This window comes from Petaurus breviceps, unplaced genomic scaffold (genome assembly GCF_028583685.1).
Source record: "Petaurus breviceps papuanus isolate PSGF00001 unplaced genomic scaffold, PetGlider_PUasm1.0 91041, whole genome shotgun sequence".
In the NCBI taxonomy this organism is placed as follows: Eukaryota; Metazoa; Chordata; class Mammalia; order Diprotodontia; family Petauridae; genus Petaurus; species Petaurus breviceps.
The window spans coordinates 11,727,703-11,844,529 of record NW_027187400.1 but is presented as its reverse complement, the minus strand read 5'-3'; the positions used below and the strand labels follow the sequence as shown (position 1 = coordinate 11,844,529).

The 116,827-nt window shown below is 41.2% G+C and overlaps 2 protein-coding genes and 1 pseudogene across 4 annotated transcripts in view; 2 read left to right on the top strand and 1 right to left on the bottom strand.

Moving 5' to 3' along the window:
• Positions 1-30,993: 30,993 nt before the first annotated feature.
• Positions 30,994-90,803, bottom strand: USP48 (ubiquitin specific peptidase 48). 3 transcript variants are annotated; one of them, XM_069078479.1, is made up of 27 exons: positions 90,457-90,803; positions 76,810-76,930; positions 73,433-73,589; positions 72,715-72,842; positions 70,440-70,564; positions 69,240-69,348; positions 67,927-68,060; positions 67,238-67,320; positions 65,193-65,369; positions 62,108-62,236; positions 60,248-60,397; positions 56,858-57,055; positions 55,510-55,624; positions 52,903-53,030; positions 50,774-50,845; positions 47,009-47,133; positions 46,779-46,901; positions 46,365-46,426; positions 45,716-45,826; positions 44,425-44,555; positions 43,828-43,934; positions 42,901-43,005; positions 39,790-39,945; positions 38,150-38,275; positions 35,913-35,961; positions 35,075-35,101; positions 30,994-34,015 (listed from the first exon to the last, which is right to left on the bottom strand). In XM_069078479.1, the coding sequence occupies exons 1-27, from the start codon at positions 90,588-90,590 to the stop codon at positions 33,993-33,995; spliced, it is 3,105 nt and encodes a 1,034-aa protein (XP_068934580.1). In that variant the 5' UTR covers positions 90,591-90,803; the 3' UTR covers positions 30,994-33,992. The 3 variants fall into 3 exon arrangements, with proteins under 3 accessions (XP_068934580.1, XP_068934579.1, XP_068934578.1); XM_069078478.1 differs by having other exon boundaries at positions 62,108-62,233; positions 65,193-65,372; positions 90,457-90,802; XM_069078477.1 differs by having other exon boundaries at positions 65,193-65,372; positions 90,457-90,801.
• LOC138154041 (male-enhanced antigen 1 pseudogene) lies at positions 78,447-80,399 on the top strand (annotated as a pseudogene).
• Positions 90,804-113,636: 22,833 nt separating the features above from the next.
• Positions 113,637-116,827, top strand: part of LDLRAD2 (low density lipoprotein receptor class A domain containing 2) — an 8,794-nt gene continuing 5,603 nt past the window's right edge. The window contains exons 1-2 of the mRNA XM_069078923.1: positions 113,637-113,733; positions 114,256-114,699. Coding sequence (XP_068935024.1) covers positions 113,637-113,733; positions 114,256-114,699 — 541 coding nt within the window. The remainder of the gene's footprint in view (positions 113,734-114,255; positions 114,700-116,827) is intronic.

The window sequence follows — 116,827 nt, the reverse complement described above, 5'->3', positions numbered from 1 at the left end:
GGGTGTGTGTGTGTGTGTGTGTGTGTGTGTGTGTGTGTGTGTGTGCTGCCCAGCCCCAAGCACAGTCTGACCTATCACAGCTTTGTTTGCTGAATGGAATGCAACTGAATGTGTAAATCAATCGATCAGTCAATCAGCAGGCATTGATTACAAATCTCCTTTGTGTCAGGCCCTGACTAGATTCTGGATAAATGTGTATACCTGCACATTGGGGTGGTGTGTGTGTGAGTGTGTGTGTGTGTGTGTGTGTGTGTGAGAGAGAGAGAAATATCCTCTCTGCCCATGTGCAGGTACACGTAGGCACGTGTGTGCTGTTGTACCTGTGTCTCTACATCAACAGGCCTCTGCACACTCAGGCTCTTTATGCATTCAGGTGTCTGTCTGCAGCTGCCTCTGTATGAGCATCTGCTCTTGCATCTGGGAACGTATGCATGTGCATGTGTGGGCACATATATGTGTATGTCTATGTCTGACAGCAAAGCTGACAGCTGCTGCAACCAGACTGTGAGGCTATCCCACCTTGAGAGCTCTCAGGTCTTATTATCTGTTCCCATCATCTCCAAAGAATGAACAGATCAGGTCATGCTAGGGAGGGCAGTGGGGCCATGGAGACCAGACCCTCCACCCCAACTGCTGCAAGTCCATTTCAGGGGCTGCCCAGAGGGACAGGCAATTAAGCTTGATTCAATTTAACAGGCTTGTATTAAATACCTTATATTAAGCAAAAAATGAGATAGTCCCTGCCCTCAAGAGACTATGATACTGCAATGGTAAAGGACAGGGGAAACAGGACAGTAGTACAGGAAGGAACAGAGAGGATATAAATTGTAAACATTGTTCTGGGCCCTTGGAAGGGCAAAGCTCTCTTCTGTGACAACACAGACCAGGGGCCCAAGAAGGAGACCACCTACCCCACCAAGCATAAGAAAAAGACTGTAAGAATAATGTTAAACTAATAATGAAAGTCCCCATATCTGTAGTCTTAAGGTTTACAAAGCTCTTTCCTCACCATGACCCTGTAGAGGTAGATGGGAGAAATATTATTATCTCCTTCAGATGAGGAAATTGGGACTCAAGTTAACTGGCTTGGCCAGTGTCATAATGCCTTAACTGGGGTGTGAGCAAGCCAATTGTGGCCCCTCCATATCTCCCCTGAGGCTGCCTCATTTGAGATGAAGACCTCAGGGATATATGTGTTCAGGAACAGGGAAAGAGCCTCCAGGGCCCAGAACCTTTGAGGGAAAAGATGGGCAAGGAGGAAGGCTATAGTCAGGCCACCAAGACAGTAACTAGGTCCTCTATTTTGAGGTCTAAACTTGGAGCACCCACTGGGCTAGCAAAGTCCTGGACTTAAGTTCTGATTCTGTCTCCCCTTTCCCTCCCCAGCTCAAACTAACAAGCCTGGCACAGAGTGGAGAAGGGAAGAAAGCTGGTGACCAATATTACTGTAAGCTCATCCAAACTTCGCTGGGTTAAAAAGGATGGGAAGGAGCCACCCGACAGAGCTCAGACAGGGTGACCCATCTGGAGGCTGATTCCCCTCATCTACTGGATGCTCCTAGGCCCCCAAGAGACTCCCATATGAGGTGGAGGAAAATGGATCAAACTTCCTATCTCTGACAAATTGAGAGCCAGGAAAGGGGATGTGGTTGGGGACTGGGTGATCAGGAAAAGTGGAGACCCCATCTTTACTCTTTTCCAGGTCAAAGATCTATTCTAGGATACTTTATATAACCAAAGCAATCTGGAGATAACCCAGTTCAAGTCTGCAGATCCTTGACTTATATGGGCCTAAATCACATAACCTCTCTGAGCCTCAGTTTCCTCATCTGTGAAATGAAGATAATATTGCCTGAGCCATTTACTTCACAGGATGGTAGTAAGGAAAGTAATTTATACATGTACAATACTAGCAAAAGTGTGAGTTGCTATTATTCCTAGACACACAGAAGACAACAGCCTGCTGGAATGGAAGGAACACTGGTAGACTGGGGAAACTGGGTTTGAATCCCAAATCTTCCTTTTACTGGCTGTGTGACTCTAGGCAAATCACTACCCCTCTCTGATCTTAGTTGTCCTATAAATAAAATAAAGGGATTGGAGTATGTGACCTCCTAAGTCTCTTCCAGCTCCACATCCTGTGACCTCAAAGGTCACCTAGTCCAACTCCCCCCCCCCCCCAATTTTTCAATGGCATCGAGATCCCTAGGACAGTATTTCCAGGGTTGGAGGCTCTAGATCTAATCTGTTCTTTGCCCACTCTTCTCTCCCAGAAAACTCTGCTGACTTCCCCATCCAAGTCCCCTTCCTGCAGCCCACCATTACCTCCTATATTTGGTGAGCCAGATATCTCCTGACAGACATTTCCTGACCATGGAAGCTTTCTGCTCAGTCTCTTCTCTCCACAGCCTTCTTGGAGACCACCTGTCCAAGCACCAGAGACAGCATTTCTCTCAAAGTTCTCAAAGACCCTGGGAAGATGATGGGGTTTGGGGAGAGGAATGCCTCGGAGAGGGAATAGGGGCTCTCTATATCTCGTGGGAGGAAGCAAAAGAAAAATGAGTTTTTAGAGCTGGAAGGAGCCATAGAAATCAACCAGTCCAATAAACTCAGGTAATAAAAAAATAGGCTCAAAGGTCACAGACTTGAACTCAGATCTTCCCTATCCATAAACATATCCATAAACAATCTTTCCACTATTTCTTAGGATGGTAGCAGCCCTTCCCAGTCCTCCAATGTCCACTGCCTCCCTCTAAGCCAAGGCTCCATTAGTTGGCCCTATCTCAGAGCTGCCTTGGCCTCAAGGGGTCCAGCAACATCCCTAATTGCCATTCTCCCACCCCATACCAGCTCTCTGTCATCCAGTCCTGCCGTCTCTGGACTCAGAGGGCAGGGGATAGTCAGTCTGGGACAGTCCCCAAGGGCACTGTTGGGGCGCTCTGTCCTCCTGCCTGTGAAGGCCCCATTACATGACTTGTAACAAGGACTCTGGGGTCACCCAGACTGGATGGTGCGTGACGATGCCAACCCGGGAGCCCTGGACAGATCCCCTCAGACACTCCCCGCTGTCTGGCAGGCCACCTAAGACAGACACTGAACCAACCAAGGGAGCTGGGGAAATGGAAGGGATGGGTGAGGGAGAACTGAGGACATGTCAGCCCCCAGGTGACTCCGAGGGGGCATGTTACCCTGTGCCTGACATAAAGCACGTTGTAAATTCCCAGCGAGTCCCTAGAGTCCCGCTGGTCCCCCCTGGGGACAGAAGCTGGAGAAGACACCGAGCTGATCGCTTCCCCACTGGCCCCTGAAGAGGCAGCCTTGAGAGGGGTGAGGAGAGCTCCCCCTTCCCAAAAGGGGCCTGAGGACAGAAGCCCCCGCCCTGAGTCACGGGGAGTGGGGGTGGGGTGGGAGCAGAAGGAGAGGGACCCCAGCCCTCCCGACAGGGGCCCGGAGCCCAGCCCTTGGCAGGAGGCACCTCCGCTGCAGCCTCCTCGTACCCTTCAGGAGCCTGGCCCTCTGCCCGCGGGCACTCCGCCTTTGCTGTCGCCTCTGGGGTTCACCTGTGCGCGGCCCTCTTCGGCCGCAGGCAGGCGCCGAGGGGTCTGGGCTGGCCGAGGGGGAGGGGAGAGTCGGGCAGGTGCCCGCGGGGGCTGGGGGCGCGGGGATCGCGCCACGCATCCTTCCCTCCCTCTCTGCGCCCTCCCCGCGCACACCTCCCACCCCCGCCCCGGGCCTGGGCCCGGACAGGGGGTGCCCACTCACCCGCAGGGCCTGGGGGAGGGCGCGCGGGGCTCCCTCCACTCCGCTCCGGTGGTGGCCGCAGCAGCCCCAGTCGGACGCAGCTCCGCTCCCGCTGCTGCTCCAGCTGCCGCTGCCACGGCCGCTGCAGTTGGGGTGGGGGGGAAAGGAGGGGGGAGGGGGAGGGAGGGCTGTCACGTGGCCGCAGAGCGCTCCTCTCTTTGCGCCGCCCCCCCTCCCCTCACTGCGGAGCCCGAGCACAGAGCATCTTCTACACCCCCCTCCCCACCCCGCACATTTCCCCCGGCGGCGGGCAGGGGCAGAGAAGCACCTAGGCAGTGCCCTTAACCTCCCACCCCCAGGTCCTCAGATCCAGCCCCTTGCCCCCAAATCCTACGGACTCCTACCTGCAGGATTATCATCAGTCTTCCTTCTCACCTCACATTTGAGGCTCTCTCCAAGCCCCGCCCTCCCAATTCTGAGAATTCTCCCCATTTTATCGATGAAGAGACTGAGGTCTTCAACACAGGGGAAGGAAGGGCGCTGTATTGGTGGTGGGCGAGGGTCACACCTGACCTTTAGGCCAAACTATAAGACAGTGTAGTGCACTGGGGAAAGGGCTGTTAGCTATGGAGTGTCTGATGTTTACCAGTTCATCCCCTCCCCTCTGGGCCTTGGTTCCCTCTAGTGAAATGAAGGAGCTGGACAGGATAATTGCTGAGATCCCATAATCCTACGAGACACTCAAGGTCATTCAGCTGCCCAAGGCTCTCTTTGGACCCCTGGAAAGGGCTGAACTCTTGAGTTTGACCCTATGAAGCCCTCTAACAAGTGTGACAGGGAAGCCTGTGGACCCTGGGGGTAGACCTGGTCTTGTCACACCAAACTTCAGTGAAAGGATTTGAGGGTGGGGAACCAGAAACCTAGCTGCCAATCAGCCTGTATATAAGATAAGACTGCATAGGGTTCTATGGTTTGCCAAACACCTTCTGCATAGTCTCAGTTGCAGTCCTGTGAGCTAGTACCCAGGAGAAACTGAGCGTCAAAGATTGGTTGGGGCTTGGTCACAGGGCTAGTAAGCAGTAGGATTTGAATCCTGGTCTCCAGAACTTTCCAGCCCAGCATTCTCTCCCCTCTACCAAGCTGCCTCTGTAGATTTGATTCATTCATTCAACAAACGTTTATTAAGTCAATCAGCCAATACACATTTATTAAGTGCTTACTATATACCACCCACCTTGTTAAGTTCTGGAACTTACTATATGCAGAACCTTGGCTAGACCAGATACTCAGTTTACATAAAGAACCCTCTACAAAAGATATGACAGAAACTCTTCACCCTCATGGGGCTTACATTCCAGTAGGTTGGTCCTACCAATAGCCTTTATAGACAGGGGAAAGGCCAGAACACTTGAGTGGGACTTGGAGGAAGAACTTCTGGGGTCCAAGGAAGGGTGAGAATCAGAGACAGGGATGTAATTCTGGAATAATGAAGTAACAGGTTCCTGCAGGACTCTTTTAGGTCTGTGTCATTAGGACATTAGGAAGACAGCATCAAATCCATACCAATTTACTGGTTAGAAATGTGATAGACACCCAAGAGGGCTGGGTGAGGGTGACCTCCTCCACCCCCTCCAGCAATGTGTACATATACTAAGGCCTTCAGAAAGGTTTTTAAGAGTGTGTGACCTGGGTAGCCACCACTTTTCAAATGACATTCGGAAGGGAAGTGTAGGCACTACTCTACTCCTAGGCATCGGGCCCACAGTAGGGTCCTTTTCAGTCTTCTCTGGAAAGTGTGAGGCTGATGTAGAGCATTGCATCCAATGGGTAAATACCTAATAAATGTTTTATCTATCTACCTATCTAATTGGCCACCCAATATTTTAAGAGAGATGTGGGAGATGGTAGAGAAATGAGAATTAGCAGCACTGTATATGTGTGAATATTGTGTGTTGGGGTCTACATAGCGGGGGTGTTGGTCATGTGGAAGAATGTTGACATTTGTCCTGCTTTGTCCCAGAGGGTAGACCTTGGAACAAGGGGTGAAAATGGAAGGAGATCTCTGTTGAGTGGGAGGAAAGCCTTCCTGCTAGGCAGAGGATCTCCAGAGTGGAAGAGGATGTCTTGGAAGTGACAGGGCTTCATCACAGGAGGTCTTTGAGCAGAGGTTGAACAAAGGCTGGGGAAGCTACAGTGAGAATTCCTGGTCAGCTGCTATTTGGACAAGATGCCCTCTGAGCTCCCTCCTAACTGAGACGGTCTGTACAGAATTGTTGGATTTAAAACAAACTAGAAGTAATTGTGGAGATTATCTGTTTATTTGGTTAATGAGGAACATCTATGATGCTAAGACAGGGTTGAGAATCAGAAGACCCAGGTTCTAACCTAAAGTCTCTGCCACCTTCAGAGAGTTGTGAAAAGATACTGAAAACAGAAAATGACGAGTAACTGGAGTCACAACCTTCTCTAGTCCCTAGCTGACTCATCTGGAAAAGGAGCTTGGACAAAATGATCTTTAAGGTCCCTCCCAGCTCTGGGGTTCTCTGTTCTAAGGTTTCTTCAAGGTCTGTAGACCTAAGGTCCCTTCTGCCTCTAACATTCCATGGCCCTCGGGTTCCAGGGATTAAAAGAAAGGACTAGGTTAAAAGATGGAAATTGCAATGAAGAAGACCCAGCCTTGCCAATAGGTCTTCTGACCCCTTCTCCTCCTTCAGACACTGAATGTTGAGACTTGCTTTTCTCCCCACCCCCTTCCCATCTCTCTCCATCACTTCCCTCATGGACTCATTGCTGTCATTGTTGTTCAGACATGTCCAACTCTTCATGACCCCATTTGGGGTTTTCTTGGCAGAGATACTAGAGTGGTTTGCCATTTCCTTCTCCAGCTCATTTTACAGATAAGGAAACTGAGGCAACGAGGGTGAAGTGACTGGCCTAGGGTCACACAGCTAGTAAGTGTCTGAGGCCAGATTTGAACTCAAGAAGATGAATCTTTCTGACTTTAGATTCAGCACTCTATCCACAATGCCACCTAGCTGCCCTCATGAACTCTAATTCCCATCAAATTAACCATGGAAATACATGGAATTGGGGCTGAGCCTCGATTTTTAAGGGAAGGGCCCCTACAGTTCAATGGTCAGAGCAGGCTACCCTATTCCTCTGTCCCCACCTCATACCTGAGATTAACAATTCATCTTAAGTGCCCAAGGTTTGAACTAGATGAGTTCAGGTTTGTCTCCAATTTGATGAGTAGACCCATCGACAATATTCATCTGATCCATGGGAAGAAAAAATAACAAACATTTGTATCAAGGAGTTTATGTTTTAGGAGGGAGGAAAGGATACAAATAAATACATCCCAATAATTTCAAGAGAAAGTGTGTGGAGAACTAAAGGGAAGTGTTGGAGATGGTATCTGAGCTGTGCTTTGAAGGGATTACAGGAGGCCGATGTGAAGAGGAAGCAAACCAATTCCAGGCCCCAGGCATCCAGTGGGCAAAATGGGAGGCAGAATGTTGGTTCCCAAACTTATTTGGTCTAGTGCCCCCTTTAAAAAAAATTACTCAGCATTCCCCTGAAAAATTTTTTTAACCTTTGATGGTTTTTTTTTAATTTGCATCATTTTAAAAAACTTATAATCTTTTTTAAATGATGCATCTTAAATATAATAATTTATTGTAAATTTGTGGGTGTTTTCCTGCATTGAAATTTTTATGATGCAATATTGCATCATTCCATAGTATAGTATCATACTGTAAACAAGCCATTACACGAACATATTCCTGCCAATGCATGCTGCATTTCCCAACAATGCCTGACAAGTTCACCTGCCAACACTTGTTTGTTAAGACCTGTCAGCAGACTTAACCACTTATGGGTTATAACTTGCATTTTGTATATTATTTGGAAAATAACGTAATCACTACAACTTTAACTGTTACACAATAGATGAAACACGTACAAAAGGTTTTTCAAAATTTCATCTTCTCTTCTTTCCTTATGCTTCCACTGCCCCCTTATTTTTATTCAATGCTCCCCAATTGCACTGGAGGTTACTACTGCCCCCTGGGTTGTTCCAGCATCCCCCAGGGTACGGTATTGCCCACTTTGGGAATCTATGGTCCAAGGCCTCTTGGACTAAAACAGGGTGAAGAAAAAGTGAGAGAATGAGAAATAAATCCGTAAAGGTGGGTGCGGGGGGCCTTTAAATCCAGACTGAGCACTTTGGATTTTTCACCTAGGGGCAGTAAGGAGTCATTGAAAATTTTCTGAGTGAGGTTGGGGATGAATAGTTCATATCTGTGTTTTAGGCATATTGATTTGACAGCAGTGGAGAGGATAGGTTACAGAAATGTGAATATGGAGGTAGGGGATCAATTAGGAAGCTATTGCAATATTCCAGCTGAGAGCTATCTCTGGCAATAGTCCGGTTGAGAAGAGATGAGATGAGACCTGACCTAGGATTTCTGTGATGTGAACAGGGTGGAAGGGGGCTAAACATCCCGTCCAAACCCCTCATTTTACAGATGGGAAAACTCACATCCAGAGGGGAACATGATTCATCTCTAGCTCTCACAAATATCGGGAGATTCCAACCCCTGCCCCCTGCCTTTCCAGTGATTCCTCATCAGAGCCCTGGGGACCTGCTAAGCTGAGGGAGTCCTCCCATACCAGCCCTGAAGGGTGTGAAAACAGTTGAGGCCCAGATAGGGGAAGGAGAGAAGCAGGTGTGCCTCTGCCCTGATCTCCCCGGGGAGCATCCATCCAAGCATAGTAGAAGGAGGGGTGGGGGAGAGGAGAAACATTCCTGTGGGTCTCTTCTCCCTGGGCTTCTCCTCTGTTATTCACCTTGACCTTCCTTCTTCCTCCCCCACCCCCCATCTCTCTTTGCCTCCTGAGCAAAGACCTCACTGGAAGTCTCCAGTGATTTAAGGAGATTCAGGAAATTCTCCCAAGACTGATTTTAACTCACTGTTGCCCTGTCCTAAATTCTCATAACACTTTCTTTTGCTTCCTCCAATGGCACTTATCATATTTTAATTTGGATTGCAGTTACAATAGGAGCTCATTTTTATCTCAGGGGGCATTACTCAACAATAAACCTGTAAGGTCCATGGTGAAAGGATTAACTCCCTCTACCAGGCTGAGGGTGGGGAGTAGGGAGTGACTTGTCCTAGGTTACAAAGCTGATACAAAGGAGTAGACCCCAAGACATAGGGTCTTAAAGCTGGAAGGGACCTAACAAACCCTCCAGTCCAAAACCTTTGTCTTACAGAGGGAAAGAAAGTGACTTACCTAAGATTCTGAAGGTAGCAGAGGAAAATGGCAGGATTCATACCATAGTAGGTTCTTTTTTTGGGTTAAATGACTTGCCCAGGGTCACACAGCTAGTGAGTATCTAAGGCAGGATTTGAATTCAGGTCCTCCTGACTCCAGGACCTGTGCTCTATCCACGGTGCCACCTTGCTGCCCCCAACATAGTAGGTGCTTGATAAGTCTTGATTTAAATTAAGCAAATTAGAATGTCCAAGCTGGAAGGAACTTCAGAACACAGAATGTTACAGAAGGGAAGGGAATCAGCATCTATATAATGCCTACTATGTACCAGGCACTTTGTTAAGCACCTTTTTTCTTTCTTTCTTTCTTTTTTAACAAATATGATCTCATTTGATCCTCACAACAACCCTGTGAGGTAGGTATTATTATCATTCCTTTTTACAGTAGAGGAAACTGAGACAAACAGAAGTTAAGTGACATGCCCAGGGTCATTCAGCTAGTGTCTGAAGCTGAATTTGAACTCAGGTCCTCCTGATTCCAGGCTTAGTCCACCGTGCCTCCTAACTGCCCCTGATTTGGAAGGACTTTTAGAACACTGAATATTAGAATGTCAAAGCTAGAAGAGGCTTTAAAACACAGGATGTTGGCAAGGGAAGAGACCTTAGAGATGACCAAAAGGAAGTGAGGAGAATTATCCAAGTCCAGGAGCTTGTCCCTGCTTCCACTGCAGCCCCACCCCCTACACCTCCTGCCCAGGTAACCCTTCCTTGCAGTATCTCTGCCTTTTGCCAGGCACAACACATAATTGTCTTGATTTTGAACATTCTACTGGGCGTCAGGAGACTTAGATTTCTGAAGTTTGGAGAAAGGGAAGAGACTCACCCAGGGTCTCATGACCAGGAAACGGTGATGCAGGAACTTGAACCCAAGTGTCTGGAATCCCAGTGCAATGCTCAAAATCAAGGCAATAGTGTTTTGTGACCAACAAAAGATCACGAATTTTCTGGACTCAGCCGAGTTTATTGCTCTGTGATTTTTCAGTCATGTGTGACTCTCTGGGACCCCATTTGGGGTTTTCTTGGCAGAGACACCGGAATGGTTTGTTATTTCCTTCTCCAGCTCATTTTACAGGAGAGGAAACTCAGGCAAACAAGATGAAGTGACTTATACAACTATTGTCTGAGGTCAAATTTGAACTCGGGCCTCCTTGCCTCCAGAGCCACAGCCCCATCCACTGTGCTACCTAGCTGCCCAGGTGAAAGAAACTTATTTTAAATAGCCCTTGTTCATGCCCTTCTAATAATGCCCAGATATTGAAGCAGCCCAATCAGTCAAGAGTCAATATAGCATAAAAAATGTTAGTGCAGTGAAAGAGCCTTGATTTTGGACTCCAAAGACCTGGGGATCAAGTCCTGGTTCTACTCTTCACTCTATGACCTTGGGAAAATCTTCCCCTTTCTCTGGGCCTCAGTTTCCAAATCTGTAAAATGATCTCTAAGGTCATTCCCAGTTTGGAATATGAGTATTGGAGTAAGGAACCCTCTCTTCTGATGCTGACTCTGTGGCTTACTGAGTGACCTTGGGCAAGTCACTTTAAAAAAAATTTAATTTTTCCCCAATTACATGTAATAACAATTTTAAACATTTTTTTAAAAAAGCTTTGAATCCCAGATTCTTTGCTTTCTTCCCTCCCTTCTCCTTTCCTGAAACAGTAAGTAATATGATACAGGTTTTATAGTGTGTGTATGTGTGTATACTCACACATACCTATATATGTGCAATCATGTAAAACATTTCCATATTAGAAAAAGAGAGAAAGAAAGGAAGGAAGTAAAGAAAGAGAGAGAGAAAGAAAACAGTATGCTTCCATTTATATTCAAATACTATCAGTTCCTTCTATGGAAGCAGCTAGGACTTTTCATGAGTCCTTTGGAACTGTCGCTAAGAACAGCTAAGTCAAGGGCAACTAGGTGGCACAGTGAATTGGCCCTGGAGTGAGGAGGACATGAGTTCAAATGTGACACTTGACACTTATTAGCTGTGTGACCTTGGGCAAGTCACTTAACCTCAATTGTCCTGCCTTTCCTCCTCAAAAAAAAAAAACATGGGGGAAAAAAGAATAACTAAGTCAATCACAATTGTTCATTATACAATAATGCTGTTACTGTATACAATGTTCTCCCAGATCTGCTCACTTCACTTTGTATCAGTTTAGATAAGTCCAGGTTTTTCTGAAGTCATCCTGGTTGTCATTTCTCATAGCACAAGAATATTCCATTACATTCATATACCACAACTTGTTCAGCCAGTCCCTAGTTGAAGTGAATTCCCTAAATTTCTAATTCTTAATCACCACAAAATGAACTGCCATAAATATTTTTCTACAGATAAGTCCTTCTCCCCTTTTTTTTTTTCTCTTTGGGATACAGACCTAATAGCAATATTGCTGGATCTAAGAGTATGCATATTTTGAGAGTCCTTTCAGCATAGTTCTAAAGAAGCAAGTTACTTATAAATCATGATAATCATGAAATTTATATACCACGTTAAGGTTTATACATCTGACTGTTGATTATCCCAACCACCTCTTGAGGAAATGTACTAATTATTATCTCCATTTTACGGATGAGAAAACTGAGGCCCAGGGAGGCTGAGTAGGTATCATGACTGAAAAGCCAGTTAAGTGGCAGGGGAAAAAAAGACTGGAATACAAGACTGTTCTTGACCCCAGGTCCAATATTTTTTCCATGATATTATGTATCTATGCCTGCCTTGCTCATCTCTCAAATGAGAAGGTTGGGTATGCATTGGATTGAGGACTCAAGTAACCCAGGTTTTAAGTTCCAGTACCACCCCCAGAGACTCTGTGTGACCTTAGTCAAGTCTCATGTAAAGAAATGTACTTTAGTGGAAAGACCTATGGAATTCAAGGACTTGGGTCCTACCTCTGCAGCCCTCATCTTCATCTGCAAAATGCAATACAAAAATGTCTTCTTACTCTAACCTTCTAATGTCCTAATATCACCCATGTTTTAGTCCCTTGGATTACAATGCTATGCTCCATCTGCTAATATTTTGTTTCCCCTTCCTGTGCTGACATTCTTTGTCCTCAGAGGTTTCCCCCTCATTCTAATATTTTACAATCCAGGGCCTCCTCCAGAAGACATTCTGCCTGCTTAGGTCCTTTCCAGTTCCAATATTCTATGTCCTAAGGCTTCTCTCAGCTCTGATATTCTGGGTTCTAAGGACTCTCCCAGCTCTCTGACATTCTGTGTTCTAAGGGCCCTCCCAGCTCTGATATCCTGTGTTCTAAGACTCTTCCCAGTGCTGACATCCTATGTTCTAAGGTCTTTCCCAGCTCTGACATTCTGTCTTCTAAGGGCCCTGCCAGCTCTGACATCCTGTGTTCTAAGGGCCCTCCCACCTCTGACATTCTGTCTTCTAAGGGCCCTGCCAGCTCTGACATCCCTCCCGGCTCTGACATTCTATGTTCTAAGTTCTCCCCAGTTCTGCTTTCTAATGCCCTTTCTCCCTCTGACTTTCTTTGTCCTCAAATGTCCCCCCCTCAGTCTAATATTCTACGCTCTAGGGTTCCCTCCAGCTGACATTCTGTATGCCAAGGTCCCTTCCAGTTCCAAGATTCTATGTTCTAATGTCCTTCCCAGTTCTAACTTCCCCATGTTAGAAGGCCAGTTTTGACATTCTATGTTCTTAAAGTCTATGAATCTATTGGCTTTTCTTCTGGGCCCCCCTTTCCCCCTTTCTTGGCTCCTTCCCCCTCTTTTTAATGCCTGCTTCCCCACTCTGTTGTCTCAAGCCATGTTCTTTCTCTGAGAGATCTGGGAAATTGTTAGATTTTAGAAGTCACCTTCTTTGGTGGCTTTGCTTTTGACAAGAAGAGAGGTGGTAGGTTGGCAAGGACTACCAATGTTCAGCACAAAGGCATCAACCTGAATGGTCTTTCAAACCCCAGAAGTAAGGATTTGAGAAATAATTAGGCTCATTCCTCCAAGCCACTACCTACTTAGCTTCTGGGTAAATGCCAGTCTGCTTTCGAAACTGCCAGGGACTGGGGCTCTCCTGCCCACTTCCAGGCAGGTTTCCAACAACGACCAGAGGTAGAAACGAACCACAGAGACAGAGAGATGCACAGCCAGCCCTTAAGTGTCTGGTGTCTCTCAGCTGAGACCCCACGTCTACCCACTGCATCCGGCTTGTTAAGGAGAAGGCAACAGTGGTAGGGGGGCAAGAGGTGGCCATTAGGAAGGAGGAAATGCATTAGTGGGTAGTGTAAGGTCTGCAGGGAGGGAGGGGGTGCTTCTTTTCCATTTTTTTTCTGAGTCAGGCTTCCAAGAACCCATCACTCATAAATGACCTCTGAAATTTCAGATAACCTCCCACCTTTCCATCTCCTCCCCTGCCTTGCCCCTTTATTTTGCAGGTGATTTGCAAGCCCTCTGACCCTGAGTATTTGTCCACGCCATCACCTGCCCCTACCTAGCTCCCCAAAGGAAGAAGAATCTGATGCCTATAAAAATGAACCCAGGATTGGGGGAGAGAGGAAGCGGTGTGATGTCATGTAAGTCAGGGAGAACTGGAAACATGGAGATGTATTGCTTGGGGAATGGCTCACTAAATGGTGTCGCCTGAATGGAATGGGAGGTTTTACCATGTTGTAAGAAACAAGAAATTTGATGAATAGAGACTCGCGGAAAGGCTAAGTCAGCAGAGCCAAGAAAACAATAGATACAAAGACTACAACGACATAAATTGGGAAAGATCACCACAAAACAGACAGAAATGAATGTTGCAAAAATCCAAAGAACAAGCTTGGCCTCAAAGAAGGGAAATGGAAAGATGAGGGTTTCCCCCACTACTCTGTAGGGGGAGGGGGAGGATACATATAAGTGTGGAACTTTAAAGATTCTTTTCCATGGATTGATTGGTTTTTCTTTTATTTTGAAATTTTTATTTTTTCTAAGGGATGGCTTTCTGGGAGTGTGAAGGGGAAAAGAGAAGGATACAAGGGGAAATGTAGGTGAGGTATAAACAAAAGACATCAAGTACAAATAAAAGTAAATGTAAGGAGCAAGTAAAATGTTCACATAGGCAAAGAAGGTAGGCTAATAAATGATTTCTCCAGGACTATTAAAAACAAAACAAAACATTGGAACATGGGTTCAAGGCCCAATCTGCTACACTCTGAGACTTTCAGCAAGTTACTTCCTCTCTGTGGGTCCCAATTTTCTCATCCAATCCAATCATCATCTAGCACCTACTTATTCGCCTAAAAGTGAAAGGGTTGGAATAGAGGATATCTAAGATCTGTCCCAGCTCTAAATCCTCTGGTTGAAGAACTCTAGCTTTATGCCTTTTTGCTCATTGATTGACTCTGCGTGCTATTTTTCATTTTTATATCTCTAGTTTCTTACAAATAGTAAAGGATAAATAAATGTTTTATGATGCTTAAAAGGGTTCCAGAAACATAGTTTCTGGATAATGTAATTATTTTCTTAATAAGACCAGCAGGTTATTAATAAAAGGATGGTCATTTGACCATCTCTTTCAGACTAAAATCAATTATGGCAGGGGCTCAGTTTATATACCCTTTGAAGCAAGGAGGGGCTGCTAGTGACCTCATGTCACCTTTGGGCAAAGAAATTATCTCTACTCAGGCCGCCTGAAGCCTTGGGCTATCCAGACAAAAGGATGTGTCTCCACCTAAACTGGAATAGAACACAATGGGTTTCCCTACCCTAGATTAAATTTCTGGAAAGGTGGGGTGGGGTCTGACCAAGATCTGGAGAGTCCATACATCTCATCATGAGTAATGTCCTTGAAGAAAACTGAACTTCTTAAAAATGAGGAATTTAGAAAAATGGGAGATCTCTGGATCTCCCCAAGATACTGGTGATTAATAATCGTTTCTCTCAGTTTGTTGAATAGATGGATGGATGAATGCATGGGCAGATGTTTAAGTATATACCTGTGGTTGCCAAGATCATCTCCAATACTGACATTCTGGGTTCTAAGGTGCCTTCCATTTTGGACATTCTATATTCTATGTTCTAGATGCTCTGAAAGGGAGACAGGAGGTGCATGTGCCAGGCAAGTCAAATAACCACTGGCTACCATCTGCCCTCAGATGCTGATAGAGAAACCCTAGGACCTTGAACCCAACAGCCTTGGAAATAGCAATGTCCTCCAAACCACCAGGCCTGCTTTCAGCCCAGGCCCTGAAACCGTTATTAAGGAGAGAGATCTTTTTGGAGAAGTGGCCCACCTTCCTAATGACAACCAGCAACAATGGCTGATCAGCTGCCACTAATGGGCAGATGGACCCAAGAGCCTTGGGAATGGGAATGGAAGTACCTGCTTCTAGCTCAGCCCTGAAAGCATCATCTGGCGAGGTGGAGAAGGAGCCATTCATTCCCACCATCTGCCACTCACAGGGGGCAAATAAGTCAGCCTGGCTGATGCAGAAAGGCAGCCTGAGCAAAGGGACAGGAGACAGCGTGCTCCAGACAAGCCAAATCATCACCACCATGACCATCATCTCTCTTCAGGCCCTGAGGGAGGAAGCCCAGCATCCTGAACCCAAGAGCCATCAGTGCTTCCAGTCCAGTGCTTTCAGCCATTATCCTGAGAAACAATGCCAATGGAGACATAGCCTGGGAGCTGCTCCTTTGGGTGCTGCAGCCACAGTGACTGAAGACCCAGAAAAGAAAGTTCTTGTCACCAAAATCCTTGGTGTTGTCACATGATTTGACACCAGAAACTGATATCATTTTATCTGTGGAAATAACTTTAGAGGAATAACCATCTGCTTTGCCACTGAACCCTAAAGACCATTAGATCTTTGCATCTACCTTAGAGCTAAGACCCTCTATATGCATTGTCTTGCCCATTGGAATGTGTGCCCCTGACTTTTTTATATTCATTTCCAGTGCTTAGCACATACTAAACACTTAATAAGGACTCATTCATTTATTATTCATTCTAAGGCTCCTCCCAGCTTTGACATCTTGTAGTCTAAAGGTCCTCCCAACTCTGACATCCTGTGTTCTAAGGACCCTCCCAGTTTTGATATTCGGTGTTCTAAGGGTCCTCCAAGCTCTGATATTCCATGTTCTAAAGGCCCTCCCAGCTCTGACATTCTCTAAGTTCTGACATTCTATGAATCTAGACCCTTCCAGAAGTTAGCCAAGAAGAACTCACAAGGTGCTGACCATGAATTGTCCTTGCACAAGACATCAAGGCTTGGACAAAGATGGGGACCTCTGGTGGCACCTGCTGTCATTGTCTACTTCCAGGACTTTGACAAAATGCTCTGGGTTCAAAGACGTTTTCCACTCATTCCTCTCTTTCCCTTGAAGGAAAATTCTCTTGGTCCAACAGTCACACAAGAGGCTGCGTGTGTAGAATAGTACAGCTCCCAAGGACAAGGCCGACCCCACCAAGCACTGACATGGCTCAGTGTTAGCTGCTAATGGGAAGACAAGGACAAAGGCCCCCAAGGTCTTGCTTACCCTGCCCTATTTCCATCCAAACCACTTAGTAAGTGACTACTCAAGTTCAGCTGCCTCTGGAAAAGGAAATGCCTTTCCTTCTTCTCCTTCCTTCTCAAAAATATTTAATTCCTTGTGGCTGCTGCTCAGAAGCAGCATAAAACCAATGCATGGCAAGGAGGGTAACTAACTCATGCAGATGATGCCCCAACACTGGGGATGTAGACAGTGAGGAGAGCAGATGGGCACCAGGCAGGGAGGAAAAGGAAAGATTCCAATGGGCTCCATGATGGACTAGAAACAGTAAAGGACGTGGATTAAAAAAAGAAGGATGTGTTTAGGCTCCCATCTTAGAAGAAGCTGGTAAAGTGAACTGCTAATCATTTATGCATCAATGGGAAATATTTGAGTCAGAATCACAGATCTTATCCATATGAACAACTTTTCCACTTTTACAGAGAAGCTAGAGTTTGTCATCTTTCTTGACAGAACTGTATCATCATCCATTTTATTAACATTGTGAAGACCTTCTGTTTTCCACTGCGCACACCTTGATTTTTTGTTAGGTCTCCTACATTGAGAGGGCTCGCTTTGTTCCGTATCCTCTTTCTTTGGGTGGGTTGGGGGAGTTGTCTCTTTCCTCTGATTTTTTTTTCTTCAAACCTTTGGAATAAAGTGTTAGATTCAATTGGGTTTATTGTTAGTGGTGTTATTGTTCTTTGTGTTGCTAATTTTTTTTTTTTGCTTTCAATTGTTGATAAAAGGAATTCAAAATTTCCAATATACTTCTGTTTTTCCAGGGGAAAATTGTTTTTATGTGCAATTGGGAAAAAATATTTTTAAAAAATCTCCTCCAGTTTCAAATCTCATAATCCTATGGGATTTATTTTTAGGGAGGGTGGGGGAGGGGATGCAAAAAAATTCTACAGGATGAGGAATTAGTACCTTGGACACTGCCACTTTGGTCATTTTCAATCCTATCAGAGAGTAGGGGAGGGGAGCATGTATATCATGGTCAGAAAAAACACTGGACAAGGGGTCAGCTAATCTGAGTGGAATCCCCCGCTCCAGTTTCCCTGCAATCTGCTGAATCTGCTCCACCCTCTGAAGATGGGGAGCTTTACCCTAATAAAAGCTGGTATGTATGATAGTATTTTAAAGCTTTTGAAATGCATTGTCTCATTTGATCCTAAGAGTCCCTGCACAGCCTCTACCACAGAATCCCTGTAAGGAAAGTGCTTTATAAACCTTAAATTGTGATAAAAAAAAAAAATCTAAGCTATTGCTATTATGTTATTGTTCATGGGAGATGAAGGCTCTTTGAAGGCAATACTTTCATTCTTACCTCTGTGTCCTCCAGCACCAACACCTGGCACACAGTGCTTAATAAATGTTTGTTAAATGATATGCCCACGGTCAAACAGTCGATGTATCTAAGGTAGGACTTGATCCCAGATCATCCTGACTCTGAGCCAACTCTCTATCCCTTATACTACATGTATCATCGTATTTATTCATTCAGTTATTATTAAAAACAATAATAAACTCCCCTTTAAAGGGAGCTCAGATTGGAAAGCTATAGAAAAAGGGGGTTCTGGAATTAGACACTCCTCAAGGCAGTAGTTCTTAAAGGTAGCCCATGAACCACCATTGAGACCAAAGGATTCTTAAGGACTGCTCCATGAACCCCTCTTGTGAATCAGAAGGCCAGCATAGGAACCAGGAAGAAAAGACTTGTCAGGGCACAACCAGGTGTGGTAGGGTCTCTAGCCAAAACAAAGAAAAATGGGAATAAAAGGTGTTGAGAGGTTACCTACTTCCATCTGCCTGGACTCATCTCCAATGGTTAGTAATTCCTATCTCCTCAGTCTCCCAATTCAGTCATAGTGATCCCAGTCACCTGAATATAAACCAGCCTCCCTGCCCAACACTTCCTTTCCTGTTCTCTCATCCCTTTCCCCTCAACCCTCCCCCTCCAATGTCAGCTGTTTGCCCTTTCCACTGTACTCTCTGGAATATTTCATGTTGAACAAGCTTCCCTTATTCTTCTAGCACTTGCAGAGACCCTGCTCCTTCTAGATCGCACTCTATCCCTAGCCAGCCTATCCAGTAGTGCTTGTGCCTTCCCTCAGACTGTCTTCTTCCCATTCACTGGTCCAGGAAGGAGAGTCGGAATTGTCCTTAATCCCCAGACTGCTATTTTCATGGTCTCCTTCTGCTAAAATCACTCAGCAACCTCTCCTCTTCTGAGTCTATACTTTATTAGAAAAATCAAGTTTCTATTCCATTAATTTTCTCCCTAACTCAATATTTCAAACCCATTAATATCAATCACTTCTCTATAGTCTAATCATAAGGTGGCCCTTCTTGTCAAGACCAACATGTGTCCTTGATCCAACCCCCTTCTTTCTTCTACAGCCAATTGCCCCCACACTCCCTTATCTCCAATCTCCACTTTTTTCTTATCTCTTGGTTCCTTCCCTAATACCTATGAATACACCCAAGCATCCACCATCCTTGAAAATTTTCAGTCAGTATCAATCCCTCAAGCTACCATCTACTTCTCTCCTTTTCTCCAGCAAACTCCTAGGAAAGAAAGACAAAAAACAAAAACCAGTCCACATCCTCTTCTCTCATTCACTTTTCAACCCTTTGCATACAGTCTGACTTCTGGTACCATAACTAAATTGAACTACCCTCTCAAAAGTTACCAATGATCTCTTCATTGCAAATCCAGCAGTTTTGCCCCCATTCTCCTTCTTCTTGGCCTCTCTCTGCAGCATCTGATGTTACTGACTGACCACCTTCTGCTCTTGGACACTCTCTCTTCTCCTGACCACTTACTTCTGTCTTCAGCTCTGGGTTCATCACTATCCATCCTCTTTTCTCTATATATCCTCTCTCTGTGACTTTATCAGCTCCCATGGGTTCAATTATCAATTTTGTGCAAATGGTTCTTTCATCTATAAACTGATACCCAGTTTCCCTACTAAGGTCTGGTCCCGCACGATTCTAATTGGCATTTCAAACTACAATGGCTCAGAAGCATCTCAAACTCAAAATGTCTAAAACAGAATTCCTTATCTTTGCCCTCTTCCACATTCTCTATTTCTGACGAGGGCACAACCATCCTTCCAGTACTCTGTGCTCACAACCTTGATGTCAACTCCTCCCTCCACCTCACCTCACACTTCCCCATCAGTTGTCCAATCTTGTCATTTCTAAGTCCATAACATTGCTCACATGCTCTCCATGTGAGATGTCACCCAGATACCTTCCTAGTTCAGGCCGTCATCCATCAACTCTCTCCTAGACTACTGTAATAACCTTCTAATTGGTTTCTGCCTCAAATCTCTCCTCACTCCAACTCACCCCCAAATCAGCTGCCAAAGGGATTTCTAGGTGGCACAGTGAATAGAGCACCGGCCCTGGAGTCAGGAGGACCTGAGTTCAAATCCAGCCTCAGACACTTAACACAAAAAACTAGCCATGTGACCTTGGGCAATTGCCTTGCCCAATTGCCCTGCCCTTCCCCCTCCAAAAAAAAAAAGGAAGTATAGTGTATAGTTCTGATCATCTCTTCCCACTCCCATTCAATAAACTGCAGTGACTTCCTACTATGTCTAGGACCAAATACATGTCTTTTAAAGTAGTCAAAGCTTTTCCCAACCTGACCCATACAGTTTTTCCAACTTTATTTTTTAAATTATTTTATTTTTGCTACCAATTACATGCAAGAAAATTTTTAACCTTCTTTTTAAAAAAAACTTTATTGCTTGAAACTCCCCTTCATATTCTCTACAGTACATCCAGACTGAATTTTCTGTACTTCATAGAAAACATTCCTGCCATTCCACTGACCATTCCCCATGCCTGAATGCTCCCCACTCCCCACAGTCTGCCTCATGAAACCTAGGACTCCCTTGAAAACTCAAGCAAAACATTCCACATAAACTCTTTCCTGTACTCTCTAACTTCTAGCCCTTCCTCTCCCTCCAGAACTCCCTCTCTAAATTGTGATTATATACACACAACACATTTATATGTATATATACATACACACACACACACATATATAGAAATGTTTTGACAAGTTTATACCTGCACTAGGACTTTTGGGACACTCTGTATATGTTAGTGTTCTCTGATAGAATGTAGGCTCCCTGAGGGCAGGGACCGCTGTTTTCATATCCCCAATACCTAGCATAATGCCACTAATTAAGGAGTCACAGGAAAATAGACTTAGAGCTAGAAGGGACATTAGTAAGAATCCAGTCCTCCCCATTTGACATGAGGAGACAGGCCCAGAGAATAAGCATTATTCATTACAAGGAGTGCAAAGCACAAAATCAAAACCTCAGGCAAACTTGGGGGGCTAGGCTTTGCACCCCATTTTCTATGCTCCTTTCCCTCTGCCCAGAGGCTCAGCATGCTCTCATATGCCATGTTCCTTGTCTGTCATCCAAGTTTCTTGTTTTTCTTTTAAATAGTATTTTATTTTTTCCAATTACACGTAAAGACAATTCTTAACATTCTTTTAAAATAAAATTTTGATTTCTCAATTTTCTTCCTCTCTCCCCTCCCTCCTCCCTAAGGCGGTAAGTAATTTGATATGTTATATATGTACAATCATATCAAACCTATTTTCATATTAGCCATGTTGTGTCACCCAAGTTTCTAATCAACTAATTTATGCTAAGGTTTGATACAATGGATAGCAGCTGGGCCTAGAGACAGAAGACCTGAGTTTTAATCCATCCTCAGACACATACTAACAAGGTGATCTTGAACAAGTCACTTTACCTCTGTTTTTTTTCTTTTTTTGCCTTTTTGGAGGGGGGAAAGTAAGGCAATTGGAGTTAAGTGACTTGCCCAAGGTCACACGGCTAGCAAGTGTTAAGTGTCTGAGGCTGGATTTGAACTCAGGTCCTCCTGACTCCAGGGCCGGTGCTCTATTCACCTTGCCACCTAGCTGTCCCTATCTCAGTTTTCTCAACTGTAAAAATGGGAATTTTCATAGGGTTGTGAGGATCAAATGAGATATTCATAAAGCATGTAGCATAATTCCTGGTAAACAGTAGGTGTTTAATAAATGCTTGTTTTCCCTTCCCCTTCCCTCTTCAGCATTTTTTTTTAAAAGATGGGGAATTAAAGGAGAATTTCAGGTCCCTGTAAGGATGTGCTTTTTAGGCTAGAGCCCCCACCAGAGGAAGCATGCAGAGTAGAAAGAACAGGGATGGTCTCATGTTTTTAGGGATGGTCTTTGAGCTTACTTTGTCCCTTCGGTACTTAGCACACAGAATAACTCTTTGGCCCCAACCTCCCCCGCCCCCCACCACCTTTTCCCCCCAGCTGTACCATGCTCCACCTTGCATCTCTCCCTCTCTTCCATTAAAATAAAGATTTTGTCCAGGACTTTCCTGGAATCTAGGCATGCTTGGAATCTCTCCAGCATCTTGCCTGACTCGCCAGCCCAGGAAGCCTGTCAAAGAAGGAAATGAGATGACTTTGGCCTGACCTCTCTTTAGTGCAGCTGTATCATCAGTTCTGTGGAATCACACCTCATTTTCACAATGCTCACCAGCTACCTCTCAAATGATGGTTTTGATCATTTTACCACAGGTCAAAGTCAAGCTCAGTGAACTAGGACGTCCATTCTCTTTCCTTTTTTGAAAATTAAAATTAAATAATTTCCATAATTATTTCATTAAATTATTTATTACATATTATACAATAATATATTATAAATTACTAAATAATTTTAAAAGAAAGGAAAGCAAAGTATCTGCTGCACGGGGGCCCTGGAAAGAAGAGTCTCTATTTGTATCCTTTGGAGTTTGCACAGTGCTTGGTACACAGTAGGCACTCAACAGAAAGCTTTTTCATTCAATCATTTATTCCATCTGGGCTTGCTAGTTTGAATTCCCTGAGGGCAGTTAGGCACTTTCTCACTCCCTCCTCACTTATCTTGGGTTATAACTCCCCAACTAAACAATTCTCATTCAGTCTGAAAATTGTTCTCTTTGCTGAGTAGGTAGAAGGTTCCAGTATGATGTCCAAGGTCAAGCTTCTCCTGAAAGGAGAATACAAAGGCATGGAGAGAAATCTAAATAAGTGTCTGGGGGTGGGGGGAGAGGTCATAGAAATCTGGGGGCAAAGAGGAATGAGAACTGCAAGTGAGAGAGAAAAACAAACCTTGGAAGGCTCTCAGAACAAGGAAACAAACCCCACACAAAACAGACCTGCTGGGGTTTGCAACAGAAGCACTGTCTGAAAAGGACTCACTGGTTAGCAGCAGCCGGTAGGAGGCAGAGCCCTGGAGAGCAAGGCAAGAGCTTTGGAGGAGGCAGCAAGGAGCTGCCTCCTAGCCTCTGATTTGTCATTGCCCTGCTATACGACCTCAGGCAGGTTCTTTCCCCACCTGGGCCTCAGTTTCCTTATCTGCAAAAAGGGGGGAGGGGAAAGAAGTTTGTACTGGATGGTTCTATTATTAAATGACTTTGGGAAATTAGTTCTTTCAACAGGTGCAGAGTGGAAGTTTGCAGGAGGGGAAGGACAAGAGCCCCCAGGTAGCATTAAAACATGGTAGGATATGGGGTGGTACAGTGAATATGGCACCAGCCCTAGAGTCAGGAGGACGTGAGTTCAAGTACGGCCTCAGACACTTAACACTCACTAGCGGTTTCACCTTGGGTAAGTCACTTAACTCCAATTACCCTGCCCTCCCCCCTCCAAAAAGCAAAAAACCCCAACAACCAAAAAATGGTAGGATAAGACCCAGAACTATCACACATCTCAGAAAAGGTATTCACAACAAGAAAAGGAAATTTTTAGGGTGAGAGAGTAGAAGAGGGCAGACTGACATTGCCTGTGTTAACCAGAGGTACTCCCATAAGAAACTCTAGGAATATGCTGATCCAAAGAAAGCATTTGGGTAAAGATCAACAGAATGAGACGCAGAAGGAATTCTGATCTGTAGTCTATTCTAATGACTCTGGACACAAAGGAAAATAGAGAAGTTTTCATAAGCAGGGCAGGGGAATGATATCGTCCTGTTGGGGGAGTGCAATTTTGCAGATGTTTGCTGGAGTTCTTCCTGCCCAAAGCAAGGCACCTTATAATTTGACTTGCCAACCAACAAAGGGAAACAAACCCTGCTCTGGATCTAATTTTTACCAAGAAGAAAAAACTGCTTGAATGACAATGGAAATTTGGGAAGAGATCACTATCATCTCAGAATTTTGACAGAAGAGAGGAACTCTGGGAGTAATCTGCCATGCAGCCTAGACTTTGAGAGAAAAGATTTCAAAGGGTTCATAGAAAAGATAGGTAAATGTTTCTTCTAAAATTCCGTAGAATTCAGTTCAGGGCAAATGGGATACTCTCAAAAATAAAATTCTGAAGACACAAAGAGGAGGAAAGGGGAAATGAGTTGAAAGAGAGCAATGTGGATTCATAGGGAATTCACCAGCAAACAGGTTTTTAAAAGACATGTACGGAAGATGAAAGCAAGGGCAGGCGACAGGATGAATACAAAAGCGGGGCACTGTCTTGTAAGGACAGTGTCAGGAATGATCAATCTCAGAAGGAGCTGAGTCTGACGAGGAAAGCTAAGGACAGCAAAAGTGTGTGTCTGTGTGTGTGTGTGTGTGTGTGTGTGTGTGTGTGTGTGTGTGAGAGAGAGAGAGAGAGAGAGAGAGAGAGAGAGAGAGAGAGAGAGAGAGAGAGAGAGAGAGAGAGAGAGAGAGAGACAGTGAAGCTATATTGGGGAAAACGAGGACAAAAGAAGGAATAGGTCAGGGGCTTCAGGTGAATGGTAAACTGCAAAGAAACCAGAGTGGCTTTGTTTTTCTCTTTATTTTGTTTCCCTTTTCTCTGTCAAGGAGACGATTTTTGGACTACAAAGGACAGAGCGAAAGTGGCTAACAGGATGCTGTTCCCTAAGATAACAAGGAGTGGCTACTGATGAGATCAACCACAGGGGCCCCATGAACCACATCCTAGGGCATGGTAGGGCTTGGAGGGAATGAGCTAAACTGACAGATGTTACTGAGACATTAGATCAGTGATCTTTGAGAGATCAAGGAGAATGGCAGAAGGGCAAAAGTCCTGATTTTCCACAGAAAAGGAGAAGGGAGCTTGCAGGCTCTTCCCATCTACTGGCTCCTCATGGCATCTACAACCTAGCCCCAACCTAGGTTTCCAGGCTTATTGTATACTATCTCTCAGACTTTAGGTAAAGCTCTAACTGGCCTTCACTCTGATCCTCATGTCCTAAAAAAACAAACAAAACACCCCTACAGTTCAAGGGGTGGGGAACCTTTGGCCTCGAGGCTACATTCGGCACTCTAGGACCTCAGGTGAAGGGTTTGCTCTATGCAGTTTGGATTCAAAGGGCTGCACTTGAGGACTTAGAGGGTTACAGGTAGACTTGAGGCCAAAGGTTCCCCACCCCTGCCCTAGACCCTACTATCACTTTGAGCTTTTATCTGCATCTCTTCTCTTTCTTAGCCAAACTTCTAGAAAAAGCTATCTATTCTCAAGTACCAGAAGGTCCTCTCCTCTTACCCCTTCTGCATTCTAGATTCTGTCCTCACCACTCCACTGAAACGTCTCTCTCCAATGTGATCAATAGTCTCTAAGTAGCCCAAACCAGACCTCATTCTTCCTGGCCACTGCATTTGATACACTGATCGACCTCTCCTGAATTCTCTTTTTCCTAGGGTCTTCCTTGACACTACTACTCTGCCTGCTCCTTCCCCATCCCCTTTGCTGGCTCATCATCCTATCATGCCTCCTAAACATGGGAGTTCCCCAAGGTTTGACCCCAGGCCCTCCTCTCTTCATTCTTTTGGTGACCTCTTCAGCTCCCTTGGGGTGAACTAGCTTACCTAGACGCAGATATACAACCCTAGACCTTCAGTCCCACGTCACAGACATTTCACATTGGAGGCTCTGGAGAAATCTCAAAGAAAACGGGCCCCAAACCGAATCCTTATCTTCCCCCAAACCCTCTTGTTTTTAGTGAAGGCACCGCCAAACTTATCGTTTCCCAGGTTTGTAATCTCAGCATCATTCTGACTCACTTTCCTTCATCCTTGCCATTTCTGCTAAGGAGATGAGAGGCACCAGAGAGGCCCTTGACAAATTCAAGTGACTGGGTCCAAATGCCGAGGGAAAATACCAACTTGTCATACAACATCTCTTAAGAGTCCAAATGCCTCCCTTTGTTCACAGGCTCATCAGTTCTCCTTTAGATCACGGCACACAACTGGAGTCCCTGCCTTGTCACCCCTTACTCCAGGCCATCTTCCACAGGGTGGGCAGTGACTTTCCCAAAATGAAGATCTGACCATGCTACTCCTCTGCTCAATCACCTCCTGTGACTCCCCTCTAATAGTGCCTCTATGACCTCTATTTAAGGGGCGGCTAGGTGGAGCACTGGCCCTGGAGTCAGGGGGACCTGTATTCAAATTCAGCCTCAGACACTGGACACTTACCAGCTGTGTGACCCTGGGCAAGTCAATTAACCCCAACTGCTTTGCCTTCCTCCCTCCAAAATTAAAAACAAAGAAAGCTCTATTTGTTTCAAAGTCCTTACAACCATAGCACCAATTTACAGTTCTAGTTTCATTGGTCTTAACTGCCATCTCCTATACTTTGCAATCCAAACTACCTTCTGTTACTCACATCTCCATCTCTTAGCACTGGCTGTCCCAGGAATACACTTTCTTCTCACTTTCTACAATCCTTCTGTTCTTTCAAGATACAGCTCAAATACTGTGACATAGAGCCTTTCATGCTACCCTCAAAACTGTTAGTACCCTCCTTCCCGGACACTAAACTGCCTGCTCCCCATGTGGAATAGGCAGTCTTGGGAAGTAATGGGGTTCCTTAATCATGTGTTGAATATAAAATAACAGAATGTATATAGTGCTTTAAGGTTTGCAAAACTTTTTTTTTTTTACGAATATTTCATTTGGTCATCACAAAAGCACTAGTAGTTAAATGCTATTATCTTATCTTACAGATGAGAAAACTAAGGCAGGCATAGTTTAAATGGCTTGCCTAGGCTCACACAGCTAAGTCTGAAACTGGATTTGACTTCAGGTCTTCCTCACTGGAATCTACTGTATCACCAGGCAGCAGGATTATAAGGGGGTTTCATGTTCAAAGACAGGTTACATTAGGTAGTCTCTAAAATCTCTTTCTCCTCTTAAATCCTGAAATGAACCTTAATTCATCTTTCCCTTCCCCACCCAAGATAACTGGCTACAAAAAAATCATGAAAACAAGATGGGATGGCCAGGGAAGAGTTGACTCACTGAACAGAAGACATTGAGCTAAATGGGAATGCAACCCATCAATTGTAAAGCATCCTACCAAATGGAAAGCATTATTGCAAATGAATCAATTAATTGAAAGGCATTTATCAAGCAATTACTATGGTCTGAAAACAATCCCTGCCTTCAAGGAGCTAATACTCTAACAAAGAGGGAATATGTGAGTTGGTGGCCATGGAATATTTTGGTTTGGAGGGACTGGGGAGTAGGGGAGAGCCAAAAAGCATATTGAACAACTTTCTAGTAGCAAATGGTAGGACTGATTTGATTATGGAGCCAAGAATCAGAGAGCAATAAAGAGGAAATGGAGATGCGAAACATACACACACACACACACACACACACACACAGAGCTTTGACAATGCCAAGAAAACCAAGGGTTTCAGATCCTGTCCTGTTCCCCACCCCCACCCCCAATTACAAACAGCATTCTTAGGTCAGAAGAACATAGATTTAGAGTTGAAAGTAGCTTTAGAGGTCATCTAGTCCAAACTCATTTTACAAATAAGGTAACTGAGAGGGAAAGTAACTTTCCTAAGACCATACATAGGGTCAGTCATCTATCTAAAGCTCAAAGGCACATCAGAGGCCACCTAATAATATAACTTCACTCTACAGATGAGCAAACTAAAGCTCTGAGAGGTTGACATAGCCACAAAGAGCTAAGAAGTGAAGGCAGGTCCTGACTCTGGAATTGCAGGCACTCTTCTTACTCAACCTTGCCATGAGTACACAGGAGACAGTAGGGCAGGAAAGAAGAGAACTTACTGGGAGAGGCAGTCTCTCCTGGGCTTCCATCCAGTCATAAGGTTAATAGAAATTTTCTTTCCTCCTTTCTCTGACTCTGAGGATTCATGTCCAGATTCATGGGTTCAAGGTCAAAATGGCAGTACTTGCTCAAATTCTAATCCAGGGAATTCACCCAGAAGCTCTGCTTTAAGCCTGGCTCATTCTTTCACCAGAAAGCAGTTTCATTTCAAATGCACTGGCACAGACTTCCTTGAATGAATCAAAAGCTGGGGGCTGTTTTTCCCCCTCCTGGGGGAATTAGACCTTGCTCTTTATTTGAGATCAATACCATAATTATGCTGGACAGGCACTTAGTGCTCATTTCTAAGAACAAGTGGGCAGGAAAAAGCAGGAGACCTCCTTTGTGAGTACTGTGTGGGGAGATGCAGTTTAAGGAGTATAAGCACCTCAGAAGTAAGATGCAGCCTTCTAGGGTAGCAATCCATTTTTCCTACATTGCTGAGTCTTTGTGCTAACTCTGCTGGACAGGAGATGTGAAAAGCTGGACCGAATGAACGGGCAGTCCTTTGAAAAGCCCAACTTTACAATGCCAAACTGCGAAAGGGGACATTCAGACTGAGGGTACCTGGAGAGCTTCATGGAGTTCTTGAAATTCAGATCACCACCAGATGGAAATGCTCTGATCCCCATCACCCCTTCTTAATATACATAATATAGAACAGGAAAGACTTTTTCAACTATTTGGAGAAAAATGCCACGAACCCTGAATTGATGTGGAGGGACACTCTTTCCATTGGGGTCCTAAGCATTTCACGGTGAACAATTGGTATTTCTATAATGTGTTAATAGATGTTCTCCCTACAACTCAGGAAGGCAAATAATACAATTATGAGGCTTCATGATGAAAGGTTTAAAAAAAATGTTACTGGATCGTTTCCAAATTTGGAGCTATAATTGGGACCCAGGTTATCTGTACTTCAGTGCCTAGTGCATACTCAGTGTTTTAAAACTAATCGAGAAAAAAAAATACCATTTTGGGGTGGCTAGGTGGTGCAGTGAATAGAGCACCAGCCCTGGTATCAGGACGTGAGCTCAAATATGGCCTCAGACACTCAGACTCAAACACAAAACTAGCCATGTGACCTTGGGCAAAGTCACTTAATCCCAATTGTCCTACCTTCCCCCCTCCAAAAAGAAAAAAAAAAGGACAAACTGCCATCCACTCTAAGGGATAAAAAACTGAAATTCTTGTATTCATTTGGTGACCATGGTTCTTATACAATTTTTTAAAAATCCCGCCATGGACAAAGTCCTTTAAACGGGCTGAATCTATGCCTAAAATATATGCTGGGCAGATTCCATTTAAGGAAATCAATGACTCCAGATTGTTCCAAGGAAACAGAGGTGAGCAGATTGTGGGAGAACCCGGCAAGAGATGAGGAACTGGGACCATGTGTACGGGGTAATTAAGGAGGGAGTCAGAACTGTCAGAACACAAGCCAAGAAGGAGCGAAATATTATAAAAGGGTGTGTTCAAAGGATGTTAAGAACTCTGGAGAGGAAAGAACCTTTAGATCATCTAGAAGACAAACCCCTTTAATTTGAAAGTGAGCCTTTCTGGGTGAATCAAATGGCTGAACTTAAAATAATAACAATGAATGGGTTGTTAAGGGTGTAGGTTCAATAGAGGGTAGGTATACTGGGTCAACAAAACACAGCCAAGGATTGGGAGTTCGGAGGACTTTATGCTGTAAATTGGGTAAATTTGGCCATGCTGCATGGATAGCATCCTATCTGACCCTCCCTGATACCCCATGTCTCAGGAGACTTAATATTCTCATTTCATATTCTTCATCCCTCTGTCCACAGCATCCAACTTTCTGTTTAAGTTACTAGTCAAGGTCTAATTCTGGCAAACATGGAAATACCTGGTATTGACTGGTACTTCCCCTACTCAATATACCAGTCTTTGGGGACTTCACCACCCAGGGCTAGGTTTTGGATAGTCCAAATCCTAGGTCCTTTTTCACTGCACCATGGCCTGTGACTTAACACACAAATTCGTTGATTCTTTGGCATAAATAGATGGCAGTAACAATGGCAAGGGTTGGTGCATTAAAGAAAACACTGAATGACATCACAAGTGACCAATTCTGAAGGCCTGTTCCAGACATGGTGAACTCTAACAGAGGTCACAGGCATGGAGTGAGACCCCTATTGTCAGATGTAAGGGAATGAATTCCCACCTGGAACAGGAAGTCTATTCACTCTTCCTTGTCACTTTCCTTATGAGTCGAACCAACTTTGTACTTGACTTTAAATGTTTTTTTTTCTTAATTTGATTATTTTAAGTTAATTTGAATTAAATTACTGGGAAAACCTAAAGAACCCGTTGCTGGCCTTGGAAAATGCCAACACCCCTACTTGAAGTCTCTGATGGCCCAAGGTAAACAGGCTATCCTTGCTTTACCCTACATGCTTTAGTGTAAGATTATCAGAAAGGTTACCATACCAGGTGGCAAAGACTTGCCCTTTTGACTGTAACAAATGGACAGGGGCCATCTCCTCCTACTCTGCTAGCTCACCAAGGGGCAAAGGGCGAGTTGCAGCAGTCAGCCAAATGGTACAAGTTCATTCCCATAAGTCTGGCAGCGAGTCAAAGGAGGAGCTTGAGAGCTACAAAGAAAATAGTAATAGCCAGCTCTTGATGAAAAGCAGCTTTGCCCTAGGCCGCCTGACACCCGCCTCACTCCCTCAAGTACAGCTTCTCCCTTTCAGCATGATGTCTCTCTAGGAAAGGAGTGGATCCTATGCAACTGAATGCAAAGAGGTCCACTCCAGCGAACCAGACTCTACAAACAGGCCTTTTAAGTCCCATAAAATTCACTGGGCTAAAGTGCTACAATCAAGAAAAACTCTTCCTGGAAGGCCCACCACTGCACAGTCCAAAAAAAATCTTATTTTACATAAAAATACATACGTCAGAAAAAATAACCCACAGGTTTCATTTCAAAACATGGCTGGAACAAAGCAGATGAAAGAATTGTCAGGACAGGAGTGCTTTGGAGTAGCCTATGGCCCACCTCTAGGAAGGGTATAGGGAAGGAAATTATTAGAAATACTTGACCCTCACAACCACCCTGGGGAGGTGATCATTCACCAATTTTTGTGGGCAAAGAAACTGAGGGAGCTATTTGAGGGCACCTCTGAGCTCCCAATGCAGATCCATTGGGCCACACTGCACAAGGATATTAATAAATCAAAGTACTCAACCACGGCATTCCGTTCCTGTAACATGTATTTCATTTTATATATTTAAAACCTTTATACTGAGGTCTATAAGCCTTAACCTGACCAAAGAAGCTAAGAAATCATTTTAGACAAAATTTCTTTTAATAAAAGCTTTTTTAATCCAAGCTGTAGAAGATTTTAATCAGGAGCTGATGAACAAATACAAAACCACAGAGTGAACACCTAAGTATTATTGGATCACTTTGGCTATGGAAATATGGGAAAATTCAAAATGAGGAACTGAGTTCAAGGTCAGCCTCTGGCACAGACTGTACATTCAGCAAAATTCCTCCCTCAGCCTCAAATCCCTAATTTACAAATTGAGTCGATCTTTCTCAATAACTGATGTGATCTCACAGATCCTTCTCAGCTCTGGTAGATCCTCAGCGAATCTGCCTGATATGCTCCTGGATGTCTTTCTGTAATGGGTAGTGATTTCAGAGGCTATTCCAGTGAGCCAACTTCCTGAAACAATGGGACCTCCGTGACTGAGAGCCTTCCAAGAGTAGGCTAGGACCCCAGAAGTTCCAAGTGCCTCGGCTTGGCTTACAGAGTCAGCAGGGGACTCTGGGGGCAACATTAACCATTGTCACTCATGCGGTACCTCTTCTCATGTTATGCAGGCTGAACTTGGCAGAAAGTCAGTTATTCTAAATAGAAGTAAACTCACTATCTTGTCTCCCAGGAAAAACAGGATATACAGGTCAATTGCATAGGTCCTGCCAATGTTATATTTTAGATTTTTCAAATGTTTCTAGGTTAGTCACAGAAACTAATGAAACTGAGAAATAAACTGGTGGGAAAATCAGCAAGAGTCTTTCCACAAACCAATATAAAAACCTACATACATACAATGCACATGAACGTGAGGGAAAAAATAGACAATGCTGCATACTTTAATAAGGTATCCACAATTCAAATAACAATTTAGTCCAATATATTTGCAAATACAGACAGAACAGTCAATGGACCTTCAAAATTTCATCTTGTACCTGTTTTCCCTATACACAAGGTCAAGAGCATTGAATACAACCATTTTTTTTTGCAAAATGTATCTGCTTATACATCCCAGTTTACAGTACTTGGCCTACATAATTTAGAGGCTGTGTTTGCAAGGAAAAAGACCCTAGTTAAAAAAAATGCTATCAACAGCAAATTGAGAAAAATAGATCAACTTTCTGGGGGCTATGTACAGGAGTGAGGGTGTCGATCCTGAGACCAGGCTCTTGCTGCAGCCCCAGAACTGTCTGCAGGAGAAGGAAGGCAGCTGCACTAAGGAAGAGCGGAGCAGATGCTTGCTGAAGTCTTTACCTTGGTGAAGACAAGGATGCTGGGGGGAGAGATCATTCATACAAGACCCAGCCCCCTTTTCCTGGCACAAAATTCAAAGGCTGGAAGCCAACATCAAGATGAGCTTGCCCCACCCTCCTCCTTTTTTTCCATTCCTTTTCCTGTGCTCATTTCAAAGCCACCATCAAGAGCTCTCCAGCTGCTTCTCATAGGATGGTTTTTGTCAATTCTTTGTGCTACTCTCACTATCCCACACATGCTAATTAAATATTCCCCCACCTCCTCAGGGGGCACAGATTGAATATATTACAGAGACAGAAAAAACAAACAAGGAGTGATAATTTTACAGTACAACCATAATCATGGATAAAAAATGAGTTGCAAAGGGACACCATCAAGTTTAGTGCCCCCCACCCCTACATGAAGAAATGTTCTTCTTCATTAAATCTATTTTCTGAGTTTAATTCTTGGCAATTTTTCATAAAAACAAAACACAAACACAAGCCTTAAAACAACCACCACAAAAACTGAGTGGCAGCATCCCAGCCCTCCTCAGCATGCCTGCCATAAGTGAACTTAGAAACACTCAATGGAGGAAACAGCATTTTTGAAAGACGGGCACCGTCTTCAGTCTGAAGTTACACCAAGTTATTTTTCAGGATTGTCAAGACAACCTGCTGGCTTCTGGGGCTCCTGACAATCTGACTAATTAGTAGCAAACGGTATAAAATATCATTATAGCCATATATATATTCCACAGAGAAAAACAACAACATTTAATCAGTTATAAAAAGACAAGGTACATCCTGGGCATTCCAGAACACAAATGAATTCAAGGAAACAATGGACCAAAAGGGACTGCAGTGTGAGAGGGAAGGGGGGAGAGAGAAGAATCTGTTGTCGGGAAGAGCCACATGCTGTCCAAATTCACTTTCAGGTCCATCAATCTTCCTGATATGGATGTCACTTTAGATAAGGTCAAGTTGGTGCTTCCAACCTGACAAGGAGGCAGGATGTGCTGGCTATGGCTCTCGCTAGGCAGTGGCATCTTCAAGTTGCTACCCAATTAAAGTGGTTACAATTTCCCATCATTCCTAAAATGCATCTCAAACAAAGGACCCCTGAGGCTGAAGACTCCCACTTAAAATCAATACTCTTTTGGCTGATTTCACTAACCCGGGAGACCAATCACTGGACAGCTTTGGTGGGTAGACTGCAATCAATGTTGGTGCAGATTACCTCTGAAAAAGCTAGACTTTTTTTTAAGATTAACAACTTGTTTACTTTCATGCTTTATTGAAAGTATAACAGTGGATTAAAGACAGGTATTTGTAAGCAGGTCTACAAAGAATTACTTCTGATGATAAAACTTTGTTCATCTGCTGCAATACAAATCTTTTGTATGGACAAATGCCTCTGGTATGAAATTTGAGCAAGGAAATACAGCTGGATTTCATTCCCTTCCCTCCATAAATTTTTGTTTGTAAACATGATATATTGTTACTGCTACTAAACTTATTCAGCCTTTATCCGAGTCCCACCCTTTACCCAAAACTCCCCTCCCCCCTTAAATATAAAATGGGAAACATTTCCTTGAAGTCTGATGTCCTTCAGTGCAATCTGCTTTATTTGACATAAGGCATTTGGGACAGTCACTTTTGAATGGATTCCTGCCTTCTGGAAGAGTCAAGCAACCATTTATTCATAAATTCACTTTTGCAATAATGCCCTAAAATGTCAAACTCCTCCTTCCCTTATGGTCACTTTAAGCAGTCAGCAATTTTTCATATTATTAATGTCCAAGGAGACCAGTCCCTGGGAAAGGGGAAAAAAAATTTAAGAGTTAAATTATTTAAAAGATGACACCAGCAACAATGATTTCTATCAGAACAAGCAAATACAAGCTCCTCAAGGACTGTGTCCTCTTAAAAGCACAACACCTGGTATGAGCCTTTGACTCCTCAATTGACTGGAGGAAACTGATGCAATATAATGAGAAGGGCTTATCACCTGAGAGCTCACAAGCCCTCCCTGGCTTCTGTATGAAGGACAACTCTTGAGAAAAAGTGCCCTAGCAAATGGAGTTTTAATTCTTCTAGTGTTCCTCCTCACACTGTGGGCACTACCCCCCCCCCACATCAAGGAGAGTGGGCAAGGAGAGTTAGAGGATGCAAGCACCTATGGAGGGTTTTTAAAAGGTTTAGGGACATTTGGACATATTTGTAAGAAGCTGAAGATGGGGCAATCAAAAGGGATTAATTATATATGGAGACAGTGTGGTGAAGACAGGAGGGGACCAGATAAGGTGTATAGGTTGAAGGGTGGGCTTTTGTCAAAGATAATGCAGAGGCTGGAATACAGAAGAACAGAAAAACCGAAATTTTGATTTACCGAAAGGCACTAACATTTTATAGGAAAGCTTACTGTTTGAAAACGGGGGGACACAAGCCTACAACCAGGGGAATATCAGTTCCTCTGTTATACTTCTGGTCAACACCAACTACAAATAAGTAACTTTGCTTAAACCTAGGATGATTAGGAGAAACTGCAAAGAGATTAAATGTGAGTCACGGAATACAAAGGGAAAGAAATAAGCCCCATTTAGCTCTTCCCTATCCCTTTTCCTTCCCCCAGCCAAATAAGCTCTAGAATGAGAAAGGCATCTCTGCTTACTTCTGTCAACAGGTGCTTCCAGTGTTTAAGAAACCAGGGATGAAACTGGAATTTTTTAAAGCCACATTTGACTAAAGAATTGCAGACATAGGCTCGGGATGAAAATTTAATTTTAAAATCAAATTTCACCTTTCACAGTAATGGAAAATTATAACAAGTCCCTTACATTCATGAACAAAATGAATGACAAATGCATCTTACCTTTAAATCCCTCTTCAGGCATACATACTGAAAAAGAAGAATGTCAAACTGAAAAACTTTGTCAGGAAAGCAAATGATGTTCAGTGACTAGTGTTTAAACTCCTGTCTTTAGTGAACTTGATCACCTAAAATTGGTTCCTTAATAATGACTAATAAATTCATTTCCCTGCTGGGTCTCTAGAGGCAAAAGAACAGATATTTCATGTGCTGATTTTATTTCTGTGAACTCTAGTAAACTTTGAAAAGCTTTTAAATGTTAAAAAAAACCTTAGCTTTATTATTACTAATTTATTATTAGTTCTGAAGCACGGACAGGATATCTACATGAACTGATGCAGTAGGAAAAAAGCAGAGCCAAGAAAACAAGATACACAATGTCTCCAATGAGGTAAAATACACACACAACCGCAAATGCAATTGTGGCAAAAACAAGAAAAGCATGGCTCAAAACTAAAGCTGTGGTTGAAGTGGGAAACTGACAAGTGCTAGATGCATGACACGTTTTCAAACTTTAAAAAATGTATTGATTGGTTATGCTGATATTTCCTCTACTTTTTCTTGTCCTTTAAAAATTTTAAATGTTTAATAAGAATGTTTATGTAGAACCTATAACAGACTGTATGTCCATGTCTTTGGGGAGAGGGGAGGGAAGAAAATTTAAAATCTATAAGTAAATGTTGAAAAATAAAAATAAATTTTTTAAAAATCATAAGCAGTGGGCAGCTAGATGGTGCAGTAAATAGAGCAAGTTTTCCAAGCTTCAGTTTTCTATAATGTCCAAAAGTGCACAGCATTCAGCTGCTAGAAAATTTTTTCTAGGAAAAAAATGCTTCCTTACCTTGCATAACATCATCCATTGCTGCATAATCTGCTATAGGTTCATCTGCCTAGGGAGGAAAAAAAATCAATATCAACTACAAAAAAATTTTTTTTCAGAAGTTTCTATTTCAAGAGGAAGGAATTCTAAAGAGGAAACAACCAAATTGACCACTCAAAGACTGACATTGCAACACACTTATGAGAGAAAAGGTCAATTCAAATTCCAAGAGGAAACCTCAAAGAACTAGAGTTCTCTGCATATGAACAGTTGTATGCACTGCTCTTCCCCTGAAAGAATTCTTGACAAGAAAACTTGTGCTTATTAGAATCAATTATAAATACCCTCAGTAATGTGTTATGTTAATGTTACTGTTGTTCTGGGGGTTGGAGAGGAGGTGGGGTAGTGATACTGCTGCATGGAAAACCATGTATCAGTTCAAAATGCTACAAACACCAGCATGTTAAGAAATCATCCTTCAGGGTGGCACAGGAGGACCCGAGTTCAAATCTGCTCTCAGACATTTAAAACAAAAAAAGTAGTGTGACTTTGTGAGAGTCACAACCCAAATGCCCTCCAAAAAACAAACAAACAAAAAAGGATCATCCTTCATGGACTTGTGGCTCAATAACTCAAAAACTAACATTTGGGTTCTTTTACTTGTACAGGTCTCCCAGATCTCATGATTAAGTGAAGCATTATCTCTGTGGCAACCCACAAATACAATTGGGTTAAAGCTTTGATGAAATAATGACTCAAAATGAACACCTCAAAACCCTGGGAATCCCTCACAATGGGTGGAATGATGGAAGCACTTCTTTCACGCCATGGCCTGGAAGGTCAGAGCTCACCTTGTCTCCTAAGCCTTCTAGATAATGTCAAAACTGCCCAAGGTGACAAAAGTGACACAGCAGGAGCAGAGGGACACGTCCAGTGTCCTCCACAACATGCTACCTTCTATGACAGTCATCTTCTTTTGTCAGAATCGGCTTGGAGCTTGAACTCCAAGGGCAGTACTATGAATGCAAGCAGCCGCAAGAAGAACTGATGGCAAAGTTGCCCCGTGAATATTCTCCCAAGAGCATGACATCTTACGAGGCACCTCATAAAAGAAAGACTCAGCGTAATGCAGTGCATTTGGAGTCAAGGATGTCATTTGGATGTCAAGGATGGGGCTGGGCCAATCCCTATGCCCCTTCTGGGTCCAATCTACACTTCACTCTCCAAGTGAACTCCACTCTACCTGAGGACAGCTCTAGTTTTTGAGAGGCTCTTTCTTAAATCAAGCCAACTGCGCCTAGCCCTGCTTTTGTTTTGACAAGCAGAATTATTTTTTCTAAGTGAAACCTCTTTAAATACTCAAAGATACCTATTTTATCCTTAATCATAAACAATCCTCTAGACTTGAGCAAACTCCGAATGTAGGTGTGCATAAAAGTGGATTTTTAACCTGGCATCCACAGGCCTTTAAGGACATCACAGGGATATATAAATGAGCAAAAAGAATGCATCTTTTATTCAATGTGGTTTTTATACTCCTCATTTCATTTTATGCTCTTGAAATCCTTATTCTTAAAACAATCTATAAACTTTACTGAAATGCCAAATGGCTATATAATCAAAAAGGTAACCCCAAATAAGAAACATTGCAAAAATTCAGACTGAACGTTTTTCTTTTATAACTAAATCGATAAGTAAACTACCACCCAAAATATGACAGGCTCCAGAAGAGCAGAAATTTAGGGCAGTCCCAAACATAGTTTTGTAGGAATTAATAAATGGGAGTTGTCCTTGAGTTTGTATCAGAAGAAAAGAAAACTGGTTTGGCAGTGCCAAACTATCTACATTTTCCATGTGATTTTAAAATCTGGGGGGGAATGAAAATACATACAAATTAAAGAATTTTAGGGTTGTATTAGGGAATAATGAGAAAGGGGAAAGGGGGGGAGGAATGGAGACCAAATGACTTGTTGACAGCATCATACTTGGGGCAGTCCCAATGCCTCAGGCCCAGAAGTCATACTAGATATAGGAACAAAAACACAGGGACAAGTATGAAGACGGTCCAGTGTCTCCTAAAACATACTGTAGCACAGTAGCCTATAACTTCAGAAGGTGAATACTGCCAAGAACCAGCCTTTGGTATCCCTCCTACTTGGTGGACATCACCACCCCATTCTGAGAATTACATAACATGACTGTATACATAGAACTTGAGCCAGGTGAGAGCATGTTTCATTTAAGTAACTGTCCATTACCTTTAACAAAATAACGGACTCAGGAATCACGCCAAGGGTACCCAGAGTAGCTGTGTCATCATTGAGGACTTTCCCATCAATTGAAAGATTCTGGTCAAAAGGAGCTACTGAGAAGGCGTGCATGATCTGTTCCAATACAAAACAGAATATGTTTGTTTGTACAAAGGAAAAAAAATCATTCTCATCTAAAAAGAGAACAAGAAGCTCCATAGAGTACAAAAGCCTGGGAAGAATTCAAACTGAATTGTTGAAGCTCAGATCCTAACATATCTGGGAACACTCAAGAGGCCTGGTAGGCAGGAAAGATGGAAGAAGTAAATAACTATTGTCTTAGCAGTCTAAAGGTTTCTTTTCCCCACCACCTACCCCCAAACAAAGGGTAAAACTCCCAAGGAAGGTGGATAGGGGAGGAAGGAAGAAGGCACAAAGGACAAAGTGTGGGAGAGCTAACCTAGAATGCCTCCCTATCTAAAGACCACCTATCAAATGGTCAAATGAGGACCCACAGAGCACTGGCCCTGGAGTCAGGGGGACCTGAGTTCAAATCCGAGCTCAGACACTTAACACAAAAAACTAGCCGTGTGTGACTTTAGGCAAGTCACTTAACCAAAATTGCCATCCAAAAAGGAAAAAAAAAAGAGGTTGAGCTACCCTTACTCAAACTCTGAACATCCTTATCAAAAAAGAAATTAAAGCACTGAAAGCAGGTCAAAAGGCATACTCTTTTAGGCACCGAGAAATTAGGACTTTGCTGGTACTTCTCATGCCCTTAAACTCCTCATGTAGTTGATCCACTACTGATCAAACCTGAGAATTCACAGAATTTCCTCTCAAAAGACAACATAAAAGGATACTGACTATCTGCTGCAATAGAATGTTTCCAAACCATGACTTATGAACAATAATAATGAAAGATCCCAATAATAAACACAATTTCCAATTTTAAGCACAATGCTACTGATGGGCAGGGCTTTATCTGGTTGTGTTAGGCTCCTGGGATCTCAGAAAGATAAAGGGGTTGTGACAGCTGCTCCCTGTTTTTCAGTAGCTCTTCCAAATGGCCAATAGAGGGAGAGGTTAGTGATGGCGGCTCTAAGGCTGACTGTCCGCTCAGATACTTAGCACCCACCCAGAAACACCTGGCTGTGTAACCTTGAGCAAGTTACTTAACCCCAATTGCTTTAAAAAATAAAGTAAAATGAAATCTCATTTACCCTGAATTCTCTATAACCGATGTTTATGTTTTATAAGTGTTTTCTTCACGACTCCAAGTAAGAAAAGTATCACTGCCCATAGTCAAGAGGGTTCATAGAATATTTAAATTACTTAGGGATTCCTATTTCTTTGCTACACAGATTCAGAGGCCTGCAAACTGACACTAGATCAATGAAATGTGAGAAAAAACCTGGTTTTTCATTCTAGCTTCATGATAACTGTTCACAAATGTGGTACTGAACAGGCTGGTAAGAAGCTTTAAGGAGGAAGCAGTGCCCACTTTAGAAGTCAACACACCCTGTTCATGTGGCTCATTTGAGAACTCTTACCGTGCACCTGAAGCCGTTGAAAAGCTAGCCTCCTTACTCACATACCATGTAGGATAAAATCTAGGGTAAAGGGTTGCCACCACTCCTTTTCCTCACCTGGATTTTTAGTTCTTTTAATGTCTGATTAGCTGAAACAAGTAGTGCCTTTTCCCCCCGAACTTTCCGGTGCCGCATGCTCCGCCGAATGACCTGCTTCTGATAAACAATGTAATTCTGATGGGATACTTTCTGCCTCTTTGTTCCACCATTGGTCTAGGAAAAAGCATCCAAAATGATCGAAATTACAGAGAGCAACACACTCTTAAAACAAGTAAGTCTTAAGGACAAACCTAAACCTAAAAGACAGATGCAGACTAGAGTCTCTAAATAATCAACATCTGGGTCTTGTACCATATTCAAGTAACACACAAAGGTTAAGAGGAAAGGAGACAAGGCCCAGCTTAGGAGGGGCATAAGACAATGGCACGGAGGGAGTTTGCAAGTCCCCTAACAGGACAGCAATGGACTTCTGACACATTCTCTGCCACTCACCCCTCCCAATTTTACCAGGCAAGCTGAATTCTAGCTTACAACAAAGCATTTTTGATGTGGAAAATAAAAAGAAAACAGCACCATAACTCACTACCCAAGTCCTTCAATTACTAGCTAGTGACCTTGGCCAAGTCACCTGTATTGCACCACAGGGATGCTGTGAAGCGTGCCATTTAAGAATGGGGGTTATGAGACATCCTAGCACACAGGGGTGATAGAAGAGCTAAGTCTCATGTGAGATGCATGGGAGAATATTGGGGGAAAGCTCAGGAATTCAGTAAGCATCCTAGTCACAAGGACAGGGAATACAGGCTGAAAGAAAATGCTGTACTTGAAAATAAAAGAGAAAGGAAGGGAATGATACAAGAAGGACAGAATTGTACACAGAGGACACAGGGAATGCGAAGGGCAGAGTTCCAGACACTCTATTTAGAACTACATAGCACAGAGAGAACAGAACAAAAAAGGGGCAAACGCACTCCAAAGGAATTCCAAAAGGCTGGTCCCAGAACAAAGTCCCAATCAAGAAAATAACTAGTTGTATTCAGCTTTGGAAACACTTAGGATAGAGTCTTAGGATTGCAGCTAGTAAGACTGTAACAGACATGTCTTTTCTCATGTAATTTCTCAAACACCACTTCTTAGTTGTTTGCCAAGAGAGTGTGGGGCATGCAGCATATATACAGAAAGATAAGGGAAAGCAACAGGGACATGGAAGGAGGAGAGAGGACAGTGAGCTGGAGATCAATGTATGAGACCACAGCAAGACTTCAGAACATCCTGACACACTGGGCTGGGGAACATTAACAGTGAAATTAAGAGAATGGCTGATCAATGAAAGACAGGAAGATCAGATTATCTTTTGCAACTAAAACTACAGCAAGGCAAAAGTCATAAGTACCCAGTACATTCCTACAAATATCTTTAGAAGAGGCTTAATTATTAAGTAAACTGCAAACCACATTACTAAAAAGGGAAATTATTTCATCTCTTTATTAATCCTAAACTTCAATTCAAGAGGGGACTCTCTGAAAGCACTGGTTCTTCTTCTTTGGTAGCTTTGATAGCAGATGGAAATTGTTTTATGGGGCGGCTAGGTGACACAGTGAAGAGAGCACCGGCCCTGGAGTCAGGAGGACCTGAGTTCAAATCTGGCCTCATACCCTTAACACCCCCCCCCCAAAAAAAACCCACCACCAAAACAACAAAACCTATTGTGATCTTTCTTGGCCAAGTCACTTAACCCCAATTGCCCTCCAAAAAAAGAAAATTAAAAAATTAAAACTGGATTGTTTAGACCTACCCATTAGTAATCCCTCAAACCTGCAACATTTCCTAATGTTATTTGAATTTTCAGTATTAGTGATAATGTATTAATGCCTACAAAAATCGAAAAGTAAAGCTTCAATCCTGTGAGATGAGAAAGTTTTTATTCATAAAAAATGGAAAGGATTTTGTGATGTTTAAGTGAAGCAAATAGAAAACATTTTAGAGTCAGCTTAAAAATGAGAATTGATCAAGATTAATGTCAAATTAATTCTGGCATTTCATTACCATCTTACTCAGTCTTAAGATTCTTTCTGAATCTTAGCTCTTAATTGTTATTATTCATTCTATTCTTAAAAGGGTGGGCGGCCAGGTGGCTCAGCGAGTAAGAGGGCCAGGTAGCACAGTGAGTAAGAGCACCGGCTCCATTGTCGGGATGACCTGGATCAAATCCGGGCTCAGATACTCAGCAACGCACCCAGAAATAACTGGCCCTGTAACCTTGAGCAAGTTACTTAACCCCGACTGCTTTAAAAAAAAAAAAAAAGGTGAGCACTTTTAAAATTGACATTTCCCAGCTTCCAGACACTGAGATTCAACAATGAAGTTAGCAATCGAGATTTAAAGATATTTCTCATCTTAAGTTTTTTTGAGTTTATTTCAGCATCAACATAGCAGAAACATGTTATCCTCTCCTCAGAACTCTTAACATATTTCCTATTCCCATTAATAATATCCACTCTCATTAGTCTGGCTAACAAGGACCTTCCAATCTGGTATCACCTTAGTCTGGTCTCTTGGGGGGGGTGACCTCAAAATAGTCAGCGTCACGACGTAGATAAAGCATCCTCAAAGTACCCTGTATAAACATGATAGACCCTGCATGACCCTGGCTAGTTTACTTATACTTACATCCTTTTCTTGTTCAAATTTAAGATTTCTTCATAACAAGTTGCATTACCTTGCTTTACCTTTGGGTAAGCACTTTACATGAGGCATTTAATTATTAGTTAGCTCAGGATCAAGCAAACAAATGCCAGAGATTTGAGTTTCATAGTCAGGTTTCTTTCTCATGGTCAAACCTCAGCCATTTTTCTCCCGTAGTATGCCTGGGAGTACTAGGATGTTTGGGATTGTGTGTTTAAGTGTCCCGTTGTAAGAAGCTCCAGATCTTCAAATCCCATCAGACAAAAAACTTGTCTTATCTTTATGCTTCTCCCATAATGAAGCTTCTCACATGTGTGCAAATCTTTAAGGCTTTCTTATAAACTTATCCAGCAGTTAAACATAATTCCATTTTTTTTATCAGCCCCACAAATGTATTTGTGCTAGGGAATTCCCTAAAATATCATTTATAGAAGGATAGACAAAATGTGCAATGAGGAATAAAAAATACCTTCTGATACTTACCTGATTAAAATCTGGGTCTTTTTCCCCTTCTGGCCTGGTTTCCTCCCTATCCTCTTCAGTTTCTGAACTACTAACATTCAATTCTGGTGCTGCATCCTTCATTACCTGAAAAGTAAGAGCTTATGATCAACAGCCAAGAACAAGAGGCCTTATTAAAGTCAAAGGGCAGTAAACAATCTGATCTTATCCAACTGGGGACATTTTATCTATGTTGCACAGGATGCTGGCGCTGCATGACCAGCTCTAGAACTGCAATTATAGGGGGCAGGGGGAGCAGAAGAGAACCAATGGTAATGAGACTTTGGCGGTTCACCTAAGTCCGATTCTAAAATCTTGTATCATGACTTGGAATCAAAGGTGGATGGGAGGTAGGAGGCTTAGTATCAAATGTTTAGGAGCTGGAATGAACAAAGGTATCTGGGTCAATCTCTCATTTTATAGACAAGGAAACTAATAGTCAGGGAAGAGAATGACATGATCAAGATCACACAGGTATTTAGTGACAAGGCAGGTCTGACTCCAAAGCCAACGTACTGTACAGAGTTGCCTCCTACTCAATGGCAACGTAAAAAGCAAGTTGGAAAGGCTTCAAATTAAAAATGAATGCATACAAAATATGTGCCTGTTGTAAAAAGAAGTCCCAAGTGTGAAGGGTAAGGAAAACTCCAAGAGGGCAGACAAACAGCAATTATGCAGTAAAGTCAGAGGTGTAGAGCCCCAGTTACTTCAGTTTAGGGAGGAGGGTTCTTCTTAGTAAAGACTGAGGTGTAGGTGGACGAGGTACAGGTTCTCACTAGGAACAGTAAGGCTTTACCTACTTTTTCACAGCCCCTCTCCTCTTTGCCCTCACACTGCCCCCAAATGATTTAAGCATTTAAATTAACCACAAAGTTCAAGATAAAAATAACAGCTGCTCACAGCCAGTACCTTTTTATTATCCACAACTTTATGTACATATATAGTGGCTTGAGTGTATTCCCGAAGATCCCTCTGCTGTTGACACAATAATCCTTCCCTGCATTCTGGACAAAGACCTAAAATGTTTAATAAGGCAAAAAGGTTTGAGTAACTAGAGTAACAAATGACACAAGTACAAACAAGCATAATGGAGCCATTCATGTGTTCCAGTGATTTACAAGTTACTTTGGGCTCTCCACCTCTCAACACCTTTGAAGGAGAAGTGCAACTAGAAATGATGCCAGATTGTTACAGTGAGAAGACTGAAGGAACAGTGTGTGTGTGGGGGGTGCCAGCATTGCTAGCTTCAGTTAGGTGAGAGGTGGGCCGGTGCTCTATTCACTGAGCCACCTAGCCCACCCTGGAACATAGCAGGCACACACATTAAGTATTGCTAATGTCAATAAAATATGCTCTCCACTTACTTTAGCCATGTGGAAAGCACAGAGCCTTTCACAGACACTTGCTCCCTGCTGGGTTAAATTTAATTACACCTATCTGAGATCTGCTATAGATTCTCCATACCCCATGCCCACCTAAAACAAATGTATGAACAACTTCACTTACTGGGCTCTGACGTGTACAGCATCTGGGAAGGGTTTGCATCGTCTGTTTCAGCTTTGATAATTTTAATTTCATGATCCACGACAAATAGCTTTTGTATCATCTCCCACTCACTGGGCCATATGAGAGCTATACTGTGCAAAGAAACACCATTCCTTATGACATTGTGAAGTCAAGTTCCAATGTTTTAGCTAATACAAATATTCTAATAGCAAAAGCACTAGTGTTGATTAAACATGAATAGAGGGGGTGGCAAGGTGGTGCAGTGAATAGAGCACTGGCCCTGGAGTCAGGAGGACCTAAGTTCAAATCCGGCCTCAGATGATTAACATTTACTAGCTGTGTGACCTTGGGCAAGACACTTAACCCCAATTGCCCCTCAAAAAAAAAAAAAAAAAGCAAACATGAATAGAGCATCTAGGAAAGCTTTGTATCCCTGGTGATTTAGCATAGTCCCCGACATAACAGGTGATCAACAAATACTGGCAATTTTCTTAAAAGGTAAAATGAGGCTTAATGAACACAGATTAACAGTTATCCCTTCCACATCATGACTCTTCCCCATCCTGGTTTCAATATATTGTGGGTTGTTGTCATAACCCAGGAATTTTGAGTAGACACTCAAAAGGCCAGCAAATGACATGGGAATCTTGACATGCAACTGAAAAATGCATAACACATGTACAGTATTGTACAATAAGATGCTGGAAGTACCTCATAAAAAGAAAAAAATTCAACTGATATTAAGGGTGCGCCAAAAGATCATGGCAGCACAACATCCTTAACCTGTGACGTGGAAAGGAAAACAGTATAAAACTCATGATTTAGAATGCTCTAGTCCAAGATTTCTCTCTGACAAAGAAATCAAGTCTAGAGATGGGCACAGAGCAGGGTACTTCCTGAGCAGGAAGGAAATACAAAGCATGAGATACTGTTTATATTCTAACTAAAATTACCACTACTTTTGCAGTGGCACCAATGTAAGTTGGAAGAATCATTTGACTGCTGAGTATATCCCTGCAAGCTCTCACATGTCCGCTCATATCTCCTGCCTAATGAAAAGGTCAGCAACCCAAGAAGGAAGATAAGCGCTTGAGTAAACCCAATGATTTTCCTACTCTTTAGTGCTAAGTTCTAAGAGGAAAAGACATGTCTCTTCCCAAGAAAAAAAGGAGAATCAAATTCCATTCAGAGGCAAGATGCCCTTCTAAGATTCTAAGAAAGAGTAGAATAATTTCAGACAAACTTCAAAAATCACTTCAAGAAAGAATACACATGAACAGAAAAAACTCACAGTTTAGAATCTTCTTTGGTCATGGAAGCAAAAGTAAACATAAGTCCACCATGAGGACAGAGAAGAGCACTGTTTCCTACTGATGATACAGGACTACATCTGGTAGGCCGCCTATTGCAAAGCACAATAAAAATGAGCACAATTCTGATTTGAATGGATGAATGGAGAAAAAAATTGCAACTGTGACAATATATGCAGTACTTTCTTCTAAAATAAGGAGACAGGTCTAATGTCATTTTTTAGATGGATCTTGCTAAATAAAACAGGGAGATAGACACATGAAGTTATTGCAGGACTATCATGAGGGCATGATGTTATCACATATTAAGCAGAAAGGACACCGTATATTCCTGCCAAAAACATACTTTCAATCCAATCTTTATGTTTCTAGCCCAGAACTTTGCATATGTGACCTAAAAACTCATTTTAGGGTTTATCACCCTGCTGAGGGCAGTGAACCTTAAGGATATGGCAATGTAAAGTCTGTATAAAGAGAAATAAATGTTCTGACTTTCTGATTTAGAGGATAGGGAAAGGAAGGGGAGGTGTCAGGTATATGTACCTTGGCAGAACTGGAGGTGGAAGGAAATTTAAGTAGGTGGAAGGAAAGGAGACAAAAGATGAAATTAAGTAAAAGTTTTAAAAATACCTCACAAATTTCCTCCATTCTTCTACAAAAAATTGGGATACAATATAAAGTACATCCGTCTCCTGAAACAAAAAAAAAAATCACATGAAAAAAAATTTCAGTTTATACCCACAAACATTACATGATTCATATACCAGATTAGTAAAAAACACTAAGGCAGCATTAAATCATAAACAAAATGACCACGTCATTTGTTTTATAACAATTTTTGCAGTTCCATTTTCATTTCTTGTTATTAAAATTGCATATTTTTCAATTATATAATATTACTGAATAGGGCCTTTTTAACTCACAGCCAAGAAATGCAGGTCAAAGGGAAAATTCATTTAACTGGCGACTTGAGATGGGTCATCAGGCCCTATAGCAGAAGGCTTTTAAAACAGTTTTCTTATTAGTCTCTTAAATTCAGCATACCTGAGGCCAATTACTAAGACAGGGTCTGCTTTTGTCTTGGAATAAGTTCGGGAGAGAAGTTTTTTGCTCATTTGCAATCATCTTATGTAAGGCTTCATTTTCTTCTCCTTCTCTTTCGAGAATCTGCAGAAGAAAAGACCTATCAATTCTTTCCTTCCAAAACAACTATTATGATAATGTACTGGGGAGGTAGCCCAAGTTCTCTCAAATAACACAGAAGACATACACACCTTACACTGGGAACAGCATTCTTTGTAACTTGGAAATTCTGGAGCTTTTGGAAAGTATTGCAGCAGTTTCCCCCAAGCCTCTTTAGAAACAAGCCGTCTCTCATTTTCTGTTATACATAAATTACCTGTAAAAAACCATCTTGCTTGGTTTTGAAAAAGAAAAAGCACAACATACAGTAGCCTTTCCTGTATATGGAAGAAAGCCTATAAATTCACACGCCTTGCTCCCTGACAGGAGACGGAATCTTCACTCTTACTTCCTAACTGCCACAAATCACTGCCAACTGGGTGCCTATTTTAAGCTGGCCTTTGCAACTGCAACATATAAACTAAGTTCACTAGTCTTTCTAATAACAGCAGCGTAAGGGGCCACTGATTATTCAATGTGAAAATTTTCCAGTCTTCTTGTGCCTACATATATTAAGATCCTTTAAATTAATTAGGAGCTTTGCAGGCTAGCAAAGTAAGTGCAAGTATTCTGTGTGCAAAGACTAGTAGTTCTATATGGAGATCAATACATTCTGGGTGTTAGTTTAAAGGAGGTCAAGTTTTGCTGGAGGGTGTAGAACTATGTAAGTTGACAAAGTGGTTACTCATTTCATCCAAAACAGTCTGATTTTAGAAATCAGAATGCAAATAATTTTGACAGTTATAAATATATGTGAATTATAACTGAAAAGTAGGTGAAGACAGTAGGAAAATTCTAATTGGCTGCCCTTCAAGTTACTCAATTCATACTCAGCACTTATCATTAAGAGACTTCTACTCTGGGACCTCTTCGCTACCTAAGACAGAAACTATGTGTAAGGCAACTAGTTCCCTACTTAAAACTTCTTAACTGATTAAGATTTCCCCTAGACACCATTTTCATGAGTTAATGTTACTTAAGGAATATACTTTTTATTAAAAAAGGTTAACTAGAATAGCCATTAACCACAGAATACTGAGCCAATGCAGATATTTGAATATGAAGTTATATAAACATGAAATATTTTAATTTGTATGCTTTGTGGCTAGGATTGTTCCTAAATATCTTTAAAAGGTAATGTCAAAATACAGAAACTCTGCTTGGGGGGGGGAGGGAACAAACAGGGAGAAAAAAAATTGTAACTCAATTTTGTGGAAATGAATGTTGAAAACTAAAAATAAATTAAAAATTTGAAATACGGAAACCAATCAAACTAGAAATTATGACAAATACCCAGTACCCAGTCCTTTGCTCTATTCCTTAAAATATTTCTAAATACAACTTTGCTGGGCTTTGTAAACCACAATGACCAATGAAGGATTAATGTGATCCTAAAACTAATAGCATCTAGAAATTTTTCATCTCCCAAAGACCTATTTCCTGCAAAGTATAAAATTCTTAATCCAATTTTAATATTTTAATAGATTTTCTGGAAATGAGGGAATCAACAGTTTTCATTAATAATCGTAAATAGTACATTAACATAGGTCACCCAGTGCCCTCATGAGACTTTTTAACAAACCGGAAAACGTTATAATCAATAAGCAGTGTGACTTTTCAAGGCGGCAGATACTGGTAGGCATGGAATATTTTCACAACTGAAAACTGCCATAAAATTCTTTCACTTCTATGTGATGCTGACAAGAGATGCTCAAATAAGAATAGCAAATAGGCCCAAGAGTCAACGCACACTGTCAGAAATGTGTTGACAAGAATATGGCGCCAGCATGACCTTAAGTTCACATACCAGGTGGGTCAGGAACAATGTCTTTCTGCTTATTGACTCTGCAACCTCTGCAATCACATTCCATTCCATTTCTTCATTAGTTCCAAGGCACATTTACATGCCCTCTACCCTTTTTAAATTCAATTTTCTTTTATTACCAGTTCCAAATTCTCACTCCTCACCTCTACCCCTCTCCTATCCATTAGGAGAGCAAGAAAAACTAAACAAGCAGTAGGGAACCTGTGACCCTCTAGTTCCTCAAGTGCAGCCCTTTGACTGAATCTAAAACTTCACAGAACAAATTACCTTAATAAAAGGCTGGAGGTTACCCACCCCTGATACTAAACCCATTACAAGTATGTATAACCATGCAAAAAATGCATTAGCCATACCCAAAAAAGACACTATTCAATAGTGTCTTTCCACTATGGAAAGGTTGTGAGCTACATACTGGGAAGCTTAGAGACAAACATGGTAGAAGTCACCAATGTAGTTTGAGAATATTACTTTGCAAACTTTAAAAACAAAACAAATGTATGTTATTATCCTAGTGGTATAGGAGAATAAATTAGGGAAAAGCATGAAAACACTCTTAAGTGTAAAACTCTACAATCATAGGAAGAGTCACTATTAAGACTATCAGTAATATTGTATAATTGAATATCATGGACCACCTTGTTCCTGTCTTACCCAGTGACTTTCCCACTTTTCTAATACCCTCTTTTAACCCATTTTACATGCCCTTCTCTCCTGGTCCCCTGACACCTGAGACTTATTTCTTCACCAGTACTTAACAGGGCCTGGCACATAGTAGGTAAAGTCTTAATAAATAAACCACTTAAAGCAACAACATGGAAAACTCACAAGATTGTTCATCTGTCCCTGGGGGAGCTAGCCGTTAAGACAAGAGTAGGTAACAAGAAGAATGGTAAAAGGGAGAAGAAATTAAGAGCATGCAGACACAGGGAACAAGAGGAAATAAGGGAGGAAGAGAATTTGGAATTTTAAAAAATAATTTTTTAAATTCAATTCCACCATAGAATAAGGTGAGTGTTCAAAAACATTTCCTTAAAACAGTATGTGGACTCAATGTTTATTTTCAGACAGGTTCATTTAAGTCAAATTAGATCCTTAGTTCCCCTAAGCTGAGAATGGAAAAGTGTTTAGTCCTTTATATCCTCATTTTCTTTATTTAAATATTCTAGCAGACAACCTGATTTGGTCATTTCTCTGTCCCTTAACCTATCTCAAATCAGCACTGGATTTCCCCTAGCAACAGCCCTGGGAAGGCAGCAAATGTTACTTTAGAGCAAGCCAATGAAATGTCAGCGCTCTCTTGATGACTGGACCAAGACTCTAAAAGTCACAGAATGTTAGCACATTAGGGAGATGTGTTCTTGATCTTGGTAGTTCTACTGGCCAGGCTCTAATAGCTGCCCCTTAGCTCCAAGTGGATGAGAATTGGACGAAAAGCTGAACACCAACAATGGAAGGTTCTATGTACTGTTTGGACTTATTAGCACATCATCCCACAAAAACCAAGTGAGGCATCTAACATAATCATTGTTAACATTAGAATTCAGTCACTGGTAAAGGCAAAAAGGATACAAAAGGGGGACTAGAACGGGGATGAAGAGTCTCCAGAACAAAAGGCGGGACAGTGGTAGGATCACTGTAGTCTTGCCAGGCTGGCTCTCTGATACAATGGGTGTCACTGCTATGGCTTTGGGGGTGAGGACCAGGTGTGGTCACTGAATCTGCTTAGTACCTGGGCCACCACAGCCAAAACACAGCGTTTCTCAGTTGCTTAATCTGTAAGGCAAGGATTTCTAAAAGCCTTAAAAGCTATGAGAATTAGCCAAGTAAATTACTTCTACAAGATTTAATATCTAAAATATCCAGGCTGGAACACCAGGCATTTAACTCAGCCAGGTTACTCTGTGGCCAGAATTGTATCACGTTTCCAGAATATAGGCAAGATTTACCCTTCCTACCACCACAATTAAAGAATAAAAATGTAATCATTGAGAAAGGAGAAAAGTAACACAAAACAGTACACGTCAAAGCTCACCATGGGGACACAGGATGTCTTCATTAAAATTTAACTCCTCTTCCTCATCTTTTTTGTCATCCTTTGAATCATCTGATGAAAAGACAAGTAGTAATACAGTAAATATCAGTTGCTGTTTTAGCGGGGGAGGAGGGGAAGAAAAAAAGTATATTAAAGCTCTACAACCTGAAACAAAGAAAATGCTCCAGAATAATGAGCACCCCCCTTCAAGTGGCAGGCAGAGGCATCCTCCTCTCTAGGCAGGCTGACTAATAGGGTCCTTCTCTGCTGTCAGGCCCAGGAGCTGAATTGTTCCTACTTGTCCAAACAATACTCCTGCAATGCCTCTAATGAGGCCTTTTCCTGTACATCTCACATTTTCTCTTTAACTCTTCAACACAACCAGGAAAAACTGAGTTGAAGGCAAAGAAAGCAGAAAAGCAAACCACGGGGACAGAGTGGAAGATGTCTAAAACGTGACTCAAATAACTCTGTGGTTTAAGAATTTTCAACATTCAAAAAAATATTCTTAAAATCGCATTTAGAAAAATGGATGAAGGAAATAACTATACTTCTGAAGTACAACTAGAGTGCTGTTCATAAGGAGAGCATCAGCACCACAAAAGGAAAGAGCTCACATTGGTTGCTAAAGACAGAGACTTAAAAAGAGAACATGCAATGAACAATACTGAAGACAGCTCAATCTAGCTGACAGGCAGGAGAAAAACGTGCCAAGGATGTTTTGTAATGGAGGATAAAGGGCCCTCAAGTGCACGAATCAGGGGGTGGAAGATTTCATTTTGAATCAAGAGCTTTCAGTGACTCGAAGGATGTCAAGCGTTCCCCAAGAGTAGGTATTAAGAAGAATTCAACAAAGACAGTAAAAAAATTAAAGGGAGAAAGAGCCTCGGCATGACTGCTAGTAGACTCCAAACTGCAGCAACATTTTTACATCTGGATGCTCACCAGGTGATGTGGGGACCTTCAAACTGCTAGTGCAAAGTGTGGAGCCTGAACTCCACGGCACAAGCAGAAGATTCAGAGGAGCCTTTCAAAGGGCAGTAAATGGCCACCTAAGTGAGCTGAAGACTTAAAGATAACTGTATTCTAATGACTTCAGGTAGCAAATCTACAGTTCGTAGCTCTATGAAACAGTAACAAAAACTGCACTAGTTTGTCAAGGAAGGAACAAGAAAGGCTTCTTGTGGAAAGTGAGACTAAGAAGACAGGAGACAGATTTAGGGAGAACAGCATGAAAGATTAAACAGCGGCCACAGCACAGGGACCACAAGTCAATGAAGAAATGTGCAGATTAAGGCATGATGTCCCAAATGAGAGAAAGGGGCAAGGTGATGGAAGGCTTTAAAAGATAAAGCCTTTTATATTCAGGAGTGGAGTGAGAAGCCCAGAAAGAGAAAAGGCTGGTTATGGAAGACTGAATGCTTAGCAAGAAAACTATGGTTATGAAGGTTATAGGGAATCAGTCACTGGAGTTCTCTAAACAGGGGGATGGAATGATTAGGAAAATCAGCTTTTGAGACCTGAGAGGAAGGTGGAAGGTGAACGGGAGCGAGGCCTGCACCTGAATTATGGCAGTGTTAGAGGAGAGATGGGGCCAAAGAGGTAAGACAGACTTAGCGATGGATTGGACATGGAAGATGAGAATAAAAGAATCAAGGATGACACGTAGAGACTGCAAGTCTGCAAGACTAGGACGGCGTTACCCTCAACAATACAGGACTTTGGCCAACACAAGGATTTACCCAGATCACATGCCTTTATTCTGTAAGGAAATCCCGTAGCTGCTTTAGCACTCACGATAGGTAGGCGGGATACTGATATCAAAAATTATATATTCTTATATTTCAGAGAAATCAATCTCATGGCACTCTTAATATGGAAAGCAGTTTGTACTATCGCTGGAAGAAGGGGCAAAAGACTGAGACTCTAGCGTGTCCCCACTGGATTCAAGGATGCATGTAAAAATGTCAAGTGGATAAGGAGTATGGAAGCCACCTGGAAGACTGTGATACATCTGACAATCTCTAGGGGGCGCTTACTCAGTTTTGCTTGGTGCTCCGCATGAAAAGACACCGTGATCTCAGGTTTGAAGTAGCCCAAGGCCACCGCGGGGGGTGTGCGGCCATTACCTTTATTCAAGGTGTCGCCATTCATGTTCCCATTCCTCTGCTCTGCATCATCTTGCTCATCTAACTGTTCTAGGGCTAGCTGTCGCCAGCTCCGTAAGGAAGATTTCCCTACCCAGAAGCCTTCGTTACTGTGGGAACAAAGGGGAACAATAAACAAGTTAAATGTCATGAGACACCAAGCCCTCTCTTCCTCCCCTCCCCTATCCCATTCACAATCGAAGGGTCTTCAGTGTGCAGATCTCCCACCTATTCCACCTGTATCCCCACTGCTGTTGTGTCCAGTGGGCCTTCTGGTCCTTCAAGGACTTCCTTTCCCTCCTTGACACCTCTGTTGGCCTTTTACTTTACTTCTTGTTGTTCAATGATAACATACTTTCCACAACAGAATCCCCACAGGCCTTAGGCAAGAGGCTAGTGACTAGGTTTTAAACTTAACCATCTGTACTGCTATAGGTAAATCTCTATTAACTAAAAGTAATTTTGCTCAACTACAAAATGGAGATAACTCTAAGTTATTTTAAAGCCCAAATAAGATGTATTTGAGCACCAGGACACTGGTGGTGTTAATAGCTAGAGCACAGGGACCTAGAATCAGGAAGACCTGAGCTAAAATGCAATTTCAGACACTAAAGTAGCTAGCTGTGTGACCTTGGGCAAGTCATTTAAACTTGTTTGCTTCAGTTCCATTAATTGTAAAATGGTTCTAAAAATATCATCTACTACACAAGCTTGTAATGATCAAATGAGATTTCTAAGTGCTCAGGACAGTACCTGGGAGATAGTAGGTGCACTAGGAATGCCTCTATCCCTTTCCCCTTCCATGGTCAACTATTCTTATAAGGTCTGACTCTTCAGGTACAGGATATTTCAGGTACAGCACCTTGGACCCACTCATTATACTGTTCCCCCTCTATAAGGTGACGTAGCTGCTTCTTTCCCCAGTGCAAGCTTTATTTGGCTTGGAACATGTGTTCCACCTATCTATCCTAAGCTTGCATAGGGTAGGCAGCTAATAGTAGGAAGAAACTAAAATTAATGTACTATTTCTCCATGGCCTTAAGGTCAAAGATGCATAACTACAGATCTACAGTCAGGGGAGTAGTTAATGCCCTGCCCTCTCCCCAATTCCAGCTAAGCCTGTCCACCCAAAGCTAAGCTCAAGTTCCAGGTCTTGTAAGAGAGACTCTCAGGACTCTTGGCTCAGCACATTGAGCCTTTAAAGCTCATACATTTGTAAAAACTAGGTTTTGTGGTGCTTCACTTGCTACCCTATCAGTCAGTGTCTTTTCCAACTACATTTTCCCTATTTTTCTCCAAAGTCCAAGAAGTGGGGAGCGGCTAGGTGGCACAGTGAGTAAGAGCACCTGCCCGGGATCCGGCCTCAGATACTTAACACCCATATAAAAAAAAAAGTGGCTGTGTAACCTTACTTAACCCCAACTGCTTTAAAAAAAAAAAAAGTCCAAAAAGGGGATATGTGGATTCAAACATTGGTGACATGCCCAAATATCCTTCCTTTGGACTCATAGTTTGAAACAATGTACTCTCAAGCTCATAGGTATAGATGGATAATGCTAAATGCTTTTTCTCACATGAGTTTCCTGTCACTTTAAGTATTGAAGGAACAGTTGAATGATCCTTAACAGAAATTACAGAAGGGATTCTTCCTCAGAGTGGAACTAGATGGCTTAAGGTCTCTTCTATCAGAGATTCTATGAGGGATTTCATCAACTACAAGTATCTCCTCCATATAATTCAATAGGAATAGACAGGAATCTCTCCCACCCCCAAAAAAATTCACAATGCTGAAATAGGTGTTTCATATACATATAGGTCAAATGGATAAATAATGCAACTTCTAAATGAATGACAGGTCACTGGATACACAAATTTGTATATTTTTAAAGTTAATATGGTTTGAACACAAAGGGCAATCACCTGTTTGGCAAATATTATTATCAATGATTGTATAATTGTTTAACTTACAAGTCTTAAACCCAACAGACCATGTCATAACATTAAATCACATGTAACACTGGCTCACATTTCTGTAAAGCTTGGATTCAAATTACAAACACGGTGACCTCGTTTTAAAGTTATTTGTGAGACAGGTCCTGCTATCAACCCTGTGTTAATACATGAGGTGCCAAGGGTCATTCAACTAGAAATGGAAGCACTTTTGACCAGATAGGAGTATCATGCCCCGCCTTATTATCTGTCAATAGTAACAGAAATAATTAATCAACAAAAAATTAGCATAAAGAGGCAGCTAGGTGGCCCAGTGAATATAAATAGAGTACCAGCCCTGGAATCAGGAGGACCTGAATTCAAATCTGACCTCAGACACTTAACACAACACAACACAAACAAAACCAAAAACCCAGCTGTGTAACCTCAGGCAGGTCACTTAACCCCAACTGCCCTACCTTCCCCCCTCCAAAAAACAAAATAAGTAAAAATTAGCATAAAAATGCTAGCCCACTCATGCTAATTCAAGAAATTTCTCAGAATACCTAGCACAGACACCTTGGGATGCCCATGAATTAAGTCTTGTTCAGGATAGAATTCTACTATTTTTAACATGTTGATTTGGGAATAATTACGCACCCCTTCATTGAAGTTTTCAGCAAATTCGTAACCATCTTATAATCTTCGTTTAACTGGTTCTTCAACCTTAACACCCGACAGCGCTCTACCACACAGTCTTTACAAAGAGCTTTAACTATGGGTCAAAAAAAAGAAACATTAAGCCAAAAACAAATGCTCCCTAATCAGTACATTCTGTGGGGAGAAAAAAGAATGGACCGCTTCTTAACCTGAGGATAGATTTTAAGGGGTTTGGGAACTTGGATCGGAAAAAAACTGCATTTTTTTCAATGTAATTCGCTTCCTTTGTAAACTTCTGCATTTAAAAGTATTTTAACACACTCTTTTTCATTCTAATGGGAATAAGGGAGAAGAAATAAGGGAAGAATGACCCTGTGAAATATTTCAAAGCTGCAAAGAAAAAACAAAACCCAGAAGGAAAAAACCCAGGGGGCATGGATGAATTATGACCCAAGTCATGTATCTATCTCCTAAGTTATAACCAATAATGTTTGTGGTTTAAAGTGTATCTATTTCTGATGCTTCATGTCATATAGGGAACCCTAGGTTATCACAGTCTGTGTGCTGTGTGCATGAAGGTTGATACCAAGCCAGAAAGGTTTTCAAAAGGGTAGAAGAAATATGTGGGATTAAAGAGGTCAAAATAACTTACAAAGACTTGCTACTATAGTAGGATAGGAACTGAGAACAGCATCAAACACATTTGAATAGCATGAAACACTGATTTGAACACCATTCAAATCACAGGCACCTGAATAACTTGTACTTCCTAAAAGTGAAACATACATGAATTATCTCTGAAAACGTCAGTAATTGGCACTATGTTACATATCTGGTAACTGTTATAATTAAGAAGACCAGCTGCTAAACTTCCCAGTGAGAATAATGCTAACAAGTAGTTATCCCAGATACCTGCAGTTCTTAATAGACCACAAAGGAAAACCGAACACAGAGCAAAGCACCCAAAGTACAGTAGAGCACCCAGAACCCTCTGAAATACAATAAAAGTTTCAAAGAGACTGGGTGGAAACACAATCATTGAGAATGAAAGCCTGATCTCCAGTAACTAACAGTGTACTTCAAAGCAAAATCAGGCTGAGAGTAAAAAGCAGATGAAAAAACTGTTTAGAAACAGATACATCTGCATATAGACAGTTACTGAGCTCAAAGCCCTTAAAAATAACTCTTCTTAAATGGATAAAAAACCTCATCTCTCCTCTTCTCCACCCTAATCTATCACTAATTAGTTTTGCAAGCTCTTTTCTCATAGATGGTGCAATGCAATTCTGTGATCACAAATGATAAAATGAGCAGAGGCTGGATTAGCAAGTCTCTGCTGTCCATTTACCATTAAGCCGGGGTCCTCCTCCATAGCGACTGTAGAAAACGTCAGCTGCATATTCCGAGATCCGCTTCATGATTGATATTTTGTCAGGATGCAGCTTGTCATGGGCACACAGGCAGGCATGGTTATCAATGGGCTTTGTCGGGGTGGATTCATCTAACCACTTCTGCAGCCATTCAAGTGAGACAAACTCATATGGCTCTGAGGAAAAAGGACAATTAACAGCCTATGTATTTTACCATTCCCATACAAAACACTACATTCAGATACATTTTAAAAAGACAAAGTCCCTATTAGAGGGGACAATTCTAAAAAAACAAAACAGTTCTTCCATGACCACATTAGATCTACACAGCTATAATTGAAAGCTCAATACATGTTTTAACAGTTATAAGTCCTCACAGCACCAGGAGAGAGGCTGGTATTATTAACCCCACAGTCAGACAAAAGTGTCTTGCTTATTACCATGGCAGAGCTTGGATGAGAGCACCAAGTTTTCTGTCAGTGGAGTACTCATATCATAACACTGCTAACCTGCCCAGGCCCAGACCCCATCTACTGCACAGTCTGAGTATTTGAGTTAAAGTGTTTGCTCTAGAAGAAGTGGGATGGGCTTTTCAAATTAAGTGAGAATTTTAGGGAACCAGTTCTCTTTTCTGCCCACTTTTTATTTCAGTGACATAAATTCAAGACAATGTAAAACCAATTTTTGGAAAAGTGAGCAAAGGTTTGTCTTTTTCCTATACTTAATTTAGGTAGCTACCCAAACTAGCAAATTAGGCTTTGCTAAATTATTTTTCATTAAAAAGAGGCTAAATTTTAAAGCACTAATCGAATAAAAAAAATGAATTCAAGAAAGGGCTTCTATCACAAGATCTAAAAAATTAGATAGTAAAAATTACAGGTTTAGTTCTAAGCAGCTAAATAAAATGAAAAATTCAGTCATTATTTTAAATGACTGAACCAGTGAATATAAACATGTATATAAGGAGCACTGCAGAAAGTTCTAGCATAACATGGGAAAGGAAAAGGAAAGGTCCAACTACTGAGAGCTGAGCTTTGTTCTCCCAGGGCCATTTTGTGTGAATGAGTCTTCATTTGGGCGGGGTATTCCTTGTACATTTTAGTACATGTAACATCCACAAATTCAGGTTCCAAAAACCAAAATCTAGGATTTCCAGGTATACTGTTAATAGTACACAAGTAATGTATACTGGGAATAAGTTGTTCTGTCCCTGGGGAATGGTGAGAGCTAAGACAGCAGGAAGGAGCACTGCACTGGGCTTTTCTAGAATAGGTCTAAGCCAAGGCCTTCCCTGGCCCAGCCATGACCCCAGTGAGCAAGTCACTAAACTCAAGGTGCTCCAATTTATTTGTAAAATGAAGGCAATAATACCTGCCCACTACCTACCTCACAGGGATGGTGCTGAGTATAAGAGATAAGATATGGGAAGCATTTTGAGCTTTTTGGAAGAAAAGAGATATAGAAAAGTTAATATGTATACATTCCATGAAATATATAAAGAGGAGACCAAGATGCAACATAGGTATCAGTGTGACTGGCCTTTTTAAAAATAGCCTGTTTTCAATAAATTAAGCACAAAAACCTATACTTTGGGTGTTTGTTACCCATAGCAAATGTGCAGTGCAGGGATAAAAACAGGGGTGGGTGTAAAGGGTATGAATTAGTGAGCAGGCCACACAAGATGCCTAGTCACTAATAAGTGAAAAAAAATTAGTCACATCTCTCCCCATCTCTTTCAGGATAGGTAAGATTCAGTCATACTCTCTTAGGGATAAAGAAGACAGAAATGGGAGCCTAAAGATTCCTTTAGATCACCACATTCACACATTTGACGATGAATGGGTGAAGATAAGGAAACCTAGGTTTATGGAATATTTGAAAGAAAGCTATAGACAAAAGAAAGGACAAAAAGACAAAAAGGACAAAAGTGGCCCAATTAGATACACTGACTTAAGCAGTCCCCCAATCATATTGTATATACTGTACTGTACATTTGACAGAATAGATCATTTTTCTGGTTTAAGCTAAAGATATTTAGAAAATTATTTTGTATTTACTTGTATTAGGAAATATGAACCCTTGAGCATGAGGCAATAGCCAAAGGGAGGGTAGAAAGAACCAGAAACTACAATTTTTGCCTGAGGTATCAGCCCATTAATTTGAGGCTGGAGTTGTCTATTTCCTGTACCTCTGAAGCCCTTGCAGTTCTAGCAATGCAGGCAAAGGAGACTGCGTTGTTGTAACAATTAAGTATTATGTCCCTAGCCCCTCCCACAAACAAAAAAATTTTATGTTCTACACATAAAATGATCTGGCAGGTCCAAGAAAATACTTTTAACTCTTTCTGTGGTTTTCAAGGATCTCTACTGGTTAGTGACCTTCTCCTTCCCTACCTTGCCTCACACCACAAGGGGAATCCATTGGCTAACAAGAGCAAATAAATAACACTGTGAACTCTGAACAAGACTAAATATTCAAGAGTAAGGAAAAATAAGATGGACTGTGGTTTTTGCAAAACACAATGACCGGCACATTTTGGCTCAAAGTTATTTCTGCTTCATGTCATTAAACACAAAATAAAGTTAAAAAACAAATTTCAGTAACCGGACAGTCTAGATATCCCATATAGTGATAAATTTCTGTTACTTGAGGAAAATGAAACTCATCAAGACAAGGACATTATTTAATATATAACATTTTGATGAATCAAGACTCACTAATAGGTATTTATTTTAAGATGAAGAAATGGAGCTACAGGGGCTGCTAGGTGGTACAGTGAATAAATTAAATTACTGTTAAATTACTAAAACTCTCAGTTCAACTTCATACACAACCAGTTGTTTTTCTAGAAGCTTATCTGAAGCTAAACTACGTGACATTAGGATCATGACTGTATACTCCTGGGAAAAAAAAGACCCGAAATGAAACTGAAAGCTTTAAGTATTTTAAGTGTGCATTTATGTGTTCTGAAAAAGCTCTGGATTTAATCTAATGAAATCACCGCATACATACACTTTTAAGTGTTTCCTTCTAATGGCATAAAAAAATTATTCCAAACATCAATGCATGATACGGCAGACAAATTTTTCCCCAGAATCTCAAGTTAGAAATTTTTACAGTGAGATCTGGGGGTATCTTTTGGGGGAAAGTTAATGGCATTTAGTGAAAAAGGAAAAACAACTTATCTGCAGGACTAAGGACTAAAGTAGCACGCTGACCTAAATCTGCCTCCAAGCAGGTGGTGAACCACAGGGCTACCTTTAGTGCTGTAGCAGACTGGGATAAAGGGCAGGTCTACACATAGCAGTTGTCATAGTTAACACTCAGCAATGAATGACTACAGGGCACTACCAGAAGATCTTACAGACCAGCTCCAGCAGGTAACCTTTGGTAGAGGGCCTTCACCTCTTCGTGTTTGGCTTTGCCTTTGTCCACACTCTGTTTACGCATTTCAGCCATTTCCACACACCACTCCTCAAATTTGGAGTTATCACGATCTACCAGCTCTTGAAGAAAAGCTATTCAAAAGAAAAGGGAAAATTATGACTTTACCACATACCAAGACTGTTTCCTGTAAAACTCTTTTTTTTTTTTTTAAAGCAATTGGGGTTAAGTAACTTGCTCAAGGTTACACGGCCAGTTATTATTTCTGGGTGTGATGCTGAGTATCTGAGCCCGGATTTGATCCAGGTCATCCAGACACTGGAGCCGGTGCTCTTACTCGCTGAGCCACCTGGCCACCCCTAAGCAATTGGAGTTAAGTAACTTGCTCAAGGTCACACGGCCAGGTGTTTCTGGGTGGGTGCTAAGTGTCTGAGCCTGGGATTCGATCTCCAGGTGTTCTCAACACTGGAGCCGGTGCTCTTACTCACTGTGCTACCTGGCCACCCCTCCTGTAAAACTCTTACTGAAAAGGCACCATGAACATTTTCAACAACGGTTTACTCATCATTTTACTGCTCTGTACCGACTACATCTTGCAACTATGTGTCTTCTCTCTTTAAATCAAGAGCTCTAGAACTAGGAACAGATGCTAGGTGGGACACACATGCAAAGTCAACACTACCAACAACTACTGGCACACAACTACACAGCAGCATCTGCCCCTCCCCCCCAAGCAGAGGAACCAAGGACAGGAGGAGCGCCAAGACCAGGCCTCTCCAAGGCCCAACAAGCTCTTCATGCAGCAGCCACAAACACTCCAGAAGAGGCTGATGGACCAGCTTTCTCAAAGGGATGTGGTAGAACATCTGACCTTGTTAAACATCTTCCTATTATCTAGAGATATTTTCATTTTTTTCTTCATCCCACCCTTAAAGGTAAATTTATATATAAATGTTAAGTTCGACAAACCAATCTAAGAGAGCGATTGTACTTTGAAGAAAAGGTCAATGTATTTGTTGCAAGGAAAAAACATCTCAGAACATGTACTTTCATAACTGAGCAGAGTCAAGTGTTATTCAAGGTGTTAAATATACAACAAAACTAGCATGTCATACTTTTGAAACTGTTTTCTTTTCTTTTTGAGGGCAATTGGGGTTAAGTGACTTGCCCAAGGTCACACAGCTAGTTTGTGTTAAATGTCTGAGGTCAATTTGAACTCAGGTCCTCCTGACTTCAGAGCCAGTGCTCTATTCACTGCACCCCATACTTTTGAAACTTTTAACTGGGATCTCAAAGATTATCTAACAATAACAGTGATGATAACTAGCATTTATTTAATAGGGTTGAAGGCCTGCCTAGGTTAGATACAACCCTTTGAAGTTAAGAGCTATTATCATTGCCACTCTACAGAAAAGAAAACAGAGGCTCAGAAGCGGACTTGGCCAGGTCTCACAGGTATAGGCACGATCTACCATGGCATCCAGTACTGAACCCAGTAACACACACCAATCTGTCCCTGTCACTTATGCCTCTTCGTGAAATGTCAGCATCAGTGAGTCTCTATGCTTGCCTTCATCTGTTCTTACTCAGATCATCTAAGCATCTTCCCTACTCAGGGAAATTCAGCTCATTGTCCAAAACCTCTTTTCCTACTTTAATTCATCTTCAAGCTCACGGATATTTTAAAATGAGCACCGAAAATAAACATCCTGATTCCCACTTTACAGACCAGGTAACAAGCTCAGGCGACGTACCTGCACTGACTTCACTTCACTGACGCTGGCCACTTCTCTTTGAGAATGTCTGGTAAGTTTCCCCTTCTCAAAGTCAGATCATTTGCTTACCTGGCACTTGAACCGTCAGAGATGATTTCTCTTGGGTCTGCAATCTATACACCAACATGTAGGCGTTTCTAGAGCAGTGAGTGCCTTTCCCACACTTCGGCTTACGAGTCTGTGACTTGGAAGGCTCTGCTAAGATACATAAACAAAAACAACAACACAATTAAACTAAACCGTCTGTGCCTGGGGTAAAGATGGGGCACTAATTGGGACCTAATTTGTAAAACTCCCTTACAGGCTCAATGGGTTTAAACAATCCATAATGATTACAGCACTTGCCAAAAAGAGACTAAAATAGAAAACTGCCGAGTTTAAAATTAGTCTTAAAAAACTACATGCAAAATACCCATCAAATTCTTTTAATTTTAAGACTCTAGAACTTTGCTCAGGAAGTTAAGTTCATCCAACAAACAAGAATCTACCACATGCCCTGTGTTTAGTGGCTGGGATACAAGCTTATGTGGGGAGAGCACACACTCGAGGGTGTGAAGTAATGGGTCAGGAAAGAATCCCCAGAGGTAGGTAGGGGGCACTTACGCGGGTTTTGATAAAAAATGAAAGGTTCTAAGAGGTGACTGACCATCCCAAGGCATGGTGTCAGCCCTACCAAAGAAACTGAGGTGAGGGGAAATGCAGAATTCAGGGAATTAGCAGACCACTCTTCAATGAAACAATAAGTACATAAAAGATGGGGGTGGCCAGGTGGCACAGTAAGAGTGCAGGTTCCGGCCTCAGATACTTGGCACCCACACAAAATAACTGGCCATGTAACCTTGAGCAACTTACTTAACCCCAATTGCTTAAAAAAAAAAAAAGAGTACATGAAAGAAAAAAGATGCATGGGGGGGGGGGGAGAGTAAATCTTGTTACAGTCAATGGAGAGATGTGTCCTTAACAAAATAGATTAACTGGATCACATGAAAAAGAAAAATCTTCTGCACATAAGGGAAAGATGACTGAATATAAAAAATTCTAGCTCATTTAGATTCATATATCTTGTATGCTGGCTAAAACATTAACAGTTTCAAGTATAGATGTAGATAGATACATATAAAAACAGATACATATAAAAGCAGACATAAATTTAGTTTTAAAAAGACCAAAAGCCATTCTTCAACTTATAAGTATTCAAAGATATGAACAAACAGTCCCCAATAAACTTAAAAAACATTAACAATGAAAGGATGCTACAAATCACAAATAAAAGAAATTACACTCTGCAAACTGACAAAGATGACAAAATAATTATCAGTGTTAAAGGAATGATGGAAAGTAAGGAACTTGTAAATTACTGGTAGAGTTGCTAATCACTATAACCATTTTAGAAAGTAACTGGAAATTTTGCCAATCAAAGTACTAGAATATCCATACTGTTTTAAGAGTACTGTCCCAGCAGATTTATACCTGAATGAGGTCATAAGGAGAAAAGTGTATAGATCATAATATTTATGGCTACATTTTTTATAGCAGCAAAGAAATGGAAATAAAGTAAATGACAAATGATTAAAGAATGTCTTTTAAAAATTATGTTACATGAATGTAATTATTATGCTGTAAGAAACAACAAATACAAGAAAGTACAGAAAGATAGGCATGAATTTAATGCAAAATGAGATTTAAAAAAAAACAATGAAGTTAACAAACCACAAATAAACCAAAACTAAATGATATGGAATCTCTTAGGGCAAAGGGAATCAAGTCTTTATGGCTTTAATTTTTTTGTCTTACTGATGTTGGTACCATTTCCATAACAGAAAATAAAAGATGTATTAGGAAAGCTTGTAGTGGATCCTCACTGTGTATAATGCTTTTTCATTATTTCGTGCTATTAAATAAAAGCATCTATACTTATATTTTATATATGGTTTTTAGACTAAATGCTATACTTTGTCAAAGGATTTTTCTACCGTGTATCTGATTATGCGGCTTATTTTTCAAATTTGTCATGATGAGTGATTGCTGTAGACTTACAGTATTTTAAAATTTTTGGGGGGGAGGTGGGGAAGTTCAAGTTGGTGATAGCAAAGCACTGGAAACAAAATAGATGTCCACAAATTGGGGAATGACTAAATAAATTGTAGTACATGACTGTAATGCAAGACTACTGAGCTGTAAAATGAACTATGAAAATGACTGATACAAAGTAAGGTAAGCAGAGCCAGGCAAACAGTATATACAAAGACTTCAACAATATAAATGAAAAGAACATTCACCACAAAGCAATCAAAAGTGAATATTGCAGAAGTGGAAGATCCACAGGTGTGGAACATTGAATACTGGCTGTTTCTCTTTGTTCTCTTATGAGACATAAAAGGGCATAGTGGTCTAGTAGGAGGGAGGAGAAAAAGTTAAAGAGAGAAATTTAGATGATAATGTAAATGTGTTATTTGCATGTAGTCAACCTATTAGAGCAAGGACTGTGGTTTTGCCTATTCATCCTCAGCACGGTGTAATACTGTCCATGGTCGATATTGTCATGGTCATGGCCCACTTATTTGACAGTGGGTCATCCATTTGCTCTAGCTAACCTGTCCTGGAACTGTATGAACAGAGGGTGAGAGGCCCGGAGAGGGAGGCAGGCAGCACCCTCTCTTCTGTATCCCTTCCCTGACCTCCAGTGTACTCCATGCTATGGCCAAAGCAACAGTCCCTCCCCAGTGTGGTAACAGAGGGGACCCTAATGAATCTCCAAGGTTTCCATGCCAAGCCTGGTAATTGAGATACAGAGGGAGGAATGGAAACAGAAAGCAATAGATATATAGAGAAATTCTCAGCCAAAGGGCACCAGATCACAGGTCCAAGCCAGTTAAATATTAACTATCATTCATTTTCGGTCCTCCACATTCAGAGCCTTACCATGAACCATAGTACTCGAACATTAGTTCCTCTGAATTTGTACTGAATAAAAGTAAGCAAATGTCCCACGTAACATGACATGAGGCACATCCAACTTCTAAGGATAAAAATGGGCTAATTATACTTGCTTAAGGACAACTATCAATGCTGGCTTAGGTTAGTACTTGTTATGAACATTTCAAGGAAAGAAAAGGTGTATTTTAAAAAGGCACTCACAACTTAAAGGTTTTACCTAGATCTTCCTCAATCCCTAGTTGTAATTTCTTTCCCTCCATCTTTTCTATGTCTTCGTCATTGAATTTATACCATTCTCCAGTCTGAGGATCCTTCACGTGAGCAATGTAGTGACCAGAATATGCACTTACGCCTCGGTGTATGAGGACAGCACTGAGTTCATATACATAGATGCCTTCTAAAAATAAACAAAAAGTTACAACAACTCTGCCTCATTTTCTATATTCTTACATTTCATATTTCAACACCGGGACAGTCAACCAGCAGTGTGTCTCACACACACACACACACACACACACACACACACACACACACACACAAAATGCCTCTAGTTACCTGTATAGATGTATTTATTTTACATGAGATCATGTAATTGTTTAAACTCTTAGATTAAGATGTGATATAAAGCTCAAATTAAATAAGCTATGAAAAGGATACTTTTGAACATAAATAGCAAATGATACAATATGCCAATATAATGTTTTGGGCTCAGCAAACATTAAGAGCAATACATATAATAAAAACCTGAGTACATAATCACTGCTAGAACACTGAGAAAAACAATAAAGTAATTGGAGTTGGATAATTCAGGGAAGGTTTCCAGGTAATTTATATAAACTGGACAATAGATGAGCAAATCAAATACAAGGGGTTAGGTAACATTAGCATAGATGAAAATGAGTACATAACAATCCACTATATTCCACATATAGCCTAGGGTAAAGTGAACTGGGCGAATATTGTATTCTCAGTACAGAATCTTGCTCCCAAAGAGAAATAAATAGGTCTGAGTAAGTACTTTCCTGGAAGACTCTGGGATACTCAGAAGAATCTTACAGATGGACAAACCATCTATGAGGGTGGGTTTAGAGGTCTAAATATTCAGAGAAACAACCCTGGAATCTACAATTTTATAAGTATTACATTAGTAATCCAAATTTCTTAGCTTCCAAGGCTAGATAAGGGCAGGAACCTCAATTTTCAGAGGGACCAACAGACATAACCCTTAACAGTCATAATTTGAAGGAGATGCCAATTAGGTCATAACAAAAAATAAGTGTCTAAAATGAGTCTAAAGCCTGTGGGCTAGGCAATGTATTCTCTTCTGCAGAATATTAAACTGAGGCACAGAAAGATTAAGTCATTTGAATCAGACAGTGAGTTTCTGGGTCAATAATTAGGGCTCCAGATGTTAAAACTTTTCCATTATACTGCACTGAAAAATTTTAACTTCATGGCTTCCTGAAGATGGCACTATATAAAATCGAGAAATACATTTGTCAATTCTGGCTATTAGGTATTGATAAATCAAAAGGCTGATTTTCTGATTTTTGCTTATACTAAAAAGGCACTGCCATTAAGAAAGTCTGTAACATTAATATTAAGTGTTACATCAAACTTTATCTGACCAAAAAACCACATCCCCAAACTCATCATTTTTTGCCCCATAATTCTACCAAGTCAGTTCCTAAGCTAATGCATTTGATATACAGACTAATGAGCAGAACAAACTGCTTTTATCTATTTTACAGAAATCAGAAGCAGCTGAACACTCATCTATCACTTTCCATCTTGGGGAGGCTAGATAGTAAGAGCCAGAAGTAAAGTTAGGTTTAATAATATTGGTTTAATTATTTGCTGTCTGACTCAAGTCAGTTAATTTTTATGCTTCAGTTTTCCTTTTCTGTAAAATGGGAATAAAACTAATCCTAGAACGCAAACTGCAAAAGAGTGAACATGACAACATGTATTCAAATACATGGGGGAGAGCACTAACCAAAGTGATTAAAAGTTCAATGGGTTCTTCTATATTTCTGAAGTAAATTCCTTTAACAAATGCAGATGCTTGTTTTACAAGCATCTAAGGGCACTAAGAAGGTTGTTCAAGCAGGGATTCAAACCCAGGTCATCCTGATTAAAAGCCAACCCATCTACCTATCCCTTTGACTGACAAGAGTGAAGTGAATGCTTGTCTAGAGGATGTCTCATCTGGTCACAATCAGAAAAATTCTCCTAATTATCACTACCAAGTGTGAAAGTTACCTTTACGCTCCATGTAAGGTTCCATATCCAGAAGTTCTGAGAAGCCAATGTAGGTATTCAGCTTTTTCTTATGTCCTGTTTGTCTACTCAAAAATAAAACCAAGGACATTTTTACTTAACCTAAGTGGGAAACTGTGCTGGGCCCTTCACTATTTTTTCTGGGGTAGGTCAGGTTCCTTTCCTTTGTCAAGCTGTCTTAAAAAATCCACCACCATTAGATATGCTAGTATCTAGAGTCAGCTAACTTATAGTAATATCATATCCCACGGCTGAAGGAGTCCGCCCTCCAATCTCACCAAGAGTGTCTAAATACTTTTACTGATACACAACTCAACACAACTCATTCTCTCTTTCAGGAAGCTCAGACTTTAGAGTGTTGAAATCTGCCTCCTTATAACAATGTCATCAAAATAGTATCACAAAAACTGGCCATTATGACCAAGGCAAATTGTGTGGATTAAAGCACTTATTTCAAGTACCATATTCTTCTCAAAATACTTAAGACATTCTGAAACCTGTTCCAGGCACAAGGTCAAAAAAGGGAAAACCCTCGCCATGCAAATGGAGTATAATTACAACTGCATGAATGGCACTGTATCCAGTGCCTATTAGGGGTGTTAAGAATCATTTCCACACATTTCAATAACAATTTTATATCTGCCTACTTAATTCGTAAGGTAGGAACTGACCTGTCAAACACAAAACGCATTAGCTGCAAATTAAGTGTACATGGAAGACTGAGTAGTCGGATCTTCCTTGTAGCATTCTGTTTACTCTGACAGTTTTCACAAAAGTATCGATTGTCTCCTTCCAATTTTTCTTCCTGACCAGAGTATAAAAGAGAATTATTACCAAACAAAAATAATGAAGATGGTGGATAATTGCAAATTAAAATCAAATAAAAATAGTGCACAAATACATTATTAGATATGCTTAATAGAATTTGTTCTAAACAGTATCTTTCCTTTAAAAACTAACACTGACAGGGCAAATGAGAAAAACTAGGACAAGCACTAAAGTTAAACAATAAGCTGTGGATTATAAGAAAGCAATGCGATTCAAAACTGTTCCATCATGAAAACTCAGGGAAAGAGTGGAAAAATGTTTTTTAAAGATGCTTTTAAACAAGTATGAATAAATGTGTCCTAGATACATTTGACAAGTTGTCTGATCTCAAGCCTATCTTATCTTCCTAATAATAAGAAGGCAAGAGTGTGTGTGTGACTCAGATTAAGGTACACAAAAATTAGAAAATGGAAAAACAATGGCTGGGCCTGAGTCACCTCTTATTTGAAAAAGCAGTCTGCTTCTTCTATTACATTTTCATGTTTTTAGCCCTCTTTTAGCTATTATGAAGCAGATTTTCCCCAGAGGCATAATCCTGTCTCCTCTGGCAGTGTCCTTTTATAACATCAGTCCTCAGTCCGTCATAATGAAATCACCCTTGTAATCCCAAACCCCAAATGTGACACAGGATCAAAATTAGAGCTGGACAGAGGATCTGGGGACTCTCTAGTCTGATTCTCTTGCCCTACAGATAAGCAAACTGAGGGAAGTAATCTGCTCAATGACAATAAGCCAAGATTTAAATAGATAGCATGCTAGCAATTTAATCACAATGCTATTTTAAAACTCTTCTGGGTTTTTAAAATTCAAGAATAGTAACTACTACAAACATATATAAGTATCTCCTTTATCACCTCCAAATACCATCAAGTAGATAAGCAACATTTATATTCCCAGATCAACCAATAGCCATAATCACTCACTAAAGTTATTTTGAACTACAAAATCTATGCAGTCATTTTGTAAAAGCCTGTTATTTTAAGTCCTAAAACTCAAGTCATTAAGTCATTAAAAAAATACTATCACTACATTTTTATGGAGGGGGAAAAATGGAAATTGATAGTCACACTACTAAAACTGACTAAATGCCAGAAATAGCATCTGTTGGGTTTGTTTGTAAAACAGCAAGCTGCTTAATTTGCTTGGCTTTCAATACCTTGAGAAATTCAGTGATGCAATCTGTTAACCGCTTGTGCCCTTGGATATTTAACTCCAGTTCATAAAATTTTGATAAAAGCTTTGACTCACGACCACACTGGTTACAGCTAAAATAAAGAGAACATAACATTAGAGAAAGAGCTAATAATGCCTAACAGGACTTCTAATATTTATCAGTTACACAAAAGCATAGATTTCTTTAAGTCAAAATACATTGTATGATGGCTAATAACGGAAATGCCATTTTGCATAACTTCATGTGTATAATGGGTATTGTTTTGCTTGCCTTCTCAATGAGTGGGGTAGGGCCTGTTGAATTTAATTCCAAAATTAAAAAAAATTAATTTAATAAAGTTTTGGGGGAAGAAGACTTAGTACTTTAGAAAGATATGTGCATGTGCATATACACGCATGAACATTTAAGACTGAGACATGATCATTTTAAGACTAAAAAGTATATGGCACATTGAAATTTTATTGACAAAACGGGAAAAAACTAAATCTGTCAGTAGTTCCATTGATTTTCAATATTACTAGACAAAACTAGTGGCTTGCTAGTCTGCAGTATAGCCATTAAGCACATGACAAACAATGAAGGCAATCTTCAATTTGAGGGTATTGCTTTTCTGGGCTTTTTGTAAATCAGTTGTTCAACACATATGACAACTGTGTTTACAGGATAGGCCAGTATATTAAATCCTATTTCAATACAGCACAGATCCCGTGATTTCACAGGTGAGAGAACTCTCCAATCCATCTCAGCCCAAGTTTAGTGACTTGCCTACACACAGCTAAGTATTAACCAGCATCTCCTGAGACACCAGGTTGTTTAAGTCATAAAATAAGAACTGGAGCCAACAGTAGAATCACGCCCTAAAAAGCCAAGTCCTATGAACATGTTCTCTGGAAGCATGGAGGGACAGCTCCCTACTTAAATGGACAGGACAAAAATGGTTATTCATATGCCCAATTCATTCATTAGACAAGAGTTCAAAATCCCTTTTTCGGAGAGTACTTTTAATTTATAGCCCATCATTGGAATTAGATTGGATGTAGAATTCTTAAACTGACAGATAAGAATCTTAAGTTTGAAGTGCAAATAAGGAACTGATAAGGATTTCTCTATTCCACAACAAGAATCCTCCCAAAAAGATCAATATCTATTGAAAAAGAAATCTAAAAGACCCACAAAACTTACACAGTGACATAGGCATATTCCCCACAAAACTGCTGTTGGACGATGTTACGCACATCTGGATTCTTCTGCTTAGACAAAGTATCCTCCAATAAAGACATAAACAGCTTTGAAAACTCTTGGGCATCCTATTATTTTTTTATTTAAAAGAAACAAAAGAAAAATCAAATCCTGTCCTCTTAATTTGTGTACAGGTTTTTGTTCCATAGCTACCTATCCTGAGGTAGATTAAAAAGTCATTATATGAATATTCATACAGGACAGTACTCCAGAAATGTTTTGAAAAGCAGGAAATTTGCTTTGGACATTTACATAGCAACAATGTTATAAAGAATGTCTATGTTTCTAGGTCTACCCATTTAAATTTCCTAAAACAGCACTAATAACCCCCTATATATTTAGTTATTTCAACATTTAAAAGAGCAGTCATTTCACTGAACTGAGTATTACCATCAGAAGATACAGATTAAAATCCCTCCACGCTTGCATTTGCCAATTGGTTACTGGGATTTATGGTATACAAATGGCACACAAAAGGATAGCATTCACAGGAAAGGTGGGGGAAAAAAATCTGAAGTTGTTTCATTAGTTTCTATAACGAAAATAATTACATTTCTATTGATTAAGCAAGCTATTTGGTAAGGACTGCAGATCCTTCCAACTTGGGAGAAGCCAGCACTGACTCTCTTGGCACTCCTATTCCTCTTTTCTATACTCTTTCCCAACCTATTGGGTAAGGAGTGAAACGTCAGAGTTGCATTGTTTTTCTCGTTATTTGTGAATAATGCCTTGTTAATGGAACTATGGTTCCATTATATAACCATTATGGGAATCTGGAATTACAAAATTAAAAGTAGCCAAAATATTCAGATCTTCAGACCACAAGATTTCACTACTAGGTATATACTCCAGTGAGGTCACTGAGAAAAAGAACAGTTTCCATATATCCCAAAACACCTCTACCAACCTGTTTCTGTGGTAGAAAAGAACTAGAAACAAAGTAGATGCTCAAACACTGGAGAATGGATAAATTGTGATATATGAATGCAATATTACTATGCTGTAAGAAACCATGAATACAAGAAAACATGTTAAGAATTATATGATCTGGGGCAGCCAGGTAGCACAGCGAGTAAGAGCACCAGCTCCAGTGTTGAGAAGACCTGGAGATCGAATCCCAGGCTCAGACACTTAGCACCCACCCAGAAACACCTGGCCGTGTAACCTTGAGCAAGTTACTTAACCCCAATTGCTTAGGGGTGGCCAGGTGGCTCAGCAAGTAAGAGCACTGGCTCCAGTGTCAGGATGACCCGGATCAAATCCAGGTCTCAGGTACTCAGCACCACACCCAGAAATAACTGGCCGTGTAACCTTGAGCAAGTTACTTAATCCCGATTGCTTAAAAAAAAAAAAAAAAAGAATTCTATGATCTGGGGCGGCCATGTGGCACAGTGAATAAAGCACCAGTCCCAGAGTCAGGAGGACCTGAGTTCGGTTCCGGTCTCAGACACTTAACACCCACACAAAAAAATTAGCCGTGTAACCTTGGGCAAGTTACTTAACCCCAATTGCCCTCCAAAAAGAAAAAATTATATGATCTGATGCAAAGTAAGGTAAGCAGAGTCAGGAAAACAGAACCACTACCACAATACAATCAATGCTGTGTATTACCAAGAAAAAATTTGGTCCCAATGAAGAAATGAGAAGACACAAGTATGTTGCTCTGGTGATGCTTTCAGACTTTTTCATATATTAATTGGCTTTGCTTGTTTCTTCTCTTCCTTTTTTACTCCTTTAAAAATACTCTTAAATGACTAATGTGGAAATTTGTTTAACATGTACCTCTATCAGATTGCTTACCTTTGGGAGGAGGAAGGGGATGAAGAGAAAAAACTGAAACTATTGAAAAATTTTTTTTAATATTGCGATTAGAAAAAAAATACTCTTTTGGGGCGGCTAGGTGGCACAGTGAATAAAGCACCAGCCCTGGAGTCAGGAGGACCTAAGTTCAAATTCAGCCTCAGGCAACACAAAACTAACCATGTGACCATGGGCAAATCACTTAAGCCCAATTGCCCTAACTTCCCCTTTCCAAAAAGAAAAAAAAAAACATAGATACTGTTTTATAGGTTGGCTTTCTGGAAAGGGAAAAGGTAACAGATATACCGGGAGATTTAAGTAATGTAAAGGAAATAATTTGTATTAAAAATCATGTAGACCACACTTTGTTCAATTACTTGGAAGAGTGTTTCTAATTTCCCTCCAAGACCAGCATTACCTGTTGTTGTCCTGTATCCAAGCCTAAGGCTTTAACAAATCCTGAGGGATCGATGTACCGTCTATTACTGTTCTGCAGCAAAGCAAACAGGTACTGGAGATGCTCACAAATGGTCTGAGGTTCATAATCTATGGAAAAGTTTCATGACACATTAAAATGTTATGTTTCCTTTGTACCTCAGACAATAATGTCATTCTTTCCAAACAGTAAATGTTATAGTTGTTTAATACCTTGTAATGTGCTTAATGTTTAAAAAATGTGCGCTCAAAGGCTTTAAAGATAATCTAAAATGACCTTGCTGTGCTTCCTTCTGCCAAAACTCCTTTTAGAGAAGAAACTGCCAACAGCACAATTTATTACAACCATGGCAGTGACTGGAGTTTTTATGGTACTTCAGCTTGGGATGTCCAAATCTCTAATCCCAGCAAAACTAATGTATTTGACACTAAAAAGATTATGGAAGAAAAACTAGTATCTAAGCCAGGCGTGAAACAAAGCACTTATACTTAAGTATCCTACTAAGTGTGAAGAGAATTATTTTTATAATCAGTCTGCTGGGGCCAGACTTAAAGCATGAACAGCATGCTTAAGAAGCAAGATCTTTTTCTTCATGTTCTTAAGAAAGACTGAAATTGTTCAAACTGCATTTGCAGATGAAATATGCCTGGATGGAGACACATAGGCAAACCTGACCCCGGGATGGATACTCTTCACTAACCTTTCTCTTCCTGTATGCCATCTCCCATCATATGGTCACCACCGGTACTTGGACATAAATACAGAGCCTGCCTAAGCTCCAGATTAAGAAACCAAACCTGAAGAAAAGTATTCACATAGCATGTTGCTCCAAGGTTTGTTAGACCCACAAATGAGTTCTACAATTGAAAAAACAAAAACATTACTGCAAAGGTGATATTTTTCCTTTAAAACACAGTAAATTTGATCATTCAAAATGAATTAAGAATCTGAAATTCTAAATAAGTTTTCTAAAGAGTTATTCAACTGGCATATTTAATACTTTGTGATTTCCAAATGCATGACAAACATCTTTAAAAACTGTTAAGTCTTCAACAGATACATACTATTTTTTTCTACCCATTAAACAATACTTTTACATACATCTTTGAACATATTAGGAATTCTGAAGAATTATAAGGCACGGGGCAGCTAGGTGGCACAGTGAATAGAGCACCGGCCCTGGAGTCAGGAGAGCCTGAGTTCAAATCAGGCCTCAGACACTTGACACACTTACTAGCCATGTGACTTTGGGCAAGTCACTTAACCCCAATTGCCCTCCAAAAAGCAAAACAAAAAAAGAATTAAGGCAGCACTCCATTTCACCCCTGGTAAAACCTGCTAAGCACTGCCTAACAAATGCACTTGGTATATACTGGGCAACCATTTTATTGGTCATGGTCAATGTGGGGATTTCAGATTTGGGGGGATAACCTGAAGAATGTAACTGGTCAAACACTTTGATCAAGAATTCAATGGTTTATGAGGCGGCCAGGTAGCACAGTGTCGAGATGACCTGGGGATCAAATCCGGGCCCAGAAATAACTGGCCGTGTAACCTTGAGCTTAACCCCAATTACTTAAAAATTGTTACTTAACCCCAATTGCTTAAAAAAAAAATTCAATGGTTTAGATAAGTATCCCAAAAGAGATCAGTAACAAAAGATTCATGCAAAGCAAAGTACTGATAGCAGGCCTCTTTTGTAGTAGCAAAGAACTAGGAACAATGTAGATGACCTTATTCAGCTTTGTTCCCAGATTTTGCAATCACAAAAAGGGCTGCAATCAGTATGGGCAGGTGGTTTGTTTTGTCCACAGCACTGAAGTATCATGTGACCTGGGGATCTCTAGGTGGAATGAACTTTAGTTGCTTCTAAACATCTTTTACAGAAGTCTGGGCCTCAAATAAGGACCATGGCAGATGGTGACAAATTTTTGATGCACTGATGTGTTTTTATTGAATTTTGCTTTTCTTTTTTTAATTAAAAAAAAGCTTATCTATGTGATATAAAAAGATAAAGAAATGGCTTTAAATTTTTTAAACTTTAATTTTAAAAATGTTTTAAAAGGGGGAGGCCAGGTGGCACAGTAAGAGTGCCGGACCAGAGTCAGGAGACCTGGGACTCAGATACTTGACACCCACACAAAAATAACTGGCCTGTGTAACCCTGACCAAGTTACTTAACCCCAATTGCTTTAAGGAAAAAAAAAAGTTTTAAAAGACAGGTTTAAGAGCTATTCAGAGGCCCAATCCTACTGTGATGTAAATGTTTTTGACCTGGGTCATTTTGCCCTCTTGTGGCAACATTAATCCCTAACCCTAAATATCAATTTTATCACATAACTCACTAACTTTTTTTTTTGGCTACAATTAATTATGTCTTCTATGGCTTGAAGGTGTTCTGGCAGAACAGATTCTGGAACACTGTTGAGCTGTCAGACTAAGCTACTGGATTAGTTAGTTTTTGGTGTCCCACCATTTCATTTTTGTCTTGTTATATGGGATTAGAAGGCAAAGAGCAGGTCAAGTGAGAGGAGAGAGATTGAGGTGTGGAAGGTGTTACTCCACCCCCAAATTAAAGGCATGGTACATTCTGTACAGTCATGATCTTCATAATGTAAACTAGAAATACCACATCTTGTAGGTATATACAAACACCAGCATGGCATATGCTAGAGTCAAAAAGTCACCATTTCATTCTGGTTAATACTACTTGACCTAGGCTAGATAAAAGAAGGAATAGTATTGACATTAATCTGCCTAAGGCAGCACCAGAAGACTTTGCTGGGAGGGTAATTATCAGAGTTTAGCACTAAAACAGCCTTCATGGAGATAATATAATCAAATGACTCTCAAAGTATGGGCCAAGGACCCAACCAAGTTCAAGGTCAAAATTATTTTCACATCCTAAAACATTTAACTTTAAATACAATATTAATAAATGTAATCCGCGTAAGTAAAAATTCTTTGGGGGACGCTTAATAATTTTTAGACTGAACTGTTTGAGAGTTTGAGAGTCACTGATCTAATCCATTCCCCTTCATTCACTGAAAAAATGTGAGGCAACTGAGGCCAAGAGGTAAGAAGTGAGCTGTCAAGTGGCAGAAATAAGGATTCGTATTCAAGTCCTCGGGATTCAACTACAATAATTCTTGCTATTACAAGTTGGGAGCTAAGGCAGAAGTATAAAGTATGCTTCAGGAAACAGTCTAAGAACAATCACATCTTTTTTTCTCCTCCATTTTTAAATGTTATTTCCTTTCAGGATAGTAAATGAGATTTGGGTTACAGGAATAGAGACCACCCGAGATATATGGGGGTTGACATTTATAGCAAATCCATCACACTGTGGTACTAAAGACAGAAGTCTTAGTATAGAAGTATATAGTATAGTAAATAGCATGGAAATCAGTATTTTCTGGGTCCATGATGGGTCTCCCACTTTCTTTCAGATTAAAATTTTTTTAAATGTGAGTGGGAAACACACTCAGGGAGTCTGAGCTACTTGCTGGGTTACACAGCTAGCTAAACAGCAGCATAATATAATCAGAACTCAGGTTGTCCAATTCTGAACCCATTATTCTTTCTACTATACCAGGTTCACTATCATAAGTACAATCATGGCGCCATCTAGTGGGATGAATCCTAACAGCAACACTAGGTAGGATACCAAGGTTCTGAAAGGATAGGCAACTCCAGCCCCTCCTGGGCTTTTGGAACAGAAGAAAATCCACTTAATGGTGGCACCTGCTTTTCTCTAAAAACCTGCTAGTCACTTAAAAAAAGTGACTTTTTGTCTTCTGGCCCATCTCTACAATCCTATCCATTTCTAAAACTGGAATTCCTTTTAAGAAATGCAGACTATTTCTGCAACGCTATCAAATCTGTAAAATTTTATGTCAGTGTACAGAGGGGCAAGCTTTCACTAGCAGGGTCATCTGCCATCCTAGAAGCCTCTCTATCCTTCTATCACACCCCTCTCTGTTGTACAGCAAGACACACATGAGAAAGTTGAGACTAAACAACTCTAAAGACAATTGGAATGAAAGCTGCAAAATCCCTTACAAGTGCAGACTTTACCTTTTTCCTCCTTTCAGAGTTGGGATCATCAATGTTGTGGAAGCTGTTTTCATCGATTTCACCTAGCCAGACATGTTCTCCAATCCCAACCAAGCAATTCGGGTTCCCTTTGCAGTTTCTTCTACAAAGCAAAGTTAATAAATTAACATTAGACTTAAAACAACAGTTACACAAATAGCTACCTGGTCCAGTCAGTTTTTGCAGAGAAAAACCACACTGAATGGAATCACTTGTCTTTTGTTGCCTGTCATGACAATTAAACAAGGCACTGTGCTCACTGGGAAAACAAAAACAAAGACCAACCCTAACCTTGAAAAATATAAGGTAAAGAGGGCAGTACCTAACAAAATCTTTTAATTAGACTAGGTATCATCCACCAATTCCAAATCTTCAGATTATGTTCTAAACAAATGGCCACGAAGTGGTTACTTTATCTTGAGGTGAAATGCACGCACGTGAATAACGCTGCACCACAGGCAATGAGGAATATCAAAAACAAGAAATTCAAGATTATGAACTCACAGCAAAAAAAGCATAACCAGAGGAACAGCTTACCAGTGACTTCAATATAAAGGAAAACATCATTAGAATGCTTTTAGAACCCTGACAAATGACTCATTTTAGAAATGAAGGAGGCCCACTCAAGTGTTATAACTGATCCACATCACACTGGTAGGCCAGCCAGCACACTAGACACATACATGCTGCCTCGTTAAAGGCCTCAGATTTTCACTAGCAAACTACCTTGCCATCTATATCAAATCACTCCAGAAGTCCAATATTCCACCGCCTGTTCTCTTTTAAAAACTTATTTTGCCATACATATGCTACCACATTTAACTGACAACTCCTCTCCCAACTACTTTCTCAATACCTTCTCTAACCTTGCCTTCCAAAGACTAACCCTATGTCTGCTGTGTTACTTCACAGCTATATCAAATCATCTTCCAGCACTGGTAAGACTTAGGAGTATATCGGATTTTTGCTCTTCTCCACTGACACAAAATAACCTAAGCACCACTTTCTACAGATTCAGCAGCCCTCTGTTCACAGAAAAGAAACCATTAAAAATTTTCTCCTCATACCATTCATATACAGAACTGCCTATCTAGAAGACATCTAACTGAATTCCCTATAATCATTTCAAATTGTGAATGAAAGTTGTCAAGTTTCCCTTGATGACCTAGCTTTCTAGGAAATTTCAACATTAATTCTTGTTCTATACTTCACATTCAGCCTATACTCAAATCCCACATTTCTGTCTAAGTATAAATTCCTTTCTTCTTTATCCCTATCTTAACTTAGGCCATAGTAAACATCAACCTGGGGTCCAACATTCAACTACTCTCATTGTCCTAGGACTTTGCCATCTCTTCAATACTACGCACATCTTTTAGGGGATAATAAAAGTATTATATATTATATGTCCTCCAATCTCCTCTCCTCCCCATCTATTTACACCAGAACTTCTATCTCCCTACTATCCTGATTGGAGACTTCCCTGCTTACTGTTCTCCAATTGTGGAAGTATGAACCAAAAACCAGACTATACCACTGTTACTAGATGGAGTGGATCAATCTAATACTCTTATGTGGTCCCACACTCCCTGTTGAATTTTTTCTTTTGAACTAATTTTCAAGACCCCTCTCCCTGTTCTCCACTCTCCTGGGTGTCAGATCCCTATTAAAGTTTCTCAAAGACAAGAATTGTCTTTGCTCTTGTATTTTCAGGTCCAGTGCTTAATCTGACTACCTAGAAAAAATGCTAACAAAATAATTGCCAATCTATTGCAGGAATGACTGAACAAACTATAGCATATTAATATATTGGAATATAATGCCATAAGGAAAAGGATCATAGATTTGGGGCTAGATAGATGTCCCAAAACCTGGGATTATTTCTATAAAACACTGATTTTTAAAGCCTCAAAAACTCCTGTCCCATAGGGTCACTGAAGTTTGTTTTGTTTTTACACAGGAGATTAACAGAAAAAAGTTCTAGAAGAAAGACAAAAAACTTGACTATGCATCTTGAGGGTTTGGATTTTTTTTTCTCCCTTTCAGTTGACTTGGGGGTGAAAGAAGCCTTCTCTATTTCATCTTTCATCAACTTCTAAAATCCAACCTCTTCCATGACTTTCCCTAAATAAAAGTTGAGATTACTACAACTTCTAATAACTATAAAATAAAGAGGAATTAGATAAGATGTCTAAGGTTCTGTCTGGCTCTAATATTCTGTAAACGTGGGTAAAACACCTATTATTTGTGATACATGCAATGTAAACACTTTCGATGTGTTTTCCAAGTACTGACATGTCAGGGTGAGTGAAGCCAAAAAGTACCTACCATTGTGTAGGCCAAGCACTGTGATATACACTGGAGAGATAAAGGCAAAAACAGCAGATCTCAAGGAGCTCACATTCTAACTGGAGAGACAAGCAGCCATGTATAAACACGTATGTGGGACAATCTCAGAGGGCAACAGGTAAACACAAAAGGATCAAAGCCCAATCACTTCTCTTCTATTAAGTGAACTGAAAAAAATTATAATTCGATCTGTCTAATCATGCAGAGGCCATTCAAAATGTTAACGACTTATTGTTATTGACTTCTCTCCAACTTTTTCTAGTTTCCTGTCTCTCAGTGAATCCTTCTGCAACAGGCAAGCCAAGGGAGGAAACAATCAATGACAGCTTTCTTGAATATGCTTCCAGTGAAGAGTTTTTAATCACATACAGACTTTGCCTAATATGGTTTGCTAAGATACAGGCTTCTTCCTGCTTACTGACAATGCTGACTAGACAAAAAGCAAGCTTTAATCATTTAACATAACCTCTTCAGCATAAAATAACTTCCAGATGGCTGGTTCTAGTACTTTTGCTTAGACTGGAAACCTGGTAGAGAGAAAAGTTCCCCAGGATGATCAGAAATACATCCTATTCTCCGTCCCCAGAAGCTGGAGTGCGGGTTCGGCCACAGGCTCGGCCTGCATGGCAGCAGTGGTCCTGGGGGAAGATAAGATGGGTCCTGAGTGGATCTTCCCAAACCAGAATGATCTGGGGCAGCACTAGGGCCCCACAGACGGCACAGGTGACTGCGCAGTGAAGAAGCAGAGGACCTGGGGTCAGGCCCAACAGACTATTCCTACCAGCCTCTGAACCAGGACCCTGAGCAAGAAGAAATAGAGTTGGCACCAGTGGAAGGCATTGGAGATGCTGTCACTGACATTCAGGAAAGGATCCAGGCCCTGGGGCTGCACCTACCTGACCCTCCTGTAGAGAGTGAAGATGAGGAAGAGGAGGGAGCTATAGCACTGAGCAGCAGAAGTTCCATACCCATGGACCCAGAACATGTGGAGCTGGTGAAAAGGACAATGGCTGGAGTAAGTCTGCCTGTCCCAGGAGTCCCTATCTGGGCTCAGGAGATTTCAGATGCCCAGTGGGAAGATGTGGTACAGAAGACTCTCCAGGCTCGACAGGCAACCTCTACATGGAAGTGACTGCCACTGAGAACAGCCTCATTTCTTTTTTTCCCCAGTACCAAACCTTGTACCACCTTGATACACAACTGGATAAATTCATGGTCCCCAATTATTTGTTTTTCTTGCTCCCTTCTATATCATGTGCAAACTTGGACTTCTCTCCAGAGATCCACTTTATTCAATTCTGTACATATGGGGACATCTGCCCAAGCCCAACCCACCTCAGCACGTAACACTTTGCAGAGAATAAAGCACCCTATGTATTAAAAAAAAAAAAATACAATCTATTATTATCATCCATTCAGGTTACTCTGCAACCTCAAAAACAAAGTCTACTTTTTATTGTTGATGCTAAATAAACTGATATTTTGGTAAATGACAAATAAATTGACAAGGTGTGCGAGGAATAGCAAGGAGTTAAGTATCAATGGATTGCAGAGTAATTGAAGAGCTTGGTCTAGGAAGACTGAAAAGGTCGAAAGGAGTTAGATTATAAAGAGTTTTAAAAGCCAAAGAGGATTTTATATCTGATCAAGAATTACCACAAAGAACTGCTTTAGGAAAATGACTGACAGCTGAGTGGAGGATGGACTCTTAGGAAGGGAAGTAAAGCTTTGCTTTATTGCACTTTGCAGATTTGCAACATTTTCCCCAACATCATGTGCTCATGTCTCTAATTTCAAACTTTTATTATGTTTGTTTTGATATTATTAGTTATCTTTGATGTTTCTTTTCTAATTGTTTTGGGGCCCCATAAACCATACCCACTGAATGGGTATGATGAAATTAATAATTGTTGTCTTCTGACTCTTCCACTGACCAGCACTTTCCTGTCTCTCTCCCTACTTTAGGCTTCCCCATTCCCTGATACAATACTAAAACCAGGTCAATTAATAACCCTACAACTGTCAAGTGAAAGGAAAAGTCAATCCATAGGGCAAACTTCATTGCTACCTTAAGATATTGCCAGTCACACCACCATTCCAAACTTCAGCAACCACTCCCTTGATCAGTCAACAGCCAAAGACATAAGACTCTTTCAGCAAAAAAAAAAAAAAAATTACAATTCACTGAAGATGATTAGCATTTAATAAAGTTATTTCAGTGATCCCTGACTGCTGTTTGCACTCTTAATACTTTTCATTTTCATGTCTTTACTTTCCTCTCTGCGGTAGCACCCCTGCCTGTACAAACCATAGTCCCTGTCAACTCAATTACCATCTTCCACACAACTGCCAAAGAGATTTTCCTAAACCACAGGTTTAGCCATAGCAATATCCTGTTGTGTAAACTCCGGCTGCTCCCAAACTCTACTCTGGCATTTTTCTTACCTCTCCAGTATACAGGAAGCGTTCCTCCCCACTTTCTGGTTCAGCTGTACTGATGGACCTACCTGCTGCTGCTCACAGGATGCTCCATTTCTAGGTCTTGGCACTCACTCCCCTGTATAGTCTCCACAGCTTGAATGCTCCTCCCCCCTTCCCCAATCTCGGGATTCTTTTAAGTTCAAGGGTCACCTTCCCCAAGAGGCCCTTCCACTGCCTCAAACTGGTAGGGCTGTACCTTACAATGTTCCTCTTTTTTTTTTTTTTTTAAGCAATCGGGGTTAAGTAACTTGCTCAAGGTTACAAGGCCAGTTATTTCTGGGTGTGGTGCTGAGTGTCTGAGCCCGGGATTCGATCTCCAGGTCTTCTCAACACTGGAGCCGGTACTCTTACTCGCTGTGCTACCTGGCCGCCCCGTCAACTCTTTATGAACTGAAATTCTGAGGGCAAGGAATGTTTCTGTTCTGTCTCTGTATCCCCACTACTTAAGATATTACCTAGGACACTTAAAATTCAATTCAAGTGACATGCCTAGGATCAGAGATTCCATATCAGAGCCAGTTCTTCCTAGCTCTAAAACCAGTATGCTTATCCATTACAAGAGGCAGCTTCTCTAGAAGATTTTCATTAGGTACAACTGCTTATGGATCTTGTATTGACTAAACTATTATAAAATCCTAGAAAGGACCAATTTTCACTATGTTCCTAGGAACTGCAGTTAATTCATATCTAGCATATCTTTGACAATGAACAAATTCAAGAGCTCTGTGCTCCAGTTTGTTTAAACTATAAATTACTTCCCAGGTTTTGAGGAAACAGATTACGTGTAAAGGATCCCCACTTTGACAATCTGGTTAAAAAAAAAAAGACTCCTTTCTCAAACTACTGTCTTAAAAGTATGAAATATGGGGCAGCTAGGTGACGCAGTAAATAGAAAGCACTGACCCTGGAGTCAGGAGGACCCCAGAGTTCAAATTGGGGCCTCAGACACTTAAACACTTACTAGCTGTGTGACCTTAGGTACTTAACCCCAATTTCCCTGCCTTCCCCCCTCCAAAAAGACCAAAGAGTATGAAATACAGAATTAGGGGAATTATAATGAAATAAGTTACCAAAATATTTTAAGTTTTATGTACCTCAAGATAAGAACCACTTAGAACCATACAAATATTTGGTATTGTGGGTCTATTTCTTGGTTTGTTTTTGTTTTGCTTTTTGGAGGGCAATTGGGATTAAGTGACTTGCCCAAGTGTCTGGGGGCGGATCCAAACTCAGATCCTCCTGACTCCAGGGCCGCAGTGCTCCACTCACTCACTGCGCCACCTAGCCGCCCCCTATTTCATGTTTTTGATCAAAAATTTTATCTGGGATATGTCTGGGTAGGGGCCAGTAAGAACTGTTATCTGAAACCTTGTATCAGACAGTTTACCAGTTGCCTTTTATCCCAAAGTTGTTGTAACCTGCTGTGATAAAGATGCTTCCAAGAGAAAATGCAGTTATAGTAATTTTAAAAAACATTTGGTATTAAGTTTGCTGTGTTTAATTCTAGATGCCTCAAATTTCCATTAATGACCTGATCCTAATCAAAGAGCAGAGAGAAATGGATTTACACTAATGAGGTTAAGAGTGGAGAAATGAGAGAAGTCTAGGTTACAAAGTTTTTTTCCAATATTACTAAAGAATTAAAGTCCTAGCATAAATCTGGTGGTAGTGTGGAAATAAACATAGCAAGGTGCATCAGAAAAGTGAAAGAGTTTAAGTCACTTAATCCTGATTATTTTGAACAAGATCCAAGGAGTAGCATTAAGTATATGAAACTCAAGGCCCAAAGGTTGGCTCTCAGGCACAGATGAAGATACTCTATTTAGACATTGTTATCCACAAAGAAAAGGCTATTTTCAGTGAAAATCTTTCTAGAATATGTTGCATATTTCTTATTCATAACCTACTATTTATTATTGAGGAGGGGCATTATCATGACTACCAAATATTGCAGACGCCAATTCCAATGCCATCTCCTCCATAAAACTTTCAATGAGCTCTAACGTTACCTTATTAACTCAGAAATGTGAGAAATTAGATGATCACTTTGTTAAAACTGAATAAATTAAGTTTCCAGAAGCTCCTAAGTCTTAACTTGTACAAACTACAAGCCCAGTGAGGGGTCAGGTGTTCTGGGCCCATGCTGAGCTGGGCTAAGGCAATTCCCAATCACAGCAGTGCAGTTCACTCACATTGGAAGAATAAGGGAGCAGATGAAATTACCTCCCCCTCCAGCAAAGCAAGGAGCTATTACTGAGGTCATTCTTACTTTTCAGGTTTACTAAGGTCTAAATCAATTATCACAATCTTCTATGCATTATCCCACTTAACTTTGAATACTAAAGAATCCCCAGGACAAAGGAGGATTAGAAGAATTTTGCATGGGGATAGTAAAAAATTTCTGAAAAATGTGGCACAGTTCACATTCGAGAAGAAAAAAAACCTAACATTGAAGCATTTTCACAGATCCAATCATATTTTATAAAAGCCAAGTTGCCCAGAACTAAGCTTTGGAAACATTGTGCCGGATTTCTTACGTACCTTATATACTATGTATTCTCCCCCCAAAAGTATGCATATATCGAAATGTTTGGAATGCAACAACCAGCTATGACAATTAAAATGAAATTTCATTAATCAATTGGGGAATTTCCTAAAAAACCAGACACTAGGGTATAAATAAAGACAAAAATGAAAGTCCTCAAGGAACTTACATCCTACTAAAGGAGACAGCATATATACAATATAAATACGAGGTATTTATTTTCTTTCAAAGGGGAAGAACATGAAATTGAAGGGATCAAAAGTTGGAGGGGCTTGGTTGTTCAAGGACAGGATTCTAGGAGGCAGAGGTAAGGAAGTATATTCCAGGCTTCCTATGTACTAACAAGACTTCCAGAAAGACGGATACTTGAACAGGGTCAGAAAGTCCAGCTCCAGTAAACCCTTATGTTTTCACCAGAAGAAATAATGGTCAAGAAATTCAAGAAGAAATTATAGCACCTGAGTTCAAATCCAGCCTCAGACACTTAATACAAAAACTAGCCCTTTGACCTTAGGCAAGTCACTTAAGCCCAACTGCCCTACCTTCCCCCCTACACCAAAAAGCAAAAAAAAAGTTGGAGGGCAATAGGAAAGGAGATCTACCAAGTAAAAAACCAGTTCAGGGTAACCTACCTTTCCAATCCCCTTAAACTTTACCTCTATAACTTACATACCCACTCTAGACCCCATCCCTCTTTCATGAAGTCCCAGTTTCCCCACCCCTGGTTTAGAGGAAAATGTATTCCATTTTGCACAAATATAATACCTACAATACCTAGATTAAAAACAAAGTTCTATTTATCATCTATATATAACTATTTATCTATATATAACTATCATAGAAAAGAAATTAGGGAACCTTACCCAATAATAGACTCCCCCTAGAAACAAGAGAAGACCAGATAGAAACCCATGATCTTGATAGCAAGAAATATTAAAACAAAAATTTTTTCAATGTAAGCCGGCTGTTTAAAAACAATAGATTAATAAACATTGGACTCTCTGAAAATCAAAATTTTAATAAAAAGCCTGTGCACTTTATTTTAGGAAATCACAAATAACTATTTGCAACCAGAGAACCAAGAACTAAGAAAAAAAAACAATGACCTCCTGAAGGAAAGTCCCAGGAACTTCAGCCAAACCTTGAGTTTCAATGTCTCCAAACTTGCAAAAATGTAGAAAGAAGCAATTCAAATCATCCAAGGACCTAGGCGGAATTATACAAGACCAAGAAGCTTCTATCATAACTAGGAGAACGTGGAATATGGCAAAAAAAAAAAAAAAAAACCTCCACTGACCCTCACTACTCCCTTATCAATTCACTACCAGGCTCTCTACCAGAGGCTCTTCTAAAAATCCCTCAAGTCGTCTCCTCCTCCTCCCATCCCCCTTCTCAGTATTTTATAGGAAAACCTGAAGTTTGTTGTTTTAAATTCATAATAAAATAATTAAAACAAGGACAGGAGCTTGGCTTAGCTGTAAAATGAGGGGAAGGGAAGTAATATAGGAGGAAAAGGTGGGTTGGGGCCATGTTGGTTTTAAATACCAAACTGAAGGGGAAAAAAATGTTAATGAAAAATAAGTAGAATTTATCTTGTTTTTAAGGTTAAATCAGATCTATACAAAACAAGCATAAACACTAAAGTACTAAAATTAACTATTATTCAAGAGAGGCAAATTCAGGATGTTAACATACCTAACTCAAGCATTTCAGGTTAATGCTTCTCCAATACCTCACAAGGTCAAGGTGGGAGGTTGACCCAGGGTCCTCAAAAGACCGTGCGCTAACAAAACACCAACTGTCAGATGCTACAAAATTAGAAAAGGTTTTTACCCATATGGGCCTAGTGAGAGTTGGTGTTATCTAGGGACTACTAACAAACAATCTGTAAGAGTTTGTGAGTGGCCACTAGGGACTGAATGTTTTTTTCCATAGCAACTTTCTATAGCTTACCCATGCTGACAAAATGACTGCTCTACTGAATTACCTTTGCTTCTTCCCACACCCTTCTATGTCCTTTAACAAATATCTTCTCTATTGTGTTTGCTCTCACCAGGTTATGGCAGAAGACACTTGACTTTGTCATGTATCACCAGCCCTCCACAATATGGAGAAAGGAAAGAGAGCTATTTTGAAATCTAACACTGACTTCTCTGAATTTTAGTTTATGTATAAAATAGAAGCCTGGAGTCCTTCTAGTCCAAAGATTTCAGTGAAAACATTTTGCAATATCCCTTTCCCAGTCTCCCTTAATGCTACCACCTTCCCTGAGATCGTCTCAAATGTATCCTGTCTGCTTCTTATTTGAAGAGTTGTCCACTTCTAGTCTCATCCATAAGACTGAAGCTCCTCGAGGGCAAGCAGGGGCCTTTTCGTTTTTCTTTGTATCTCTGGGGCTTAACAAACACAATAGGTGCTCAATACAGACTAGACAATGCCCCCAGTAAAATGGGTAAGATGAGGACCAGGCTCAGGCAACCCCCTTGAACTCTTAGGGAATCTTTCCATTTGATGAGGCATTTGCCTGAGGCCATAAGCCTTTCATTGTGGCTCTGCCCAAATCTTTAGCCCTCGTTTGTCCAGCAACTTTCCACTCTAAATCACTTATTTACTGGAGTCAGACCTCATTAACTCCTCCTGAAGACCCTCACCAAACTCATTACTGGAGTCTGACCTCATTGACTCCTTCAGAAGACCCTCCCCAAACTCCTCTAGACCACCCCTAGATTCCTCCCACAACCTTTCTGTATAGAAGACCCCATCTTGTTCCATGTGGTGTGAGAGCACAATAGAATTTTCTAGCAGACTTGCTCTGTGGCCCTCTTGACCAACACAAGCCTTACAGATAACTGAGGCTTCTTAAGAGTCTACCCAATATGGCATTTTAATAAACTTTACTTTTCTTTGGCTGAGCTGACTTGAGTAAAATTCATTGAGCAGGACCCGGTGTGTTGGTATTTGGGGGTCTCGAGCACCCCAACCCTATACATCTTTTCATGGTGACCCTCTTAATCAGGTAGACTCAAAAAACAGTGGCTTCTCTGGGTTGCTACATAGGAGGCTCCTACTCAGAGTATTTCCCTCCCAAGTTTCCACCTTATTCATGTGTAGACTGTTTTTTCTTCCCAACTACAGGATAAAATCTAAGGAAAAGGAACTATCTTTGAACATAAATTCTGAATACAATGATCCTTACAGAGCAGACATTTAACAAAATGCTTCATTGAACATTGCTGAACTGAGCCTGAATGTAAATACTACACCAAGAGAATGTAGATAAACCAGTTAAGAGCACCATCCCAATATTTAAAGGGGTACTGAGGAAATCACTAACAAAGTTCAATGTTGATGCCTAGAGCGATGCTCCTTTCCAAGAGCAGCAAGATTAACTCACTCCCCACACCAGGAGGATTACTTCCCCCTTCCTATACACTCAACAACAAACAAAACTTTCAGGTTTGCAAAGAGTTCCCTATAATCACCCTTATCTAATAATGGGCAAATAACCTACCAGTTTCCTCATTGGTAAATTGAGGTTGGACCAGATGATGTCTAAGGTCCCTTTTTTTGGTCTAAATCCTATAGACGAAAGAGTTCAAGGATTAACTATCAATCCTATTTACAGAAGAGACCAGCAAATGGAAAGTGATTTTTGGCCAAGGCTCACACAGAAGCAGGGCTGGCATGTGCCATCCAAATCCACTGACTTCAAACAGTGTTCTTTACAATAATCAACCCAAATTTACCACAGGTAAAGACTCTTCAATTCCAAGATCAAAGCCGAACACTTTCCCCCTACATTTTTAGACTTTATCAACCTAATGTCAATAATCAACCCTAAGAGTACATTGAAAGACTATCTTTGTAGTTATAAAAACTCAACTAGCTCTGCTGAAACTCTCATTTTACATTTGATTATATCTGTAAAATAAATTCCACAAAATATGCACACCCTTTGACCCAGCAATAGCACTAGTAAGTCTGTATTCCAAAGAGATCATAAAGGAAAAGGACCCACAAGTACAAAAATATTTAAGGCAGTTCTTTTTGTAGTGGTCAAGAATTGGAAATTGAGGAGATGCCCATCAACTGGTGAATGGCTGAACAAGTTGTGGTATACCAATATAATGGAATAATATTGTTCCATGAGAAATGATAAGTGAGTTCCAGAAAAAACCTGCAAAGACTTACATGAACTGATGAGTTAAGTGAGCAGAACCAGGAGAACATTGTACACAATAACACTGTGCTATTATCAACTATGTATTGCCAAGATCCAAAAATGGATCCAAAACAATTCCAAAAGACTCCTAATGAAAAATGCTATCCACATTCAGAGAAAGAACTATGGAGTCTGAATGCAGATTAAAGCATACTATTTTCACTTCTTTGGGGTTTCCCCCTTTCTTTTTTCACAACAAGACTATGCACATGTATAAGCCTTTATCAGATCGTTTGCCATCATCTAGTGGGAGATAAGGGAGAAAAACTCAACAATCTTATAAAAATAAATATTGAAAAGTATCTTTACAACTGATTGGAAAATAAAATACCACTTACAAATAAAAAATCAATTCCAGGGAGAAGGTTAACCTTGACCCAGACATAGCAATGCGAAAAAAACCAGGAAGTGAAAGCCTAGTCTAATGTGTTTCTCATAAGTAAAAGGGGATTGAAGTAACTGAATTCTAAACTCCTTTCTAACTCCCTACAATTCTAGCTAGATCTCACAAGAAATCAAAGTTCATTCATCCCCAATCTATTCTAGCTCTAACAAGCATTTGTAAAGGTCCAAGGTACAAGGCATTTTGGTAGGTCTGGGAAAACAAAAACTGCCCCCAAAGAGTTGACATTTTAGGAAAGGGAAACCCTTGCTCAAATGTAACCCACACAAGTTTTCATCCCAGTCATGGTCAAGACGTTTCCCTACTCCTCTTTCCCAATTCTGATCTTCGGTTTCCTCCTCCTTGGACAAAGACCTCCAAGGACTAGTTCCACTTTTAAACCTGGTAATACAATCTAGCAAGTACTAAGTTCCTACCAAATGCACAACACCTTGGGAGGAACCAAGGATTACCAAGACAAAAATAACTTTTAAAATCCCTGCTCATTACCAAATTGCAAGAATTCCATCATCCCTTCCCTCAACTAAAACAGAATCTGAGAGCTGCTGCAGCCAAACACCTGGGCAAGTCAGGGACCCTCTTGGAGGGTCACTTCCCTGGTTTTTAATTCAATTCAATTAACATTTATTATCTGCAGGAAGCGTGCTAAGCAATGATACAAAAATCAGCTAAAGACAGTACCGGCCGTCGAGAAGTTTGCTCGGCAAGCAGATCTATACCAAGTAAGCTTGGTGTTCAAGACAGACTGGGACAACGCAAAGAGCTCAGAGTGGGATAGTACATAAGAAGCCGGGCCTGGAGTCAGAAGGGTTCAAAAGCCGGCCTCAAATTAGTAGCTGTGTAATTCCGGGGCCACTCACTAAACCCTGCAGTCTGCCTCAGTTTCCTCGTCTGTAAGAAATGAGCTGGAGGAGAAATGCCAAACCACTCTAAAGCATGTGACAAGAAAACCCCCAGTGGGGGCGCAGTGAGTAGAGAGCACTGGCCCTGGAGTCAGGAGGACCCGAGTTCAAATCCTACATCAGACCCTTGACACACTTACTAGCCTTGGGCAAGTCACTTAACCCCAACTGCCCCCCAAAAAGCAAAAAAAGAGAAAAAGAAACCCCCACCCCGTGTAAAGAACATCAGCTCAGAAGTTAAAGGGGCCTGGATTCAAATCCTGCCTCAGATACATACTAGCCAACATTAACTCCGTCAAGTCACTTAGATCTCCCCGGGCGTCAATTTCCCTGAGTTATCTTCCAGCTTCACATCGGTAAAGCAGCTCTATGGTCCAGCTGAAAAACGTTAAACCCACCGAAGTGAGCAAGCATTTACGAAGCGCCTACAGCGGGGCTTCAGGTGGGACCCTGGGCAAGTGCCGGCAACAGTGTCCTTGTCTGTAAAATGGGGGCGACGCTGGGGCCAGCGCCTGGCTGCCAGGGAGGAAGGGGGCTCTGGAGCCTCCCCAGGGGGCCTCGACTCCCAACGGGCATTTAACCAGGGCCGGTTGCCTTGGCTCCTCCTGGGGGAATTCGAAAGGTGCGCGCCACGCTGGGCGCCCGCCACTGCAGGGTCGCAGTTTGGGGGCGGCGCCCCCCCCCAACCCCCAGCGCCCTCCCTTCCCGGCCCGGGGGCGGGCCTCACCTGCACACGCCCCGGATGCAGGGCTCCAGCCAGATGCGGTAGGCCGCCTCGATGTGCTCCTGCGACACCTCCTCGGGCCGCACCGTCTCCGCCCATCGCCAGGCGGCCTTCTCCAGCTGCAGCCGCGGGGCCATGGTGTCCCCGTGGTCGTTGCCGCCCGCTAGCGAGGAGGAACAGGCAGCTGCTTCAGCCTGCTCCCGCCCGCACGCACTGGGCCCGACCCCTCAGTCACCACCGCCGCCGCCGCCTGCACAGTTCGGGCCCAGCCCAGCCCTGCGCCCACCGCGACGCGACGCGACGCGACCCGACAGACACCCCCCCCCCGCGCTCGGAAGTTGGACGTTTACTCCCCGCTGCAGCGCGTGCGCGCTCCCAAAGCGTCCGCTGCGTCTCTCGCGCGTCTGCGCAGACAGGCCACTGGTGCCCACCACCTCCCCACCGGCTAAATAGCCTGGAGGCCTGGGCCGCTGAGACTCGCCCCGCCCACACCGGGTCTCAGATCCGAGAGGAGGGGGCTCTCTCTGCCAACCTCCAGAAGCCGATGTTTGTTAGAGGGTGTCATTTGTTTTTGTTCCTTCCCCCTCCCCCATACTTCTGTAAGGCCGAGAAGTGTACGAAGCGCGCATCAGCAGGGGCTTGGGGGAGGGAGGGAGGGTCTGAGGGTCACGAACTTGGAGCCACAACTCAGCTGTCCATCCTTAGAAGCCCTCCATCACCCCTAGTCGGAAACGACTCGCCTCACCTGGAGGCTAACGTGGTCAGCTGACTCCATAGTTACACATAGAGTACACTTCCCAGCGTTCTTTTCTGCGGAATCCTACTCTCCCGTCACCCCCAAAGCATAGTGCATGCTGGGAGATGTAGTCTCGGAGGCCTCCGCTGGCCCACCTCCTATCCCCAATCCTTTCTCTGCGTGATTGAGTCACAGAGAATGACTGAAGGACATCGACCACCTCTCTACTAGTGCATCTGCCCCAGGGCGATGTGGGTGGGCCTCATTGCGTTCCCAGAATACTCTTTGAAGTCTTGGTTCCCCTCTTGTCCCTGCTCTAAATGGCCTGTTTTGGTTCTGTCCACCCCTGCCCTTCCACTAAGGTCTCTGGGAAAGCCCATTCATCACAATCTCATTTAGTGCTCTGCTTGGAAAGGTACCTTAGAGACGGTAGTTTACAGATAAGGAAAGATGCAGAAAGATAGATACAGAGGCTCAGAGAGGGTCGCAAAATTTGTGGAGACTATTCCAAGCTCTGCAACAATCATTCCCGACCCAGCCTTGGGAGATTTCTCTCCCTTCACTGCGCTCCTCCACCCCAACAAGGGATTCACTCAGGAACTTAAATGGAGAGACGGTCTGATCCGTAGGGGTAGTTAGAAGATGACCTGTCAAGGTCGGCTTGGGGGATTTGTTCTGAGAAGCCTGGATTCGGTCAAAGGGTCACACTTGTGGACCTAGAGGGCCACAGGTAATCTCGAGGCAGTAGGTTCCCCACCCCTCACTCTCCACCACCCCTACACCCCCGCGGGGAGGGGGCACCACCCTACAACAGAGAAGCTTTCCGGTTTTCTTTTGACCAGAGGCTGACATAAGCAAAAGGGCTTATCTAGAGATTTCAATACTCTGGTTCTCCTCTTTTGTAATTCCCCATTCCTAAAAGATTTACAACCTACTCCCACCCACCCAGTGCTACTCCCTCCTCCAGGAAATGCTTATCCTTTCCTGAGATTGCTATTGCCTCCAAAATGGTCTTCTTCCTGCCTCCACTGTCCCGGAACCCCAACCTATCTTCTACATATTGCCAAAGTGATTTTCTCAAAACGAAGGTCCATGTGCCGGCCTCCTCAATAAAGTCCAGTACATCCGGCCTCATATCTAGGATGAAATACAAAGTCCTGTGAAGTCCATTTAAAGCTCTTCACACCTCAGCCCCATTCTCCCTTTCCAGGGATTATAAATCACTCTTCTCAGTGGCCTACTAGTGGACCCTCAAGCAGCACGTGATTTCTTATCTCCATGGCTTTGTACTTGGCCATCCCCCATGCCTAAAATACACTCCCTCTCAGCCTCAGTCTGGAATCCTAGGTTTCCTTCAACATAGAACTCAAATACTCCCTTCTACATGAAATGTTTTCTGATTCCTCACCCCACCCCCTCCAATTGCTAGTAGTCTTCCTAATATTAAGGTTACTTTGTATCATTGTATTTATGTGTGTTGTCTCCTGAGATAGAATATAAATTGCTTGTGGACCCAAACTTTTCTTTTTGTCTTCTATTCCCCTCCCCTAATTGGTACAGGATCGGGCACCAATGCTTGCTTATTAATTGCTTCATATAAAATCTGTTTGCGAATGTTCTCTTTGTCTCTTGTCTCTGTCTCTCTCCCCACCACCCTCACATGCTTGGCATACTTGATGAAAATGAAAATGAGATGGGAATAAGCTATTTAAAAATTGTTTTCTTGATAATTTTAAAATATACTTCAGTCACTTCAGTAAATATCACCTCATCTAATCCTGTCCCCACACACACATATACCTCACCAATTAATCTTGTAACAGAAAAACTCTTAAGCATAGAAATAGTACAGCAACCATGTCTGAATAATGGGGTACTTGGAATAATGGGGTACTTGGGTGCCTGATATTTATTTTAATCAGAGATATTTTAGTTGAGAGAAATGTAAGATACCATTTTTAACACCAAGTTAATTCAAACTGTCTTTAAAGTCTATTTAAGGAAAGCTGAACAAAGCAGATAAGAAGATTTGGGGACAAATTGGGTTCATCCAGCCCCTCCTGTTTCCAGATAGTTGATATCAGTTTTGGAAGTATATTGAGATCGACGTAGAATGACCTAGCACAGATTTACTCTGTGTCTAATACTTTTAATAACTTTACTTTTCTTTGGCTGAGAGAAGACATGAGTTGAATTCATTCGGCACAACCCTACATGTTGGTATTCTGGGGTCTCTATCCTAACCCTCTTAGTGGGCAACCTCTTCATGACAATGTATGTAAAATTCTATACTCATTCCCCAGTTGACAGTCTCTTGGAGTGCTACTTTTTAATCTCTTCTTCTGAGGCAAAAATGTTTTTCTTCTTAATACTTGGAGTTTGTTTACATTGTTATAGTCATTGAACATCCCCTCCCCATCTTCTGACCAACGGGAAGAACCAGAAACCATACCCCTTGGATTTACCCCTTTAATCTCTTCAGTGCCAGCCTACCCCACCCTTCCAACTTCCCCTTACTGGTCTGATTGCTGTCCCCTATTTCAAATGGACCAAAACATACTTTAATTCCTGGTTATCTTCTCATCCTAGCCTCCCTTTCCAGTTCTATAAAATCGAATCAATACTGCTATTACTCCTGGAAGGAGTGTATGAATCTTTTTTTTTTCTTTTTGGAGGGCAATTGGGATAAAGTGACTTGCCCGAGGTCACACAGCTAATTTTTGTGTATTTTGTGTTTAGTGTCTGAGGCCTATCCCAACTCAGGTCCTCCTGACTCCAGGGATGTGCTCTATTCACGGCACCACCTAGCCACCCCAAGGAGTGTGTGAATCTTAAGTCTCCATTTACTGTGACTTTCTAAAACAAAAATTTCCTTCCCTGTGATGGGGTACCTGGGGTCTAGGTCAAACCAACTTGTAAAACCAGTCTGTGAAGCTGTAACTGCAATTTGTCCTTTCCCACCCTTGAGCTCTGCCCCTTCTCCCTATCCCACACTCCACCTAGGCAATACCCTGTGACCCCTTTTGTTCTTACTTAATCTCTTCATTTCTTCTCAGGCCTGGCCCTCACCCTCCTTTGTCCTTGCCTTTTGTCTCCTTTGACCTGGCCCAAATCTTATCTAAACTATCTATTCACATTCTCCTCTTGGTCAGCTCTGATCTTTGTCTATGCACTGAGGCCCCTCCATCCAGTCAGCCCTGACAATGGCAGCCCTACCCTTTAAAGGTAAAAGCATGTACCCCTCTCACTCACAGGTCCCCTAAAGGACTCTTGCCTGCTTCTCATAGAAGCATAACAATAAAATTCTACAACTCTCACTCCAATTAAACCTGAGACCTTGAATTCTTTCCAGACAATATTGCAGGTTTTCTGGTCTTAGATAAGATCAGAATTCCTGCTGAACCTACTGGGATCCCGTCCCCATCACCTGGCTACCATTCTTCTGTGTTACACTTTTTTTTTTCTTTTGGAGGGCAATTGGGGTTAAGTAACTTGCCCAAGGTTACACGGGTAGTATTTTTGTGTGGGTATTAAGTGTCTCAGGCCGGAACAGAACTCAGGTCCTCCCGACTCCAGGGCCAGCACTTTACCTGTGTTACACTTCTAATAGGATGTCATTTCCTTGAAGGCAGAGACTTTCTTTCTTTTTGCTTTTGTATCCCAGCCAAATGTTCTTTTATTCATCAATTATTGTGGATTAGTTTTCAGGTATTTCTAAATTCTCAGAATCTGTTCATACAAAATTTCCCATGCTTCTCTGAAATCCTATTCATAGTTTCCTGCAGTACAAGAATATTCCATTACATTCATATACCACATTTGGTCGGACCATCTCCAATGAATGGGAATCCCATTTTGCTACCAGTTTTTTGCTAGCACAGAAAGTATTGCAATGAACATTTTATCTATGAGACTTTTGTGAATCTGACCCCCTTGAGTTCCAGGCCCAGCCATCAGATCTCAGAGTGAAAGAGACAAGACTTTTGAACATGATTCTTTACCACAGATTACATTTTCACAGGCACACATTTGACTGCTACGTATAGAGACTACAACAGGCTCCTCTCTTTCCCATGTATTGGTAGAAATTAAATTATATTACAGCATTTGGGTTGAGGGTGTAAAAGTTTAAACTCCTACAATAAGACTCTCATGGGTCACTCCCAAAATCATTGTTTGCTATAATCACAAGAGTACTTTGCTTGGTGATTCTTCAACCATTCATTCTAAGTAAGATATAGAATACCTGGTTCAAAAAAACACAAAACAATGCCTGGTTCACTATTGTCATTATTGATCAAAGTCTTTGGCCAAGAGTAAAGGGAAAAGGAGTTCCTTATCTGCTACCACCCTGGTAGTAGCCTGGTAGCCTTCATTATCTCATGCCTATTAGTCTGTCTAGCCACAAGTCTTTCCAGTCCCTCTTCCACTTGCCTTATCAAAGTCACCTTCCTAAAGCGCAAGTCTTACCATGTTACTCCACTCCTCAAATTGCAGTGGCTCCCCATCACCTCCAGGACCAAAAATAAAAATCCTCTGGTGTTCAAAGCCCTTATTGACATTCCATCTCTGGGCTCTGAGCATTCTCTGACAGCCTTCAGTGCCTGAAATGCTCTTCCTCCTCACCTCAGCTTCCTGCCTTCCCCGGCTTCCATCAAGCCTCATCTAAAATACCACCTCTACAAGAAACCTTTCCTGAGGATGCCCCTTCATGAAAACATGTTCATTGCTTATTTTAATTTCCTCCAATTAACTAACTCTTTAATTTTCTCCAATTTATCCTGTATCTATCTTCATAAACTGTTACCAATGAACTGGTTTTTAAAAATATTTTGATAACCATATTTCAATATCATTCATTTCCTTTGTAATCCTTTCTCTGACTCCTCCCTAATAAAATTCTCAAATTCCAGGTTCCAGCCCAAGGGGCCTAACTGCTATAGATTAGATTGTTTGCCCATTTTCTCTTCCATTAGAATGAAAGCTTCTAAACTGAAGGGATTCCTTCCTTGGCCTTCCTTGGCATCCCCATTATTTTACTATAATGATGGCCCTAAGTAGGTGCTTAATAAATGCTTATTGACTAAATTGACTTTATACCTAAAGCCCTTTTCTATGTAAATGCTCACTTCTATTATTATAATTATTGTTTGTAGTTGTGATTGTTCTTACCCTCCCCCTCCCCCCTCACCTAGAGCTTTTAACTGAATGGAAACCCTCCTTATCTTTCACATGGAAGGTAGTCTCTTAATTGGTCTCCATTCTCCAGTTTCTTTCCATTCCATTCCATCTTCCAGACCCCTTTCAAATTGATATTCCTAAAAAGCCAGTGTGACCTTAGCCCCCAGGGTTCTCACTAGCCTCTAAGATAAAATGCAAACTCCTCCATTTGGCCTTCAGGGTCTTTCTCTATCTGACTCCTTCCTAATAAATTCTCAAATTCCAGATTCCAGCCCAAGAATTCTAACTTCTGTAGACTAAACACTCCATCCCACCTCCAATTGTACAGGTTGTCCCCCAGATCTGGAATTCTCCACTTCTTACCTCCACCACCCAGAATGCCTAGCTTCCTTCAAGGCTTAGCTCACTTACCACTTTCAACAAGAAGGAAGGGGCCTGCCTTTCCCAGTCTTCCAGCTTTTGGTAGCCTCCCCCATCACAAAATTTCCTCATTGTCTATGTGGAGTTAAGCTGGATATCGAGTAAAGGTACCCTTTGAGAAAACTGGGCATTTAAGTCTACATTTGCACATTAAAAATAAAAGGGAAAATAAAAGAGGTGACTATCTCCTGGTGTAATAGTTACTACTTATTAGCAAATCGGTAGGTTTAATAAGAAGGTAACTACAGATAAAGAATCCAAAGGGGATCCAAGTATAACGTGTATTTGTTGACAGGTGCTAATTATAAGTAATCAGTTGAACCCACATGTAACATATTAGCCAGGGGGTTCTTAGTTTTTTTCTGTCATGGCTTCCTTTGGCAATCTAATAAAACTTATGGACCCCTTTTCAGAATGATATTTTTAGGTGCATAATATAAAGTTCATAGGATTATAAAGGAAATCAATAATATTGAAATATGGTTATCAAAATATTTTTTAAAACAAGTTCATTGGTAACAGTTTATGAAGCCTGAGTATACTCTATAACAAAGATCCTTCCTTTTCCAATTCTAATCTTTTCTTTTTCCCTATGGATTAATTTGCATATTTTCAAAGCCTCAAAGTCCTTTTGTGTGGAATTCTTTTTTTTAAATTTTATTTGTTTTTAGTTTTCAACATTCACTTTTATTTTTGGAGAGGGGAAGGCAGGGCAATTGGGGTTAAGTGACTTGCCCAAAGCTGCATGGTTAGTGTTAAGTGTCTGCTGAGGCTGGATTTGAACTCAGATCCTCCTGACTCTAGGGCCAGTGCTCTATTCATTGTGCCACCTAACTGACCCTCAACATTCAATTTTATAACATTTTGAGTTCTAAATTTTCTCTCCCTCCACTCCCACCTCTCCAAGATGGTGTGCAATCTGATATAGGCGATACATGTATAATCATATTAAACATATTTCCACATTAGTCATGTTGTAAAGAAGAATTAGAACCAAAGAAAAACTACAAGAAAGCAGAAACGAAAAAAAGAAAACATTATGCTTTTGATGGGGTGCTTAAATCACACTCCCCCCCCCCCCACCAGCTTCAAACATTAACTCTGCCCAGCAACAACTCATGAATTGTTTAACAGTGACAAGCTACACCTGTGAATCCTTCACAAAAGTATCTATAAACATGCCAGCTTAGGAAACTATTGTCTCCCCCTTGTATAGTGTCCCTCTGCCCCCATGAATCCTTTGGTACCCTATCTCTAGGTTGCCTCCTTGGCTGCCTCCATGAATCCTTCAGGACCCTATCTCTGGGTTAACTCCTTAGCCTATTATCCACACACTGAGTATCCTTTAGCCTTGGTTCCCAGACATCAATCTTGTCAAACATGACACTGATGGGTGGCAGACCGGGCACTTCTCAGTCAGTCCTTGACTGCTAGCTGGCTTAGTGACGTTTCAAGCTTAAAACCACACCTCCAGGTAGCCCCCCCCCTTGGTCTTTTTCCCAGTGAATTATGGGCAAGACGCCTTCAAGTTACATTAAAAGTGCATGTCCCTGGGGTGGCCAGGTGGCTCATCAAGTAAGAGCACCGGCTCCAGTGTTGTGATGACCTGGAGATAGAATCCTGGGCTCAGATACTCAGCACCACACCCAGAAATAACTGGCCCTGTAACCTTGAGCAAGTTACTTAACCCCCATTGCTTAAAAAAAAAAAAAGTACATGTCCCTTTAAACACTGGCACCACCTTAACTCCTCCCTAATCCCACCCTTAATCACCTAGTTAGCATAATTGGCATGGGTTCTACTATGGATTATTTTATAAAAACCTTAATTCTACCCCTTTAAGGTTTCAGGTCCCCTAAAGGACTCTTGCCCTTAGGAGACCTGCAAGTTTATTGTTAGGCTATACAGTGGGCATAGTAGAACCCATGCCAACTAACTGCTGGGAAAACTAGAAAGAAATATGGCAGAAAGTAGGCACAGACCAACACTTCAAACTGTACGCCAAGATAAGATCATAACGGGTACATGATTTAGACATAAAGGGTGATATCATTCGAATATTAATGGATCTGGGAAATTACCATTCAAATCTAAAGATGGACAAGAATTCTTGACCAAATAAAAGACTGAGAGGCTCCAAGGAGGCAAAATCAATCATTTTGATTACAGTAAAATTTTAAAAGTTTTTGCACAAACAATGCCAATGTATCTAATATTAGAAGAGAAAAAAAGCAGAAAAATGGTTCTACCAACTCAAATAGGTAGGGAGAATGTAATGGAGAATACAATAAACTTTTACAACTCTGACTCCAAGTTGGCTTAGGCCTACTGAATTCTTTCCAGACTGAATGGAAGGCTTTCTGGTCTTAAAAAAAGATCAGAGTTCCTGCTGAACATATTGTCATCCCTCGATCACTGAGATCTCCATTCAGACTCCATGGTTGTTTTTTTTTCTCTGAATGTGGATAGCATTTTCTATCATTAGTCTTGGAATTGTCTTAGATCCTTATATTTCTGAGAAGAACTAAGTCTATCAAAGTTGGTCATCACATGATGTTACTGTTACTGTGTACAATATTTTTCTGGTTCTGCTCACTTCATTCAGCATCAGTTCATACAAATCCAGGTTTTTCTGAAGCCTGCCTGATCATCATTTCTTATAGCTCAATAATATTCCATTACATTCTGATAATCATTTAATACCATATTTTGGCCAAATTTTTAATTATTCACACAGACTGCTATGCCTCATTTTACAAAAAAGGTTATCTTTCTATCTCAGACATTCCAGAGACCAGATAAGTCTGGGAGTAGTATCATAAATTCCAAATAGACCCAGCTTTGTTTTGCTCCCTGAATGAGCCTGGACAATACCTCTTCTTGTGTCAACAAACCAGAAGAGGCCTACTTTATGGCCCTTCAGGAGGAGACCCTCAACTCAGGGCATTAACTTGAGAAATGGGACTTTTTCTTATCTTGAGATTTTCTAAACAAATACCTTGTTATGAAATATTAATGGTAAAGGAAACACAGATGTTCTGAATTGTATTTTCAATTGACACTTTGTCAGCTTTCTTGTTTTTCTATATTTATCCAATTAAGAAATTCCTTTCTCATGCTATGTTTAAACCATTATGGGGATCATAAATTTGTGTGTCTCAACCACCCCTAATTGGGATGGTCCTAAGATGTACTTAAGCTCCCTCATCCTTTTGTTCTGGAGTCAGGACTTTAGTCCTGCCTCCTTGAGCAAGTACTGCTAGACTTAAGGGAATAAAGAATAAATTCTGTAGCTGTATGCCACTATTTGTTTGTCTCCATTAACCAAACTTTTTCTAAAGGTTGACACAATTCATATATCATAACTTGTTCAGCCATTCTCCAGTTGATGGGCATGCCCTCAGTTTCCAACTGTCGGCCACCACAAAATACATATTTTGCCACATATATATATTTTTGTACATGTGGGTCCTTTTCCCATTTTTCTGATCTTTTTGGGATACAGACCTAGGAATGGTGCTGCTAGATCAAAGGGTATGCACAGTTTTGGGCATAGTTCCAAATTGCCCTCCGGAATAGTTGGATCAGCTCACAATTCCACCAAGAATGCATTAGTGTCCCAATTTTCCCACATCTCCAACATTTATCATTTTCCTGTTCTGTTATGTTAGCCAATCTGATAGGTGTGATATGGTACCTCAGAGCTGTTTTGATTTGCATTTCTCTAATCAATAGTGATTTATAGCATTTTTTCATATGATTATAGATAGCTTTAATTTCTTCATCTGAAAACTGCCTGATCATATCCTTTGACCATTTATCAATTGGGGAATGACTTGTATTCTTATAAATTTGACTCCATTCTCTACATATTTTGAAGATGAGGCCTTTATTGAAAGCACTGGCTATAAAAATTATTTCCCAGATTTTTGCTTTCTTTCTAGAAATTATTTTCTTTGGTAGAGATTGATTGCTCTGTGCTCCTGTAGCAGCAAGAACCCCAGCATCCACAGGGTGCTTGCCAACACAGGTTCTTGGATCTGCTTTGATAGAGGAAAGCAACTCAAAATGGGTTAACAAGCTTACTTTAATCAGTCAAATATGTATCGTTTACCTAGTTCAGGGGAAAAAGGTCAGCACCCCGAACTTCAGAATATACAGACAGAATTATCAAGACAGAGAAACAGATCAAGTAGACAGGTTTCCACACTGTCCAACCATTATATCCATACCAAATCAACATCTGGGTTTTTCAAAGCGGGGGGTAGGGGGGGGAGCCTCTCAACAATGGCTTCCCAGAGTTTCATCTGATCAAATCACTGAACACTTCTCAAAATGAGCCCCAAAACAAAGCTACACATCAGGGCTTATATAGCTTTCTCCTGGCTCAGAGAATGTAACAACCTTATTAACTCACTGGCCAATCAAAAAGTATCTACTGAAAAACAAGCCTCCCACCCCAGGCTCCAGGTGCATGTTAGCCTAGGGGCAGGGAAGATCTTTAAATTTGCTTCTCCATTACATTCTCCCTACCTATTTGAGTTGGTAGAACCATTTTTCTGCTTTTTTTCTCCTCTAATATTAGATACATTGGCATTGTTTGTGCAAAAACTTTTAAAATTTTACTGTAATCAAAATGATTGATTTTGCCTCCTTGGAGCCTCTCAGTCTTTTATTTGGTCAAGAATTCTTGTCCATCTTTAGATTTGAATGGTAATTTCCCAGATCCATTAATATTCGAATGATATCACCCTTTATGTCTAAATCATGTACCCGTTATGATCTTATCTTGGCGTACAGTTTGAAGTGTTGGTCTGTGCCTACTTTCTGCCATATTTCTTTCCAGTTTTCCCAGCAGTTTTTGTTGAGTAATGAGTTCTTGCCCCAGTAGCTGGGATCTTTGGATTTATCAAACACTAAGTTACTGTGTTCATTTACTTCTGTATATTGTGTACCTAAATTTGTCTCCCGATCAACCTCTCCATTTCTAACTGTGTGCACCACAAAAACTGTGTGCAACAGAAATCCTTACCCAAATAATACTCAGGTTTCTCAAGGTAGGAAGCAGAAAAGAATGGTTTAATATGATCTGGAGAAAGGGCCACCCTCCTGACAAATGGTCAGAGAGGAGAAGCAATTTACAAAAGGAAATGACAAAGTTATAAAGCCCTAAAGTGGAATTCTCCCCTACCCACCTCCTGCCCCTTTTCTTCCATTGGCTGGAAGTTAGGTATACAATCCAAGCCAGGCAATCTGCCTCAAGTACCAAAACAAGGAAACAGTAGATCACCCAGTGTACATTTGAGAAAGCACTTCTGTCCTTATTTGGCATATCTTGTGCTGAGGTGGCACTGGGGAGAGTCTCCATCTCTCTAAGTCCCAGATTCCTGCAAGGTCAGGTGACTTCTAAACTTAGGCCTAGTGGATGCTGAAGCCACTCTACAATTGATTTTTCAGAATAGGGAAACTTCACTGCAAATTATCCCTCACATTACCCAGTACCAAATGATTTTATGATTACAGCTTTGTAGTATAGTTTGAGATGTAGTGCTGCTGGGCCCTCTTCCTTCCCATTTTTTTTTATTGATTCCTTTGATATTAACCTTTTTGTTTCTCTAGATTAGTTTTATCATTTTTTTCTAGCTCTATAAAATAATTCTTTGGTAAGTTTATGGGTATGGCACTGAAGAAGTAAATTAATTTAGGTAGTTTTGTTGTTTTTATTCTATTAACTCAACCTACCCATGAAAAATTACTATTTCTTCAGTTATTTAGGACACTGTTTCTATGAAGTGTTTTGTAATTGTGTTCATATAGTTCCTGGGTGTGTATTAGCAGGTAGATTTCCATATCATATATATATATATATATATATATATATATATATATATATGTATGTATATATATAGCCTTTTGAAGGGCAATTGGGGTTAAGTAACTAGCCCAAGGTTACATGGCTAGTTTTTGTATGGGTGTTAAGTGTCTGAGACTGGAACTGAACTCAGGTCCTCCTGACTCGTGGGCTGGCACTTTACTCACTGCGCCACCTAGCCGCCCCTCTTTTATATTTTTAATAGAATTTCTCCTTCTGTCTTCTGCTGGGTAAGATACAGAAATGTTGATGATTTGTATGGGTTTATTTTGTATCCTGCAATTTTGCTGAAGTTGTTTATTATTTTGATTAGTTTTTTAGTTGATTCTCTATTTTCGCTCAGTCATTTTTAGTCATGTTGGACGCTTCATGATCCCATTGGGGTTTCCTTGACAAAGATATTAGAGTGGCTTGCCATTTCCTTCTCCAGCTCATTTTACAGATGAGGAAACCAAGGCAAACAGGGTTAAGTGACTTGTGCCAGGTCACACAACTAGTGTCTGAGGCCAGATACAAACTCAGAAAGATGAGTCCTCTGGCCTTCAGGTCTAGCCATCCAGTATGCCACCTAGCTAAGTAAATGGTCATATCAGCTACAAAAAGTGATAGTTTTGTTTCTTTGTTGCCTATCCTTATTCCTTCCATTTCTTTTTCTTTTTTTTATTGCTGTAGCTAACATTTCTGGTAGAATACATATTGAAGGAATTGTTTCACCCCAGTCTTATTAGAAAGACTTCTAGCTTATGCTCTTGCAAATATTACTTGCTCTTGATTTTAGATAGATACCTGGAAAAGGAAAAAGAATGCATCATTTATTTCTGTGCTTTCTAGTGTGCTTTTAACAGGAATGGGTATTGTATTATGTAAAAAAAAATTTCTGAATCTATTGAAATAATCGATGATTTTTGTTGTTTTTGTTATTAAAATTAAAGACAGTTATACTTACAGTTTTCCTAATATTGAGCCACTCTTGTATTCCTGGTATAAATCTAACCTGGACATAATGTATGATCTTTGTGATATATTGTTGAAATGATCTTGCTAATACTTTAATGAAAATTTTTGCTTCAATATTCATTAGAGAGATTCAGTCTTTAGTTTCTTTTTCTGTTTTGACTCTCCCTGGTTTAGAAAAGAGAACCATATTTATTTCATAAAAATAACTTGGTAGGACCACTTCCTTACCTATTTTTTCAAATATTTTATGTAGTATTGGAATTAATTATTCTTTAAATGTTTGGTAGAGTTTGCTTGTAAATCAGTCTAGTCCTGCATTTTCTTTCTTAGAGAGTTCACTTGTTAAATTTCTTTTTTTTTTTGAAGGGGGAATAAAATACATTTAATTTAGTAAAATAACATTTCCCTTTTTTTTAGCTTTAATATGTTTAATATGCTTGTACATATATAGCCTATATCAGATTGCATGCCATTTTGGGGAGGAGGGAGGGAAGGAGAAAAAATTTGGTACTTGAAAATCTTATAAAAGTGAATGTTAAATTTCTTTTATCTAAGATAGAGTTATTTCAGTATTTTTTTTCCTGTTCTGCTTATCTGGGCAATTTATTTATTTATTCTTTTTGGAGGGGGGGAGGCAGGGCAGTTGGGGTTAAATGACTTACCCAAGGACACACAGCTAGTAAGTGTTAAGTGTTTGAGGCTAGATTTGAACTCAGGTCCTCTTGACTCCAGGGCTGGTGCTCTATTCAAACTGTGCTACCTGGCCACCCCTGCAATTATATTTTTTTAAAATATTCATCTACTTCATTTAGAATTCATAGGTTATCAAAATGGGCTATACTCTCCCCATGGGGCACTTAAATGATGGAGAGGGGTGGTAGTAACCTCTGGTATAATTGGGGGGCATTGAATAAAAATAATGGTGGTAGAAGCATAAGGAAAGCAGAGAAAAGAAGAGCATTTTGAAAAACCATTCCTACATGTTTCATCTCCTATATAACAGAGTTAAAGTCATAGTGATTCCACTATTTTCCAAATAAACACACAAAATGCAAGTTATAACCAATCGTTGTTCAAGCCCGCTGACAGGTCTTAACAAGCAAGTGTTGGCAGGTGAACATGTTACACATTGTTGGGAAGTCCAGCATGTATCAGCAGGAATATGTGCATGTAGTGACTTGTTCATAATACAATACTATACCTATATGGTTATATGATGCAATATTGTGTCATCAAAATTTCAATTCAGGAACCCCCCCCCCCAAATTTACAATAAATTATTAAATTTAAGAAATTATTAAATTAAAAATTTTTTGAAATGATGCAAATTTTTAAAAAATACATTAAAGTGTTAAAGGGAGTAGTAGCCCAAATAAGTTTGGGAACCTGTGATTTAGATTGTCAGTTGTATTGGCATATAGATGGACAAAATAGCTTCTACTAATTGCTTTTATTTCTGCCTTATTGGTTGTGAATTCACCTTTTTTTCATTTTTTATTTTAATAACTTCATTTTCTTTTTTTTTAAATCAAATTAACCAATGGATTATTAATTTCATTGTTTGTGTGATCCTGGCTGTGGCTCCATAATGCTTGGATTTTTTCTTCTGGTTGCATTATTATCTTCTTAACCTGGGAGCTCTGGATTTTGCCTGTAATATTATTGGGACCTTTCATTCTGGGCTTTCTTTCAGGAGATGACCATCATATTCTTTCATTTTACAATTTGCTCTCTGGTTCTAAGATATCTAGGTACTTTTCCTTTAAAACTTATTGAAATGAGATATCTAAGCTCTTTTTTTTTGTCCATGGCTTTCAGGAAGTTAGGAAGATTCTGAGGATGTGGCAAGATAAGTTACTAGATATTGAGGTCCTTTCTTGAGCTGAACTGCCAAACATTCAAACTCTACTGCAGAGATAGCAACTCCAATGGGATGGCCATGTTATTTTAGTGTCAGAAGTATTTTAATGCCTGGCATGGTGTGCCCACATCAAAGAAGGTGCTATACTCTCTAAGCAAAGCAGAATTGTAGTATCTCAAAGGAAAAGTAAGATGTGCAAATTTAGAGACATCCCCACTCCAAATGTTCATTTAGGCTATTTGTGCTGGATTTGTGGTAGAGTCTTCTGAGTTCATATTGGTCTGATCAGTCACGGTCAGCCACAGTCAGCCACACTGTGATCTGACTCCAACAGAGTGACGTCATTTTGGTCCTCTCTGAGCATGAAAGACAACAACCAGCCAGAAGAAGTGGGCAAGGGAGGGAGGCAGGAAGAGGGCCATGTGCAGATGTGGGCATGCCATGCTGGGCAGTCCTGCGCTACCATGAGTAATGGCTGAACAAGTTATGGAATATGAATGTGATGGAATACTTTTGTGTACATGTTTTCTCCCCATTAGAATGGCAACTTCTTATGGAACTTTTTCATTTTTTTGTCCTTAAATATCAAGGGCAAGGCCTTGACATAATTAATGAGCAAAAATGTATTAAATATTTACTGTGTGTCAGGTGTTTAATACATGTTTCACAGTCTTAGGCCTCAAGGAGCTTATATAGGGGGAATGATGACCAGAGGGATTTGGATTGAGACAGTCTCAGAATTTGTAAGGGGAGCCACAGAGTAGTAAATTGTTTACTCCTTTGCAGTAACATTGATTTCAAGTATGGATGATTTGATGATTATTCCCAGAGGAGGAACAAGAGGTAGAAAATGGGTTGTTGGGGAACAGTGGGAGAAATGCTCAGATGCTCCCCATGGAAAGCTAGATGGGATAGAAAACAGAGCCTGGGGCCAGTTACCCAGAGTTAAGTGAATTTTCACTCACTTGCCAGTCCTCCAGGACAATTTAGCCTGGGTGGAGTCCTAGGGCTGAATGGATTAAATTAGGGCACAGCCTCTTGAGGCTAGTCTGGAGGGGTGATGCTCTTAGTGATGAGAAAGGGAGCACAACAGGGCAGATCTTAGGCTTTAAATGTAAACAGGAGTTGATATTTGATTGAAGAGACTATTAGTTGCTATTGGAGGTTATTGAATAGGGGAGTGGTGTGGTCAGATGTGAGCTTTAAAAAACTTATCACTTCAGCAGTTTGAAGGCTATTGTGGTAGTCCAGGCAAAAGACCACCAGGAGGATTTGAAATGGATTAGATGAAGAGATGTAGAGGTAGAGACTAGATCTGGCACCTGTTTGGGCATGTGGGGTAGGGGAGGTAGAGTCAAGGTTAATGCGTTGGAAATTTGGATAACAGAAAAGATGGGAGTGCCCATGACCAAGCTGGGGAAGTTCAGAAGAGGTGGAAAACTGATAATCAGATCTGTTTGGGATACCTACAGGATGTACAGACAACTTGTACATGAGAAGTGGCATAGGAGAAACCATCTATGGTTTGTGAGACCAGAGAGGGAGGCGGGTCAGTCACACAGCATGAGAATAAAAGACAGATAGACTAATGATTACATCTGGTATCAATGGAATGCACATTAACATTGCCCCCAGCCTTCCCTCCAGTAGTGGCCTCCCAGTGTTGGGAGTAATGTCAGGGAAACCTAAATTTACCCACATGGTACCATCCTGCTTTTAGGAGAAATGTTTTCTGCATAAACCCATAAAAAGGGCTAGGGTTGCTCTGGAGACCCCCAAATACCAACAGGCCGGGTCCTGCCGAATGAATTCGGCTCAAGTCTTCTCTCAGCCAAAGAAAAGTAAAGTTTATTAGAAGTCTACTTGCATTAGACACAGAGTAAGTCTGTGCTAGGTCATTCTATGGAGCTCTCGCTATTCTATGGTGCTCTCACTATTACATGGCGCTCTCCCATGGCGCTCTCACTATTCCATGGCATTCTATGGTGCTCTAACATGGCATGAAGACAGGATGGGGTCTTATATATAGAAGGTGTATATACAGAAGGAGGAATCTAGGGGTAGTCTATAGGAAGAGTTTAGGGAGGTCTTCAGGAGGAGTTAATGAGGTCAATGAGTGATTAAGAGTGAGAAACCACCTGGAGACTGCAGACAATGGTGGTCTAGGACAGTTCAAGGGTGTATTGGTATTTTGCTAGGCTCAAGGGTGCAAAGTAGATGAACATAAGAGGGCTAGGCTAGTAGTTAGCTCTCAGTAACTAGGTCTGGGCCCAGCAACAAGGTAAGGCTTACCGTGTTTCCCCGATAATAAGACCTATCCCGAAAATAAGCCCTCCCCTTACTGTGTAAGATTCCTCTAAAATAAGCCCTCCCCCAAAAATAAGCCCTATTGAGATTGCTACTGTAGTGAAGGTGATCCCCTGTGCACGCCGCGCTCCGAGCTGCATCCAATCAGAGCTGCAGCAGTGAGCACGTCATCCTGTTCTTCCCCAGTGATTTGCTTATTGAATAAAGGTACATTTTTTGTTCACATTTACCTGTTTATTAAAATTGCTGTCAATGTTCATTAAAATAAGCCCTCCCCTGAAAATAAGCCCTCTGGTGTTTTTCTGTCCAAAAACATTAATAAGACAGTGTCTTATTATCGGGGAAACACGGTATTGCCTCATGCAAATGCCTCATCAAAGGAGACGATTTAATCAGAGTCCAAGGGAGGTTCCCAGAACCTGTACCTAAAGGACTCAAGGAGAGCTAGAGGGGGCTCCCAGAGCCCATATGATGGGGGAGGGGGAGGGGTTTATGGGCGGTGCCATGGTTGTTTTGAATGAATATGTATAAGTTTGATGGGGTGATCTCCATATAAGGCCATGGGGGTGATCACCATATAAGGCCATAAATGTAAAACTGCGATGTGATTGGCTCGGATTCGCTATATATTTTCTTGTGTGAGAGGGCGCTCTCTCTCTCTCTCTCTCCGCCATGTAACTGTTGAAGAATAAACCACCCCGCTTCACTCCTCCGCCTTCTGTCTGGTGTTTTTCCCCGTGAGGGGCCGGTGACGACCGAAGACTCGGGATGGGTAAGTGAGAGGGCCGTGGGGCTAGTCGTCTAGACCTGTTGTGAGGGCAAACGCCCGCAACACCCATACCTCATCAATAGCTTGAATTCTAACTTTCTAACACTTCATATCCAGTAAGGCAGAGGAAGTATGGCACAGTGAATAGGCATTGGACTTGGAGTCAGGAAGACTTGAGGCCAGACCCGACCTCATTACACTGTGTGACCCTGGACAAATCATTTAACCTTCAGCCTTCCTCATCTATAAAATGGGGACGTTGTACTCAGTGGCCTCTAAGGCTCTGTCCAGCTCCAAATCTATGATCCTATAAGGTACACCACTCTCTCTTCCCATGCCCACGCTATTCATGGGTGTTTTCTTCCCTTGTCCCTCCCCAAATGCCACTCAAGCAATGGTCTTGGATATCTTCTCTTGTCTTTGCCCTCACTATAATGTCATTGGTATATCCTGACATAGTCCTTCATATGTCCAGTCCAGGCCTGAGTGTAGGGAATTCCTCTATCCTCCAGGGCATGGTCCTCTGTCAAATGGTTATCAGCCACTTGGCTTGGAATCTCCAGGCATTTAGCTAGCTATTATTTAGTGGGCACTTATTATGTGCTGAGCACTTTGCTAAGTACCTGTAGGACTCAGTAAGTGCTTGTTGGTTGATTTTAATGTCTTCCAGTTTGGCCTTCCTGTGGCCATCTTGGAGTCTGAAGGAACCCCTTTTCCAAGTCCAGTCCTGTCTTCTCCTTTGTTGCTTGAGACAGAATGCTTATGAAGAATAATGAGACTTTCTATTTCTAAAGCTAAGAATGAAGCTAAGAAAGTTTTCTCCCACCTTCTGGTGAAGCTCTTGGCTTCCATAGCAATTAAAAGGTCTGACACTCCAAAAAGATCAAAGAAAGTGGCAAAGGATACATATATGTAAAAATATTGTTACAGCCATTTTTGTGGTAAGGAACTAGAAACTGAAGGAGTGCCCATCAATTGGTGAATGACTGAACAACTTATGGTATATGAATGTGATGGAATACTTTTGTGCCCTTCTGCTGCTGTTTAGTCATTTCAGTCATGTCTGACTCTTTGTGACCCCATGTGGGGTTTTCTTGGCAAAGATACTGGAGTGGTTTGCCATTTCCTTCTCCAGCTCATTTTACAGATGAGGAAACTGAGGCAAATAGGGTAAAGTGACTTTCCCAGGGTCACCCAGGTACTAAGTGTCTCAGGCTGGATTTGAGTCTTCCTGACACCAGGACTGGTGCTCTATTCACTGTGCCAAATAGCTGTCCTTTTGTGCCCTACAAAATGAGCAAAAGAGAAAGTTTTAGAGAAATGTGGGAAGACTCTTGTGAACTGCTGTAGGGTGAAGTAATCAGAACTATTTATACAATAACACCAACATTGTAAAGACAAACAACTTTGGAAGATTTAAGAGAGCTGATCCATGCAATGATGAACCCGTGATGGAGGATACTACTCCCCTCCTGATGATGTCTTTTAATTCCAATGGAGCTAAGAGCTTCACCAGAAGCTGGGAGAAAACAACCTTCTTAGCTTTGCTTTTGGGGTTAGGAATAGAGAGCCTCCATTTTCTTCACATGGATTTTGGGAGACAGACAGGTGAAGGACTCGGAGAATTAAGAATGAGATACATTTTTTTTTTAAACGTAGTCAAGGTGGGAATGTGTTTTGCTTAACTATGCATATTTGCTAGAAGAGTTTTGTTTTTTTTCTCAATGTTGGTGGGTGAGGAGTTGGAAAGAAGAGAATATAAATGCTTTTTAACTGAAAAAAAATTTTTAAAAAGGAAAAAATAACTATTAAAAGGCCTACAAAGAAAGCTAGGCATCCTAGTGGATGGAGTTCTGGGTGTCCAGCTGGGAACTCCTGAGTTCAATCCTGCCTCAGGCATCACTAGCTGTGTGACCCTAAGTACATACCTTAACCTCTATCCTTAGTTTCCTCATCTGTAAGATGAGGAGGTTGGACTTGATGGCCTCTGAGATTCCTTCCAGCTCTAAATCTGTGACCTTAAGTTGATCTCCTTTGGAGGATGTGTGAAAGGACATGGATAGGAATCATGCAAAATGAAAAAGCATAGGTAGGTTGCCATCTGCACTGGCAGAGGTAATGCCCAGATCTGTCATTTGAGAACTTCATGCAAAGAGAACCCAAATCCATCTAACCATACAAGTGTAGCCCTTGGAATGTCCATCTGTTATCCCTCCATGTCAATGCAAGACCTGCCCATATCCTTTTCTTACAATGCCCTCATTCGTGGGTTTTATGCCACCTGTTTACCCTCATTCTTAAAGGCCCAACTCAAATGGCATATCTTCCAGGAAGTTTTCCCTCATGCATCCCCTTCCATTTGGTAATGATCCTTGTCCCCTACCCTTAGCCCCTTGACTTCCCACTGCCCTGTGCTTGTACACCTTAGGTCCTTGGGAAGGACAGCATGATGTAGCAGAGAGCCAGAGTTGGTTCAGATCTTGAATTTACTGTGTGACCTTGAGCAAGTTACCTTGTCCAGATACCTCGAAACACCTCACTTTTAATATCTATAAAGTGGGGATAATGCTACTTGCTCTGCAGATTTGTTGGAAAGAAAGAAATAATTTTACTAACCTAAAAAGCATTATAGAAAATGAACGGTTGTTAATGAGGCATACTATTGTGAAGTAGTGAAAGGAAATTCCTAGACTTAGGAGACCCAGGTTTGAATCATAGCTCTGACACTAAGGCGAGGTGCTGACCCCCTTGTCCCCTAGTAGCCTCAGCTGCAAACCTTAAAACACCATTAGCATGGGGATTGTTGTTGGTGTTGTTTAGAGAAGGAGAGAGGCAACTTCAAACCAGGGAAACCTGGGTTCAGGTGCTGTCTCACGTATATTGGCTGTGTAACCTTGGGGATGACACGTAATAGGCTCCTAGGATCATAGACACATAGATGAAAAGAACTGCAGAACCCATCAAGTCCAACTATCTTCTTTCTACAAAGGAGGAAGCTGAGCCAGACAAAAGTTAAATGACTTGCCCAAGATCACACAGCTAGTAAGTGTCTGAGACAGGATTTTGAAGTCAGGTCTTCCCCCAAGACAAGCCCAGAGCTCTAGTCACGGTTTCACCTAGATGCCCTCAGGAAGGGCTGACTTGCATTGGTTAAAGGAGTTCCTCACCTGGGAGTCCTCTACATCGATTAAGTCCTGGGTCTGGTCCCCTGTCCCTCTTTGGTATTACAGCTATTTGTATATGTGTCATATCCCCCTGCTAGACTGGGAGCTCCCTGAGGACAGGGGATCACAGGAACTGTATCTTAGCTAAATCTTATATCTTCTCCAGCCCTAGCAGAGTTCTAAAAGTAATCAATTGGTTTTTTACTGGAATTTAATTGGTTTAGTTGTAAGTAGTAAGATGTTTCAGAAAGGGTCTGGATCTGGAAGCAGAGGGTCTGGATATGAATTTCAATTATGCTACTCACTATTCCTGTGAGATTGAGCAGGTCACTTCCTTCCTTTTGGGCCTTAGCTTTTCTTACTGTCAAATGGGAGAGCTGGGTCACATGACCTCTATGGCTTCTTCCAGTTCTTAATCCTCTAACAAACTGTGGTAGAGCCAGGAGTGGGACCAAAATCTCTCTCTCTCTCTTTCATCCATTATCTTTCTTTAAAATTTTTAAAATTAATATTCTTTCTTCTTTTATGCTGTTGATATTTCCTAATATCTCTCTTTGTCCCAAAGAGTATCTCTTATCTTTATGACAAAGAATGAAAAAAAAGGGAGAAAAGTCAGATTAAAGAAAACTAGCCAAACTGTCAAAAAAAATTTCACATTTTATATATTATTCCACACCCATAGATCCCTACTTCTACAAAGAATATTAATAATAATAGCTAGCTTTTATATATATATATATATAGTACTATATAGTACTTTAAGTACAAAATGCTTTATAAATATTATCTCCTTTGATCTTCAGCATAACTCTGGAAGGAAGGTGCAATTATTATTTTCATTTCACAGATGGGGAAACTGAGGTAGACAGAGGTTAAATTACTTGCTAGGTCACACAGTTAAGAAGTGTCTAAGGCTGTATTTGAACACTGTTCTTCCCAGTTCAGGGCTTTCTCCCTTGTGCCACCTACCTCAAAGAAGCAGAGAGGAGCTGCCTCATATTTCTTCTTTGGGACAAAGCTTGGCCATCATCATTTCACAACATTCCATTTTACTTCCTACTGCTGCTATTTCCATTTACATTGTGATAGTCAATGTATATGTTGCTTCTCTGGTTCTGCAGACTTCACTTTGCATTGACTCATATAAGTCTTCCCTCTTTCTCTATTTTCATCTTAGTCACTGTTTCCTACAACATAGTCATATTCCTTTACATTCATACATTACATAACCTTGCTTAGCAATTGCCCATTAGATGGGCATCTACTTTGTTTCCATCTCTTTGCCACTACAAGTCTGAAAGCGTTGCTATGAAATTTCTGGTGTCTTTGGGGCATTTCTTTTTGTCATTGACCTCTTTGGGGTAAATGCCCAGGACTCTAATGCTCTTAATAGTGTTTGATGCTGTCTCTTCAGACTCAGCCTAATAAAGTGAGGCTTGGGAGTCTTGTGCCTGGACCTCCCTGGACAGTTCATTCTTTTTCCTCAAGTTTCCAAGGTAGCAGGACTGTGGCGGAGGGGGAGGGACTCATATCCCATGGAGGCCCCCTCCCAGAATCATGTGCCAAACAGGATCTGAGTTCCCTGACTCCCTGTGGGGGCAGTGGGTGAACAAGATCATCCTTCCCACCCCCACTCCCACTCAATCTGGCCAAGGCCCCAAATCCCCATGGCAACTCCAAGACACAATCCTGACCCCAAGGAAAGTAAAACTCAAGGAAGCATGAAGAGACCAATGGAGATTAGAGGCTAAGGACAGAGAGTTGCTTGTCCCTCCTCGGTCCTCTCTGTCACCAGGCTTCACTCTTGGACTGATCAGGGCAGGAAGGAGACTCTCTTCAGCCAAAACCTCCAAGTTGGCTGTGTCTCAGAGGGCTGGACACTGGCCAACTGACTTGGGGACAACAGCAGATACAAGATGGCCTGCCGCAAACCAAGGACTCCTTTCCTGGGGCTTCCCCTAAGCCTGCTCTTGCTGGGGGCTCTCACCTTGGCAGCATCAGCCCTGAAAGCAGGTGAGTAGAACTGTCCATAGCTGGTGAGATGCATGTCTTAGAGCCTATAGATCTATCCTCCCCTTAGCTTGAGTTGGCCCAAAAATGAGATTGAGATAAAATCATTGGGTGCTATGGGGACTCTTCCATTGGGGGCTTAGAGATCCCTCTTCCCCAAGTCTTGTCTGGGTGAGTGAGTTCTTCCTTGATCAAGTCCCTTCCCCAAAGCTTGTGGGGACAGTAGGTCTCTTAGAGCCCCGAATCTCCTGATAGAAGGCTAGTACCATCTCCCACCTCCCACCTGGAGATCAGCTGTATGTACAACATTCTAACATTGGTGCCTAGTGTTCTCTCAAATTCCTCTTCTGCTCTTGTCTTCCCAACATCCAAGCTGGATCAGCCAAATAACTCTATGTCTTAAGAAAGCTCAATGCCATGGACACCAACTTTGGCATCTCTCCCAAAGAGACTTCCTTTGTTCCTTTCAAATACTTCCCATGATCTTCCTTCCCTTTCTCTGTCCCTATATTCTCTTCTCTCTAGTCAACATGGTGGATTTCTGTGACCAGATGCTCCAGGGGGATGGGATGATTGTTCGCTCCCATCCAGAATCCCAGAAATTCTACTTTGTGGCTGTTGAGACAGACTGCTGGCTCACTGTGAAGGCTGTGTCCCCCCAGGACAGAGTCCTGTTCCAGTTCCGTTTCTTTCTGGTGTACAGCCTAACCCAGCCTCCACCTTCTGAGCTGCCCCAGACAACCACCTCTGGGCTCAGCCAGCTCACAGAGGACCCCTGCACCACTGGCTCCTACCTGCAATTCTATGATGGGCCAGCCAAGGAAGGTCCCCGCCTTGGGAATCCACTATGTGGACTGACTATTCCAGGCCCAGTCCTGTCCACAGGCAGATCCCTGAGCCTGCGCCTGGTGACGAGGGGCCAGCAGCCCAGGGTGGATTTCATAGGGGACTTCACCTCATTCCGACCAGGTACAGGGTTGGGTTGACATGAGGGGGCCTTGGTGAGAGAGAAGGTGGGGTAGGATGGGTAGCTTAAAATAGTCAGAGCTGCTGAGGAGGCAGCAGAAAGTATACTGGATTGGGTCACAGAATTGGGGTAGCTCTAGCTCCCAATGGTTCTGACTTTAGGCAAGTCTCTAAAGTTCTCAAGGATTCGATTTCTTTCTCTATATAATGATAAGTTGCATCGGGGATCATAAAATTATAGATTTAGAGCTGAGCAGGCCTAGTTCAATGTCCTCATTTTACAAAGGAGGAAACTGAGGCTCATAGAGATTAAATGACTTAGCCAAGGTCACACAGGTAGTACGTAACAGAAGTAGGATTCAGATTCAAGTCCTTTCGTTCCAAATCCAGCATTATTTCCATTATACTGATCTCTAGGGTCCTTTCCAACTCTGACATTATGTGATTCTGACCTTCAAAGTCTCCCTTCCCAACCTCACTCTCCAAAACCCCACCATAAATAAATTTAATATTTATATAGCACTTACTACGTGCTAGGCACCACACTATGTGCTTCAAAATTATCTCATTTGATCCTCACAACAACCCTGGGAGACAGGTAGTATTGTTATCCCTATTTTATAGATGAAGAAAGTGAGGCAAACAGAGGTTAACTGATTTGCCTAGGGTCACGCAGCTAGTAAGTGTGCAAGACTGGATCTGCACTCAGGTCTTCCTGATTCCAGGCCTTCCACTCTCCCCAGTATGACACTTAGCTCTTAGAGTATGTACACATACCATGCCTCTCTAAGGCCTTAGAGGCCACAGTCTCCCTAGAGATAGTCTTCATAACAATAGTAGCTAGTTTTTACAGAGCAGTTTTAAGTTATAGAGTACTTTATGCACATTATCTCAGTTGATCCTTGCAAAGACCCAGTGAAGTAAGTACTATTATCATTCCACTTTTACAGATTGAGGAAATCAAGTCTCAGGGAAATTATATGACTTGCCTAGGGTCACACGACTAGTAAATGTCAGAGGTGGGATACAAACATAGGTTTTCCTGACTCTTATGTCCAACTCTGTCCATTATACCATTCAGCTTCTGTGTCTTGAGGGTGAAAGGCTGACTCTGAAAGGCAGGAAGAAGCTGTAGGAGGGCACCTGGGCTCATGCTGGCAGATGGAAGGAGACCAGGTCTCCAAAGGGAGAAACCTCCAGGAAACATCATAGCAGAAAAAGGAGAGGTGTAAATAGTGTGTGTTGGAGGTTGGAGGGATGAGGCAATTGTCATTCCCCACATTCTTCAACTACCCACTGTGAGGATTGAAATTGTCCATCCCACAATAAAAGAGACTGAGGCAGAGTTCTGAGCCAATGGCACTTTATTAATGGCTCCATGGTCCCCTCTGATGAAGTGGACCCCAGATCTTCCTCATGATCCGAGATGCCCTTTTTTATAAGGTTAGATATCCAGAAATTCTAGAACGGCTATACCAGATACAGAATGATTCCATTGGTTGAAATATAATGCACAAGTCACAGGTTGGGTGAAGCATGGGGCATCTCCACTGATTAAGTGGTCACAAGATGGTCACTTGTTCATGCTGGACAGGAGAGAGTGATCCGGAGGCACAAAAATAAATCAGGGGATTTTCCATGTAGTTGAGTCGCCACCACTGAGCCCTGGGCTTGGCCACCATGACAAGGAAAAACAAAGGTAGAAGACCTCCAGTTAACTTCATATGATTGAACAAGCAAACTTCCAAACTGCAGCTCATAGCTCTGTGGCCTGATATACAGAACTCATGATCATTATGAATAGGTTAAGGGTGCTCGAGACCCCAAAGTACCAACACATTGGGTCTTGTTGAATGGATTCGACTCAAGGCTTTATTTGGAGGGCTTTATCTTTCTTTCTTTCTTTTTCTTTCTTTCTTTCTTTCTTTCTTTCTTTCTTTCTTTCTTTCTTTCTTTCTTTCTTTCTTTCTTTCTTTCTTTCTTTCTTTCTTTCTTTCTTTCTTTCTTTCTTTCTTTCTTTCTTTCTTTCTTTCTTTCTTTCTTTCTTTCTTTCTTTCTTTCTTTCTTTCTTTCTTTCTTTCTTTCTTTCTTTCTTCCTTCCTTCCTTCCTTCCTTTCTTTCTTTCTTTCTT

What these genes read in the sequence shown, in the direction of transcription:
- USP48 (XM_069078477.1), bottom strand. Translation starts at nt 90,590, where the DNA reads ATGGCCCCGCGGCTGCAGCTGGAGAAGGCCGCCTGGCGATGGGCGGAG. An exon ending in TGGCGACACCTTGAATAAAG is followed by an intron (nt 50,846 to 52,902) that starts GTAATGGCCGCA and finishes TCTTTTCATCAG; the next exon opens with ATGATTCAAAGGATGACAAA. An exon ending in GCCTGAAGAGGGATTTAAAG is followed by an intron (nt 34,016 to 35,074) that starts GTAAGATGCATT and finishes CCCCTTTCCCAG; the next exon opens with GGACTGGTCTCCTTGGACAT.